The sequence below is a fragment of the Caretta caretta genome, chromosome 7 (genome assembly GCF_965140235.1).
Source record: "Caretta caretta isolate rCarCar2 chromosome 7, rCarCar1.hap1, whole genome shotgun sequence".
In the NCBI taxonomy this organism is placed as follows: domain Eukaryota; kingdom Metazoa; phylum Chordata; order Testudines; family Cheloniidae; genus Caretta; species Caretta caretta.
In genome coordinates, this window is record NC_134212.1 from 91,632,647 (window position 1) to 91,776,825 (window position 144,179).

The 144,179-nt window shown below is 44.0% G+C and overlaps 4 protein-coding genes across 9 annotated transcripts in view; 2 read left to right on the forward strand and 2 right to left on the reverse strand.

Moving 5' to 3' along the window:
* Positions 1-17,497: 17,497 nt before the first annotated feature.
* Positions 17,498-55,043, forward strand: LOC125639648 (lipase member M). Its single transcript, XM_048857195.2, has 9 exons — positions 17,498-17,633; positions 28,770-28,884; positions 31,399-31,597; positions 35,712-35,821; positions 40,785-40,921; positions 44,309-44,449; positions 46,637-46,708; positions 52,837-52,908; positions 54,575-55,043. Exons 1-9 carry the CDS (start codon positions 17,499-17,501, stop codon positions 54,806-54,808), a joined length of 1,215 nt encoding a protein of 404 aa, XP_048713152.1. The 5' UTR covers position 17,498; the 3' UTR covers positions 54,809-55,043.
* A 4,054-nt stretch (positions 55,044-59,097) lies between these two features.
* On the reverse strand, positions 59,098-77,903 carry ANKRD22 (ankyrin repeat domain 22). Its single transcript, XM_048857194.2, has 6 exons — positions 77,685-77,903; positions 66,419-66,610; positions 65,132-65,239; positions 63,863-63,940; positions 60,467-60,565; positions 59,098-59,391 (listed from the first exon to the last, which is right to left on the reverse strand). The coding sequence occupies exons 1-6, from the start codon at positions 77,703-77,705 to the stop codon at positions 59,314-59,316; spliced, it is 576 nt and encodes a 191-aa protein (XP_048713151.1). The 5' UTR covers positions 77,706-77,903; the 3' UTR covers positions 59,098-59,313.
* Positions 77,904-93,713: 15,810 nt separating this feature from the next.
* On the forward strand, positions 93,714-135,273 carry STAMBPL1 (STAM binding protein like 1). Of its 6 annotated transcripts, XM_048857172.2 has the most exons (12): positions 94,140-94,528; positions 99,486-99,662; positions 115,739-115,822; positions 117,080-117,297; positions 118,544-118,619; positions 120,204-120,299; positions 122,057-122,411; positions 123,002-123,126; positions 124,247-124,453; positions 126,560-126,672; positions 129,826-129,925; positions 134,960-135,273. In XM_048857172.2, the coding sequence occupies exons 3-12, from the start codon at positions 115,739-115,741 to the stop codon at positions 135,014-135,016; spliced, it is 1,431 nt and encodes a 476-aa protein (XP_048713129.2). In that variant the 5' UTR covers positions 94,140-94,528; positions 99,486-99,662; the 3' UTR covers positions 135,017-135,273. The 6 variants fall into 6 exon arrangements, 5 of the variants coding, with proteins under 5 accessions (XP_048713130.2, XP_048713129.2, XP_048713128.2 ...); XM_048857173.2 differs by lacking the exons at positions 94,140-94,528; positions 99,486-99,662 and adding an exon at positions 93,714-93,842; XM_048857171.2 differs by lacking the exon at positions 99,486-99,662.
* Positions 135,274-138,003: 2,730 nt separating this feature from the next.
* Positions 138,004-144,179, reverse strand: part of ACTA2 (actin alpha 2, smooth muscle) — a 15,458-nt gene continuing 9,282 nt past the window's right edge. The window contains exons 7-9 of the mRNA XM_048857190.2: positions 143,732-143,923; positions 140,430-140,611; positions 138,004-138,297 (exon numbers count right to left, since the gene is read on the reverse strand). Coding sequence (XP_048713147.1) covers positions 138,154-138,297; positions 140,430-140,611; positions 143,732-143,923 — 518 coding nt within the window. The 3' untranslated portion in view covers positions 138,004-138,153. The remainder of the gene's footprint in view (positions 138,298-140,429; positions 140,612-143,731; positions 143,924-144,179) is intronic.

Here is a 144,179-nt window from a genome sequence, read left to right on the forward strand (position 1 = left end):
TCTGGTTTGGTGTCAGATCAGTGGATATCTTGATCTGCTCCTGCATATTATTTCCCTGGATCGGGGTCTCTTGGGCCACTACACATGCCTCTCGTTGGTGCCAAGGCTTTAAGAGGTTAATATGATACATTTGTTCTTGTTTTCGGCGTCCTGGCTGCCGCACCTTGTAGGTTACTTCCCTCACAGGTTCAGCCACCTCATAGGGCCCCTGCCATTGGGCCAAAAGCTTGCTTTCTGCCATGGGTACCAACACCATCATCCGATCCCCTGGTTGGAACTGTCGGACTTTTGCCTGGTGATTGTAATGGCTTCGCTTGAAGGACCGCTGCTCCATATACATAGACTGAAGTTCTCAGGGTATCATCCGCACACCAATGGGCTGGTAGAAAGGTTTAACAGAACCCTCAAGGCAATGATAAGGAAAGTGGTAAGTTGAGACGGAAAGGATTGGGACACACTACTACCCTACCTTATGTTTGCAATCCGCGAGGTACCTCAGGCCTCAACTGGGTTTTCCCCCTTTGAATTATTATACGGACGCCACCCCCGTAGCATACTAGATATTGCAAAAGAAATCTGGGAAGAGGAACTCAATGTGGGGAGAAATAAAATTGACCATGTGTTGCAGATGTGAGAACGGATAGCCCGGGTCACTCCTATTGTACGGGAACATTTGGAAAAGGCGCAGGAGGCCCTAGCTTCGACATAAATGGGGTACCTTGGTCTGTTAATATCTCCTTTGGTAGCCCCACTTGGGCAAAGATCCCCACCAACTCTTTAGCTATCATTTTAGAGGCCATGTTCCGCAGGGGGGTGGCTTCTGGGTACCAAGTAGCATAATCCAGAACGACAAGTATATATTGGTGGCCCAGTCACCCGAGCTCTAGGGCTTGGTGCTGCTAGTTTAACCCAGGGTGCTTCTTCCTTAACTGGTCGGATCAGCTCTCTCGCCGTCCTTCGCCTTTCTACCAGCGCGACAACCTCGTCGTAAGTGGAGGGTTCGTTCTGGCTTACCCAGGTGTGAAGGTCTGGTGATAGTCCTCTCATGTACCGGTCGATGACCAGAACCTCTAGTATCTCCTCCGGACTCTGGGATTCAGTTCGTAACCACTTTCGTGCAAGATGGATGAGGTCATATAATTGGGACCGTGAGGTTTTGTTTTCCTGGTACCTCCACTCATGATATCGCTGGGCCCGCACTGCGTTCATTACCCCAGATCTGGCCAGGATCTCTGCTTTCAGCTGGGGGTAGTCTGCCGCAGCCTCTTCAGGCAAATCATGGTAGGCTTTCTGGGCCTCCCCACACAGGAATGGAGTGAGGATGCCAGACCACTGTTCTTGGGGCCAAGCCTCCCACAGGGCTGTCCTCTCAAAGGCCAGGAGGTATGCCTCTATATCATCCTCCCGCGTCATTTTCTGCAGCCAATTGCTGGCCCACATGATCTGCGTCCCATCATGGCTGTGGTTCAGATCTGTAAGGGCCTTTACCTGGTTTACCAGTTCCTGCAACATAGTCCGGTCTTGAGCAGCCTGGTCTATTAGCAGGCGATTAGTCTCTTGCTGCAGCCACACTGCCTCCTGTTGGGCAGCTGCCTGGACATGAGTAGCCTCCTGCTGGGTAGCCGTGGTTTGTATCATTACCCGCACGGCCTCCTCCATTGTGGTGAAAAAAAATAAAAATAGACCCTCTTCCCCCTTTTTTTTTCCCTTCCAAACACTCTCCTTCTTCCGCAGCGCTGTGGACACCAGATCCCACTGCTAACACCAGTTGTGACAAAGGGACCTACTTAGCCTGGGGCTAAACTCTCCTATAGCCATCTAACCCAAACCTGTCACACTACCCAAAGGAATAAAAATAATAATTATAACGCTACCTGGCCTCCTCAAAAATTGTTGTACATCATTTCCCTAATACCATGTATGAAATCCTAGCCCCACTGAAGTCAATGGGCATTTTGCCTTTGATTTTCATAGACAGAGCCACAATTTCGTACCCTGCATCTTTTTATGGAATAATTTTATATCACTCTATAATTACATATTTTATCACTTATCTCTGTATGCTACTTTCAAAATCTCAATTTGAAAAAGTTTGCTTCTGAAGCCATATCATATTTTCATTGTTTTAATTACATCTTATCATTTCTTAGTGAATGTTTGTAAAAATCAATAAAAAATAACCAGAAAAGGGTTTTTTTAAATAATCCCAAAAAGTCAGAATATTAAAATATACAACATGAAATCCCAACAGGTTGATGCAGTCAGCCTGATAAGAATCGGAGATAAAAGAGGACAGACTGTATTCCCCTTTCCACACACCCGATGAGCTGAATGAAAAACAAATTTTGTTATCATTTTGTTTTTAATTTTACATTACTATCTAATGTGGCCTTAAACACACCCTTCTACATGTGCTGGCAACACACAGCAATTGTAACTGCTGCTCTTAAGTAATGAATGCATTTAATTACCTGTAACTGTGGTATGTTTCCCACAATGAATCAGCTGAGGTGGAATCAGCCTCAGAAGTAGAGAGGGAAGGAAGGTCTGAGAGAACTGAAGCAAAAATAAGTTTCTTGTATATGTGAGTTCGTGGTTTCTTTGTTTTATCACCTATTTATGAATAAGAATAATCTGCAGGGAATGCATGGTGTCTTTGTTTCTGATGCTTATTGCCAGTGTGTAATAAGAGCTCTCTGCTTGGTGATTGATGCTGGAAGACGGGATGTGTGTGTGAATTGCTGCTTCTCCTGCTTGAAAGCGGTAAGGGAGATCAACTATTTCATCTTCTTTACTTTTTTTTTTTTTTTAAACCCTGAGGATTAAGAAATGCAAATCCCTGCTCTCTCAGGGTGCAGCTAAACTGGCAAAAATTAGACACAGAATTTAACATTGGTAAAGCTGCTTTTGTGGTAACAAGTGGAAGATGTACTGAAAAGAGGGTTAGTGTGTCCAATTTTTGTGAGTATGCGCGCCGTCTAATGACTTTTGTGTCTTTTATTTGTGGTCGGCAACCTATGGCACGCAAGCTGATTTTTAATGGCACGCTGCTGCCTGCTGGGTCCCAGCTGCTGGCCCAGCTCAGCCTGCTGCCGAAGCCAGGCCAGGACCCCGGCAGGCAGGAGCCTGCCATTAAAAATCCTGCTCGCCCCTGCCTGCTCTTGTCCGCCCCCCGCCGCCCGGGGCAGGGTGAAGAAGCTTGGTGCTGCTGCTGCAGAGCAGGCAAGTTTCGCCTCCCCCGCCTCTTCCCCCAGCGTGCTGGGTTCCTGCCCCTCCTCCTCTCGCTCCCTGCTGCCGATCAGCCGATGGCCCATGCCAGGGACGGGGAGAAGCGGAGCTGCAGCGCGCTGGCTGCTCCGGGGACAGGCGGAAAAGAGGTGGGGACAGGGCCAGGTGGAATCAGGGCATATCCCCTCCAGTTCACGGCAGAGGGCTGCTTAGGGCAGGGGGCTGGGAGCACCCCCACGACCCCAGCCCGCACCCCCAGTCCTCCGCCCTGACCCCTGCACCTCACCCACACCCTTCTAGCCCTCTGCCCTGACCCCCCCCCACACACCCAGCCTCCTGCCCTGACCCCTGCACCCCCAACGACCCCAGCCCTGACTCCTGCACCCCCCTCACACACACCCAGCCCTCTGCCCTGACTCCTGCACCCCTCTCACATGCCCCCAGCCCCTCTACCCCATGTCTGGACTCTTGCACCCCCCACATTCCCATCCCCACCCTGAGCACCAAATGGGAGCTCCTGCACCCATCCCCCACCCCCACATTCCCACCTGCACCCCTCGCACCAAATGGGAGCTGCCCAGGTAAGCACTCCACCCCCAAACCTCCTGCCCCAACCCTGAGCCCCCCCTCTCATTCTAGCTTCTGGCCAGACCCTACACCCCAACCCCCAGCCTGCTCCTTCTCTCTCGCCAGCCCTGTGCTCAGTGCACTCCCACCCTCAGCTCAGTACAGAGAGAGAGGAAGAGGATGGGCTAGAACCAGGGAGAAGGTAGGTACCCACTCTATGTGGGCAGGGCTGGGATCCCAGACCAGCAGTGGACTGAGCGGGGCTGGCAGTGGGGACCCTGGCCTGCAGGAGCTGGTGGATGGAGCCCCAGGTCAGCAGCGGGCTGAGCCGCTCAGCCCACTGCCGGTCTGGGGTCCCGGCTGCCGGCCCGGGGTCCCGGCTGCCGGCCCCACTAAGCCCGCTGCCGGTCTGGGGTTCTGGCCGCTGGCCCCTTGCCAGCCAGGGCCCCACTCAGCCTGCTGCCAGACTAGGTGAATGGAACCCCAGCTGGCAGCGGGCTGAGCGGGCTGGTGGCGTAAGATCAGCATTTTCATTTAATTTTAAATGAAGCTTCTTAAACATTTTGAAAACCTTGTTTACTTTACATATGACAATAGTTTAGTTATATAATATATCGACTTATAGAGAGAGACCTTCTAATAAACGTTAAAATGTATTACTGGCACGCAAAACCTTTAAATTAAAGTGAATAAATGAAGCTGTAGAAGATGCCTTGTTTGTGCAATTTTTTTTTTGTTGGCTCTTATTGAGAAATACTCATGTAGTCTGCATAGTAAGGGTCTTTCAGATCCCTACAGTATGGATTTTTATGGCTGAGTAATGACAGTTCAGCTTGTGAATGGAGCTAAGAGCCTTAATGATTCTGTCAGTCAGTCACCTGATAGTGCATGCATCTCTCAGAACTAGGTAAGTGATGGCATGGGCCCAGAACTGGTGCTGCTCAGATACTCACTGATCCATCACCTCCTGTAGAATGAAGAAGTAGCTCTGGTACTTCACTTTTAGTTACTTGGGAATTTTTGAAGTAACTTTTTCTTTGTTAGAAAATGCCAATTCATCATCAACACCAAAACTTTCTGCAGAAATGTACCTGTTTTGAGCAGAAGCTTTCTCAGGTCCAGGATGGAATTGCTGCGCAGGCAGCTCTCCACCCCCACCCCAGAATAGTGTAATGGGAGTGAGAGAGAGTGAGGTTCAATTCCCTGATCTCCCTGATTCAGGCCAGACAGTTGAATCCAGATCTCTGACATCCCAGGTGAGTGCCCTAAGCACTTGACTATTCCGCAGTGGTCTTTCTTGCCCTTGTTTTTTCCCATGCAAAAATAAATAAATTAAAAAATCAACAGGTCACAAGAACAGACATAAAAACAGCCAGACTGGGTCAGACCAAAGGTCCATCTACCCCAGTATCCTGTCTTCTGGCATTGGCCACTGTCAGGTGCCCCAAGGGAATGAACAGAACAGGTCATCATCAAGTGATCCATCCCATGACCCGTTCCCAGCTTCTGGCAAACAGAGGCTAAGGACACCATCCCTGCCCATCCTAGCTAATAGCCATTGATGGACCTATCCTCCAAGAACTTACCTACTTCTTTTTTGAACCCTTTTATAGTCTTGGCCTTCACAACATCCTCTGGCAAGGAGTTCCATAGACTGTGCGTTGTGTGAAAAAATACTTCATTTTGTTTGTTTTAAACCTGCTGCCTATTAATTTCATTTGGTGACCCCTAGTTCATGTGGTATGAGAAGGAGTAAATAACACTTCCTTACCTATTTTCTCCACACCAGTCATGATTTTATAGACCTCAATCATATCCCCCCTTGTCTCTTTTTCAAGCTGAAAAGTCCCAGTCTTATCAATCTCTCCTCATATGGAAGCCATTCCATACACCTAATAATTTTTGTTGGTCTTTTCTGAACCTTTTCCAATTCAATATATAGTTTTTGAGATGGGGCAACCACATCTGTATGCAGTATTCAAGCTGTGGGTATACCATGGATTTATATGGAGTCAATATGATATTTTCTGTCTTATCTGTCCTTCTTAATGATTCCCAACATTCTGTTAGCTTTTTTGACTGCCACTGCACATTGAGTGGATGTTTTCAGAGAACTATCCACAATGACCAAGATCTCTTTCTTGAGTGGTAACAGATAATTTAGACCCCATCATTTTATATGTATACTTGGGATTGAGTTTTCCAATGTGCATTACTTTGCATTTATCAACATTGCCATTTTGTTGCCCAGTCACCGAGTTTTGTGAGATCCTTTTGTAGCTCTTCGCAGTGTGTTTGGGACTTAACAATCTTGAGTAGTTTTTTATTATCTGCAAATTTTGCCACCTCACTGTTTTTCCAGATCATTTATGAATATGTTGAATAGGACTAGTCACAGTACAGACCCTTGGGGGACACCACTATTTACCACTTTCCATTCTGAAAACTGACCATTTATTCCTACCCTTTGTTCCCCCTCTTTTAATCAGTTACCAATCCATAAGAGGACCTTCCCTCTTATCCCATGACAGCTTACTTTGCTAAAGAGCCTTTGGTGAGGGACCTTGTCAAAGGCTTTCTGAAAATCTAAGGACACTATATCCACTGGATCTCCCTTGTGCACAGGCTTGTTCACCCCTTTAATGAATTCTAGTAGATTGATGAAGCATGATTTTTCTTTCCAAAAAACATGTTGACTCTTCCCCCAACAAATTATGTTCATCTATGTATCTGACAATTTTGTTCTTTACTATAGTTTCAACCAGTTTCCCAGTACTGAAGTTGGGTTTACCGGCCTGTAATTGCCGGAATCACCTCTGGAGCCCTTGTTTAAAGTTGGCTTCACATTAGTTATCCTCCATTTGGTACAGAAGCTGATTTAAGTGATAGGTTACAAACTATAGTTCTGCAATTTCACATTTGTGTTCCTTCAGAACTCTTGGTTGAATACCCTCTGGTCCTGGGGACTTATTACTGTTTAGTTTATCAATTTGTTTCAAAAACTCCTCTCATGACACCTTAATCTGGGACAGATCCTCAGATTTGTCACCTAAAAAGAATGGCTCAGGTTTGGGAATCTCCCTCACATCCTCAGCTGTGAAGACCTCTGCAAAGAATTCATTTAGTTTCTCCGCAATGGCCTCATCATCCTTGAGTGCTCCTTTAGCATTTTGATCATCCAGTCCCCCCACTGGTTGTTTAGTAGACTTCCTGCTATTACTTTTTGAGCCTTTGGCTAGCTGTTCTTCAGATTCTTTTTTGGCTTTCCTAATTATATTTTTACACTTCATTTGCCAGAGTTTACGCTCCTTTCTATTTTCCTCATTCGGATTTAACTTCCATTTTTTAAAGGATGCCTTTTTGCCTCTCACTGGTTTTTACTTTGTTGTTTGGCCACGGTGGCACTTTTTGGGTTTTCTTACTTTGTTTTTTAATTTGGGGTATACAAATAAATGGAGCCTCTATTATGGTGTCTTTAAAAAGTTTCCATGCAGCTTGCAGGAATTTCACTTTTTGGTGTTGTACCATTTAATTTCTGTTTAACTAACATCCTTATTTTTGTGTAGTCCCCCTGTCTGAAATTAAATGCTACAGTGTTGGGCAGCTGTGGTGTTTTCCCTGCCACAGGGATGTTAAATTTAATTATATTATGGTCACTATTACCAAGCGGTCCAGCTATAATCACTTATTGGACCAGGTCCTGTGCTCCACTTCGGACTAAATCAAGAATTGCTGCTTCTCTTGTGGGTTCCAGGACTAGCTGCTCCAAGAAGCAGTCATTTAAGGTGTCAAGAAAGTTCTTGGTTTCATTCCTTCTTGTAATGGAAACAAATTACAAAACCTCAAATTTTGTTTACAAAATGGAAATCTTGTTTCCCATCCACCCCTATTTCCATCCACCTTGTAAGACATGGGATGCTCATCCACAGTTTAGTTTATTTCAGAATGTCCCATTCCTTTTGCCTCTGAATTAGGACCAACCCTTACAGTTTTGCTGGTGTGTAAACAGATTTTATGGGGTTCTTTACAGCTGCACTCACTGAGCTGGTACTAGTGTGCTGGTTGGTGTAATCACCGAGTACATGTATGCACACCCTATCTTGGATGGACTGTCTTACAAGTTCCTAGAGAGAACCTTCTAGGTTTTACCAAGATGGAGGAGAGCTGTCCCAGGGCTGGCCATATGGTGGATTTTATTTGCTAAGCTTTAAGAGTGGTCTCTCCCTGTGTTTGTGTGGCGGTTTTTTTGTTTGTTTGATTTTTAATATAACTTGTTTCAGTCAATGCCTTGTGTGCCTTACAAATAAAATTCTGGGTGGTGTTGTTGGATTATTAAGGTGATTCTTGCTGATCCTGTGTGTGTGTTTGGTTAAAGAAATCTCTGCTGTATGCCAAGGGCCCAAGTAATATTAGTTTAAATTATTATTGTGCAAATGTAATTATAATTTCTATCAACTTTTAGCAAAATATGAATCAGGTGAACAGCAGAGCCAGACCCAGATGGAATTATTTCATTTAATGAGGGCATTAGTAGCAGGGTGTTGTAAGGAGGCCACCTTTATGTATGTATTTCATTCATTCATGTGAGCTTCCAGACTCATATTGTTGAGTCTTTGTTCCTGTAACTGGCAGGAGTGATGCTGGTTAGTCCCTTCAATACTGTTGTCATAAATATAAAGAGAAGGGTAAACACCTTTAAATCCCTCCTGGCCAGAGGAAAACCCCCTTTCACCTGTAAAGGGTTAAGAAGCTAGGATAACCTCGCTGGCGCCTGACCAAAATGACCAATGAGGAGACAAGATACTTTCAAAGCTGGAGGGGGAGAGCAACAAAGGTTCTCTCTGTCTGTGTGAGGCTTTTGCCGGGAACAGAAAAGGAATGGAGTCTTAGAACTTAGTAAGTAATCTAGCTAGATATGCATTAGATTCTGTTTTGTTTAAATGGCTGATAAAATAAGCTGTGCTGAATGGAATGTATATTCCTGTTTTTGTGTCTTTTTGTAACTTAAGGTTTTGCCTAGAGGGATTCTCTATGTTTTGAATCTGATTACCCTGTAAGGTATTTACCATCCTGATTTTACAGAGGTGATTCTTTTACTTTTTTTCTTCAATTAAAATTCTTCTTTTAAGAACCTGATTGCTTTTTCATTGTTCTTAAGATCCAAGGGTTTGGGTCTGTGTTCACCTATGCAAATTTGTGAGGATTTTTATCAAGCCTTCCCCAGGAAAGGGGGTGTAGGGTTTGGGGAGGATTTTGGGGGGAAAGATGTTTCCAAGCGGGCTCCTTCCCAGTTATATATTTGTTAGACGCTTGGTGGTGGCAGCAATAAAGTCCAAGGGCAAAAGGTAAAATAGTTTGTACCTTGGGGAAGTTTTAACCTAAGCTGGTAAAAATAAGCTTAGGGGGTTTTTCATGCAGGTCCCCACATCTGTACCCTAGAGTTCAGAGTGGGGAAGGAACCTTGACAACTGTGTATCTGATTTAAAAGGCAATCAAGAGAAGTGCATTGAGGATTCCAGCATGTCAGCAAAGCAAAACAGTAATAGGATGAGCATTAAGGAAAATCTCTGCCTGCGTGGAAGGGGGAAATCAGCCTCCTCAATCTCTCCAGCTGGGCTCCACAGCTAGGCAGAAACATGCTAGGACATCAGCAGAACCTCACAAGTTCTGCTACTGGAGGACACTCCACTCCCATAGGGAAGGAAACAGGATTTGCCCCTCAGGAGTCACTGTATAAATAAGCTAAAAGAGCACTGAAGAGTTAACAGTATGAGCCCCATTACAGGATTCTGCTATTATATCTTTGCTGGTTATGCGGGTCTGGAGTGATTATTAGAGCTGATAGGGAATTTTTTTCTTAAATATTTTTGTCTGAAACTTTGTCAGGTCAAGAGAGAGACCCCAAAATAGCCAATAGCCTGGTGGTTTGAGCACTCATTTGGGCTGTAGGAGTCATTGCTACCTGATTCAGAGCCGGGACTTCAAACTGTTTCCTGATAGGGTTGCCAACTTTCTAATTGCAGAAAACCAAACACCCTCGCCCTGCCCGTTCCCTGAGGCCTTGTCTCTGCCCCATTCCTTCTCCAGGGCCCTGCCCCTGCTCACTTCATTCTCCCCTCCTTCCGTTGCTCACTTTCCCCCATCCTCGTTCACTCATTTTCACCGGGATGGGGCAGGAGGTTGGGGTGTGGGAGAAGATGAGGGTGCAGGCTCTGTGGTGGGGCAGGGCATGAGAGGTTTGGGGTGCAGAAGGGGGCTCAGGACTGGGGCATGGGGTTGGGGTGTGGGAGTGGTGCAGGGTGCAGGCTCCAGGAGGGAGTTTGAGTGTGGGAAGGGGTTCCAAACTGGGGCAGGGGTTTGGGGTGCATGAGGGAGTTCAGGGTGCAGGCTCTGGGTGGCCACATCTCCCTTTGGCTCCTAGACAGAGGGTTGGCCAGGGGGATCTACATGCCTCCCACTCCCATAGGCACCACCTCCGCAACTCCCATTGGCCATGGTTCCCAGCCAATGGGAGCTACAGAGCCAGCTCTGGGGGGGGGGGGGGGGACGGACAGTGCACCTAGGAGCTGGAGGGATATGCCAGCTGCTTCCTGGGAGCTGTGCAGAGCCGGGCAGGGAGCCTGCCAGACCTGCTGTGCCACCAAGTGGACTTTTAACAGCCTGATCAGCAGTGTTGACCAAAGCCACCAGGGTCCCTTTTTGCCCGGGGAGCCACCCAAATCACTGGGATATTGGCTGTCTGAGGTTTGTCTCTTTCCCTCTGTTTTTTAGTGAAAAGTTTCAGGTCTCTTTTTCATTCTAATGTGGAATGAAAACAAATTCTGAAACCTCAATTTTTTTTATTTAATTTTTTTTTTGCAAAACAGAATTATTTTTCCCTGACGCACTTTATGGATTATATAAGAAATATGATGGTGAAGTTGTGTCCTGTTATACATCTTGAAGTCAAAGGTGACCCCAACTACGTATATAGACACCCTGCACTAGGCATGTATAAATCCAAAGAAATAATATAGTCGTGGATTAGTAAATTTTGTTTTACTTATATACATTGCCCAAAGTTGTCTCTGAAGCAAGCAGAAGGACTGGAGCTGCAGGGTAGAGATGGCACATATGCATTCTTTGTTCATATAACAGTGGTCAACGTGCGAGGATTCCTTCCTTTCCAATCTTGGAGGAACTCACATGGCTGCTTGTGATATGTGCTGATGCTGCCACGGGTTGGGCCGTTGCTGTTTTACAGCTCTTTTATTCCAGTCCCGGTGGCTCAGGAAGATATTGCTGCCACAGCACTTTTGGAAAGTTATCTTGATATGCCTGAGAGTTTCTTTTAAAGATTAGCTTATGTAGAAACTGTGTTGCACATCTTTCCTGCCCCCCCCCCCCCCACACACACGTCTTACTAGACTGACTTCCCACTGGGAGTGGCTTTGTCAAGTGTTGCCAGCTCTCGTAAGTCTTGCAATATTTTGTGTTTTGCTTCTTGAATCAAAAAATTTCATAAGAATCCCATCTTTGGTTTAAAAAAAAGGAATTTTCTACTCTTCATGGTTGTGGAGAAAAGCTTGAAAACATGAATCGAGTGCACTCAAGGGCTTAGAAACTAGGAGGCAAATAAAAAGAACTCCACATTTGTTTTTTTTTTAAATAATCTCATGCTTTTTAAGACTTCCATAATGTTAGGGGCTTGACTCATGATTTTTGAAAGCTTCGGGTTGACAAAACCCTTGGCCTTTTTGAGTCAGAGCAGGAGACATGCTTGCTTGGCTGTACAGGGACAGAGGTGCATGCAAGAAGCCTGTCCTCATGCAGCTATGCAAGGGCCTCCCACAAAAGCAGTCCCTGGGGAGCACAAACAGGTGCAGAAAGCAGAGAAGGGGAAGACATGGGGCCTTTACCCTGCTCCTCTGTGCATGGGCTAGCAGATCCAGGCTGGTGTGCTGTAAGGGCACAACCTGTTCCATGGTAATGCAGCTGCTTCGTCACCTCATGTGTACTGAAAGATCCACACTTCCCCCCTGTAGGGCTGTGCCATAAATGGTAGAGCAGGTTGACCCTTCTTTCAATGGAAAATTCTTTTTTGGACCAAAACACAAATGTTCACACACAAACTCATCTTGATTTTTCTTTTCATTTTATGATGAAAAATTTCAAAACACTTTGAAAAAAATAAAGTAATAAAAGCCACAATCCAGCCTTTAATGAGTGTTTTGGGAAGCAATAAAAGGGACCTGGAACAACCTGGAAACACACAACAAGCCTTGATGAGATGAGTTTGTAATGATTGATGTATCATTGTCTTGCATGTAGGATTATATTTTATGCGTGTCTTTGCCTGCAGACTTTATTCAGCTGAAAAAATGCTGCTCTTTTCTTTATTATCTCTTACTCTTCCAATCACTCTGATGTGCCCGTCAGTGTAGGAACCAGATACAAAAAGTACTACAAACACAATGTCTGTTTAGTTATGCCCAGGACCTTGGTCTCACTGACAAATCACATTTTCTATAAAGTTGTTTTCTGAGCTTCTTTATGTAGGAAAGAGAGAAGGGCTATCAGGACATTTGGTAGCTACATTTAGTCAGGAAAACTCTGCAAAGCACTGTGAGCTGAATGATGCATTACTTTTATTCACTCTGGTCTGCAGTCAGGGATTACCACGTCCAGAAGCCCTCTAACAAGCAAACCCTGGTCTAAGTCCCCAAGCTTCACCAGGTGTTTTCAGCCACAGCGTCACTGTTGATCCCAATATTGGAAGCATTCAGGGATTCCTGCAGATAACTAGGCCCTAGCCCTATGGGTTCTTTGACGACGACGACGACAAGCAGAAAAGCTTCTCTGTGACCTTCACAGTCAACCCAGGGTAAAGCACACTGCAGTAGTCTAATCTCTAGTTGACAAAAGCATGGATTGCTATGGGGAAAGTCCATTTCTGAGAGGGGGGACACAGTCCTATGCCTATATGAAGATAGAAGAAGATGTTTATGGTCATTGCTACTGCTTCGGTATTTAGAATTATTTCAATGGGAGTCACTGCTCACCACCTTGACAACGAGAGGTCACATGCCCTCTACAAATGGCACAGTCATAATTACTGGCATTTTCAAATAGCGCTTTCTTCACTTTCACACATGGGTGGCGCATATAATAGGCATGGGAAGGCATTGCCTTCCCACACAGGTGCAGCAGACACGTTGCTGAATGCTGGGGCCATGGTGGCCCTGCCTCTTCCCCTCCCTGCCTTCCACGCTACCGGATGTTTTTCTTTATTATGGTTCCCTAAGCAGAGACAGTTGAGAAGGCTAAGTAGCAGATAGCCTGCTTAGCTGCCCCTGAACCTGCATGGAACAGATACAAGGTCAAATTTCAGTCATGTCTGCTTTCCCAGCTGCTCCAGTTTTCTCCAGCACACCACCATCTCCAAGACGCCACCAACCCTCCTCTCCAGAGATCCCAGCTTCCTGTGCTGCTGCTTGCTTTGCCAGTTCCTTCCCCCTCCTCCCTGCTCGGCTCCCTCCCTGCTTGGCCCCTCACCCCATCTAGTCCCCCCCTCCCTGCTCCTTGGGTGGGCTAAGTGGGCTTCCTCCTTCCCTCCCCATCCTGTCCTGCTCATCCTCCTCCTCCACCCTCTCCCTGTTCGGTTGGCCCCAGCCAGTGAGTCCCCCTGTCTCCCTGCTCAGCCTCCCTCCTGCTTGCTCTTTGTGGGGTTTCCTCCTCATCCCCCCTGCCCACCTGTTCCCTGGGTTCCTCCTCCTCTCCTCTTCCTGCTTGTGTTTGGCTCCCTGTCCCCCACCACTCACTGATTGCAGTCCCCCTCTCCCTGTTCACTCAGCCCTCCCCCTCACTGCTCTCAGTTCCACCCACCTTCCCCCTCCCTCACTTGCCCTATCCCAGTTGTTCATTTTAACATGTTGTCTCGTTGAGGGATGCTATTTGTACTATGCATTATACAATGCAGGGGAGTGGGAGGTAAAAAGCCCCATCAGTTTGAAAAGTGGTTCTGGTTTTCACTGGCTGGCCTAGCTGTGGGATGCCTCCTGCTCTGCTGACGCTGGAGCAACTCAGCAAAGATGTAGGAGGGCAGATCACTTTTAAAAGAGGGCGGGCTTTTGGAAAGCTTGCCTCTCTCACCAACAGAAGTTGGTCCAATAAAAGATATTATTGCCTCACCCACCTTCATGGGTGGCAGGTATAATAGTCCAGGGGGAAACAACTTGTCTCTCTAAAAGGACACACTGGACAGTCTCTACGTAAAGGAATAAATGGACACAAATCAGATGTCAAGAATTATAACATTCATAAACCAGTCGGAGAACACTTCAATCTCTCTGGTCACGTGATTATAGACATGAAAGTTGCGATATTACAACAGAAAAACTTCAAAACCAGACTCCAGCGAGAGACTGTTGAATTGGAATTCATTTGCAAATTGGATACAATTAACTTAGGCTTGAATAGAGACTGGGAGTGGCTAAGTCATTATGCAAGGTAACCTATTTCCCCTTGTTTTTTCCTACCCCCCCCCCCCCCCCAGGCGTTCTTGTTAAACCCTGGATTTGTGCTGGAAATGGCCCACCTTGATTATCATACACATTGTAAGGAGAGTGATCACTTTAGATAAGCTATTACCAGCAGGAGAGTGGGGTGGGGGGAGAGAAAACCTTTTGTAGTGGTAAACACCCATTTTTTCATGGTTTGTGTGTATAAAAAGATCTTCTGTACTTTCCACAGTATGCATCCGATGAAGTGAGCTGTAGCTCACGAAAGCTTATGCTCAAATAAATTGGTCAGTCTCCTTTTCTTTTTGCATATAAAACTCATCACACATAATTTCTGTGTGAAATAAGGAATCCCGTTGAAATCAGAGTTGTTGGATGATTCCTCTCTGAACTCTACTGTACCACAAATACAGCTACCTACATGCACAGCCTGTTTAGTAATCAATTAAGAGTCCCTTCAAAGAGACTCGTTTGTTTTCCAGATAATGGAAAGTAAAATTTAAGGGAAGAAGCATGGTTTGGTGTTGAAAGCAGAGCTTGAAATGTGAAGATCTGGGGTTCTATTAATGGCCCCCCTGTCACAGACTTCCAGTGTGACATTGTACCCGTCATTTAAGGCTTAATCTCAAGGGGAGTCTTTCCATTGATTTAAAAAGACAGCAGATAGGGGACTTAATTAGCATGTGCCTCAGTTTCTCCATCCAAAAAACAGGGATAATAATACTTGCCTGCCTCACAGGAGTTCGTGTAAATTCATTGTTTTTGGTTAGGTGCTTTGAGGTCATCAGGTGGAAAATGCTTAGAAGTGCAATTTTGCGAAGTGTTTTTTACAATTCCAAAACCTTTATGCTTCATTCATGCAGTATGCACTTCTCCTGGATCAGAGGAGAATTTCAATTTGGGACTTTATGGGACGACTCCTCTTCCCACTGTGTGATGCTGGAGCAACTTGCCAGAAGGGGAGGGGAAGCAGGGATCCACCCCATCATCACTTTTCAAAGTAGGAGGTGGGAGGACTAGACAAAGACGCAGGTAGGCCAGCCAGCCTTATCCTACGTGTGCAGTCAGTCAGTGTTCTGCAGGGAGGGCTGGACCACTTGTGGCAGCAGGCAGCCTATGCTGTCCTGTCCTCCGAGCCAGGGCCAGCTAAGTGGGACTGGCAGCTGAGGCTGAACAATAAATGGCCAGGAGGCCCCCTCCACCAGGGCCAGAGCCTTTCAGAGCATTCCTACAGGTAAGCAGTGGCAATTAGGTTTTTTCACTTGTTCAAATTCTGCAATGGGCAGGGCTGGGGGAGGCGCAGAGAGCTTGAGTGGCCGGAGCCTGGGGGGGAGGGAGGTATGGAGGTAAGGAAGGTGGGGCAGAGGGAGGAGGGACATGGTGGCGGTGAGGAGAGGCGGCATTGATAGGATAAGACTCAACTCTTTTCAGTGGATGGGAGATTACATTTGCCTGGTGGCCAGTTTCTCATGAGAATGGTGCTGGTGATTTGGTTCCTTCACCCTTGGGGATATGGGATCTACCGGTCTGGTACATAAAGCTGGCACAACCATGCTGCCTCAGTGGGACTTTTTGCCGCCTTGGTTCTTTGAGCTAAGCATGTATTACTGTTATTAAAGTAGCAGCTAACCTTTATTTTACTGCCAGGATTCATCTCTAGCTGCAGCAGCCACTCCTCCTGGCAGTTCTTATTCATTGCCTGAGGTGCTTACTGCTGTTTAAACAATAAACACAGGAAGCACTCAAGTTTTGTTTGTGTGAAGAAGTGAAAATAAGGTGGCAGCTTTTGCAGTCTGATTCCAGCCATTTTCTTCCTATCAGGGTGCAAATGCCAGCTGAAGGTGAGGCCTGACACCTTGTTTTATTGTGTGAAGCAAGGATAAAGATTTCTCAATTAGCTTTAACTGCAGCTTACCATTATAGTTCCCCAGGATCATTGAGAGGGGGTCTGGGCACTTGAAAAGGCCATTTTGCAGGCTGCCTGCATGTCAACTATCAGGGTAAATCAAAAAACCTGTGACTGACTTTTTTTTATTCCCAAGTTTAGTGCTTTTAATTAGGTACCTTCTGCATATCCAGCCTTCACAAACACCATCTGGTGCACAGTGGAAAACATGCTCCATTTTCTTTACAAAGAAATTGCAGAAAAGTGGAGGGTTTTTTCAAACATAATTGGCTTAGGTTCAGGGATTTGGTTGGAAGGGGATGTGCACGTGGTGAGTGGGGGTGAGAAAGGAGGGGAGGGAAGAGAGGAGGGAGATGGTGGGGAAGGGACAGGGCCTGGACAGAGCAGGGTCTTGGGCAGAGCAGGGGTGGAATATGGGCAGGGCCACAGGCAGAAGAGACGGGCTACTGCCTCCCCAAGCAGAAGCTTTACCAGAGGTGAAAGTAAGCCGGTATGCCCCAGTATGGCATACCAGCAAGAGCCAGTGCACCGCACTGGGGCAGCCCAGCTTCCCCAGGGGGCAGTTTAAAGGGCCTGGGGCTCCCAGCCGTGGCTAGAGCCCCAGGCCCCTTAAATTGCCTCCAGAGCCCCGCTGCTGGAGCCCTAGGGTAGTGGCTGCGGGGGCTATTTAAAGGGCCTGGGGCTCCCCTGCTTCTACTGCCCCAGCCCTCTAAATAGCCACTGGAGCCCCGCCGCTGCTACTCCAGGGCTCCGGGAGCTATTTAAAGGACCAGGACGGTAGAAGCAGGGGAGCCACAGGCCCTTTAAATAGCCCCCGGAGCCCTGGGGGAGTGGGGGCTCCAGGGGCTATTTAAAGGGCCTGTGGCTCCAGCTGCCTCTGCTGCCCCATCTTTTAAATAGCTGCTGGAGCCCCACCACTTCCGCAGGGGGCACTTACCCTTGGGAGGGGGGGCACTTACCTTACAGGGTGGTCTGGGGCTGGCTCTGACCCCCTCAGCCCTGTCCCTTCCACCCTAGGCCCTGCCCCTTCTGGGGGCCAGAGGTGGCCCCAGCATACTGGTAAGTCATTGGACTTACTTTCACCCCAAGCTTTACCCACCTCCTATGCTTTCACACATTCCCTCAGGCCAGGGAGCTAAATCAGCTGTTCTTTGTGCAGGTATTTACTTCTAAGTCAGACTATTGGCTTTTTTCTTGCTATAAAAGTAAATAGTACCATTTTTTTTAAAGCAGAGAGCTACAGTATGTTCATAGCATTCCCATTAACAGATAAATGAATTGTTTCACACAGGCCCAAGATGCAGCTATTTATTATGTTGGCATATTTGTTCCAAGGAATTAGATATTCAGAAGAACTCATAAGATGGAACACTAAACATGGAGAAGAAATGCTAAAGAAGATCACGGTGGTTCCAGAATGCTTTATGAATGTTGTAAGTTATGTAATTTTCTCTCTTTAAAGTATGGATTGCATTATTACCAATACAACAACACTGATAATGGTCTGCATGCCAAATTAATGTTATTTGAGTCCAGTTCACAATGAATACAAGCTATGGTCATGTGTACAGTAGATGTACCTTGCATAAAATCACATAATAAGACAGCATGTTAGATTGGTGCTGCTACCACCTCACCTTTGGCTGAAAGAACAGGCAAGTAGCTGCTTTAGGGCACTGGGAGTCAAGACTCCTAAATTCTGTACCCAGCTCTGCCACTGATTCGCATTGTCTATGAGCAGTGTACTTAAGGTCTGTTCCAGCTCTTACTGAAATCAGTGGGAGTCTCTCCATGTATATGATCAAACATATACTGCTGTAAGCCATAGTCAGTTATTTAGGCCTGGTCTACACTAGGAGTTGAGGTCGAATTTAGCAGCGCTAAATCAATTTAACCCTGCACCCCTCCACACGACGAAGCCACTTTTTTTTTACTTAAAGGGCTCTTAAAATCGATTTCTTTACTCCACGCCTGACAAGGGGATTAGCGCTGAAATTGGCCTTGCCGGGTCGAATTTGGGGTAGTGTGGATGCAATTCAACGGTATTGGCCTCCGGGAGCTATCCCAGAGTGCTCCATTGTGAACTCTCTGGACAGCACTCTCAACTCAGATGCACCGGCCAGGTAGACAGGAAAAGGCCCGCAATCTTTTGAATCTCATTTCCTGTTTGGCGAGCATGGCAAGCTGCAGGTGAGTGCAGAGCTCATCAGCAGAGGTGACCATGATGGAGTCCCAGAATCGCAAAAGAGCTCCAGCATGGACTGAACGGGAGGTACGGGATCTGATCGCTGTATGGGGAGACGAATCCATGCTATCAGAACTCCGTTCCAGTTTTCAAAATGCCAAAACATTTGTAAAAATCTCCCAGGGCATGAAGGACAGAGGCCATAACAGGGACCCGAAGCAGTGCCACGTGAAAATTAAGGAGCTGAGGCAAGCCTACCAGAGAAGCAAATGGCCACTCCGGGTCAGAACCCCAAACATGCCGCTTCTATGATGAGCTGCATGCCATTTTAGGGGGTTCAGCCACCACTACCCCAACCCTGTGATTTGACTCCGTCAATGGAGTGGGAGGCAACATGGAAGCAGGATTTGGGGATGAGGAAGATAACTCACAGCAAGCAAACGGAGAAACCGGTTTTCCCGACAGCCAGGAACTGTTTCTCACCCTGGACCTGGAGCCAGTACCCCGCAAACCTACCAAGGCTGCCTCCTGGACCCGCCAGGCGGAGAAGGGACCTCTGGTGAGTGTACCTTTTTAAATAGTATACATGGTTTAAAAGCAAGCATGTTTAATGATTAATTTGCCCTGGCATTTGCGGCCAGTAGAGCTACTGGAAGAGTCTGTTAACTTGTCTGGGGATGGAGCGGAAATCCTCCAGGGACATCTCCATAAAGCTCTCCAGGATTTACTCCCAAAGCCTTTGCAAAAGGTTTCTGGGGAGGGCAGCCTTATTCCATCCACCATGGTGGGACACTTTACCATGCCAGGCCAGTAGCACGTACTCGGGAATCATTGCAGAACAAAGCATTGCAGCGTATGTTTGCTGGCATTCAAACAACATCCGTTCTTTATCTCTCTGTGTTTTCCTCAGGAGAATGATATAATTCACGGTCACCTGGTTGAAATAGGGTGCTTTTCTTAAGGGGACATTCAGAGGTGCTCGTTCCTGCTGGGCTGTTTGCCTGTGGAACAGAAAAGTTCCCTGCTGTTAGCCACACAGTGGGGGGAGGGGTTAGCCACACGGTGGGGGGAGGCAAAATGCAACCTTGTAATGAAAGCACATGTACTATGTATGTAATGTTAACAGCAAGGTTTACCATGAAAGAGAGTGTACCCATTATTCTATAAAATGTCTTTTTAAATACCACTGTCTCTTTTTTTTCTCTCTACTAGCTGCATATGTTTCAAGGATCACAGTATCTTCTCCTTCCCAGAGGCTAACAAAGATTAGAAGGTGAAAAAAAACGTAGTCATGATGAAATGTTCTCTGACCTCATGCTGTCCTCCCACACTGACAGAGTACAGATGAATGTGTGGAGGCAGACAATGTCAGAGTGTAGGAAAGCACAGTATGAACGCGAGGAGAGGTGGCAGGCTGAAGAGAGGGCTGAAGCTGAAAGGTGGCGACAGCATGATGAGAGGAGGCAGGATTCAATGCTGAGGCTGCTGGAGGCCTCAGCACGTATGCTCCAGCGTACGGTTGAGCTGCACGAAAGGCAGCTGGAGCACAGACTGCCCCTGTGTAACCAACCACCCTCCTCCCCAAGTTCCATAGCTCCTCACCCAGACACCCAAGAACGCGGTGGGGTGGCCTCTGGCCACCCAGCCACTCCACCCCAGAGGATTGCCCAAGCAACAGAAGGCTGGCATTCAATAAGTTTTAAATTTTTTAAGTTTTTAAGTTTTAAAGTGTAGTGTGGGCTTGTCCTTCCCTCCTCCCTCACCCCTCCCAGGCTACCTTGGCAGTTATCCCCCTATTTGTTTGATGAATTAATAAAGAATTCATGAATGTGAAGCAACAATGACTTTATTGCCTCTGCAAGTGGTGATCAAAAGGGGGAGGGGAGGGTGGTTAGCTTACAGGGAAGTAGAGTGAACCAAGGGGTGGGGGTTTCATCAAGGAGAAACAAACAGAACTTCACACCATAGCCTGGCCAGTCATCAAACTGGTTTTCAAAGCTTCTCTGATGCGCACCACGCCCTCCTGTGCTCTTCAAACCACCCTGGTGTCTGGCTGCGTGTAACCAGCAGCCAGATGATTTGCCTAAACCTCCCACCCCGCCATAAACATCTCCCCCTTACTCTCACAGATATTGTGGAGCACACAGCAAGCAGTAATAACAATGGGAATATTGGTTTCGCTGAGGTCTAAGCGAGTCAGTAAACTGCGCCAGCACGCTTTTAAATGTCCAAATACACATTCTACCACCATTCTGCACTTGCTCAGCCTGTAGTTGAACAGCTCCTGACTACTGTCCAGGCTGGCTGTGTACGGCTTCATGAGCCATGGCATTAAGGGGTAGGCTGGGTCCCGAAGGATACATATAGGCATTTCAACATCCCCAACGGTTATTTTCTGGTCTGGGAAGAAAGTCCCTTCCTGCAGCTTTTGAAACAGACCAAAGTTCCTGAAGATGCGAGCGTCATGTACCTTTCCTGGCCATCCCACATTGATGTTGGTGAAACGTCCCTTGTGATCCACCAGTGATTGCAGCACTATTGAAAAGTACCCCTTGCGGTTTATGTACTCACTGGCTTGGTGCTCCAGTGCCAAGATAGGGATATGGGTTCTGTCTATGGCCCCACCAGTTAGGGAATCCCATTGCAGCAAAGCCATCCACTATGACCTGCACATTTCCCAGGGTCACTACCCTTGATATCAGCAGATCTTTGATTGCGTTGGCTTTTTGCATCACAGCAGCCCCAACAGTAGATTTGCCCACTCCAAATTGATTCCCAACTGACTGGTAGCTGTCTGGCATTGTAAGCCCCCCCAAGGCTATTGCCACTCGCTTCTCAACTGAGAGGGCTGCTCTCATCTTGGTATTATTGTGCCTCAGGGCAGGGGAAAGCAAGTCACAAAGTTCCATGAAAGTGCCCTTATGCATGCGAACGTTTCGCAGCCACTGGGAATTGTCCCAGACCTGCAACACAATGCCGTCCCACCAGTCTGTGCTTGTTTCCCAGGCTCAGAATTGGCGTTCCACGGCATGAACCTGCCCCATTAGCACCATGATGCTCACATTGCCAGGGCCTGTGCTTTGAGAGAAGTCTGTGTCCATGTCCTCATCACTCTTGTCACTGCGCTGATGTTGCCTACTCGCCCGGTTTCACGTTGGCAGGTTCTGGTGCTGCATATACTGCTGGATAATGCATGTGGTGTTTAATGTGCTCATAATTGCCAGAGTGATCTGAGCGTGCTCCGTGCTTGCCATGATATGGCATCTGCACGGAAAAAAGGTGCAGAACGATTGTCTGCCATTACTCTGATGGAGGGAGGGGCGACTGATGACATGGCTTACAGGGAATTAAAATCAACAAAGGGGGTGGCTTTTCATCAAGGAGAAACAAAAACAACTGTCACACAGAATGGCCACCTCAAGGATTGAACTCAAAACCCTGGGTTTAGTAGGACAATGCTCAACCCACTGAGCTATCCCTTCCCCCAGTATTTGAGACAGGACTGAATCTCCATTAAACTTTTCAAGGTGCCCCTGACAGACCTCACCGAAACAATTGTCGGCCGTTGATTTCATGGAGGGAGGGAGAGGGGAGCAAATGAATACAAAACAAATCTGGTCTATTTCTTTTTTCATGGCCATAGTTTCGATCCACTCCAGCTATCTTTTACATCTTAGGCTGGCAGCATTTCTGCTAATAGCTTGCTGAATGTTCAATAGATGCAGTCAAATCGTAGAAAAAGGTATCTGGTGAATATATCACTTGACCAATTTCATAAATAATCAAAATATATGAGCTGACTAGTATTGGACCATCTCTGACACTGACCAAATACCACAAAAAGGATTCAGATGTCCAAAAGGTTGAAATTAATCAGAAAAGAACATATTAGTCTAATTCTATTCAACCAGCTGTATCGTTTAATCCTTAGGGTATGTCTACACTACGGAATTAGGTCAAATTTATAGAAGTCGGTTTTTTAGAAATTGGTTTTATATATTCGAGTGTGTGTGTCCCCAAAGAAAATGCTCTAAGTGCATTAAGTGCATTAAGTCGGTGGAGTGCTTCCACAGTACCGAGGCTAGAGTCGACTTCCGGAGCATTGCACTGTGGGTGGCTATCCCACAGTTCCCGCAGTCTCCGCTGCCCATTGGAATTCTGGGTTGAGATCCCATTGCCTGATAGGGCTAAAACATTGTCGTGGGTGGTTCTGGGTACATATCGTCAGGCCCCCGTTCCCTCCCTCCTTCCGTGAAAGCAAGGGCAGACAATCGTTTTGCGCCTTTTTTCCTGAGTTACCTGTGCAGACGCCATACCACGGCAAGCATGGAGCCTGCTCAGGTAACCGTCACCGTATGTCTCCTGGGTGCTGGCAGACGCGGTACTGCATTGTTATACAGCAGCAGCAACCCATTGCCTTGTGGCAGCAGATGGTGCAATAGGACTGGTAGCCGTCATCGTCATGTCCGAGGTGTTCCTGGCCACGTCGGCCAGGAGCACCTGGGCAGACATGGGTGCAGAGACTAAATTTGGAGTGACTTGACCAGGTCATTCTCTTTAGTCCTGCAGTCAGTCCTATTGAACCGTCTTATGGTGAGCAGGCAGGCGATACGGATTGCTAGCAGTCATACTGTACCATCTTCTGCCGGGCAGGTAAGAGATGAGAATGGCTAGCAGTCATATTGTACCATCTTCTGCCGGGCAGGCAAGAGATGAAGATGGCTAGCAGTCATATTGTACCATCTTCTGCCGAGGAGCCATGAGATGTAGATGGCATGCAATCCTTCTGCACCATCTGCTGCCAGCCAAAGATGTAAAACATAGATGGAGTGGATCAAAACAAGAAATAGACCAGATTTGTTTTGTACGCATTTGCTTCCCCCCGTCCCCTGTCTAGGGGACTCATTCCTCTAGGTCACACGGTAGTCACTCACAGAGAAGGTGCAGCGAGGTAAATCTAGCCATTTATCAATCAGAGGCCAGACTAACCTCCTTGTTCCAATAAGAACAATAACTTAGGTGCACCATTTCTTATTGGAACCCTCCGTGAAGTCCTGCCTGAAATACTCCTTGATGTAAAGCCACCCCCTTTGTTGATTTTAGCTCCCTGAAGCCAACCCTGTAAGCCGTGTTGTCAGTCGCCCCTCCCTCTGTCAGAGCAACGGCAGACAATCGTTCCGCGCCTTTTTCCTGTGCGGATGCCATACCAAGGCAATCATGGAGGCCGCTCAGCTCACTTTGGCAATTAGGAGCACATTAAACACCACACGCATTATCCAGCAGTATATGCAGCACCAGAACCTGGCAGAGCCATACCGGGTGAGGAGACGACGTCAGCGCGGTCACGTGAGTGATCAGGACACGGACACAGATTTCTCTGAAAGCATGGGCCCTGCCAATGCATGCATCATGGTGCTAATGGGGCAGGTTCATGCTGTGGAATGCCGATTCTGGGCTCAGGAAACAAGCACAGACTGGTGGGACCGCATAGTGTTGCAAGTCTGGGACGATTCCCAGTGGCTGCGAAACTTTCGCATGCGTAAGGGCACTTTCATGGAACTTTGTGACTTGCTTTCCCTTGCCCTAAAGCGCATGAATACCAAGATGAGAGCAGCCCTCACAGCTGAGAAGCGAGTGGCGATAGCCGTGTGGAAGCTTGCAACGCCAGACAGCTACCGGTCAGTTGGGAATCAATTTGGAGTGGGCAAATCTACTGTGAGGGCTGCTGTGATGCAAGTAGCCCATGCAATCAAAGATCTGCTGATATCAAGGGTAGTGACCCTGGGAAATGTGTAGGTCATAGTGGATGGCTTTGCTGCAATGGGATTCCCTAACTGTGGTGGGGCCATAGACGGAACCCATATCCCTATCTTGGCACCGGAGCACCAAGCTGGCGAGTAAATAAACCGCAAGGGGTACTTTTCGATAGTGCTGCAAGCTCTGGTGGATCACCAGGGACGTTTCACCAACATCAACGTGGGATGGCCGGGAAAGGTACATGACACTCGCATCTTCAGGAACTCTGGTCTGTTTCAAAAGCTGCAGGAAGGGATTTTCTTCCCAGACCAGAAAATAACTGTTGGGGATGTTGAAATGCCTATATGTATCCTTGGGGACCCAGCCTACCCCTTAATGCCATGGCTCATGAAGCCGTACACAGGCAGCCTGGACAGTAGTCAGGAGCTGTTCAACTACAGGCTGAGCAAGTGCAGAATGGTGGTAGAATGTGCATTTGGACGTTTAAAGGCGTGCTGGCGCAGCTTACTGACTCGCTTAGACCTCAGCGAAACCAATATTCCCACTGTTATTACTGCTTGCTGTGTGCTCCACAATATCTGTGAGAGTAAAGGGGAGACGTTTATGGTGGGGTGGGAGGTTGAGGCAAATCGTCTGGCTGCTGGTTACGCGCAGCCAGACACCAGGGCGGTTAGAAGAGCACAGGAGGACGCGGTATGCATCAGAGAAGCTTTGAAAACCAGTTTCATGACTGGCCAGGCTACGGTGTGAAAGTTCTCTTTGTTTCTCCTTGATGAAACCCCCCGCCCCTTCGTTCACTCTACTTCCCTGTAAGCTAACCACCCTCCCCTCCTCCCTTCGATCATTGCTTGCAGAGGCAATAAAGTCATTGTTGCTTCACATTCATGCATTCTTTATTCATTCACCACACAAATAGGGGGATGACTACCAAGGTAGCCCAGGACGGGTGGTGGAGGAGGGAAGGAAAATGCCACACAGCACTTTAAAAGTTTACAACTTTAAAATGTATTGAATGCCAGTCTTCTTTTTTTTGGGCAATCCTCTGTGGTGGAGTGGCTAGTTGGCTGGTGGCCCCCCCACCGCGTTCTTGGGCGTCTGGGTGAGGAGGCTATGGAACTTGAGGAGGAGGGTGGTTGGTTACACAGGGGCTGTAGCAGCAGTCTGTGCTCCAGCTGCCTTTGCTGCAGCTCAGCCATACACTGGAGCATATTGGTTTGATCCTCCAGCAGCCTCAGCATTGAATCCTGCCTCCTCTCATCACGCTGCCGCCACATTTGAGCTTCAGCCCTCTCGTCAGCCCGCCACTTACTCTCTTCAGCCCGCCACCTCTCCTCCCGGTCATTTTGTGCTTTCCTGCACTCTGACATTATTTGCCTCCACGCATTCGTCTGTGCTCTGTCAGTGTGGGAGGACAGCATGAGCTCAGAGAACATTTCATCATGAGTGCATTTTTTTTCTTTCTAATCTTCACTAGCCTCTGGGAAGGAGAAGATCCTGTGATCATTGAAACACATGCAGCTGGTGGAGAAAAAAAAGGGACAGCGGTATTTAAAAAGACACATTTTATAAAACAATGGCTACTGTCTTTCAGGGTAAACCTTGCTGTTAACATTACATACATAGCACATGTGCTTTCGTTACAAGGTCACATTTTGCCTCCCCTCACCGTGTGGCTACCCCCTCCCCCCTCCCCGTGGCTAACAGTGGGGAACATTTCTGTTCAGCCACAGGCAAACAGCCCAGCAGGAATGGGCTCCTCTGAGTGTCCCCTGAAGAAAAGCACCCTATTTCAACCAGGTGACCATGAATGATATCTCACTCTCCTGAGGATAACACAGAGAGATAAAGAACGGATGTTGTTTGAACGCCAGCAAACATACACTGCAATTCTTTGTTGTACAATGATTTCCGAGTACGTGTTACTGGCCTGGAGTGGTAAAGTGAAGGACACAATAAGGCTACCCTCCCCAGAAACCTTTTGCAAAGGCTTTGGGAGTACATCCAGGAGAGTCACGAATGCCAGGGGAAAGTAATCCTTTTACATGCTTGCTTTTAAACCATGTATAGTATTTTAAAAAGTACACTCACCGGAGGTCCCTTCTCCACCTGCCGGCTCCAGGAGGCAGCCTTGGGTGGGTTCGGGGGGGCGGGGGTACTGGCTCCAGGTCCAGGGTGAGAAACAGTTTCTGGCTGTCGGGAAAACCGGTTTCTCCGCTTGCTTGCTGTGAGCTATCTATAACCTCATCATCATCATCATCTTCTTCGTCCCCAAAACCTGCTTCCGTGTTGCCTCCATCTCCATTGAAGGAGTCAAACAACACGGCTGGGGTAGTGGTGGCTGAACCCCCTAAAATGGCATGCAGCTCATCATAGAAGCGGCATGTTTGGGGCTCTGACCCGGAGCGGCCATTCGCCTCTCTGGTTTTCTGGTAGGCTTGCCTCAGCTCCTTAAGTTTCACGTGGCACTGCTTCGGGTCTCTGTTAGGGCCTGTCCTTCATGCCCTGGGAGATTTTCACAAAGGTTTTGGCATTTCCAAAACTGGAACGGAGTTCTGATAGCACGGATTCCTCTCCCCAAACAGCGATCAGATCCCGTACCTCCCGTTCAGTCCATGCTGGAGCTCTTTTGCGATTCTGGGACTCCATCATGGTCACCTTTGCTGATGAGCTCTGCATGGTCACCTGCAGCTTGCCACGCTGGCCAAACAGGAAATGAGATTCAAAAGTTCACAGTTCTTTTCCTGTCTACCTGGCCAGTGCATCTGAGTTGAGAGTGCTGTCCAGAGCGGTCACAATAGAGCACGCTGGGATAGCTCCCGGAGGCCAATACCGTCGAATTGTGTCCACAGTACCCCAAATTCGACCCGGCAAGGCCGATTTAAGCGCTAATCCACTCGTCAGGGGGTGGAGTAAGGAAATCGATTTTAAGAGCCCTTTAAGTCGAAATAAAGGGCTTCATTGTGTGGACGGGTGCAGGTTTACATCGATTTAACGCTGCTAAATTCGACCTAAAGTCCGAGTGTAGACCAGGGCTTAGCCAACTCCCTAATCCACTCCGTACTTAGATACCAGCACTATGGTGATGACTACTCCTGAAAAATCTAAAATACAGTAGATATATATAATCAATAGTTTCTTGATTTTGATGTTTGAATTTAACTGATGATCTAATCCCAGAAATTTAGAATGGCTTGTAATTCTTTATCATTTTTAGGGATGCAGCATTGAAATCTGACTATTACATAGTGTAAAGCAGTGCTCTCCAATTTTTTTACACCCAAGATCACTTTCTGAATTTAAGGGCAACCCAGGATCTACCCCGCCCCTTCCCTGAGGTCCCTCCTTCCTCAAAGACCTGCCCCACCCACTCTATCCCCCCCCCATCACTGCTCTCCCCCACCCTCACTCACTTTCACTGGGCTTGGATAGGGGGTTGGGTTTTGGGTTCAGGAGGGGGTGTGGGCTCTGGGCTGGGGCTGAGGGGTTTGCAGTGTGGGAGGGGGCTCTGGGCTGAGCCTGGGGCAGGGGGTTGGGGTGGAGGAGTGGGTGAGCGGTGCAGCTCTGGGGAGGAGTTTGGGTGCTCCTGGCTGGAGCAGAGTGTTGGGTTGCAGGAGGGGTACAGGGTCCTGGCTCTGGGAGGGGGGGGTCAGGGCTGAGACAGAGTGTTGGGGTACAGGAGGGGGTAGGGTGCTGGCTCTGGGAGGGGAGTCAGGGCTGGGGCTTGGGGTGCAGGAGGGGGTTCAGGGTTATCCAGGAGGGGGCTCAGGGCTGGGGGTTGGGATGCAACCTCCCACCAGGCAGCACTTACCTCCGGCGACTCCCAGTTGTTGGTGCAGCATGGCTGCCTCTAAGACAGGCTCCCTGCCTACCCCAACCCCATGCCGCACCCAGAAGGGGCCAACACAGCCCTGTGGCCCCGGAGGGACGGGGTGGGCTCCACATGCTGCCCCTCTCTGCAAGCACCTCCCCCGCAGCTCCCATTGGCCACAGCTCCCCATTCCCGGCCAATGGGAGCTGCGGGGGCGGTGCTTGCAGGCAGGAGCAGTGCACGGAGGGAGAATCCTGCCCTGTGCCCGATCCCTGGGGCTTCAGGGTTGCGCTGGCCGCTTCCAGGAGCAGTGTGGGGCCAGGGCAGACAGGGAGCCTGTCTTAGCGGAAGCCCCGCTGTGCCGCCGGAGATCGCAATCGACTGGGAGATCCTCTAGGATTGACCAGTCAGTTGCAATCTACCGGTTAGTGACCCCTGGTGTAGAGGCTGCACTACCCAGGTGAATCACAGGTGCCCTTCTATGGTGATGTTACAGCATATTGCATCAACAGCCCTTCCTGGCCATCTGTTTCCCCCGAGGTTAAAGGGAGGGCTCAGAGCTTTGCTGTGCTTCAGTGATCGCTTTCGGGCCATTACCAGCTCGCATAATTATAACTCTTGGTAAATGAACCAGTCCTCAGCAGCCCTGGGACCTGGAAGAGCACAAAGGTAGCACCTTCTCCCTGTGCCTCCTGTGTTGAGCAAGAGCTCAAGTGGACATGTGGATTGGGACCAATGTTTCCTTCAAGAGACCTCAGTGCGCACACAATGTGAAAAATGGATATATGTATAAACAAACCTTTATTTGGCTCCCTGCAGACTGAAATCATCAGGTACCATGGATACCCCAGTGAGGAATATGAAGTTACAACAGAAGATGGATATATCCTTAGCGTTAACAGAATTCCTGGTGGGAAGAACAGTGGGAACACAGGTATGAGTTATTTGTATGAAGTAAGGAAGGCTTGGTGGCCCAAGTTTCTAAAAAACAGTCCCCTAAATTGCACTCGAGTATATGCAGCTGCAATACAATTTCTGCCCATTTCTTTGCCACCATGAAACATAGTTTTCAACCTTCAAAGATGCTAATAAGGGATATAGACACCATCTTGACCAAAACTTGGCGTAGAACTGATAACCTCCACTGCTAAAAGCATGAGTCTTTAGCTTGTACTAAAGAGCAAGGCTGTGAGCTAACACAGAATTGCATTCTCTGTGGCAGCAGTCTCCAACCTTTTTACGCCCAAGGTCACTTTTTGAATTTAAGGGCAACCCAGGATCTATCCCACCCCTTCCCCTAGGCCCCACCCCTTCCCCAAAGCCCACCCCATCCACTACATCTCCCCCCCTCCCCGTCACTTGCTGTCTCCCACCCTCACTCACTTTCATCAGGCTGGGGTAGGGGGAGGGAGTGTGGGTTCTGGGCTGGGGCCAAGGGGTTTGCAGTGTGGGAGGGGGCTTTGGGCTGAGCCTGGAGCAGAGGGTTGGGGTGCAAAAGCGGGTGAGAGGTGCAAGCTCTGGGAGGGAGTTTGGGTGCAGGAGGGGGCTCCGGGCTGGGGCAGAGTGTTGGGGTGCAGGAGGGGGTACAGTGCTGGGGATTGGGATGCGGCCTCCCACCGGGCAGCATTTACCTCTGGTGGCTCCCAGTTGTGCAGCGTGGCTGCTGCTAAGGCAGACTCCCTGCCTACGCGAGCCCCACACCGCTCCCAGAAGGGACCAACGTACCCCTGTGGCCCTGGGGAGGGGGGAAGTGAGGGTGGGTAGCATGTGGCTCTGTGTGCTGCCCCTCTCTGCAAGCACTGCCCCCCCAGCTCCCATTGGCCACAGCTCCCCGTTCCTGGCCAATGGGAATTGTGGGGGTGATGCTTGCAAGCAGGAGCAGCGCACAGAGGGAGACCCTTTCCCTTGGGGCCGCGCTGGCTGATCGCTCCTGGGAGCAGCATGGGAGCCTGTCTTAGCAGCAGCCCCACTGTGCCGCCGGAGATTGCGATTGCCTGGAAGTTCCTCTAGGATCGACTAGTTAATCACAATCGACCGGTTGGTGATCACTGGTCTATGGATTGGGTCCAGAGAATCACAGAGGACACACTGAGCAATGGGTTACACAAGCAAAGTGTGTGACAACATACACATTTCAGTTGGTGAGTCACACTTTAATTTACAGATTACTCACATTTTCAAGTACAAAGATCTATTTTAAAGAGATCTTTACACTATGTGATTCACATGCAACAATGCCATCCTCCCACATAGATCAGCAGCAGGGTGTGAAGGGCTAGGCCTTCCAATCCCTATTTTAGACTTTTACTGTTGAGCTCCAGCAGTAACTGCCCCCACCTTTTGGAGACTAGCCAGTGAAGGAGGACTTGACACACACTTTCCCAGTGATTTACATAACTGTTTACTAGTCAGCAGTAGCCTCCTGTGTTCTATCCCTGGCTTTGGGAAAAGGTCTGTAGTTTACACAGGTTGGAAAAAAGATAATCCAACCTGGTTTAATCACTCTGAGTGGCAGTGTGATGCAGTTGGGTTTGTCACATTAATTAGAGATCTGGGTTCTAGATCTCCAGACTCCTTCCTAACTGTTTTCTAATATGGGTTTCGTGGCATGGTGTGATAAGGCAGCCCCACCTGGAGTGCCCTTCAGTAATCCAGGTGAGCCTGCCTCAGTTTGTCCTTTCAGATACCCGAAGAACTCCATGACAGGCTCTCTTGCCTCAGTAGCACACCTTCTGGTAGCTGGTTTATTACACAAACAACATGCAATTTCTCTGTAACCAGAAGTTCCAACATAGCTCATTTATAGGAGCCAGCCACTCTGTGACACACAGGAATTTCACCTGCAGTTAAAATAGATGAGATTTGAACCTCAGGTCTCCTCTTGCCCCACTCAAGGACCTTTCACCTAGATTACAGGCATATTTGGGGAGAGGCTCTCACATTTGTTTTAGAGTAGCAGCCGTGTTAGTTTGTATCTGCAAAAAGAAAAGGAGTACTTGTGGTACTTAGAGACTAATACATTGTTGCCCCTCTGTAAGTCACACAAATTTGCCATTCAGATGCCAAAGCTCTAAAATACTCCACAGACAGAAAGTACCGATGTATAACTCCTATTCTTGGAATCTGCACATGAGGAGTCACAATGTGGGCAAAGAACAGATCCCAGAGCTTTAGATTTCTTGCAAAAGGCGTGCAAAAAGTGACACAGTCCAGTAGGAAATTGCCAAAAGAGGCGACCTTTGACCTTATTATTCTTTCTCTATCAATCCACTTTTCATCAAATCAGCATGAAAAACCCAGTCATGCCCCAATTTTATTCTATGTTTTGATTTTTGCCATTTCAATGAGACTTTTACAAAATAAGGTCCTGTTAAAGCAAACTCTGTAACACAACCTTCACTACTGTGGAGCTACTGCCGTACCCTAATAAAATGTTCTTCCTTTTCAGGGCAAAAGCCAGTAGTGTTTTTGCAACATCCAGTCCTAGGAGATGCTACTCACTGGATTTCAAACCTGGACAACAACAGCCTGGGCTTCATGCTAGCAGATGCAGGCTTTGATGTTTGGTTGGGAAACAGCAGAGGGAACACTTGGTCTACAAAACACAAGACACTTAAACCTGACCAACAAAAGTTCTGGGAATTCAGGTAGAGTGAATTATTTAAAACTACTAAAAATGGAACTGGCTGGGTCCTTGGTGACTGGCTGGGCTGGGGGATAGATAATGGGATAGGGGAATCTTTCCCTTTCACATTATTAGCTGATACCTAGCACAGATTGGTAGTGACCCAAAAGTGGGAGGGGACCTATAATGACAAGCAATATGATAAAAAGACACAGGGCACCCATTGGGGCTGAAGTGCGGGAGAGGAATGGTGGGGAGGGACTGAAGGTGTAAGGGAAGGGTGTGGTTAAAGGGAGGTGGATACTGAAGTGAGTTAGGGGAGGAGGAAGAAAAGGAAGATGAGAAGCATACTGGACAGTGATAGTGAGATTGAGCAGCTGAAGGGCTGCAGTGATAGGAGAGAGTCAGGATAAAGTGGCATGAACAACCAATGGCAATGGAGCAAATGAGAGAAAAAACCACCTATTCAGAGTCAAAGTATCAAAACTGGTATGAGACTGAAGGGTTCTCCTGTCTGTAGCTCCTCATGGGCATGGGGAAAGGCCCATGGCTTGGTGCTTTGGCACATTGCACTAATCTCAGGTCTCCTGAGCTGACATGCTTCTGCCTTGATCTCTGGAGACAGAGCTGCCTTACTTTCTGAAGTGAGGCCAAGAACCCAAACCTCTAAATGGTTTGACTTAGTCATAGAATCATAGAATATCAGGGTTGGAAGGGACCTCAGGAAGTCATCTAGTCCAACCCCCTGCTCAAAGCAGGATCAATCCCCAACTAAATCATCCCAGCCAGGGCTTTGTCAAGCCTGACCTTAAAAATATCTAAGGAAGGAGATTCCACCACCTCCCTAGGTAACGCATTCCAGTGTTTCACCACCCTCCTAGTGAAAAAGTTTTTCCTAATAGCCAACCTAAACCTCCCCCACTGCAACTTGAGACCATTACTCCTTGTCCTGTCATCTTCTATCACTGAGAATAGTCTAGAGCCATCCTCTTTGGAACCACCTCTCAGGTAGTTGAAAGCAGCTATCAAATCCCCCCTCATTCTTCTCTTCTGCAGACTAAACAATCCCAGTTCCCTCAGCCTCTCCTCATAAGTCATGTGTTCCAGACCCCTAATCATTTTTTTTGCCCTTCGCTGGACTCTCTCCAATTTATCCACATCCTTCTTGTAGTGTGGGGCCCAAAACTGGACACAGTACTCCAGATGAGGCCTCACCAATGTCGAATAGAGGGGAACGATCACGTCCCTCAATCTGCTGGCTATGCCCCTACTTATACATCCCAAAATGCCATTGGCCTTCTTGGCAACAAGGGCACACTGTTGACTCATATCCAGCTTACACTGTCACCCCTCGGTCCTTTTCTGCAGAACTGCTGCCTAGCCTTTCAGTCCCTAGTCTGTAGCGGTGCATGGGATTCTTCCGTCCTAAGTGCAGGACCCTGCACTTATCCTTGTTGAACCTCATCAGATTTCTTTTGGCCCAATCCTCCAATTTGTCTAGGTCCCTCTGTATCCTATCCCTGCCCTCCAGCATATCTACCACTCCTCCTAGTTTAGTATCATCCGCAAATTTGCTGAGAGTGCAATCCACACCATCCTCCAGATCATTTATGAAGATATTGAACAAAACCGGCCCCAGGACCGACCCTTGGGGCACTCCACTTGATACCGGCTGCCAACTAGACATGGAGCCATTGATCACTACCCATTGAGCCCGACAATCTAGCCAACTTTCTACCCACCTTATAATGCATTCATCCAGCCCATACTTCTTTAACTTGCTGACAAGAATACAGCAGAGGGAACACTTGGTCTACAAAACACAAGACACTTAAACCTGACCAACAAAAGTTCTGGGAATTCAGGTAGAGTGAATTATTTAAAACTACTAAAAATGGAGTACTAATTATTTAAAACTACTAAAAATGGTCTGTGGGAGACCGTGTCAAAAGCTTTGCTAAAGTCAAGAAACAATACATCCACTGCTTTCCCTTTATCCACAAAACCAGTAATCTCATCATAGAAGGGGATTAGATTAGTCAGGCATGACCTTCCCTTGGTGAATTCATGCTGACTGTTCCTGATCATTTTCCTCTCGTGTAAGTGCTTCAGGATTGATTCTTTGAGGACCTGCTCCATGATTTTTCTGGGGACTGAGGTGAGACTGACTGGCCTGTAGTTCCCAGGATCCTCTTTCTTCCCTTTTTTAAAGATTGGCACTACATTAGCCTTTTTCCAGTCATCCGGGACTTCCCCCGTTCGCCACGAGTTTTCAAAGATAATGGCCAATGGCTCTGCAATCACAGACGCCAATTCCTTTAGCACTCTCGGATGCAACGCGTCCAGCCCCCTGGACTTGTGCACGTCCAGCTTTTCTAAATAGTCCCTAACCACCTCTTTCTCCACAGAGGGCTGGCCACCTACTCCCCATGCTGTGATGCCCAGCGCAGCAGTCTGGGAGCTGACCTTGTTCGTGAAGACAGAGGCAAAAAGAGCATTGAGTACATTAGCTTTTTCCACATCCTCTGTCACTAGGTTGCCTCCCTCGTTCAGTAAGGGGCCCACACTTTCCTTGGCTTTCTTCTTGTTGCCAACATACCTGAAGAAACCCTTCTTGTTACTCTTAACATCTCTTGCTAGCTGCAGCTCCAGGTGCGATTTGGCCCTCCTGATTTCATTCCTACATGCCCGAGCAATATTTTCATACTCTTCCCTGGTCATTTGTCCAATCTTCCACTTCTTGTAAGCTTCTTTTTCATGTTTAAGATCCGCAAGGATTTCACTGTTAAGCCAAGCTGGTCGCCTGCCATATTTACTATCCTTTCGACACATCGGGATGGTTTGTCCCTGTAACCTCAATAGGGATTCTTTGAAATACAGCCAGCTCTCCTGGACTCCTTTCCCATTCATGTTATTCCCCCAGGGGATCTTACCCATCTGTTCCCTGAGGGAGTCGAAGTCTGCTTTCCTGAAGTCCAGGGTCCATATTCTGCTGCTTACCTTTCTTCCCTGTGTCAGGATCCTGAACTCAACCAACTCATGGTCACTGCCTCCCAGATTCCCATCCACTTTTGCTTCCCCCACTAATTCTTCCCGGTTTGTGAGCAGCAGGTCAAGAAAAGCTCCCCCCCAGTTGGTTCCTCCAGCACTTGCACCAGGAAATTGTCCCCTACATTTTCCAAAAACTTCCTGGATTGTCTATGCACTGCTGTATTGCTCTCCCAGCAGATATCAGGAAAATTAAAGTCACCCATGAGAACCAGGGCGTGCGATCTAGTAGCTTCTGCAAGTTGCCGGAAGAAAGCCTCATCCACCTCATCCCCCTGGTCCGGTGGTCTATAGCAGACTCCCACCACTACATCACCCTTGTTGCTCACGCTTCTAAACTTAATCCAGAGACACTCAGGTTTTTCTGCAGTTTCATACCGGAGCTCTGAGCAGTCATACTGCTCCCTTACAAACAATGCAACTCCCCCACCTTTTCTGCCCTGCCTGTCCTTCCTGAACAGCTTATATCCATCCATGACAGTACTCCAGTCATGTGAGTTATCCCACCAAGTCTCTGTTATTCCAATCACGTCATAATTCCTTGACATCACCAGGACCTCCAGTTCTCCCTGCTTGTTTCCAAGGCTTTGTGCATTTGTATATAGGCACTTGAGATAACCTGCTGATCGCCCCCCATTCTCAGTATGAGGTAGGAGCCCTCCCCTCACAGACGTTCCTGCCTGTGCTTCCTCCCGGTATCCTGCTTTCCCACTTACCTCAGGGCTTTGGTCTCCTTCCCCCGGTGAACCTAGTTTAAAGCCCTCCTCACTAGGTTAGCCAGCCTGCTCACAAAGATGCTCTTCCCTCTTTGTTAGGTGGAGCCCGTCTCTGCCCAGCACTCCTCCTTCATGGAACACCATCCCATGGTCAAAGAATCCAAAGCCTTCTCTCCGACACCACCTGCGTAGCCATTCGTTGACTTCCACGATTCAACGGTCCCTACCCCGGCCTTTTCCTTCCACGGGGAGGACATTGAACAGTTTCTGTTTTACTTAGCTAACAAACTTGAGATTTACTAATGTGCATTCTAATGTAGTTGAGACTATGGTAATTAATGCATGTAAGCCTTTTGTGTTTCCTCTCTGTAGTTTTGATGAGATGGGTAAATATGACATTCCAGCAGTTCTCTACTTTGCCATGAATAAAACGGAACAAAAGCAGCTGTACTATGTTGCCCATTCAGAGGGCACAACTTTAGGTAGGTGAAGGAATGCAAGCTGGTATACCATAGCATCCTATTTACATCCCAGCAGGATGTGGACTTCGGTTATTAACTCCCTTTCTCCCTAGCTTAAAAGTTAAAGATAGAAATACTTTCTAAACTGAAATTGTCAACGTTTGGATAACTTTTCTCAGAACAATTTTTGTGTGTCTGAACTAAGTAAACAAATTGGTTCCTGACATCCTTTTAGACTTTCTTGGTAAGGTTTGTTGATATCAAACAATTATTTAGAAGGTGGTCACTGTGAAAGCTTGCCTGGTGTCTTTGGTTATTATAGCTTTGCCAGCTCCTGCAATTTTATCACAAGCCTCACAATATTTGTTGCCATCTCCTGCAGTCAATGCTGTGTGACAAAGTTCCTCCTCTGCCTCAGTGGGTCCTGCGCTTATTGGTGGATTTGCTTGCCTCAGTGATTCACAGCAGCCCTCAGTTTGGCCATTCTTGCTAGTGGCTCAAACCTGCCATCCACTCAGCTAACCTCATCACTGGCCAGCATGGGGGAAACGGAGAACAATCCCCGCAGTTTCTGGGTCCCACCTAGTGGGTCAGGGCGGATCCCTTTCCAGTTTAGACCTTCCCTTCTGGTGTTTCTCACAGACCAGGTTCGACTCCTCCTGTGTCCGATCAGGAGTTGGGGGGATGCGAGGGAACCCAGGCCCACCCTCTACTCTGGGTTCCAGCCCAGGGCCCTGTGGATAGCAGCTGTCCACAATGTTCCCTGTATCAGCTGCGTGACAGCTACAACTTCCTGGGCTACTTCCCCATTGCCTTCCCCCCAGCACCTTCTTTATCCTCACTGCGGTATCTTCCTCCTGAAGCCTGATCACACTTGAACTCTTCACTCCTCCAGCAGCACACCTTCTCACTTTCTGCTCCTGGCACGACCCCCTACTAACTGTTGGGAGGTCCTTTTTAAACCAGGCATCCTGATTAGCCTAACTGCCATAATTGAATCCAGAAAGTTCTTAATTGGCTACAGGTGTCTTGATTAGCTTGCCAGTCTTAATTGGTTCTGGCAGGTTCCTGATTGCTCTAGGGCAGCACCTGCTCTGGTCACTCAGGGAACAGAAAACTGTTCATCCAGTGGCCAATATATTTGCCTTCTACCAGACTCCTGTGTCCTCCGTCCATTCATGCCTCCGGGCGGAGTTCCTCTGGGCGGCGTCCACCGACTCCCTTGACGCCTTTGAGGAGCGGTGGGCGCTGTCCGGAGTTCTCTGCTCGGTGTCCCCGTCCGGTTCCCTTCGTTTGACCCTTTGACCGCACTCCCGTCCCTGTTTTTCATTAGTTGTCCCCCGTAATTAGTTGGCTCTCCAGGCCCTGTGGATCTCCCCCTTAGGCTGGGGGGGGCTCCTTTCGTAGTGGACGAGCTCCGCCCGCCCACTCCCTGGATCCCAATAGGACCAGACTCCTGTGTCCTCCGTCCATTCATGCCTCCGGGCGGAGTTCCTCTGGGCGGCGTCCACCGACTCCCTTGACGCCTTTGAGGAGCGGTGGGCGCTGTCCGGAGTTCTCTGCTCGGTGTCCCCGTCCGGTTCCCTTCGTTTGACCCTTTGACCGCACTCCCGTCCCTGTTTTTCATTAGTTGTCCCCCGTAACTAGTTGGTTCTCCAGGCCCTGTGGATCTCCCCCTTAGGCTGGGGGGGGGCTCCTTTGTAGTGGACGAGCTCCGCCCGCCCACTTCCTGGATCCCAATAGACCAGACTCCTGTGTCCTCCGTCCATTCACGCCTCCGGGCGGAGTTCCTCTGGGCGGCGTCCACCGACTCCCTTGACGCCTTTGAGGAGCGGTGGGCGCTGTCCGGGGTTCTCTGCTCGGTGTCCCTGTCCGGTTCCCTTCGTTTGACCCTTTGACTGCACTCCCGTCCCTGTTATTCATTAGTTGTCCTCCGTAATTAGTTGGCTCTCCAGGCCCTCTGGATCTCCCCCTTAGGCTGGGGGGGGCTCCTTTCGTAGTGGACGAGCTCTGCCCGCCCACTTCCTGGATCCCAATAGACCAGACTCCTGTGTCCTCCGTCCATTCACGCCTCCGGGCGGAGTTCCTCTGGGCGGCGTCCACTGACTCCCTTGACGCCTTTGAGGAGCGGTGGGCGCTGTCCGGAGTTCTCTGCTCAGTGTCCCTGTCCAGTTCCCTTCGTTTGACCATTTGACCGCACTCCCGTCCCTGTTTTTCATTAGTTGTCCCCCGTAACTAGTTGGCTCTCCAGGCCCTGTGGATCTCCCCCTTAGGCTGGGGGGGGGCTCCTTTGTAGTGGACGAGCTCCGCCCGCCCACGTCCTGGATCCCAATAGGACCAGACTCCTGTGTCCTCCGTCCATTCACGCCTCCGGGCGGAGTTCCTCTGGGCGGCGTCCACTGACTCCCTTGATGCCTTTGAGGAGTGGTGGGCGCTGTCCGGAGTTCTCTGCTCGGTGTCCCCGTCCGGTTCCCTTCGTTTGACCTTTGACCGCACTCCCGTCCCTGTTTTTCATTAGTTGTCCCCCGTAACTAGTTGGCTCTCCAGGCCCTGTGGATCTCCCCCTTAGGCTGGGGGGGGATCCTTTTGTAGTGGACGAGCTCCGCCCGCCCACTTCCTGGATCCCAATAGGACCAGACTCCTGTGTCCTCCGTCCATTCACGCCTCCGGGCGGAGTTCCTCTGGGCGTCATCCACTGACTCCCTTGATGCCTTTGAGGAGCAGTGGGCGCTGTCTGGGGTTCTCTGCTCGGTGTCCCCATCCAGTTCCCTTCATTTGACCCTTTGACCGCACTCCCGTCCCTGTTTTTCATTAGTTGTCCCCCGTAACTAGTTGGCTCTCCAGGCCCTGTGGATCTCCCCCTTAGGCTGGGGGGAGCTCCTTTCGTAGTGGACGAGCTCTGCCCGCCCACTTCCTGGATCCCAATAGACCAGACTCCTGTGTCCTCCGTCCATTCACGCCTCCGGGCGGAGTTCCTCTGGGCGTCGTCCACTGACTCCCTTGACGCCTTTGAGGAGCAGTGGGCGCTGTCTGGGGTTCTCTGCTCAGTGTCCCCATCCAGTTCCCTTCATTTGACCCTTTGACCGCACTCCCGTCCCTGTTTTTCATTAGTTGTCCCCCGTAATTATTTGGCTTCCCAGGTCCTGTGGATCCCCCCCTTAGGCTGGCGGGGGTATCCTTTAGTAGTGGACGAGCTTCGCCCGCCCACTTCCTGGATCCCAATAAGACCAGACTCCTGTATCCACCGTCCGTTCACACCTCTGGGCAGAGTTCCTCTGGGCGTCGTCCACTGACTCCCTTGATGCCTTTGAGGAGCAGTGGGCGCTGTCTGGGGTTCTCTGCTCGGTGTCCCCATCCAGTTCCCTTCGTTTGACCCTTTGACCGCACTCCTGTCCCTGTTGTTCATTAGTTGTTCCCCGTAGTTATTTGGTTTTCCAGGTCCTGTGGACCCCCCTCTTAGGCTGGCGGGGGGGATCCTTTAGCAGTGGATCCCAATAAGACCAGACTCCTGTATCCCACTACTCATGTTTTGGAGAGAAGATTAAAAACACAAACTCTTGCAGCTCAAACACCAGAAGACAAATAAAAAGAACCTAAACATTATTTAATTTCAAGCCAATCTTATTATTTTAGTGGGGCCTGATGCAGCATTTTTGTGTGCTTGGTATTGGCTATTCTGCTATTTAAAAACAAATTGCTGGTATTATAGCCACTAAATCAGTATTTACAAATTGTTTACTACATATACCGTGAGTACAGAAAGTCAACTCAGTCCCTAGTGTATGAATACAATGAGGGATTTGATTCATTTGCAGTCACTTGAGGGTTCCTGGTTTACCCATAGGATCTGTTGGTGACAGTGGGATGGGGGATATAGGCTGGTATGCCATGTTGCACCATTGCCATTTGAAAAAAGTGGGGAAAAGACAAAAAATGGTGGTTGGGAGCAGGAAGCCTGTTACCACTTCTTGCATAATATCCTTTTCCCCTTTTTCCTCCTCGAGTCAGAACAGTATTAGGCTCTAAGACAAAAGTGATAAAACATGCATTTAGGCTGGGATTTTCAAAGGCATAAATAGAAGTTAAGCACCCATCTCCGCTAGGCACCTTTGAAAATCCCAGCCTTAGAATACAAATAGTACCATATATCTTCTATACATAGGCATTGTTAAGGCCATTTTAATTGCTTCTTAAAACGCTGTGCAATTACTCACAGTACAGTGTATTTCTTTTTTCTCTGAACATTTGCCTGCCCTTGTGAATTTAAGTCACAGTTTTAATAGTCTTTTAAATATAGTTTTGAATGTGAACAATTAATTTACAACCCTATAAATAGTGCTTTAGAAACTGGGCATCATAAAACTCAGAAAATATTTTATGGGAATTTTGGAAACTTGATAGGAAAGATTCTGGAATCATCAAGAAATCTGGTTAATAGAAAATTTGGTTCTACACCAAAACAAGTTGAAACTATAATCTGACTCTTGGCCACCTGAATCCATCTGAACAATACCCCAAAACTTAATTTTTCCCAATGAAGACTAAATGGAGATTTAGGATGAACATTTTGCTGTGATAATATGGAATCATAGGGCTGTAAGGGACCTCGACAAGTCATCAAGTACAGCCCCCTGTACTTGAGGCAGGACCAAGTAAACCTAGATCATCCCTGACAGTTATTTGTTAAACCAGTTCTTATGAACCTCCAATGATGGGGATTTCTCAAGCTCCTTTGGAAGCCTATTCCAGAGTTCAACAACTCTTATAGTTAGGAATTTTTTCCTAATCTCAAACCTAAATCTCCCTTGCTTCAGATTCATTACTTTTTGTCCTACTTCAGTGAGCATGGAGAACAATTATATAGCATTTGAATAGATAAAAGGCTACTTATACATTTTAACCTTCAGTTTGCTGCATGGTAACTATTTATTTTAATTATGGATGATTTCTTTGCAATAATACAAAATAATTTGTATTTTCTTAGGTTTCATAGCATTTTCCATTAGGCCAGACTTGGCTCAAAGAATAAAAATGTTCTTTGCCTTGGGGCCGGTAGCCACAATTACATTTGCCAAAAGCCCTCTGGTAAAGTTTGTGAGTCTTCCTGAAACACTGCTCAAGGTATGTCATTCCTCCACCTATAGGGCCAGATTGTTGGCTTCAACTCCACCTGATCTGCTCTGCCTAAAAGCAGAGGGGAATCCTTGGGTGGTGCAGAGCTGCTGTGTACCCCGTACTCCCTTTCTACTGGGGGGCATGTCAGGGGCTAAAAGAGTTAGGTGGGACTGGGAAGTAAACTCAGCAAAGCTGAGAATCTGGCCCTGAATATTTGATTATTCAGATAGTTCTATGATGGACTTGGAGCTGCTCTATGATGATTTATGAATACTGCATGTTGGCCTAGTTATTGGGGTGTTTTCTGAATGACTATATTTCTTTAACTCAACAAGAGTCTGTGTGGAAAAACAGGAAGGAAAGAAAAGAATGGCTCAAGACAATTCACCCCTCAACAAACACTCAAGAGTTGTTCGGAGACAGTGGCAGTCCTATTGGCTCTAAGGATTTTACTTCGATTGCCTTCTGAGCCTAGAAGAACAAAAGAACTATAGCATGTTTAAAAAGTGACCTTTTCTCAAGAAAGAAGTAATAGGGGAACAAGGACCCTACTGGGACCCTGGAACACAGGACACTGGCCTGCCTACTTACCATCGCAGGATGGCAAGCCTGTACATAAGATAGATATGCTTAGAGACGGTTTTAAAATCATTTTTCTCTAAAAGCCTTATTCTTACTGCAAAATAAATAAATCCTTCTGTCTAATAAGGCTGGTCACTGTACATCACCAATCAAAGACTCCTGAAGGGAAGAATTGCAGGTGCCCAAATCCAGTCAGAACCACTGGATACCCATGGTTGATATGCAGAGGACTGTAGCCCAGAGCCAAGTCTAAGAGTGGGAAAATTGTAAAATTATGTCCCAAGACAGAAAAAAGTCATGAGACCTGAAAGCTGAAGGGTGCACCCAGAGAGACCGGACATGGGACAGAGGTGTAGCTAGTCCTACAGCCATGACAATTTCTTAGAATTCTATTTCCTGTTTATGGAGGCAGGTAAAAGTTACACAGGAACGGCTCCTGGGGCCCCATGAGAACTGCCCCCTTTGGCCAGCATGTACATACATACTAACTCAATGTATACTAGTATTTTATATGCAAAGCAAACCTGAGAATTATCAGATTGGAAGTGATTTCAAAGGAATCACTACCACAACACTGGTGTGGGCTTGAACTATGGACTATCATGGAAGTGCTGGTTGAGGTTCTGTAGTTAAGACTGAGTTGAGATTTAAATTTAAAACCAGCATTCAACCACTTTGCTACAGATGAAGACTGCAGAATATCCTCCTCAAAATGACAGCTCTTGTTTTTTGAGTACAATATGAATTTTCTGAGAATTTAAAAGTAAATCCTTGAATTTTGAGTTTAAAATTAATTTTTTGTCCCAAATGATCTTAATAATAGAATAATGCAGATACTTCAGACTTCCCAGATAGTTAAAAAATCACTGAAATCTCATAACCTCATTGAAGCTGGTGGCTACAGTGTCTCTCTCTCTCCCCCACCCCCCCCACCCCCCTTTAAGATGATAGAAACAGTTAAGGTCTGTTGTGAAGTAATTGTGAGCTCTACCCAAAACACATCCAAAGCCACTCAGGAATTTGAACTTGCCAGGTATTGTCTGAATTTGTGAGTGTGAGTGTGTGTGAGAGAGAGAAGCAGAGAAGCACACAGAAACAAATAGAGAAGGAAGCTCCAGACACAGCTTGGACAAGCATAGCATGTAGCCCCAAGAGAAGTCTAGAAAGAGTTTTTGGAGGGGGTTATGGAGAAAAGGGGCTTATGGCTGTGAGCAAGGAGACTATCTTGTGTATCTTGGGTTCTCTTGTGTTCAGAGAAACATAACTTTTTATATTCTTTGTAAATAAACTAGATTGCATCAAAGCCCCTCGACTCTATCATAAATTTCTCCTCCCAAATTTTTGCTAACCACTAGGATCAAAAGGGTTTGTGTGGTCCTTTAAGAAATGTAGCATCTGAGTCAGATTGCTTTTCTTCCAAATGATCTTAATAACAGAATAATGCAGACTCTTCAGACTTTTCATATAGTTAGAATTATTGAAATCTCCTACACTGGCTACATTTGAAGACCTTTTTTAGTATAATTGGTCATTTTTTGCCATAATACATCATAACTGAAAGTTTCTCCTTTAGCAGAGGCTGACTAATTTTCTACTTCACCGCATGACCTGAAGCTGGGATGTATGTGTGCAGAGGAATGGAGTGGCGGGGGAGGAATAGTGTGGGGGTGTGCATACAGAGGAATGTAGATAACCCAGTGTGGATGAAAATGGCCGTTATGCCCTGGCTGCTTTCTGCTGCTCCAGAAAAAAAGCAGTCAGAGGCTATCAATGAATCTGGCCCTAAATGTTAAAATAAAGATTTAAGGTTGATACTTCATTCTTCAAATTGGTAGAAATGTACATCATAACATTTTCTTTGGTTTTCTTGTGTGTGTTCATGTGTGAAATATTTAACAACTTAAAAACCCAAGGAAATTCCTAGATAAAAACTTGTTAAACTGGAGTTATGTTGAGAGGACATATCAGTAGCTTAAGGTAAAAACATTATAAGGTTGCTGTAATTATCCCATAAACAAGCTTTACAAACTATAAGTCCCATTCCCTCCACCTCCCCACCCCAAAAATAGTACAATGTGTCTTGAAAATCAATATAATCTAATCTGGGAAAACAAACACTATGATGGACGAACCATAAATACATAGTTATTGCATGGCATCACTACATGGCAGAGCAGTTTGTGTGCCTTAAATTTGCATTTCTCTACCTTAACATGTTTGCATTTCTCTAAAGTGTAGCCTGAATTCTGAATTTCCTGGACTTGAAAATCTTGTTTTGGGGATAATTACAACATCTCTGAAATATTTTTACCTTTAAATTATTGCTCTCAGCCTTAACTCCAGTTTAGTATATTTTTTTCTGTGAATTCTGTCTGATTAATTATATTGTTAGGGCAGAGTAGAGAAGCTTGTATGCTGTATCTGTTCTGTGGCTAAAGAACATCAGACTCCAAGGCTCTCTGTCTCACATGCTCCTTTAGAACTACAGCAATGAGAGGACACAGAGTAAGACTTTGCATATGGTGAGTGTTAGTGGCAATGAAGAAGACTGCTGTATTCTGTAACCAGGCTTACAACCAACTGAAATATATTCTGAAACAGAGGTCATTGACTTGGGAATGGATAGAGAATTTCCTTCATGATTATCACTCAGTAAACTAAGAAAGGTCAGGATTACAACTGAAGTATTACAGGATGTCAGAGGGTTTCATCAAGCTCTGAATACTTAGCTCATATTCAAGAGTAAAGTGGCAACATATCTGTATGAAATGGAACTGTAATGAGACAGCTACTGAATAATTTTCTTTTCAGACTGTATTTGGAACTAAAGGAGTCTTTCATCAGAGTGAACATCTGCAAAAGCCTCTTACCCTATTGTGTACCAAGCTGGATAAGTTTTGTGCATATGTCCTCTCTTTTGTGGCTGGGCATAATGAGCAAAACTTAAATATGGTAAGTATGGACCAGGCTATTTAAAACAAATACTGCTCAAATAATTTCTGAGGTAAATAGCATTTGTGCCCTGTGTGTGTGGCACATAGCTACTTTCATGTGGGGAAATATATGCATAGTACTTGGCTTAACTCAGTGATGTTCTGAGGGAGTAAGAGCTTCTTGGTGACTTTGACCAATGCCAAGGTGGCTTTTAACTAGTGATGGAATCAACCAGAACACTAGGTTCAAACCTTCCAAAGCAGGTGGGGGTGAGAGTCTGAATCCAATCCTGGATCCAGATTTCACAAATGTCTCTATCTGGTTGATACAAGCTTCTGGGTCTGAACACCACTTACCAACTGCAAGGTGTTAAAGATTCAGAGCCAATTTGGCAACAGGGCCATTCTCTAATTTTAACCCATGAATGACGTGCATAATACTTGCTATCTTTTCTTAATCTAAGATTCATTTTACCTTTATCCTGTCTATCCATGGGCTCATTCTTGCCCTCAGACTACATGGCCATGCAGGAGGAGGAGGGGGGAAGAAGCTCTCCATCCCATTCTGCTTGTGTGGCATCTTAGTCTTGCTTGGATCATGTGTGTAAGGCACAAGGGTGAGAAGAAGGTTCTGGGTCTGCATGCCCAATGCTTTCTTCCCTTCATGAGCTAGTGGCTAAGGAGGTGTGTGGAGTGGGTGGAACCATAGTTCCATGCTCCATCCCTGCATATACCAGCCAGCTGAGCTATATGGGGGCAGGGGTAGGGCAAATGTACTGTGCCCTGAAGGAAGCAGGAAGAAACTGTGACTCTCCAAAGTTTACTGTAACTAAACTCATATTAAGAATTAAACATTGTTCTCTTGCCGTAAGGCTAATAATCAGAATTTATCAGACTATAAGAGTGAAGTAGCACTCCATTTCCCAGAGGTACTTCTGACAATTGGAAGCTTGTTTTAGTCTAAATAGATACTGTGGGCCATATCCTGCCATTGATTATTCAGTAGAGCTCTTTGTAGATTTCTGTAGGGGCTTCTGTTCAGAAATGGGTGGTATGGCATGGCCTGAAGTTTGCAAACTGATTTGGATTCACCATCTTTGTCCTCCTTTGCTTTTTGTTAAACTGAGACTAAACAATTAATTAAAGAAGTTTTATCTAATTGTAAGAAAAATATCCAGTTTTTAATCAGTGATAGTATGTCAGATTTTTCTAACAATTGAGAATCATGGTAGTGTCTTAAAGCCAAATTATAAAATAAACCCTACCAAGGTCTGCTCTGACCTAAAACATTTAATAAGTTCAATATAAAAAATTAACCACAGAAAGATGTGATAGCGATTTAAAACAGCCATTTCAGGAAAGGTCTAGCCTTTCTAAATGGTGCAGCTAAACAATTAATGCTTTTTCTGACATTGGGTATATCAGTAATGTGACTCTCAATTCAGAACCAAATTTGATGGAAAATATAAGTTATTGTCTCACAATATTAAGTAATTGTCTTTGAGTGTACTAATATAGCTAGAAAAATATATATGTAAAAATTATTTTTCTTCCTTGTTTGTGGAAAAAGTAAAACACATAGTTAATTAAGTCTTTGTTATTAAATATACATGTATATGGGATTTTTTATGAGGTCAGGCATGTACCTGGTTTGAAAACTCTAGTTTTTATAGTCATTTAAAATTATTTTTATCACAGAAACTGTGTTTATTCAGTAATAGTGACTTCACATAACAGGGACTCCCTCTAGTGGCCAAAATGCCACCTGTAAATTCTTAGCATTAAGCCAATTATTTTGTAGACTTGTTTGTAAGTTCCCTGTTTTTATATCTTAAGGGTAACGTGTTCTAGTCCTTTTTCATGCAATGGTAAAACTGGTGCTTTCTAGCTTTAGAAAGCTGGGAGTGTGGGTTTGCCTTCTTCTGCAGTGTGTGGCATGGGTCACTTGCTGGTATAAATTAGAGTAAATATGGGTGGATTCTCTTGTAACTTGAAGTCTTTAAACCCTGATTTGAGGACTTCAGAAACTCAGCCAGAGGTTATGGGTCTATTACAGGAGTGAGGTGGGTGAGGTTCTGTAGCCAATAACGTGCAGGAGGTCAGACGAGATGATCATGATGGTCCCTTCTGGCCTTAAAGTCTGTGAGTCTGAATCTAACCAAATGGATCCCACGTTGATAACAATTAGTAAATGTTTTCTTTTCAGAGTCGGTTAGCCATGTACATCGGACATTCACCTGCTGGAACATCTGTACAAAATGGCTTACATTGGCGCCAGGTATTTCATGTAGTATAAGTGTACTTGATACTCTGAAACAAAGTCAGGGCTACTGTGCTAGGCGTAGATCCATAAAGGTACGTAGGTGCCTAAGATCCAATGTTAGGCTCCTCTGTGATCCAAAGAACTCCTGCTTAGCTGCTGCCTGACCCTGTCGAAGTCTAAACTCACTCAGCACCTAAATCTTTGGTGTGAAAGTTTCCTATGCATGTATGTTGCTGTCTCTGGGTATGCATGTGGCTTCCTCATTATAGGTGCCTGGATGCCTATCTGCCATGTAGACTACAGAGTAAGCCACAAATGGGGAAGATGTTCACCTACCTGTGTTGCCTGCAGGGCCTGATCCAGTGGACAAGCTCAGAGGCTGCCTGTTGGATCAGGTTCTGTTCCAAAACTGGGTGAAGAGGTAATGCCCACCTTCTAACTCAGTGGTTGGAACATTCACTCGGGCCTGATCGGGGGGAAAGGGTTTAAACAGGAGAGTGCTCTAACAGCTGGGCAATGGGATAGTCTGCTGTGGGTCTCTCTCAGTCTCTCCTGTTGAAGTTCTTCCCATGAAAGTCATTGGAGCAGGGGGAGTAGATCCTCGGTCTCCCACCTCACAGCTGCTTGCTCTAACCACCAGGCTACAGAGTTATTCTCACTCTCTTTGTGCCTGTCTTTAAGTATCAGGGGGTAGCTGTGTTAGTCTGTATCTACAAAAACAACAAGGAGCTGGGGGTGGCTGGCTCATTACAAAAGAAGCTTTGCCACTCCTGGAATTGACACCTCCTCATCTATTATTGGGAGTGGACTACATCCACCCTGATCGAATCGGCCCTGCCAACACTGGTTCTCCACTTGTGGGGTAACTCCCTTCTCTCCATGTGTCATTATATAATGCCTGCACCTGTAATTTTCACTCCATGCATCTGAAGAAATGGTTTTTACCCACGAAAGCTGATGCCCAAATAAATCTCTTAGTCTTTAAGGTGCCCTTGGACTCCTTTGTTCTCTTTAAGTAGTTATCCATAGTGGAACAGTTTCAACAGGAGAGACTGAGGAAGTCCCCATTAGAGAACCCTCCTGAGAGGTAGGAGACCCCATTGAAATGCTCCTGCCCCCTCAGGCAGAGGGGGGAACTGAACCTGGGGTTCCTACATGACAAGTGAGTTCCTATCCAAAGTGAGCACCACCATCTGCTAGGTTTGGTGTGGAACAAAGCAGGCACCTAACATTCTCACAAGAAATGACTCAGACACCTAAGCTTCCTGATTCCAGGCAGTGGCTTCCCAGCTGTGAATCGCAAGCAGAAATAGGCTGGATTTAGGTGTCTATCTCTGAGAGAGGAGTGGGGCTTAGAACCCACCTCTTCCATTGGCTAACTTAGGCGGCTCCCTGGCTAATGTTCTGGCTTTTGTGGATCACATTCTTAGAAGCCTGCTCCTCACATTCCTTGCATAGGAGCAGAAGACGCCTAACTCAGGCTACATGGTTCATGGTGTTGTTCCAGTGATTTTCTAGGAACTTAACAGTTAGGTGTTACATCACCAAAGTTCCTTTGTGGATCCAGGCCTTAGAGACTTGCCCAACTTGTCTTATCACACATTGTCATTTACTTTTGCTAGACAGAGTGTTGTTTATCACAACAATTTTCACAAAAGCCTTAACCCCTTGATATCAGGTACTGAGATTTCTTTATGACACATTATGCACTTAGGAATTGGACAGTCGGGTCAGGAGCTTGCAGGCTTAGTTTTTTATAGTTAAAAACATTTTTATTTGAAAGGTGTATAAGTGAAATAGAGCATATTACATGTAATTTGAAGGTGTTAAGGTCCTAGGTGTCTAATTCTCACTGATTTCAAATATCTGTAAAAATCTGGCCCTAAGTCACTTGTGAAAATGAGACTTGGGGTTCCTAAGTCACTTAGGTGCTTTAACATTTTTTACCCGTGCTCTCACCATTACCTGACCGAGATTGATCGTGTACCAGTTGAAAGTCAGTGGTGCAGGATTCAGCCTATTATGCATAGAAGAAGGCTGGCACATTCTAAAGATTTTGATCTGAAACTGCGAATAAATATCCTTGTTTTCCTCTATTACAAATAATAGAATTTAGGTGTAATGTACTGTGCTCCTTATGTGATCTTTGGCTTTTCATTAAAAATTGATGTCAGCTGGAATGCCATTAATATACATTACCAGAATTTAAACCTTAAACCTAAAATGAAGAGGTAACAACATTGCTGTAGGATCAGACTGATAATTTCTTGAATTTTCTCTTAAAAATGGCAAAATCTTTTAAAACAATCTCCATAAGGTCAGTAAGAACTTAAATGGGTCAGTACAAGGAATTTTGATAAAATCGTGTTACATATCTTGTCTCTCAAATAGAAATACAAATAGTTAGTGACCTTGCCTAATCAAAGAGGCCATGATTCTGCCACCCTTAAGAATCATAGACTTTAAGGTCAGAAGGGACCATTATGATCATCTAGTCTGACCTCCTGCACAACACAGGCCACAGAATCTCACCCACCCACTCCTGTAACAAACCTCTAACCTATGTCTGAGCTATTGAAGTCCTCAAATTGTGATGTAAAGACTTTGAGGTGCAGAGAATCCTCCAGCAAGTGACCCATGCCCCACACTGCAGAGGAAGGCGAAAAACCCCAAGGCCCTTTGCCAATCTGCCCTGGAGGAAAATTCCTTCCTGACCCCAATATGGTGATCAGCTAAACCCTGAGCATGTGGGCAAGACTCACCAGCCAGACACCCAGGAAAGAATTCTCTGTAGTAACTCAGATCCCACCCCATCTAACATCCCATCACAGGTCATTGGGCATATCTACTGCTAATAGTTGAAGATCAATTAATTGCCAAAATTAGGCTATCCCATCATATCATCCCTTCCATAAACTTATCAAGCTTAGTCTTGAAGCCAGATATGTCTTTTGCCCCCACTGCTTCCCTTGGAAGGCTGTTCCAGAACTTCACTCCTTTGATGGTTAGAAACCTTCATCTAATTTCAAGTCTAAACTTCCTGGTGGCCAGTTTATATCCATTTGTTCTTGTGTCCACATTGGTACTGAGCTTAAATAATTCTTCTCCCTCCGTGGTATTTATCCCTCTGATATATTTATAGAGAGCAATCATATCTCCCCTCAGCCTTCTTTTGGGTAGGCTAAACAAGCCAAGCTCTTTGAGTCTCCTTTCATAAGACAGGTTTTCTATTCCTCGGATCATCCTAGTAGCCCTTCTCTGTACCTGCTGAAGTCTGAATTCATCTTTCCTAAAATATGGGAGATCAGAACTGCACACAATATTCCAGATGAGGTCTCACCACTGCCTTGTATAATGGTACTAACACCTCCTTATCTTTTCTGGAAATACCTCGCCTGATGCATCCCAAGACCGCATTAGCTTTTTTCATGGCCACATCATATTGGCGGCTCATAGTCATCCTGTGATCAACCAATAGTCTGAGGTCCTTCTCCTCCCCTGTTACTTCCAAGTGATGCGTCCCCAGTTTATAACAAAAATTCTTGTTATTAATCTCTAAATGCATGACCTTGCACTTTTCACTATTAAATTTCATCCTATTACTATTACTCCAGTTTACAAGGTCATCCAGATCTTCCTGTAGGATATCCTGGTCCTTCTCTGTATTGGCAATACCTCCCAGCTTTGTGCTATCTGCAAACTTTATTAGCACATTACTGCTTTTTGTGCCAAGGTCAGTAATAAAAAGATTAAATAAGATTGGTCCCAAAACCTATCCCTGAGGAACTCCACTAGTAACCTCCTTCCACACCTTTCAGTGTGACCTGTTGTAGTCTCTCCTTTAACCAGTTCCTTATCCACCTTTCAATTTTCATATTGATCCCCATCTTTTCCAATTTAACTAATAATTCCCCATGTGGAATCATATCAAATGCCTTACTGAAATCGAGGTAAATTAGATCCACTGCATTTGTCCAAAAAATGTTACCTTCTCAAAGAAGGAGATCAGGTTGGTTTGACACTATCTACCTTTTGTAAAACCATGTTGTATTTTGTTCCGGTTACCATTGACCTCAATGTCCTTAACTACTTTCTCCTTCAAAAATTTTTCCAAGACCTTGCATACTACAGATGTCAAACTAACAGGCCTGTAGTTACCCGGATCACATTTCCCCCCCCCTTTCTTAAAAATAGGAACTATGTTAGCAATTCTCCAGTCATACAACCCCTGAGTTTACAGATTCATTAAAATTTTTGCTAATGGGCTTGCAATTTCATGTGCCAGTTCCTTTAATATTCTTGGATGAAGATTATCTGGGCCCCCAGTTTAGTCCCATTAAGCTGTTCAAATTTGGCTTCTACCTTGGATGTGGTAATATCTACCTCCAAATCCTCCTTCCCATTTGTCGTCCTACCATTTTCCCTAAGCTCCTCATTAGCCTCATTAAAAGACTGAGGCAAAGTATTTGTTTAGCTATTGGGCCATGCCTAGATTATACTTAACCTCCACTCCATCCTCAAGGTTTAGCGGTTCCACTTCTTCTTTCTTTGTTTTCTTCTTATTTATATGGCTATAGAACCTTTTACTATTGGTTTTAATTCCCTTTGCAAGGTCCAACTCTACATAGCTTTTGGCCTTGCTCACTTTATCCCTAAGTGTTCTGCTAAGGTATCTTTCCTTGCTAATCCCTCCCATCTTCCACTCCTTGTAGGCTTTCTGCTTTTTCTTAATCACCTCTCTAAGGTGCTTGTGTATCCAGCTCGGTCTACAACTCCTGCCTATGAATTTTTTCCCCTTTCTTGGGATGCAGGCTTCTGACAGTTTCTGCAACTTTGACTTGAAGTAATTCCAAGCCTCCTCCGCCTTTAAATCCAAAAGTTCTTCAGTCCAATCCACTTCCCTTACTAATTCCCTTAATTTTTTAAAGTAAGCTCTTTTGAAATCAAAAACCCTAGTCACAGATCTATTTTTGTTTATCCTTCCATTTAGTTTGAATTGAATTAGCTCATGATCACTCTAACCAAGGTTGTGTCCTACAACTATTGCTTCTATGAGGTCCTCGCTACTCACCAAAACTAAATCTAAAATGGCATCCCCTCTTGTTGGTTCAGCAACTACTTGGTGAAGGAATCCATTTCATTGGGTCATAGTACCTTACTATGACAGGTTTTAGAGGAACAGCCGTGTTAGTCTGTATTCGCAAAAAGAAAAGGAGTACTTGTGGCACCTTAGAGACTAACCAATTTATTTGAGCATGAGCTTTCGTGAGCTACATCTGATGAAGTGAGCTGTAGCTCACGAAAGCTCATGCTCAAATAAATTGGTTAGTCTCTAAGGTGCCACAAGTACTCCTTTTCTTTTTGCGAGTACCTTACTATGTGAGTAGTCTCCTTGATTTCAACTGAGCCCAGAATAGTCAAGCAATTATCACAAATGGCTGGTTCACTACCCTTAGGATAAAAATTGTTTTCCTGCATTCTTTCTAGATTAAGATGCAAAATATGCCCCTCTGTGGGGGACAGCAGCTGTAACTTCCTACATGATTATAGGATGCTTAGAACCAAGGGCCTCTGACCTGGCTAGCCTCTAGGCACTACTCCAATATAAATGTTAATATACCAATTGCATCTAACGACCTGAAAATAGCCAAGACTGGTAAACACAATGGGCCTGATTCTGATCTCACTTACACTGGGTATAAATCTGGAGTAACGGAAGTCAGTGGAGTTACTCCATATTTACATCAATGGTTCAAATTTCTCTCAGGTGTAACAGCTGAAGTCATTGGAGAGACACAAAGGAGCAATCTGGCCTACTGTTTGGTTCCTTAAAGTCCTTCAATTCAGTATTTATAAGAGATTTCTCAGGTATTTATCAGAGATTTCTGATAGCAGTTGGCTCTTTAATCTAGTGGACAGAGATGTAATATGATCCAATGGCTGGAAACTGAAGAGAAATACACTTAGGTTAGAAATAAAGTACACATTTCTAAAAGTGTGGGTAGTTAACCACCGGAACAGCGTGAGAGCAGCATTTGGCCCAAAGTTTTAACAGGATGAAAGACGCTGTATTCTACTCTCTATCCCCTGAGCTATCCAGACTTTCACTATCATTATAACTTTTTATATTATATAATTAATAGGTATTGTATTCAAAGCAATTGCAAGCTTATGACTATGGCTCTAAGGAAAAGAACATGGAAAAATACAATCAGGTAGGTTAACATACTTTTTGTTGAAAAATGCTGTGAGCTTTGAAGAAAAATAAAAAAAAATTGAGGACTGGAAAGCTCAATATTTAGTACTATAAAGGAAAATTTCTATAAGATGTGCCAATGATACCTTACATCAGTGAGGTTAAAAAGTATATATATAAATAGATTGTGTTCGGATAGTTGTGGGTGAAACTGTGGAGAAAGAGGTGATTTCATGCATATATGTGGACATGTCCAATTATTAAGATACGTAACCAAATATTACAAATGGATGGAGATTTATTACCAGATGATCCTTTGATAATTCTCCTGGGACTTTCCAGTGGGAATGGTCACAGGCAAAGGAATGAATCTTTCACCTGATAGTAGCTGCTAGACTATTGACAGTGTCTAATTGGGAAAGGCAAAATTAGAGGATGTTTCAAAAAACAAAACAAATCCCGGAGATGAGAGGATTATTGTTATGGAGAAATTAGTGCATCAGGTATGCATACAGCAACACTCAAACATACTACATTCACCCACAAAACACCCATCTGATTTGGCAATTCTTTAATAAATGTAATAGACTTGCTTTGGATTGTTAACAAAGAAGACAGAATTGTCTTTCAGTTGAAGGAAATCCCCAGAAGTCACATGCCCTGAGTTGTGTGAGGAGGTTCATCCTCTAAGGCGGTAATACCCTGCCAGCTAAGAGTGTCTTTTGATGCTATCCTTGCATACTGCATCTTTTAACAGAAAGTGAAGAATCCATTTTGTAACAGCTAGTATTTGCATTTTCAGTGTTTTGTGTGGCTGTGGCAATGATATTTCCTAAATATACCATTTAAAACCAAAGCAATGTAAAGCACGCACCCTTTGCTACCAAAGGTCAATTTAAAAGAGATGTGTGTGTGTATACCTACAGGGAGGAATGACAATCCTGTGTTTAAGGCATTGATTCAGACTAAGGAGACCCAAATTCTTTTCCTGGCTCTGTCACCGATTTCCTGTATGATCTTGGGCAATGCACTTAATGTCTCCCTCTACTCCAGTTTCCCATTGGTAAATTGAGATTAATAATAATACTTCCTTGTAGGATTGCTGTGAAGATGAATTCATTAAGGTTTGTGAGGTACTATGAGTACCAAAGAAAAGCCTCTGAATAAAAAAAAGTGGTCTAAAATGTCCCATTTTAATAAGCAATAAGCTGCAACACTCTGGGTTATGGACAAATGGAGCACAAGAAATAAAATGGCTTGTATTTTGCTCAGTGCATCACAGTCCTATAAGATGTGAATAGAATGCTAGGATATATTAAGATGATACAAATATATTTTCTTACAAAACGTGTAACATGAACCAATGTACTTTAACACCTGTATTATAAGCACGGTTATTAATCTTTTGAAATTGATCACTCTAATGTTAAGGTTTACCCCCAATCCAGATATCAAATTGCTGGAGAATTTTCATTCATGTATTATGCAAAAATCCAGGAATAGGGTTGTTGTTGCAATTAACAGGATGAAAAATGGACTAAGAAAGCAGGTTTTATTATTACTATTTTTATTTTAGCAGATTGTGAAAGCAAGAAAGTAGGCCTCTGTCTCTTCAGAATTGGTTTGTTAAAAAATTGGTGTAGCTTTACAGGTTTTCATTTCTAATCCATTTCCCTTTTTGCCAGACTACCCCTCCTATATACAAGCTAGAAGAACTGAAAATGCCCATTGCTATTTGGAGTGGTGGACATGACTTGTTTGCAGACCCAAAGGACGTGGCCGCATTACTTGGTCGAATTACTAATCTCATTTATCACAAGCATTTTCCTGAATGGGAACATCTAGATTTCACCTGGGGTCTTGATGCAGCTAAGCGCATGTATGTGAAAATCATTGAACTGATGAGGAAGCATCCCTGAAGCCACACAGTGGTTCCTGAGGTTGAATGATTTGATCCTTCTATTGTGCTCAGAAATAAGGATGGTTTTTTTTCCTTAAAGTGATTAATCAGGGGATTAGTAAAGGGCTTTATGGTGACTGACTTGTATTTTACTACATTTGTCACTCTACTGTATTTTCCAACCTGGTGAATTTCAATAACTAGGGAACTACCTCAGGAAGCTGAGATACATTTCCAAGAGGAAAGGAGTACTTGTGGCACCTTAGACACTAACCAATTTATCTGAGCATAAGCTTTCATGAGCTACAGCTCACCTCATCGGATGCAACATCCGATGAAGTGCGCTGTAGCTCACGAAAGCTTATGCTCAAATAAATTGGTTAGTTTCTAAGGTGCCACAAGTACTCCTTTTCTTTTTGCGAATACAGACTAACACGGCTGTTACTCTGAAACATTTCCAAGAGGAATCTGTTTAAGACCTACAAAAGAAGTCATGTACATACCCCCTGTTATACCACAGGGGATCACTTTGTTTGAAATGTTTTAATCTCTGCCATATAGTCTATGAGTGGGTGATTCATGACATTCATCCAGTTCCAGACAATAACATTTCTTTCATCACTTTTAAAAAGCATGCTTTTAATGGGAAGCTTTTAAAGAGATTGTCAAAGTGCTTAGGTCAAAAAACAGTTGACTTTGGTGCTTGAGAATGATTCCCTTCATAGCCTCTGGTCAACTCACTCAACTTCTCTTTCAAGTTTCCTATTTTCAAAATAGCCTACCTTGTAGGGATGTAGTGAGGATTAATTTGTTAATGTTTGTAAAGAATTTTAGGGATCAAAAGATTACACGTGCTAAGTTTTATTAGCTCATATTGAAAGATTTATTTCAGCTTTCTGGGTATTCATAAATTTTTCCATCCAATCCACACTGTAGCAAGAGTTATGCTAAAAATTCAGATACTCTATTTCCATGAGCAGCTTTGATGTGGTAATTACTAACCAGTAGGCACAAACTGAAATATGGGTTACTGTTTAGGCTTATTTCAGAGGAACAGCCGTGTTAGTCTGTATTCGCAAAAAGAAAAGGAGTACTTGTGGCACCTTAGAGACTAACCAAAGCTCATGCTCAAATAAATTGGTTAGTCTCTAAGGTGCCACAAGTACTCCTTTTCTTTTTGTTTAGGCTTAGCTAACTACGGGGAGTGAGTTCCTTTAGTCAGTAATGCAGCTGCAAGCAAGCTGTGAGCAGACTCAGCTGTTTACTGCTTTCAAGTGAGTGAAGTTATTGATTCTGTTTTGAGTTCTTTCAGTTAAAAAATTCATATACTTCTGATTTGTTGCCCTGGGTGATTCTTTCAGTGGGTTTAAGGTGCTGAAAAATTAAACTTGTTCCTGCCTGTTCGTACTCCTGTCTTAAAAACATTGTAGGGAGGCTGTGGGGCTTTTTATATTATTAACAGCAAGAAACTGGGCGGTTATGGTATGATTAACTTGGAAAACATGTGACAGGTATATAATCAAGGCAATATATTGTGTGTACTTATGCTTTGAGTTATGATTTGTGATTTAAGACATTTTTGCAATTAATAAATAAAAAACTCAATCATCTCCTGGTGTATGTCCCTGGATTAGCTGTGCCTGTATTAAATGTTCGATCTAATATAAGAATGCAAGTTCTCTTACTGTATATCCAATAGTTTCTGGACTGGTGGGGATGAGGAGGGATGTTCTATCAATAGGGATATCTCAGCCTCAACCAGAGTTAGATGTTTAAAAAAGCCTGGATTACTGTTATGACATTAAACAGTTTAATTGTCATTTTATCCTCATGATTTTGAAGCCAATCTCATGCCCCTTTGGGTGTCTAACTTGAGAGTTTTGAACATGCAGAGGTGGCAATAGTGAAAACAACATCCCATAAGTGCGATTTTTAAATGAAATGACTATGGAAAGGGACAGATATTTTTCATTTTAAGATTTTTGTTGGGTGGTTGTTTTTACCAAAGATGAGTGAAGGGGAGACACACAGAGGATACAGCAGCCAGAAGTAAAATTAACCCCTCCACATGTATTGCAAACACAGAACAAAATAGTCACAAACCAAAAAATTATAGGTTTCAGAGGAACAGCCGTGTTAGTCTGTATTCGCAAAAAGAAAAGGAGTACTTGTGGCACCTTAGAGACTAACCAATTTATTTGAGCATGAGCTTTCGTGAGCTACAGCTCACTTTATCAGATGTATAGGCACACTTTTTCTTGAATTTTCACCAGACTTCCAAAATAATAGCAAATATCACCTGCTTTTCTTTCTTTCTTTCTTAGAAATGGTATCTGTCTGCCTTTTGGCTGCCTTCTTCACTAGCTCAGCCCCACACCTGTCAGCTCTCATGCAATCATGTTAGGCTGGCAAACATTTTCCTTTCATTTACATTTCTTAGCTGAGGCTTCTAGGCTGCTCTGTGGAAGTTGCTTCTCTTAAGCCTCCTAGATGGCTATCATATCAGGTAGGTATGGACAAAATCTGTATTTAGAGCCTCTGCTCATATGATCACTACAAAAGTTTTTTCTCCTGCTGATAATAGCTCATCTTAACTAATTAGCCTCTCACAGTTGGTATGGTAACTTCCAACTTATCTGTATGTGTGTGTATATAATATCTTACTATGTGTTCCATTCTATGCATCTGATGAAGTGAGTTGTAGCCCATGAAAGCTTATGCTCTTGTCAATTTGTTAGTCTCTAAGGTGCCACAAGTCCTCCTGTTCTTTTTGCGGATACAGACTAAGATGGCTGCTACTCTGAAATCTGCTCCTATAGTAAGGCCCTAACCCATTTTGCTCTGGCCTGCATTTCCAACCTTACTGCATATCACATTCCCCTCTCCAGGCCCCCAGTAATGCCAGCATTCACTCCTATTATGGTCTCCCCTCCCACTACCACCTTGTTTTTCAAGAATGTCCTTTTTCTTAAATGTATGTCAAACAAAATATGATTCCATGCCCTCACTTGAAGGTATAACAGGTATGGCAGGGGAGGAAAGGGATGTGGAAGAACTCCAGTCTGCCATAGCAATCCTCCACTGATTTTTGATTAAGGATCCTAGGCCATGGTGAAATTTGGAGCTGACCAGGACTAGTATTAAGCACCATTGGCACTGACCCAGACCTGAGAACCAGGGAGCTGTATGCCACCCTGCTCCTCCTGCACTGTCTCTCGCTGGCACAGGAGAGAGGCTGTCCCTTTATTTCTTGACTTGGAAGGATTAGATTTCACTTGTTCATTTTCCCCTTCAAAATGCACCAAAGGGACAAAAATGAGAGTTCTATGTTGTTGCGTGTTTGGGGGAGGGACCTTTAAAGGTTCCTTGTGAGATGGATCAGCTACTCCTGCCTCTCCCCCCCAACAGCTGATTCTGATCAAATGGAGATCAGGTGGCAAAACTTAGTTATTGGGGGAGAGCTGGGGCTATCTATTTAGAGCTGGATGAGCACAGTTGGAAGGGAGTCCCAGAGGAGAGGAGTTTCTCCTCTCTGGGAAACAGCCTGAAAGAAGGCTGAGAAATCGACAGCTGAGAAGACAGGACAGGCTATTGCCCAGGAGAACTAGAGGTAGAAGACCAGATAAGCAGCAGCCTGTCTGAACCCCTGAGTGAGGGGAGGAATGTGCCAGCCCCTGGACAGAGGGGTCATTGGAGAAAGACTATAGTAACTGAGGCATGCATATGAGGGAGAGATGGCCTGCTGACCCCAGCCAGGCTGAAGGTTGGATTGTTTTCTTATGTTTGGTTAGACTTTGATAAAAGACTGAAGCCCTGGGAAAGGGCTGGACTCTAAAGTGGTCTGGCCAGAGGGCCAGGTCACTCTTACAACTAGACTGGGCTGAAGGATAGCGTGTGAGACTGAAGTAGAGTTGCTGCATCATTACATCCAGGCATAAGGGGGTGTCCTGGAGTGGCAGCTTTGCTCCACATGTACAGAATGCCTGAAGACTCATGCTCTGGCCTGCCATCATTAGTCAAGAATATTTAGAAAGGAAAAGCTTCAGATGTAATATCTTGGGCTTGCAGACCACTGGTGACAACTGTCTTGTGGTCAAATATATCCAGCAATCTATTAAAAAAAATTATAAAATTTAAATACAATTTTTTTCTGAATCTGTTGTGAATCATGTCTTCTATAGTCATCAGATTTCAAATAAAAATTAACTTTTTAAAATTCCCTGCTAGTGTAAGTAAGGGGATAAATTGGAAAAACAAAACAAAACATGAAAATTATCTAAATCAACAGAATAAAAATAAGACAACTCCTTCCAGGCATACCACATGGCTATGTATTTTATATGCCGTATGTACTGACTGCATACCAGTAAATATAATACAGTACATGACTTCAGCAAACATCAAATATTTTAAAAAACAAAAAAAAAAAATGCCTCCAGGGCATTCTTGGTACTGTACAACAGGGAGTGCCCAGATAGGCATGAAAAAAAAATCTACTTAACACTCTTATCATCTCATTAAGGACTAGGATGCCTTCTTTAACACACATTCAATGTTGGTGAACTTTAATCTTCTCGCTATATCCAGTGGAGACTCCCCATTCTGAAAGAAATAGACAAAACATGTTGTGATAATAGTCATGGAAGCAGGTACTTGAGTGTGAGTATGTCTATATTGCAACCAGAGGAGGGGGTGCAGCATGTGTAGAAACATGTGAGGTAGTGTTAATCTATTTAGCACCAATCCCAGGAGTAGTGAAGCTGTATCAGCACAGACTTCGGTACAGATTAGTTCTCTGACTAAATACCCAGAGTCCAGAGCAGCCTCAAGTCTGTACTGATGCAGCTTTGTTGCTATTGGTACTCCCACTAACTAGATTAAAGCTAGCTTGGGTATGTCTACGTGGGCTGCAATCACACCTCGGACTGCAGTGCAGACATACCTGAGAGCCTCATTGGGCAGATCAGCCAGTTTGTGTTTATCTGTATGGTTTGTATTGCCTGATCCAGACCAATAAGAATCCCCAGCACTAAAAGATGTCTCAATTAACTGAGTCTGATCCTGCTCCCCATCAGTCAGTGGGTCAGGGTCTTTATTTCAATCACATCAAAATCCATTCTGTTATTCAACATGGCTGATGTCAGAAGTCAGGGTCGAAGCAATAGTAAATGAAGGAACTGCAGTGTTGTCAAGGTTCTTTCATGTCTCTGGTATGTAGTGAGGAAATTAGTTCTTTCCTTTGACATTTGATTAGAGGTGGATGAGCCTCCTTTGGGAAAGGAAGTTGCCGATTCAGCCCCTTGCACAATAGGTTTTGCCAGTGTAAGGCTCTCAGCAGCCCTGGGGAGGACACCCACATATCTCATTCCACCAGGGGGCCTGCAACCAGCCATCATAACTGGAAGTGGGTGGTGCTGGACTGACAGGGGCATGGGCATGGCGAAGATCCCTAGGAGATGCATTGATTCAATACATCCCCCAAGTAGCCTGCACAGCTCCAACCATGCGCTATTTACAGTTTAAAGCTGCTCTCCCCCCAGGAAGGCAGTGGGGCAAATATTTCTTTCTTCTTCACCAGAAGTGAATCCACTCTTGGGGAGCATTCTCCTGTGCCAGCCACCTGATTTCTGGAAGCTTAGCAGCGCAATGCTCACAGACGCAGCTATTATCTCCTTACCTTATTCTTTATAGAAGGGTCTGCATGGGCTTCAAGTAGTAGAGGGACAACGGACTGATTTTTCATTTCACAGGCATAGTGAAGGGCTGTGTTACCAGACTGAAAGTAAACAGAATCCAGGTAGAGTTTACTTTTACCATGCTTGAAGCAGAAATTTTAGACAGACATTTATCTTTCGTTTCATCAGCCCACCTGCCAATGGTACTTGGATGTTGGAAGTTGTTTTGTGTGTTTCTTGAAAAAGGATGATATGTAGCCATATGTGATACAGGGCAGAAGGCACTTAAAATGTGATGGAGTGACAAGATTGATTGTTTTACTGTTACCAGAGATGGGTCTAAGCCACAAAACAACAATCTAGATACAGGGCCCAGACATCAGTCTCCGCAAAGCTTGAGAATATAGAGATTGAGGGATCTGGTTCAGGCTGCATTGCTATCCTAAAGCACATCTACCTACAAACCAGGCTGCACAACCCTCCCTCCCCTAGCCCCAGCGTAGTACAACTCCTCATCCTCCCCACAACCCCCTAATGCAGAGCAATGCCTAACTGTGTACAGCTTTGCTACAGCAAAGCTTACGCTGCATGCTAGTAAACATAGCTAGGCAGTAGCCGAGGTAGAGGAGAATCACTGCATGTTTGTGTCCAGTCCTGTGAATTTAGGAAGTTGTAGTTGGTGGGGTTTTTTTTTAAACTATTTCTGTATTTAGGAAATTTTAACAGTTTTACAAATCCTAGCCCTGTAAATATCAAGAGACAATACAATAATCATTACAACAATTAGAGAAACATTACACAGTAGTCATTGGATCTCTCTATTTAACAGGGCATTACCATGTTACAGAGTGAGAATCTTTACCCCTGATATGCCATTTCTGTGATTTTTACTAAATTGAGTGGTCATACACTTAACAGACCAGGTATGTCTATCAAATATGAAAATTCAAAAAAATTGGACAGGTATGTTGGTTTTTTCCAGGTGAATGTATTATCTAGACATGTTTACTAGCATCCAAAGTAAGCTTCACAGATTTTAAAAAACTGAGTTGTACAACACGCTGGAAGACCATTCTGGGACCGGTTCTGTTCAATATCTTCATCAATGATTTAGATAATGGCATAGAGAGTACACTTATACAGTTTGCGGGCGATACTAAGCTGGGAGGGATTGCAACTGCTTTCGAGGATAGGATTATAATTCAAAATGATCTAGGCAAACTGAAGAAATGGTCTGAAGTAAATAGGATGAAATTCAATAAAGACAAATACAAAGTACTCCACTTAGGAAGGAACAATCAGTTGCACACACACACAAAATGGGAAATGACTGCCTAGGAAGGAGTACTGCAGAAAGGGTTCTGGGGGTCATAGTGGACCACAAGCTAAATATGAGTCAACAGTGTTACACTGTTGCAAAAAAAGTGAACATAATTCTGGGATGTATTAGCAGGAGGGTTGTAAGCAAGACACGAGAAGTAATTTCTTCTGCTCTACTCTGTGCTGATTAGGCCTCAACTGGAGTATTGTGTCGAGTTCCGGGCACCACATTTCAGGAAAGATGTGGACAAATTGGAGAAAGTTCAGAGAAGAGCAACAAAAATGATTAAAGGTCTAGAAAACATGAGCTATGAGGGAAGATTGAAAAATTCGGTTTGTTTAGTATGGCAAAGAGAAGACTGAGGGGGACATAAGTTTTCAAGTACTGTACATAAAAGGTTGTTACAAGGAGGAGGGAGAAAAATTGTTGCTCTTTACCTTTGAGGATAGGACAAGAAGCAATGGGCTTACATTGCAGCAAGAGAGGTTTAGGTTGGACATTAGGAAAAATTTCCTAACTGTCAGGGTGGTTAAGCCCTGAAATAATTTGCCTGGGGAGGTTGTGGAATCTCCATCATTGGAGATTTTTAAGAGCAGGTTAGACAAACACCTGTCAGGGATAGTCTAGATAATACTTAATCCTGCCATAAGTGCAGGGGACTGGACTAGATGATCTCTTGAGGTCCCTTCCAGTCCTGTGATTCTATAATGATGCAGTTGCAATGCATTAGCTTATGACCATGTTTCCCTCTAAAGGCTGGCCTCAGTGACTATAGCATCTGCTTCCTTAGCTCATTACACAAGAGAAATTATTCCATTCTTGTGAGAGAAGAAGAAGAGAGAGGAATAGAGAAGCATGCCTGCTCCTGCCATACCACATCAGCTTTTGTATAATAGTTAGAGAAGCACCTGGGATTCCCTAGCAAGTAGCCTATGGCCACAATTGAATGTCAAGACCTTTCCTAGACATTATCAATAACTAAGGCTTATGGGACACTATCTGCTCATGCCTTAGTGTTACAGAAACTGGCTGAAGAAAGAGATGAAGCTTTCCCCCCTCTCCTGCTCTATGTGGAGGAAAGAGAAAGAGATTATTTACTGCACCCAGAGACCCTGATGGATGTAGGTGTATACCAGGTAGTCTCTAGATGAGACCAGGAGGGAGAAGGAGCCACCCAGTGCCCTCTGAAGACTAAGAGGTTGTAGGGATCAAATTATCCCCCTCCTCCAGAACAAAAAATGGCAAAATTGGAGTGCCCTTGACCCATAAACTGCACCAGACCAGGTCCATGGATGTTTGTGAAGCCAGGTTGACAGTTCATGTGTAGGACTAGAACCTGAACCTACCCTGACTTTGGATGGATAAAGGGTTCTAGGCCAGCTGTTCATACAGTTGCTCATACCACGACATCACTCAGAATAGTCACAAAGTCTAACCACCCCCAAACTAGGGAGTCAGCTCCTTTCTGGTGCAGTCCACACCTACTGGCAAACTTGATAGTCCCAATTCTACACACACAGAATCCTTCCATCACCTCTGCTGAATTAAAGCATGTTCACTCCACTGAAGGATGATTGGTGACTGAACTCAGGTTTGTTTCCTTTGCCATTTGCACTCCTTTAAGGGTGTTGTGGCAATGTAACACTTCATCATTCCCCAGCATTTGACTAAGACTCTACCACAGCAATAAAGAGGCTGACAGTCAAATGTCACACACCAGGGTAAGGGGAGTGTGTCTAACATTTCACATCTGTTTTAGATGCTGTGTTTGGAGCAATAGTGATTAAGACTCTAGAGGCAAGAACAATAATTGAGTTAAATAAAAGCCAATCTGAGCTGCAAAGGGGGAGAAAACTGTGTACTTTAGAAAATTTCACCCTAAAATTCAAGGGACAACAGTGAGCCACAGTGACAGACAAGCTTAACATATCAAAACAACCTTTTACAGGTTGCTCTTCCTCTGAAGCATCACACTATTTCTAGTAGCTTCTGAAAGGTACTTTTTCTAAATTAACTAAATGAATGTTGTATACACCACACCAATGAGTGACCTCTGTGGCTGTACAAATCCACTTACATAGTCTGTAGCATTAACATCTGTGCCAGCTCGAAGTAACATCTTGATTAGGTTTTCATTCTGTTTAGTTTTTGATACCTGTTAAACACATAGAAAGAAGTCCAACCCAGTTGGAACGTTAATTCAGGTAACACATGTTATTAAGCAGATTTGGGCTAGCTATGGGTATTCTACTCAAAACAATGGAAATGCCCTATTTGTGCAGTACACTTACATGTGACACTACTATCTCAGCAGTATATCAGTTATATTCAGAGCCAAATCCTGAGGTCCTTATACACTTTTACAGTTCTTACTCAGTCCTTAATTTGAATGCAATGCAGGATTGAGCTACAGTACAGGGTCCTGCTTGTAATAGCTAATTTGTGATAGGTAGGTGTCACCGGCTGGCTGGCCCTTTAAGGGGAGTCAAACCCAGCCTTGCCTGTCATGATCAACTACCCTCTCAGTTGACCCTGACTGACTAGGGATCAGATGGGCCTGTTCAATTATTAGATCCAACTGGGACGGGGTCATGAGAGGCTTACAAGAGGTCAGAGAAGTCAATCAAGAGTGGAGTGGTCTGCGAGACTCTAGGAAAATAGTCCTTGGAGTTGCTACTTAATAGAGACCAGAGGAGAAGTAAAGAGAGAGAGATGCCTTCTCCCCTCTTACTCCCAACAGAGGGCCTGAGGTAAGCCTATAAGCTGTAGAAGCCACGTAGGGAGGCTGGGGAGTCAGTCTGCCTATAGGATGTCCTCAGCAGGAGCAGAACTAAGGACCCTGTACCAAAGATATAAGCCATATAGGAAGGCAGAGTGGGAGGTCCTGTGTTTCCTTGTGAACTTGATTAATAAACCCATATTCCAAGAAGGAATATTACTTGACATGTGAAAGCCTACATCAGAGTTATTGGAGAGTCTAAGAAGGAGACAGTGAAACAGTAGCAGTGGAATGCTGTGATGCTTTTAGTAAGGCAAGTAATTCGACACTTGCATGCCTGAGGTGGTCCGAAATGGCTTCCTTCCTGTGGCTTGGCCTTGCGTGTATGCGGCATGTGAGGTCATGCTGTGCAGAGGATACTTTTTTGTTCCACAGTGTATGGTGGGGAGCTGAATGGAATTGGCCTGCAGGCTGCCACTTGGGTCAGGGTTTTTGTGACTTCTGGGACACATGTTATATGCCTTGCGTACACAGATGGTATGCCACTGCTAGGAAGCCAGTGTACCTACAGTGGGTCTCAGGATGGAAAAATGTAAGGTAAGTCTTCCTAGTTTAGTTTGTACTCACCATGATAAGATAGCCAATAAGCAGAACAGGCATTAGGATGATAATAAGCAGGTAGTCAAGGAAACTAAACCGTTTTCTCACAGCATAATGCAAACATGTGCGATCTTTCTAAACAGGGAAGAAACATCTGATTAGCATTAGATGCACAATTATTCCCCTTGTGTATGTCACAGCTTTCTGACTTGTTATATCTGGAGCATTTCTTTTTCATTAATGTTGAAACAGGACACGGGTATCTTGCTCAACTGAGTGAAATACATTTCAGTTGCACAAAGCCACAGTCCCTGAGCTTCACAGGGGCACAGTGTGCATGGGACTGGGGTCTGAAATTGATGTCTCCAGTCCTGGGCCAGGTTAGGGGGAGCATGGGGGAAGAGTGCACTGCAGTTCCCATGTGGCTGTTACTGTAGCCTGTGGGGGAAGAACAGCAAGAATAGCCCCCATTTTTAAGTGTGCCATTAATTGTTAATCTGTGTCATTAGAGATCCCATTGGCTCTCCCCTAGTCACAGGGGGTAATGGGGTAGCTGTGGAGTGAGACTGTGGAGGAGGAGGTAGGAGGGGTTTGGAATAAGCAGCCAAACAGAGCTGCTGCAGAGGCAGGGAGAGCTCCCCATGCCCTCAGAAGGCAAAGAAGCTTCTGGATGGGGTGGGGGAGAGCAGTAAGAGCCTGGCAGTTCTGCTCCCTCTTCCTCGCCTGTGAAAAATGTATTGGTCTGCTCCTCCTCTGTAAAGCTGCAACAGCAAGCCTGGGAAGGGAGAGAAGAGAGCTCCCTTGGAATTGACATCCCTCCTGACCTGTGGGGGGAGAGAGACACAGACAGACATACACACAAAAGTCCCCAGATTTGCCCTCCTGCCAGGCCTGGGAGGGTGTGAAGAGCCTCCAAAACTACAGATGTGGAGTGGGGAGCAAGGCGGGTGAAGAACTGTGGTGTGGCTGGAGTTGATGGGCAGGCTGAGTCACAACATTAATTGCTATGAGGCTACAATGACCAAAAAATCCAGTTTCTCATTTGCTGTCCCATACGCTCTAGGGGGTGAGTGAGTTCAAAACTCTGGAGACTGCTTAAAAAGAACCAATTAAAAATCACAATTTTGGGGTCAATCTCATGGCTCTTTTTTAGGTCTGACTTGGGGGGTTTTTTTGGTTTTTTTTGGTTTTTTTTAAACTTTTGGGGTTGGCAATACTACAATCATTTTCTTCCACTCCCTAATTGTAAAATGTAATCAGATGTCATTAATGAAAAGAGGGGAAATCCTGGGACACTTGGCTATTGCCACTCACCTTGTTTCTGATGTTCACATCCGCTTTCCATTTCAAAAGGAAACTGACTATTCTGTTGTGTCCCTGTCTGCACGCACAGATTAGGGGGGTGTCTCCCCCAAAGCTGTCTTGAATGTTCAAATAATTGCTGTCCTCTTCCAGCAGCAGTTGAATTTGATTGAAGTCATTATCATAAGCTGCCTGGCAAATGGGCTGAGGAAAGGAGGGGAGGAAATGTTAGTGACCCAGGCATTATAGGCCTGAGCCTAGGAGGAGCCAAGTACTTCCCACTAGGTGAAGTGAGAGTCCTGTTAGCTCCCTTTCAAGCAGATGTGAGGTCCCTCAATTCCCACCTTCTGGGAAGCGCTCGGCACTTCACAGGCTCAGGCCCCATGAAAAGAAAGAAAGATTAAGGTCTAACTCCGAGGTGGGCAAACTGTGGCCTGTGGGCCACATCTGGCCCGTGGGACCGTCCTGTCTGGCCCTTGAGCTCCTGGCCAGGGAGACTAACCTCTCCCCTGCAGCCTCAGCTCGCCCTGCTGCCAGCGCTCTGGGCGGCGGGGCTGCAAGCTCCTGCCAGGCAGTGCAGCTGCGAGAGCTGCTAGGGGTGTAATGTATTAAATTGCTCCCCTTAGGAATGTGCTACTTATGAAGCGCCAGGACTGGCAGCTGTAAGTACACCGTAAGTAGCACATTCTTACGGGGAACAATTTAATACACTACACCTGGGTAGGGAAGGCTCTGCCCCCTATCTGCCCCTCGCACTCCCCGCTCCCTGACTGTCCCCCTCTGAACCCCCAACCCATCCAACCCCCCCCGGCTCCTTGTCCCCTGATGCCCACCCCCCCCGAACCCCAACCCCTATCCAACCCCCTCTGCCCCCTAACTGCCCCAACCCCTATCCACACCCCTGCCCCCTGACAGGTCCCCTGGGACTCCCATGCCTATCCAACCCCCCTTGTTCCCCATCCCCTGACTGCCCCCCGGGACCCTCTGCCCCTTATCAAACACCGCCCCGTGGTGATCTGATGCTTGCAGTGCTATGGTGTCTGTGCGGGCAATCCAGGAAAAAGGGGGCGAAATGATTTGTCTGCAGTTGCTTTCATAGAGGGAGGGAGGGAGGGGTGACTGACGACACGTACCCAGAACCAGCTGCGACAATGTTTTTGCTCCATCAGGCATTGGGAGCTCAACCCAGAATTCCAATGGGCAGCGGAGACTGCGGGAACTGTGGGATAGCTACCCACAGTGCAACACTCTGAAAGTTGACGCTAGCCACGGTACTGTGGAAGCGCTCCGCCGACTTAATGCGCTTAGTGGGGACACGTACAATCGACTGTATAAAATCGCTTCCTAAAAATCGACTTCTATAAAATTGACCTAATTTTGTAGTGTAGATATACCCTAATAGTTCAATCTTGAAAAATGCTGCACCCCAATCCACTAACCCACCTAAACAGGTGCTTACTTTCACATACAGTGAGTAATCCCATTGATCAGAACTCTTGAGTAAGAAGGCACAGTTTTTACATAGTAACTCTTCAGAATAGAGCCACACTTCAGATTAAAATAGAAACTTTTTAAAAAAGAAAACAAGAAAGGATCACTTCACTTCTGCAAATATGGGTCAAGAAGCTTAAATACAAGTAACACAATTTCTTGTCAGGATATATTGGACTTTTCTTTTAGCAATCCCAATACAATGAATCAACCTGAATGTTAGTATTGAAATGATACAAAGTGCACTAGGGAACTTTCAGTGTGCTCCAGCAGGTCTAATGGAACAATTAGTGTGCAACACATTAGTATGCTTCAGAAACATTAGTTTCTGAAGCATACTAATTAGTATGCTTCAGTATCCAGCACGATACGGACCCTGGACTTCAGGAAAGCAGACTTCGACTCCCTCAGGGAACGGATGGCCAGGATCCCCTGGGGGACTAACTTGAAGGGGAAAGGAGTCCAGGAGAGCTGGCTGTATTTCAAGGAATCCCTGTTGAGGTTACAGGGACAAACCATCCCGATGAGTCGAAAGAATAGTAAATATGGCAGGCGACCAGCTTGGCTTAATGGTGAAATCTTAGCGGATCTTAAACATAAAAAAGAAGCTTACAAGAAGTGGAAGGTTGGACATATGACCAGGGAAGAGTATAAAAATATTGCTCGGGCATGTAGGAATGTTATCAGGAGGGCCAAATCGCACCTGGAGCTGCAGCTAGCCAGAGATGTCAAGAGTAACAAGAAGGGTTTCTTCAGGTATGTTGGCAACAAGAAGAAAGCCAAGGAATGTGTGGGCCCCTTACTGAATGAGGGAGGCAAACTAGTGACAGAGGATGTGGAAAAAGCTAATGTACTCAATGCTTTTTTTGCCTCTGTTTTCACTAACAAGGTTAGCTCCCAGACTGCTACGCTGGGCATCACAAAATGGGGAAGAGATGGACAGCCCTCTGTGGAGATAGAGGTGGTTAGGGACTATTTAGAAAAGCTGGACGTGCACAAGTCCATGGGGCCGGACGAGTTGCATCCGAGAGTGCTGAAGGAACTGGCGGCTGTGATTGCAGAGCCATTGGCCATTATCTTTGAAAACTCGTGGCGAACCGGGGAAGTCCCGGATGACTGGAAAAAGGCTAATGTAGTGCCAATCTTTAAAAAAGGGAAGAAGGAGGATCCTGGGAACTACAGGCCAGTCAGCCTCACTTCAGTCCCTGGAAAAATCATGGAGCAGGTCCTCAAAGAATCAATCCTGAAGCACTTGCATGAGAGGAAGGTGATCAGGAACAGCCAGCATGGATTCACCAAGGGAAGGTCATGCCCGACTAATCTAATCGCCTTCTATGATGAGATTACTGGTTCTGTGGATGAAGGGAAAGCAGTGGATGTATTGTTTCTTGACTTTAGCAAAGCTTTTGACACGGTCTCCCACAGTATTCTTGTCAGCAAGTTAAAGAAGTATGGGCTGGATGAATGCACTACAAGGTGGGTAGAAAGCTGGCTAGATTGTCGGGCTCAACGGGTAGTTATCAATGGCTCCATGTCTAGTTGGCAGCCGGTATCAAGTGGAGTGCCCCAAGGGTCGGTCCTGGGGCCGGTTTTGTTCAATATCTTCATAAATGATCTGGAGGATGGTGTGGATTGCACTCTCAGCAAATTTGCGGATGATACTAAACTGGGAGGAGTGGTAGATACGCTGGAGGGGAGGGATAGGATACAGAAGGACCTAGACAAATTGGAGGATTGGGCCAAAAGAAATCTGATGAGGTTCAATAAGGATAAGTGCAGGGTCCTGCACTTAGGACGGAAGAACCCAATGCACAGCTACAGACTAGGGACCGAATGGCTAGGCAGCAGTTCTGCGGAAAAGGACCTAGGGGTGACAGTGGACGAGAAGCTGGATATGAGTCAACAGTGTGCCCTTGTTGCCAAGAAGGCCAATGGCATTTTGGGATGTATAAGTAGGGGCATAGCGAGCAGATCGAGGGACGTGATCGTTCCCCTCTATTCGACATTGGTGAGGCCTCATCTGGAGTACTGTGTCCAGTTTTGGGCCCCACACTTCAAGAAGGATGTGGATAAATTGGAGAGAGTCCAGCGAAGGGCAACAAAAATGATTAGGGGTCTGGAACACATGAGTTATGAGGAGAGGCTGAGGGAGCTGGGATTGTTTAGCCTGCAGAAGAGAAGAATGAGGGGGGATTTGATAGCTGCTTTCAACTACCTGAAAGGGGGTTCCAAAGAGGATGGCTCTAGACTGTTCTCAATGGTATCAGATGACAGAACGAGGAGTAATGGTCTCAAGCTGCAGTGGGGGAGGTTTAGATTGGATATTAGGAAAAACTTTTTCACTAAGAGGGTGGTGAAACACTGGAATGCGTTACCTAGGGAGGTGGTAGAATCTCCTTCCTTAGAGGTTTTTAAGGTCAGGCTTGACAAAGCCCTGGCTGGGATGATTTAACTGGGAATTGGTCCTGCTTCGAGCAGGGGGTTGGACTAGATGACCTTCTGGGGTCCCTTCCAACCCTTATATTCTATGATTCTAAATCATAACCCTGCAGCATGCATTGCTGCTCTGTGAAGACTTTCCCAGAGAGTACCTAATCTGTGTAGTCCAGAAAAGAGCGGGTCCGAGGTAGGAATTTTCCCAACATCCTTAACCGTGAAGACTTACGTAGAAAAGTCCTTTAGTTTCTCAGCAATGTCCTTGTCTTCCTTAACTGCTCCCTTTATTCAATTGATCCAGTGGACCTAGAAGTTCTGTCACAACCTTCTTCCGTCTGATCTACTTAAAGAATCTTTTTACCCCTTTTTCTGTCTGCTCTTCAAAATCCTTTTAGGCCCTTCTAATTTCCCTACTAATATTGCCTGCTCTAGTTTATGCTACTGTTTATTGCCTTCACTAGGGTCAGATTTAGAAAGATTTCAGCTGGTCTCAAATAGTCTTTCAAAACTTTGCATTTAGCCATAATGTTTTATTCCTTGCTTGCCCTGTTCCTTTTTTTTCAGCAGTTTAACCTGCCTTCTAAGGCTCTATTGTTTTCGTAAGCAGCATCCATGCCACCTCTAGGGATTTTATTTCCTTTATATTTAACTTTATTGCTTCTTTGACTAACATTCTCCTTTTAGTGAAATCTTCCTTTCTAAAGTTGGCCCTTTTTGGTACCCTACCTCCTCTTAGACGCTGAACCTAATTGTGTCATGGCCACTATTATTTAGTGGCTTAACTACTGTCACTTCTTGAATTAGCTCCTGTGTGTTGTTTAAGACTTGCTCAGGATTACATTTTCCTCTTGAATGCTCAAGAGCTAGCTGTCCTAAAAAAATCGTGACTTAGAGAGAGAGTGTTTTTTGCAGACACTGTCCTGTTGTGCCATTTGATTAGTTTAAAACTGGGTGATTGAAGTCCCTCATTTAGAAGAGGACAAATGAGATAAAAGTGACAAATGTATGACTGGGACTTAAACCAAAAAAAGGGGGCTGGTTGGGTTAGAGTGCAGGCTCTGAGGGTCAGGACATGTTCCTGGTACTCTTGCCTGATACCATGTTGCTACATAAAACACTTCAGGCTTATTTAAGGTCCACTTCTACTTTGTCTCGGACCTTGTGAATTTCAGCTGTGGCTGTTTATAGAAAAAGGGTGGAGAGTGCCCTAGATAAGGTATACCATGAGGAAGTAATTTCCCTTGAGTAGGGAGGTCTGTACTGTGACCGATATGACAATATCCTGAACAAATCTTATGGCAATAAGATTAGCATTACTGAAGTAAATTCAATGGTTTTGGGGTCCACTGTATTAAAAAGGCAATTGTTTATGTTATTGTGAGATTATATGTAATGTCAGGTATGCTAACTCTGATTATCAGCCCTTTGAAGCCACCCCCGGAGAGGATTCTACGTACTAGTTCGAACTGGATTCTCCAGGGACCAATGGACAAAGGATTTGTGCATCATTAGCCTGGTTTTAAAAAGCCTCGGGGCTTTCTTCCTGATCCAGCAAATGGACAGGACCTCTGGTTCAAGGAGGGTCCCAATTGTTAGGGAGGAGTTGGAGGGACTGACCCTACTGAGGCCCCAAAAGACACTGTTCTTGTTCTGAACGGAAGCTGTGATGAACTTGGAACCATAAAGAAACCACTTGTGTGAGGTTTTGAAGGACAGCTCCTGTCACAGCCCATGTTAGGATTGAGGTAATCTCTGGTAAGCTTATTTGTATGAGTATAATTTTGTTGTTTTTCTCTGTTGTGCTTTTACCTTAAGAATAAAATAGGCTTGCACAGGAAGTGTATGTGGTTATGAGCAGTTACACTTAATGCTTTGAAGAGAAAGTTCACCAGCTTTCTTAGGCAGAGTCTCTTGCTGAGAACAACACCATGAAGGCAGGGAACTGTTCAGCCTGGAGATATCCCAGTCAAATGGGAGAGAGATGCATGTCTCCAAGAGAGGTGATGGCCAGGGAGCCATCTCAGAAATTGCAAGTGACAGATCTTAAGGTTGTATCTTGTCCTCCATTAACAGGAGAAGGAGAAAAAAAAATCAAGGAGCAGGGGAAACTGCAAACTATTTGAGACTAATAACAGCTAACGGCAGATATTAGAGCCTTAAAGGAAAAGCTAGGGACTTAGCAGACAGTTTCATCCTCTTACACCTTCAAGAGTACTCTGCTTTAGGGTTGAGGCACAGTAGTTGAACAGTGTGATAAACCTTGTATTACTGCTGCTCTCGAGAAATGACTTCAGTCTCCTGGGTTGTTGGTATGATGACTCTTGGCAAGACTAAATTAAGATGACCCTATACAGGCACAAGGCCACAATCACCGCTCTGGGGGAATGCCTGTCTGTCTTGCAAAGAAGAGCAGTGACTAGTGGTGGGGATAATTTCCAGGAAGCTTTCGGAAAACTCCACTGATCTGCATGACCAGAGTACCGAGTTGTAGGTTCAAATCACAGAATTCAAAAGACAACTGGCTGATCGAAAGAGGAACTACAAGCCACTTTGGTGAAGGTGGAAAAGGAAGCACCCCAGAAGAACGCGGCCCAGAAGGTAATCAGTAAGATGGAATCTCAGGTCACTGAACTTCAGAGAGACTTGGGGCTACATTCACAAAAACTTAAATGTGGTGGCACTCAGTGTTGCCATGCCTAACTTTTAAGGTCCTGGAAATATCACTGGGATTCACAAAGCCTAGGTTAAGCTCCCTATACAGTGAATGGGGAGAGACCCACACCTCATAATGGGATTCATCATTCATAATGGGGGAGAGAATCCACACCTCATAATGGGATTCACAAAAGCCAGCACACTATATAGCTTGCCTAAGCTAGCCAATGGGAGATGCCAAGCCAAGGGGTATGCTAAGCCCGTGCCTCCCCGCACTGGGGAATCTCAGCTGCAAACCCTGTCTTGATGTTAAGCACCTACACCATTTTAACACAAAGCAAGAAAGGGGGCACCTCCCTCATAATTTTTAGCCCAGTGATTAGGATGGTGATACTTCCCCCCAGCTATACTGTGTAAACTTGCCTATAGGGGCCTGATCCAGTAGGCCAGATCTGAGCATTCAGACTGTATTGGATCCTATGGGCAATTTCAGCAAAGGAATGCCTGTCTTTCCCCCCAGCTTGTGCATCATTCTGGGCTTAAGTATCCAGGTGCCTGATGTAAGGCACATGATCAGAGGCAGAAATATAAGCACCTAGGGAATTTTCACTGCAAACATTTGCTTACTGAGTTTAGAGGCCTGCAGAGTTCAGGATCATCTGAGCAGGGGTTTTGTGAATCCCAATTGGATCTGATTATGGGATTTAGGCCTAAAGTGGCAGTTAGTTTCCTAAATTCTTTTGTGAATATAGCCCTTGGAGTCTGAGCGGCCAGGAACAAACCAGAAACCCGGGGGCTGAGGGGAGAGTTGGAGGTACTGAAAACATCCACAAGACATACTAGACTCCACTGTTACACAACAGGAGCTCAGATCAAAGCAGGTTCTGAAGAAGACCCTGGATAATGAAGCAGAGGCATTTACAAGCTGCGACCCAGAGAAGGAGCTGGGTTGTACTTCAGACAATCCCTCTGTCCCTCTCCTTAAGTTAGGTGTCCCCGAGCTCTCTTCCTTGGAGCTGAAGCTGTAACTTAGGCCAGTTTCCCCTCCAGCTGGTCCTTTTTCCCCCAATCAATGCTTTCACCCTCAGCTTAGGAGGGTTCAGCAGGCAGATCATCTTCTAAGGGAAGAGACAGAATATATAGTAGTCTTCCCAGAGCTTGCCCAATTGGTTGGGAGCGAGGGGTACCCTGCCCACCCACACTCTACTAGGCTCCTAGTCCCAGGCTCTCAAAGAAGCAGTAGCCTGGATTTTCTCCAAGCCTTAACTAGCCTCTGGGACCATAGTCCTCTCTCCCAACATCTACTTCTGCCTTCTCTAGGTCTTCATCCACTCTAAAAAGTCCCAGAACTTAAAGGGGGACACCACAGAACTGATGTTGACTGACCCTTGCATCTAACAGAGGCAAGAAAGGAGAAAGTGCTTTTCTCTAAAATAGCAGAAGTCCTTACACAAGGACATGGTATTTGATCCAGATGCATGTTTGGGAGGGGTCCCTGTGTGTAGTTGTGGGGAACAGGCCACTTTGTAGAACGCTGCCTGCCCTTGATTCTATGGGGTCTGCAGTGAGTTGTAAAACTTCCTTCCATTTGTTGTGGAAACCTGTAACGGTAGTGCAGAGGCAGACAATGGTCAGCACAGATCCTGCCCCAGTAACAGGAATAATCTAAAAAGGGGAGCATGGATCCTCAAGAGCTTGATCCAAAGGCCATTGAAGTCAAGCGGGAGTCCCTCCATGGACTTACTGGGTATTGCATCAAGCTCTCAACAAATTGAACTTCTCTAACCAAAATACTGATGACAGTAAGACAGATTTTGTTCATCAGTCTTAAAGCATTTGGTTAGATCAGAATGTGGTAGTCATGGATCTGATCTCTAACGTATGAATACTGGATTTTTATCTGGTTATTGGGATGTTTACTTCATGAATGTATCTGCTTAGTCTAATAGGGTGCTGTCTGGTAAAAACAAGCAGGAAGCAAAAAAAAAAAAATGGCTGCAGATAAGCTAGCCCTTGGCAAACACTTGGGGGTTGTTCTGAGACAATACCATTACAAGAAACAGGCCTGAAACAATAGTCCTTTAGATCTCCTATCAGTTTAAAAATGGACTGTCTCTGAAAGGAGGAGGTAGTTGTTGGGCAGGTGTTCTGGCAACCCATATGTGTGCACGTACCTTCCAGGGGTGTCTGAAGAAAGTTAGTCCTGCACAGGTTACCATCAAGCGTAAGAATGTGCCTGTAGACATGTTTGTTTTAAATTCTCCCCCCCCCCATTCTTTGTTCCTACTGTGATCAATAAGTACACTGATTTAAGAAGGTTGATCTGATGACTGTATATACCACTAGTCACAGACTCCTGACAGGAAAAGTCACAGGTGCTGAGCTCAGTTGTGCTTGCTGGGTAAGCACAGTTGATGCACAGGGTACTGTATCCCATAGTGTCATCTAACAGAGAGAACTTCCCCTGGGCTGGAAAGGGCATGAGGCCTGTCAAGGTTCCTTCCCCACTCTGAACTCTAGGGTACAGATGTGGGGACCTGCATGAAAGACCCCCTAAGCTTATTCTTACTATCTTAGGTTAAAAACTTCCTCAAGGTACAAACTTTGCCTTGTCCTTGAACCCTATGCTGCCACCACCAAGCGTGGTGAACAAAGAACGGGGAAAGAGCCCACTTGGAGAAGTCTTCCCCCCAAGCCCTACACCCCCTTTCCTGGGGAAGGCTTGATAAAAATCCTCACCAATTTGCATAGGTGAACACAGACCCAAACCCTTGGATCTTAAGAACACTGAAAAAGCAATCAGGTTCTTAAAAGAAGAATTTTAATTAAAGAAAAAGTAAAAGAATCACCTCTGTAAAATCAGGATGGTAAATACCTTACAGGGTAATCAGATTCAAAACACAGAGAATTCCTCTAGGCAAAACCTTAAGTTACAAAAAGACACAAAAACAGGAATAGACATTCCATTCAGCATAGCTATTTATTTTACCAGCCATTAAACAAAAGAAATCTAACACATTTCTAGCTAGATTACTTACTAACTTTTTACAGGAGTTCTGAGCTGCATTCCTGCTCTGTTCCTGGCAAAAGCATCACACAGACAGACAGACAGACCCTTTGTTTCCCCCCGCTTTGAAAGTATCTTGTCTCCTCACTGGTCATTTTGATCAGGTGCCAGCGAGGTTATCTTAGCTTCATAACCTTTTACAGGTGAAAGGGTTTTGCCTCTGGCCAGGAGGGATTTTTATAGTTCTGTATACAGAAAGGTGGTTACCCTTCCCTTTATCTTTATGACAAGGCCTGACACCTGAGGAAAGGGCAATGAGGCCTGTACTCACAGAGGGGACAACAATGCAGCTAGTCTTGTAACTGTGACCCAGAGTACAGATAACTACAGTCTCTCAAAATTGCATGGGGGTTTTTATGAAATAGTCTTACATTTCCATTTGCTCTTATAAAATGGAGTCCCTTCCCACAAAGCATAGATACTCTGTTTCAGAAACTCCATTGCATTAATTTATGCCTTGAAATCTAACTCAAGTTGACACACCTATTCTACAAATTAGGTGTGAATCAATGTTGAAGAGAATAATTGGAAAATAAAACAATTATTTACACCATTTCTGAAAAATCGGTCAGCATCCCAACTGTCCAGAAACTATAACTTGTCACTCATTTACATCACTGTTCATTTATATTAGTCATGTAGGAGCCCTACTTTCCAAAGAAAATTACTCCCTAAAAATACATTCTACTGGAAAAATAACTAATGAATTTAGTTGTTTACTAAAAAGTATGAAAGAAATGTTGACAGTAATTACACTGACTCTGCTCTAATTAAACCTCTTAAACTTTCAGTTTTTGATGTAAAAAGCCTGAGAAAGTTCTGTCAGAGTAGTAAAGACTTTAAAAGGAAGTTGTTGTAAATATCTGTCTACAGCTTTGAAGTGGAATGAAGTCCAACCAGTTCGTTGGCTTATGAACACGTGCAACTGAACTATATATAAATTAAAGTGCCTCATTCCCTTTCATTTGAAATAGCACTTTACTTTTTTAAATGAAAACTTTATTGCTTTTCCATATGTTAATTTAGTTTTTGAGAGGCATGTACGTTCTATGCTATATCCAGCAGGAGAAACCTATCAGTTGTAATCAGAGTCTAGGGAGCAAAGGAGAGATTCAGCTCCTTGTCTGTAATTATGGAAAGCATTTGGCCATACATTTTATACAGCACTCTTGCTAAAATCAAGGCACCCCCTTCCTCCCCACCGCTGTCTCCCCATTACTGATGCTAAGATGTGTGTGGGAATGAGGAGAGAACTCTCTTCCATTCAGTAAAGAGAAATGGCCGCTGGATTTGGCCCTTAAGGCAATAGTTTGGCTTGGTTTTAACACAGTTGGTAAAGTGGCCACTCAGTGGCATTGCCTAACATGTCAAACAGAACCCCAAACTGCTTCGCTCTGAATGCAGAGCTGTAGCATACTCTTAACTTAGCTAACACCTTCTTCTCTGAAAATGAAACAACCCATGTAATGTAGGTATTTGTACAAAAAGTACCCTTATACACTTCTAAAATATTATACTTTAGACAAGATGGGGTTTTCAATTCCTAATGTAAGCCTGTCAAGGAAATCTAAATCTCTTCTATATAGATCTTCTACAGTTTCACATACCTCATAAGAAATGACCACATACCTCTGAATAAAGTATCCCCATGACTGTTCTTGCCTGAAGTCCCGTGTAGCTCACTTGACCAGCAGATTTTCTTGACTTTCAGTTGCTCTTGAGTTTACTTAAAGTTGATTAAAATTTAATCTCAAGAGTCCTTTAGCAGAGTGATTTGAGCCATGAACAATGTATCTGAGCCTTTCCAAAGCTACACTTGTTGTAAGTGCTTTCCTAATCAGGGAGTATGAAATGATGCCGTTTTCAAAAGCCCAACCCAGTGAGGTAAACATGAGAGTGTGGGTTTTATTGCAAGGCTGACACAAGTAGTACAAGTTACAACAGCTAGACTTATTTTGCAATAGCAGGTTCTCTTAAAGGAAAAGGTTAAACTAGCCACAGGGGAGAAGACAAATTGCACAAGAAAATGAATGAAGAAATGTGAGACTTCTACAAGAACAATTTACAGAACTAGGTGTTAGATTATCACCCAAATAGTAAAAAATGGGACCCTAGAACATAACAGCTGTGACTGCAGAAAATGAGATTAAACTAGCAAGAGTGGTGTTAACATTCTCATTGAAAGGTAAATGCAGATTTGCTTTATCAGATAAATACGCTTCCCTTAGTACACAATCACAGAAATCAGAAACAATGAATCTAGTCTATCCACTGCTAAAATGGGATGGAAAAGGAGTTCAGGTTGTGATACAATAACTATTACTTGTACAGCATCATCCGTGTATGTAGTGCTTTACAATAACTAGGGAAGGCAAAGAATATGCCCTGGGTAACTTACAATACAATGATCACTGTCCTTCACAGTTACCAGATTCTTCACAATTGAAGTATCCCATATCTCTCCAAACTATTCTATATTCCCGGGTGTGAAATTTAGCCATTGAGCAGCCTCGGTGATTTTTGGTGCAAGCACAAGGAAAACTGAAAAATTACCTACCCTTCTATATGCCCAGAATAACATGAGACACTCACCTAATCCACAAACAAACCATGCTTTTCTGTGCCCCTTGCCAGAATAGAGTGCCACCATCTTCTCTGAGAGCAGCCTGGTGGCTAAGAGAGCTAACATAATCTTTGGATATATAAAAATAAAAGGAGTACTTGTGGCACCTTAGAGACTAACCAATTTATTTGACCATAAGCTTTCATGAGCTACAGCTCACTTCATCGGATGCATAAAGTGGAAAGTACAGTGAGGAGATTTTAGATACACACAGACCGTGAAAAAATACACATTGTAAGGAGCGTGATCACTTAAGATGAGCTATTATCAGCAGGAGAGTGGGGTGTGGGGAGAGAAAACCTTTTGAAGTGATAAACAACGTGGGCCATTTCCAGCACATTTCCAGGAGTTAACAAGAACGTCTGAGGAACAGTGGGGGGCGGAGGGAGGGGGGGAGGAATAAACAAGGGGAAATAGTTTTACTTAATATAATGACTCAACCACTCCCAGTCTCTATTCAAGCCTAAGTTAATTGTATCCAATTTGCAAATTAATTCCAATTCAGCAGTCTCTCGTTGGAGTCTGTTTTCGAAGTTTTTTTGTTGAAGGATAGTCACTTTGAGATCAGAAATCGAGTGACCAGAGAGATTGAAGTGTTCTCCGACTGGTTTATGAATGTTATAATTCTTGACATCTGATTTGTGTCCATTTATTCTTTTACATAGAGACTGTCCAGTTTGCCCAATGTACATGGCAGAGGGGCATTGCTGGCACATGATGGCATATATCACACTGGTAGATGTGCAGGTGAACGAGCCTCTGATAGTGTGGCTGATGTGATTAGGCCCTATGATGATGTCCCCTGAATAGATATGTGGGCACAGTTGGCAACGGGCTTTCTTGCAAGGATAGGTTCCTGAGTTAGTGGTTCTGTTGTATGGTGTGTGGTTGCTGGTGAGTATTTGCTTCAGGTAGGGGGGCTGTCTGTAGGGAAGGACTGGCCTGTCTCCCAAGATTTGTGAGAGAGTGTTGGGTCGTCCTTCAGGACAGGTTGTAGATCCTTGATAATGCGTTGGAGAGGTTTTAGTTGGGGGCTGAAGGTGACGGCTAGAGGCGTTCTGTTATTTTCTTTGTTGGGCCTGTCCTGTAGTAGGTGACTTCTGGGTACTCTTCTGGCTCTGTCAATCTGTTTCTTCACCTTCAGCAACCTATTGTAGTTGTAAGAATGCTTGATAGAGATCTTGTAGGTGTTTGTCTCTGTCTGAGGGGTTGGAGCAAATGCGATTGTATCGTAGAGCTTGGCTGTAGACAATGGATTGTGTGGTGTGGTCTGGGTGAAAGCTGGAGGCATGTAGGTAGGAATAGCGGTCAGTAGGTTTCCGGTATAGGATGGTGTTTATGTGACCATCGCTTATTAGCACTGTAGTGTCCAGGAAGTGGATCTCTTGTGTGGACTGGTCCAGGCTGAGGTTGATGGTGGGATGGAAATTGTTGAAATCATGGTGGAATTCCTCAAGCGTTTCTTTTCCATGGGTCCAGATAATGAAGGTGTCATCAATATAGCGCAAGTATGCATCCGATGAAGTGAGCTGTAGCTCACCAAAGCTTATGCTCAAATAAATTGGTTAGTCTCTAAGGTGCCACAGGTACTCCTTTTCTTTTTGCAAATACAGACTAACACGACTGCTATTCTGAAACCTGTCATTATGCAAGGCACTGCATTTAGCCGTATGGAGTGGAAATCTATCAACTTCATGAAAAACCTCGTACCGATACAGACAGACATCATCTTCCTTTCCAAATGCAAACAGATGGACATCATACCGAAAGGACTGAAGGTAAAAAATCCATGACAATCTACATACCACACAGACTACGCTGACAGCTTGTGCCATACGCTCTCAAAGAAACTGCAGAACCACCTGATCAACGTCCTCTACAGCAAACAGGAAAAGATTAAGAATGAGCTCTCAAAACTGGATACTCTCATAAAAAACCAACCTTCCACACAAACTTCCTTGTGGCTGGACTTTACTAAAACTAGACAAACCATTTACAACACACACTTTGCTTCTCTACAAAAGAAAAAGGACACTGAATTATCTAAACTACTACATGCCATAAGGGGCCACAGCAATGGTTCCCTTAACCCACCCAGCAATATTGTTAATCTATCCAATTATACTCTTAACCCAGCAGAAGAATCTGTCCTATCTCGGGGCCTCTCCTTCTGCCCCTCCACCCCCACGAACATGATACAGTTCTGTGGTGACCTAGAATCCTATTTTCGACGTCTCCGACTCAAGGAATATTTCTAACACACCTCTGAACAACATACTAATCCACAGAGACCTTCCGACCAACACTACAAAAAGAAGGATTCTAGTTGGACTCCTCCTGAAGGTCGAAACAGCAGACTGGACTTCTACATAGAGTGCTTCTGCCGACGTGCACGGGCTGAAATTGTGGAAAAGCAGCATCGCTTACCCCATAACCTCAGCTGTGCAGAACACAATGCCATCCACAGCCTCAGAAACAACTCTGACATCATAATCAAAAAGGCTGACAAAGGAGGTGCTGTTGTCATCATGAATAGGTCGGAATATGAACAAGAGGCTGCTCGGCAGCTCTCCAACACCACTTTCTACAAGCTATTACCCTCTGATCCCACTGAGAGTTACCAAAAGAAACTACAGCATTTGCTCAAGAAACTCCCTGAAAAAGCACAAGAACAAATCCGCACAGACACACCCCTGGAACCCCAACCTGGGGTATTCTATCTGCTACCCAAGATCCATAAACCTGGAAATCCTGGGCGCCCCATCATCTCAGGCATTGGCACCCTGACAGCAGGATTGTCTGGCTGTGTAGACTCCCTCCTCAGGCCCTACGCTACCACCACTCCCAGCTACCTTCGAGACACCACTGACTTCCTGAGGAAACTACAATCCATCGGTGATCTTCCTGAAAACACCATCCTGGCCACTATGGATGTAGAAGCCCTCTACACCAACATTCCACACAAAGATGGACTACAAGCCATCAGGAACACTATCCCTGATAATGTCACGGCAAACCTGGTGGCTAAACTTTGTGGCTTTGTCCTCACCCATAACTATTTCACATTTGGGGACAATGTATACCTTCAAATCAGCGGCACTGCTATGGGTACCCGCATGGCCCCACAGTATGCCAACATTTTTATGGCTGACTTAGCATAATGCTTCCTCAGCTCTCGTCCCCTAATGCCCCTACTCTACTTGCGCTATATTGATGACATCTTCATCATCTGGACCCATGGAAAAGAAACCCTTGAGGAATTCCACCATGATTTCAACAATTTCCATCCCACCATCAACCTCAGCCTGGACCAGTCCACACAAGAGATCCACTTCCTGGACACTACAGTGCTAATAAGTGATGGTCACATAAACACCACCCTATACCGGAAACCTACTGACCGCTATTCCTACCTACATGCCTCCAGCTTTCACCCTGACCACACCACACGATCCATTGTCTACAGCCAAGCTCTACGATACAACCGCATTTGCTCCAACCCCTCAGACAGAGACAAACACCTACAAGATCTCTGTCAAGCATTCTTACAACTACAATAGGTTGCTGAAGGTGAAGAAACAGATTGACAGAGCCAGAAGAGTACCCAGAAGTCACCTACTACAGGACAGGCCCAACAAAGAAAATAACAGAACGCCTCTAGCCGTCACCTTCAGCCCCCAACTAAAACCTCTCCAACGCATTATCAAGGATCTACAACCTGTCCTGAAGGACGACCCAACACTCTCTCACAAATCTTGGGAGACAGGCCAGTCCTTCCCTACAGACAGCCCCCCAACCTGAAGCAAATATTCACCAGCAACCACACACCATACAACAGAACCACTAACCCAGGAACCTATCCCTGCAACAAAGCCCGTTGCCAACTGTGCCCACATATCTATTCAGGGGACACCATCATAGGGCCTAATCACATCAGCCACACCATCAGAGGCTCATTCATCTGCACATCCACCAATGTGATATATGCCATCATGTGCCAGCAATGCCCCTCTGCCATGTACACTGGGCAAACTGGACAGTCTCTACGTAAAAGAATAAATGGACACAAATCAGATGTCAAGAATTATAACATTCATAAACCAGTCGGAGAACACTTCAATCTCTCTGGTCACTTGATTTCTGATCTCAAAGTGACTATCCTTCAACAAAAAAACTTCGAAAACAGACTCCAACGAGAGACTGCTGAATTGGAATTAATTTGCAAATTGGATACAATTAACTTAGGCTTGAATAGAGACTGGGAGTGGTTGAGTCATTTTATTAAGTAAAACTATTTCCCCTTGTTTATTCCTCCCCCCCTCCCTCCGCCCCCCACTGTTCCTCAGACGTTCTTGTTAACTCCTGGAAATGTGCTGGAAATGGCCCATGTTGTTTATCACTTCAAAAGGTTTTCTCTCCCCACACCCCACTCTCCTGCTGATAATAGCTCATCTTAAGTGATCATGCTCCTTACAATGTGTATTTTTTCACAGTCTGTGTGTATCTAAAATCTTCTCACTGTACTTTCCACTTTCTGCATCCGATGAAGTGAGCTGTAGCTCACGAAAGCTTATGGTCAAATAAATTGGTTAGTCTCTAAGGTGCCACAAGTCCTCCTTTTCTTTTTGCCAATACAGACTAACACAGCTGCTACTCTGAAACCTTTGGATATATAAAGAGAGGAATATGGAGTAAAAGTAGGGAGTTAGTATTACCTCTGCATGCACCATTATTGAGATCATTACTGGAATATTGTGTTCAATTCTAGTGTCCAAACTTCAAACAGGATGCTGAAAAACTACAAGGAAAAAGCTAAAAGAATAATTTGCAGTCTGGAAAACTTGCCTTTATAATAAGAGACTGAACTCCTTCAACCTATTTAGTTTATCCAAGAAAAGGTTCAGTAATAAATTGAGCATGGCCCATAAGGACTGACATGGGAAGATTTGATAGTAGACAGCCTTTTAATCTAGGAAACAAAAGCATATATCCATGACAGAAACTGAAGATGACAAATTCATATTGGAAATATGGTGCAGGTTTTTTTTTTAACTGTGAGGGTAATTAACCATTGAAAAACTTATCTAGGGATGTGATGGATTCTCCATTACTTGAAGTTTTGAAATCAAAATTAGATGTCTTTCTAAAAGATATGATCTAGCTGAGCTAGAAGACGGGCTTGATGCAGGAATCATTTGATGAAATTCTGTGGCATATGTTATGCAGGAGATAAGACTAGAGAACCATAATGGTCCCTTCTGGCCTTAAAAATCTAAGAAAATGGCCCCTTTTCTGCACAGTCATTTCCAGATTGCAGAAGTCTTCAGTAACTTCTCAGAAACAACCGTAGTGGCTGTGGCTAGGAGTGGCAGCAGGGACTTTTTACTTTAATTAGTTCAGCGTTTGGTTTTTCAGTTCCTAAGAGAAGCTGTGGATGTTGTCTCCAAACTGAGCTGATGACAGCTCTGTGGTCATTAGTATTTCTGTTTCAACTTCAAGTCTTTGGCTCTGCTTGAGTGTTCCTTTGGCTAATTATCCCGTTGAACAGAAATGAACAGCACCACCTGGTGTGCAGTTTGGGAACAAAAATGAGATATTTGTCATTTTTAAGACTACACTTTTACAAAGTGGTATGTGTACATTCTGAAGTACAAATGGAAAGCTTCTAAAGGATTCACTGAGAAGGCATGCCAGCTTAGTAAAGGATGCAAGAACTCAAAATTGTGTTTTGAGTGTAGAACCTGTTTAAGCACATACCTGTTAAAGGCAATAACCTGTGAAAAGAATATAAATTTTATGGTGATCCATATATCAGGATTCAGCTGTAAACACTTAACTTTTAAAAACGGGCTATATGTTCAAATAGCTGAGGTCCAGCCTCCCTTTTTGCATATGCAATTTGTGGCCTCAGATTTAGTCCTTGTACCTAAGACTGCCTGAATTGTGCTCTTAATCAGGAACTTAAGAGGGGCAGGAACTCTGAACACTACCCACACAAAAAATAAGCCACCCTTTTGAAAATGTGGCCACTTGATTACTTTTCAAGATTTGCAAAATAAAAAATCAGTCTTTCAGATACGGACGTATTAGGAATTTCCTGCAAAATTTTATCATTTGGTTACTACTCCTGAAACGTATGATTTTTGGAACCAGATCTTTAAACTTAAGAGTCCTATTCTGTTTCCACTGTAGTCAATGGGAGCAGAACTGAAAGCTTAAATTGTTGTCATAGTTTTAGTATTGCAATTAGTATAGTTAATCATATAATATGCTCAGTGAATTGTTCATTACTCACTGAATACACTTTAAATTGGTAATTTTTTGCTTTATTTGCCTTGCTCTATAGCTAATCAAATGCTATTTCTCAAACAATGTATTTGACAAGTAATGGCAAAAGTCATTGACTGCATTATTTAATTAATTACTGTTCATTATCTAATCAGTTCCAAGTGTACATTTTCACTTATAGTTCTTTCTATCCAGTTCCATAACCTATTTCTATAACTGTGCAACTTCTACTGTGGCTAAGGCCCAGATCCTCAAAGGTAATTAGGTGCCTAGCTCCCATTGAAATCATTTGGAATTAGGGGTTTAAATACCTTTTGAGGATCTGGGCCTAAATCAAAAGATGGACAAGTCTCACATGTTACATAGGACTGTATTCATCACCCAGTTTTCTTACTGACAACTGCATAAGTCAGCATGGACAGCTGTCAAAATGCAGAAGGCTAAACTGATCAGACTTTGATTAGTGATGGTCATGTCAAGTAAATCAAGATATTTTCTTCTACACTGCCAAATTAACACATTAATTTGGAGGAAATACTATGTTCCATACAAAAAATCATGAAGACAGTATTAACATTGAATCAACCTTTAATAACATTGAAATTAACAATTACTAAAGAGCAGTAAATAAACACACAAAAGAAAACAGAAATCACAGCTCTTATATTTCTGTACCACTGGAAGGATTCTTCCCCATTAAATATCAAACTTTGGCTATCTGCCATACTTCTGAGAGCCACATTTAAAATGGTGTATGGTTTAAAAAAAAAAAAAAAGCCTGGAAACATTTTCAGATAGATGAAATCCTATTAATTACTTTTTGAGGAAAACATGGGTGACAAAAATACATATTACATAACACAATTATATGTTGTAATTTATTGTTCAGCTTACTCCTGTATGTGTGTAACAATCTATTTTAAGTATTCCTTTCCCCCTTTTTACTTGCCCTCCAAAAGGCCCAATCCTGAAAATACTTACTCACGCTTTACTCATGTGAGTAGTCCCTTTGCTATCTTGTGTGAGTCAAGTTACCCTGATATATGTTGAGAAGATTGGGTCCTTGCTATGTAATTAAATGTACAATAACCACAGATAACAAATAGTGTAGTTCAGTCTGTGGTTATATTGAAGGGGGAAAAAAATTACAAGATTTGTAATAGGTGAAGATGTCTGTCAACTCTCCAAAGGAAGGGCAATGCCAGGTTTTGAACTCAAGACACTTCCATAAGCAGTGTTGCATATCCTGACGCAGCAGAAGGTCAGCATTTAGTCTTCTCATTTCTCACACTCTGCAAAGCTGGATATCACTAAATCTAAATTTTCCATAAGCATCTTTTATTTTACTATTGGGGGAAATAAAGATAGAGGATTTTGCGTACAATATATAGCTATGATCCTGCAAGAGGATCTGTACAAGCAGACTTATTAGTCGCCAGCTGGATGTCCAAAAACTGAAGCACACAAAAATCAGCAGCCACTTTTTAAGCTTTGTCTGTTGGATTCTTTCGTACTCTAAATTCCACAGTAAAAAACAAAATCCTTTTTTGGCAATAATATATATATATATATAAGACTTTTGAAAGCTGATTTAAGGGCTTTGAGGGTAACGGAGAAATAATAAGCACATTATCAATATATATTAATAGAGTTAAATAACTGTGTCACACTGTTTGGAGTGGCTCACGACTAAGTACCAACCTCATGAAAGACTGTCATGAAGGAAGACAGAGACTCCAAACTGGTTTTATGTTCTATAACTAGATTTCACCAACCCAGAAACAAGTGTGAACTCCTAAAGCACTATAGCAGTCCTACCCTGGAGTTGCAGACAATCCCTTTGGGCATTCCAGTCTATCTTGCCACTCAGGCAAGCTGAACTTAGTGGTAGATGGCTTCTGTACACTAAAGATCACAGAATATTCAGGTTGTTCCTAGTCTCAAAGACCAGTCATTCACCCAAGATCAATTTGTACCTTAGATCTCACAGCAAAAAACACTTGCAGCTGATTCTATAATAAACTAAGGATTTATTAACTTTTTCAAAAAGAGAGCGTTATTACAGGGTTAAAGCAGGAAAACATACATACACAAATGTGTTAGTCTGTGGTTTCAAAAAGTGACAGAGCTGTAGTAATCTGTCAGTTTTGAATGCCTTTTAGGGCTAACCCAGGTTGGCCTGGGGATCTCCACTCTGTTTCATAGCTCCAGCCCCGTGAAAATCAAAACTGCAAAAGATGAAAAATGTTCTTGTCAGCTATTTTTATTTCCTCCTTCCAGAATTCAAGCTGATGGGATGAGCCTTTTTGCATGTAATTATTAATCTCTTCATTAGTGTGAGGGGACAATTAACAAAGTCTTTTTATTGTGATGTCCCACAATGACCCATTTAGTGTTGACCAGACTTCTTGATGTGCAGCCCTCCTGACTGGGTTCACAGTTTCAATGCAAACATTTTTTTTATCATGTTAGAGCAAAAACTTAAATATTACCTTATAGCATGTGCTAAAAATACTATGAGAGATTAATGCAAGTATGAAATGCTCGTAAATTGCTAAAGTCTAAACACATGGTTATAAAGCCAATACTCCTCGTAACCATACTAACACACAGGTGGAAAAGACTGGTTTCCAGCAACGAATTTGTCAATGCTCAGCTGAGGCCAAAAGCCTTTGCTAGAGCTGGCACCTGGTCAGCCAGCATCACAGTGCTATCTGGTAGAGGTGTTTTCACATGGACTCTGTGACGCATTTTGCATTTTTATCTTCTACTTAGCAAGAAGGTAAACTTTCTCCAGGCTGGTGGATAGAAGATTCATAGGATTGGGCCCAGCTCATATGGGTCAATAAGACCTAATGGCCCAATGAGGGCAAGCTGCTTTATTGAGCAAACAAATTGCAAAAAATGTGCTTAAAACTATGATTTTGCTCAGCAGTTTTGTATATGTGGTTCCACACCCATGCCCACTGGCAGGATTCCCCATCTGTGCCCCAAGGCCATACAACAGTCAGAGATGCTTTAGAGTAGCCTTCTGCATCTTCACTTCATTGTACCAGCACTAAAATCATCTTTCTTCTAGCGATGCTGGAAAGAGGGGACTCCTTTAGGTGATACTTTACTGATCTTTACAAAGTTATGCTTGAAGGCTTACCTGTGTCTTATGCCATAGCCCACGGTAGAGGGAAGTAGGAAGGCACATCACTCCAGCAGGATTTCCTGGAGGTACTGTGCTTGCTCCAGGAACGTTCTTTCGTGCACAGCCCCTATGATACCCTATGCATGAGAACAGCTTCGCTGGCAAGAGTGGAGAGGCAGGTCATTGCCCAGTCTCCTTTCTAGTGCCAATCTAAGCACTAACCAATCTAAGCACTAACTAGGTTCTCTGTTCTCTAACCACAATGAGTAGGAGCGTGCCTAGTCCCTGCTCATGGATGTAATGGCAGAGGAAGCTTCCTTGCACCCTCTCCCCCCACTTTAAGTTCATTGTTGCCAACTCTCATTATATTTATTGTTTTTATTAAAGCCTCACCTCCTGGAATCATGTGATTATATGATGATCTCAGCTTTCACTTAAAGTAAATTCCTAGCCCTCCTGGTTGTGGAGAAAAGCTTGAAAATGTGACCCTAAGGCAGCATTTCTCAAATGGCCACATGGGCTTTTCTTGCAGCCACAGCCTTCTGGGCAGTGGGGATGGGAGAGCAGCGGCCCCTCCCCCAGGGCCACCAGCAGGGGAGCCAGAATTGCAGGTAGCCAGAGGAGCAGGCAGCCAATGTGAGTTCTCCACCTTCCTGGGGGTGGTGGGGTTCAGGCTTCAGCTCTGGGGCGGTGGGTAACAAGCTCTGGCCATGGGACTTTGGGCTCCAGCTCATGGCAGCAGGCTCCTGTCCCGCCTCACCACTCCCTGCATCATCCCTGGCCCTCACTGCTGTTAATATGGCTTTTCATTGCCTCCCAGCTAGTTAGCAAGTCTGCTTCTCTGAAAAACATTAGTAAACAAACAAACCTCACTTTTCACAGCAGCAAATTTACTAGATAGCAAGTCTAAAAAAATAAAAGCAAGCAAAAGAAGCTACAACAATAAAAGACAAGAATATTTTTTTTTGTTTCTATTCTTTTTAGGTTCAGTAAAGAATAGAGACAACTGTACATTATTTTTATGACTGAGTTTGCAAAAAAACAAAAACAAAAAACCCCACCCTGACATAAATTCTATTGATCTGGACATGTATATGTGCATTGCAGCTCACAACAGAGCTCCGGCTATCAAGCCTGACTGCAACATCCATGCTGTTATTTTTAGTGCTAGCACAAGTCTGTCTACCATGTTGGGAGGCTCACTCCCAACTGCAGTGTAGACATGCACTAAGAGGACCAAAAACCAGAAGGTAAATAAAAAGAACCCAAACATAATATTTTAAATCTCATGATTTGTAGGACAATCGCATGATTTTTGGGACCCTGATTTATGATTCTGGAATGTTAAGAAATGGCAACACTGTAATTACACGAGGCCAGACTGAATCTCACCCTACCACTTTTTAAAATGTGAACTAAGAATGAGCCCACTCCTGGTGCCCTTGCTCACGTTAGTAGTCTCACTGAAGTCAATGGGATTATTCATATGAGTAAAGGCTGTAGGATCAGGCCAATTGTGTGGCTGTGCTCTAGTCAGCCTGGTCCCTGATGCTGTAAAGTGAGACCAGCAGCTGTGAAAGATAACATATATGGACATCAGAAGAAGTTTTCCTTACCAAATTTTACCACAAGACCATAAATAGTGGCAGGTGTAGCAAAGCGTGCAAAGTACATATTACATCAGAATATTACATTACTTATTTGAACAACTGTCATCTTTGCTACAGTACATATAATTTTTTTTATCAGGAATTTTAAAGGCTGGATAAATTTGTTGTTAGTGTGTTTTATTCATTGCTGGTTATTGATTCTCTTGTGTAGGTTTTAATTAAAACAGACTACTAAACCAACCTTTCCTTTTCTGTGTATATTACCCCGTTTGCCCACATTCATTATATGTAATGTTAACCCCCCACTGAAGGAATCATTGCATTCTTTCCCCAGGACATGAGATAAATGTTTCACCAGAGCACAACTGAATATACATACTGCCTCCAGATCAAAATATAAATATAGTTAAAATAAAGCAACATTATGGACTCATAAACCAGTGACTGAGTCAAAACCATTTTTCTGTAGTAGGATTAAAAAGTCTTTTTAAAATAGATTGCAATGGCACTTGTTTGCACAAAAAGATGGATCCTCAGAAGGCAGGGAAACTTCTTTGGACTGCTTTTAAAGTAATGTTGACATAACAGAACCACCACTCTTCTGAGCTACGTTAGACAGGGTGGAAGAGCTCTTCCAATCTATGGTACTTCTCTTCACCCTTCATCTCCTATGGAAAACTCCTAGAGAATGTAATAGGAAATGATATCCTTTCTACACATTTTTTTGAACCAGCCACTAGAATTTAGGAACATAGCCACAACTAGACCCCATGTATCTACCTTAGGTACAAATATGGTTTTCCCCCTTCACTGCAGTAGCTAAGCATCTCACAATTTTTAATATATTTACACTCACAAAGCTCCGGTTATTCCCACTTTACCGCTGAGAAACCAAGAGACTGACTTTCCCAAGATCATACCAGAAGTCTCCTCAATCCCAGGTTAGTGCCTAACCACTAGACTATCCTTCCTTTTCTGACCTGTGTGGAGGGGCAGGCCACTGGAAAGAGGAAGGATACATTTTATATTTTCTATTTCACTTGAACTAATTAGAACTAGCTACTGCGGTCACTTTGCTTTCATGTTGCTTCTTGTTCCCCTGTTCTTCATCTGGATTTTATCTGTTTAGGCCCAGATCATACAACTGAATCCACACAGTCAATAGGGCTCTGAGCAGGCACAAATGTCCACTCATGGAACCATTTGCAGGATCCAGGGTCTAAGGCCTGCAGAGGGCCCAATCTCTCAGATGTATACATGTGCTTAACTTTGTGCACTGAATAGTCCCCATTGATTTCAATAGGTCTGTTCACAGTTGGGGAGGAAGCTTCCTTTCATGGACACTCAGACAACCAGTAGCTATAAAATCCCTCTTAGTAGCTGTTCTCTAATTTCTTTACCTGTAAAGGGTTAAAAAGTCTCACTGCTCTGCATCGGTAAAAGGAAGTGAGTGGGTACCTGGCCAAAAGAGCCAATGGGAAGGCTAGAACTTTTTAAAATTGAAACAAGACTCCCCTTTTGTCTGTCTGTCTGGTTCTCCGGGGGAGAGGCAGACAGGGCAACAGCTATGCTGTAAGAAGCTTGGGGCCAGATATGAAAGAATCATCAGTATGATTCGTAGAAACTACTCATTTAAAACCCCAGATATGTGAATAGATTAGGAATGTCTAGGAAGATGCAATTAGGTTTATCTCTTTATGGCTTGTGGACTCCTCTGTGCTAAACCCAGGTGCTTTTGTTTTGCTGGTAACCTTTAAGCCGGACCTCAAGAAAGCTATTCTTCGTGCTTAATCCTTGCAGTTGCTCTTTAAAATCTAGCAATAGCCTGAGTTCCCAGATGTATTTTCTTTCTTTTTTTATTAATTTTTTTTTACCTTTTTAAAGAACAGAATTGGATTTTTGTGTTTTAAGAGGTTTGTGCACATGTTTAATTAGCTGGTGGCAACAGCTGATTTCCTCTCCCTCCCACCTTTCTCAGCTCTTCCCCAGCGGGTTGGGGGGTGAAAGGGCTTGAGGGTACCCCACAGGAAGGAATTCCCAAGTGCGCCTTTCTGGGCTCTCCAAAGGGGTTCTGCACTTAGGTAGTGGCAGCATCTACCAATCCAAGGTTAGAGAAAAGCTGTAACCTTGGGAGTTTAATACAAGCCTGGAGTGGCCAGTATTAATTTTTAGAATCCTTGCGGGCCCCCACCTTCTGCATGCGAAGTGCCAGAGTGGGGAATTAGCGGTGACAACAGTGCATAAGGTTTTAAGCACACATTTAAATCTTTGCAGAATCAGGGCCTTAAATTGAAAACTCTACAGTCAGCTGATACATCAGCTTAAGCACTTTGCACATACTGTATTGGACATTAATTAAATAATAGTATCAATGTGAGATATAATAACCTGCTCTGTATTACTGTTAGCACTGCAGACACAGAGGGTTTCTAAGGAGAGCATACTTGCTAGTACAGTACATAAGAACGGCCATACTGGGTCAGACCAATGGTCTATCTAGCCCCGTATCCTGTCTTCCAATAGTGGCCAATGGTAGGTGCTACAGAGGGAATGAACAGAACAGGCACTCAGTGGGTAATCTATCCTGTCATCCATCCCCAGCTTCTGGTGGTCCGAGGCTAGAGACACCCAGAGCATGGGGTTGCATCCCTGACCATCTTGGCTAATTGCCACCTATCCTCCATAAACTTATCTCGGTTTTTTTTAAAACCGTAGTATAGTTTTGGCCTTCACAATACCCCTGGCAACGAGTTCTACAGGTTGACTGTGCATTGTGTGAGGTACTTCCTTTTGTTTTAAACATGCTATCTATCTATTTCATTGGGTGACCCCTGGTTCTTGTGTTATGTGAAGGTGTAAATAACATCTCTTTATTCACTTTCTCCAAACCAATCACAATTTTACAGACCTCTATCATAATATCCTTAGTCATCTTTTTCTAAACTGAAAAGTCCAAGTCTTGTTAATCTCTCCTCATATGGAAGCTGATTTAATTGGGGATTGGTCCTGCTTTGAGCAGGGGGTTGGACTAGGTGACCTCCTGAGGTCCCTTCCAACCCTGATATTCTATGATTCTAAGCTGTTCCATACCCTTAATCATTTTTGTTGCTCTTCTCTGTACCTTTTCCAATTTTATATTTTGTGAGAGGGGGTGACCAGGACTGCTTGAAATATTCAAGTTGTGGGTGTACCACTGATTTACACAGTGGTGTTATAATCTTTTCTGTTTTATCTATCCCTTTCCTACTGGTTCCTAATATTGTTAGCTTTTCTGACTGCTGCTGCACATTAAGAAGTATGTGCCAAGAGTATAAACAAGAAGAGTCAAGAGAAAAAATTATGCTAGGCACAGGACACCTGCACTTTATCAGCTATCCAACCTGTCTAATCTGGGTGCTTATAATTTATTACCAGAGAGAGAATAAAATCCCTTCCTTTCTCATTCTTCTGAAGCTAAACTTCTTGCTTGCCGGATTCATATAGTGGTATGTTTCAGAGTAGCAGCTGTGTTAGTCTGTATTCGCAAAAAGAAAAGGAGTACTTGTGGCACCTTAGAGACTAACCAATTTATTTGAGCATAAGCTTTGGTGAGCTACAGCTCACTTCATCGGATGCTCCGATGAAATGAGCTGTAGCTCACCAAAGCTTATGCTTAAATAAATTGGTTAGTCTCTAAGGTGCCACAGGTACTCCTTTTCTTTTTGCATATAGTGGTATGTTTATTTTCATTTAACTGCCTCCTGTGTGTTGCCTTTTCTCCTAACACATTTCTCAAAATGTTATTTCTTTAGTTCATACAGTGTCCTTTAAAAAAAATATTTTTTTTTTACATTTTGCAGACAAAACACATAACCTACCAGTCCATAAATACATTTTATTAAGTCTTTGGTTAACTGAATTAGCACACTGAACCCAGAGGAGGTGAATGGAACAGATGAGACACACCATTGAGGGCCCAGCGCCCCCCACCAGCCTGACGTGGGCCGTGATCCTGCAAATACTTGCAAACCTGCATCGTTCTGATCAGGCGAGTCCCTCCACTGAACCCGTCCTGCCTGGGCGCAGTTATTCACAGTGCAAGAGTCTGCAGGCTCATCAGGCCCTTGCCAGGACGGTCCACACAAGATCTGGTAGGAGGCGGCCAGGGGACAAGATGGGAACTCGGTGCGAGGCGGGGGCTTTGCCTTGCCCCAGACCTGTCCCCTGCGGGCATCGCCTCCAGCCCTGCCCTGTGCTTTGAGGGCGGCTCCCCCGCCGGGGTCCAGCTCTGGCGCTGGCTCCAGGGGGGAGGACGGTGCCCCGTGTCTCCCAGGCGGCGTTTCCACGCTCGCTCCCTGCAGCCGGACCGGCAGCGGGGAGGGGGAGGCTGTTCCTGCCATGCTGCTTCCTGAGTGGTAGGGCGGGCTGCACAGCTCCTCCTCCCCGTGCCTGGGGCCGCGGCTCGGCTCACTGCGGCGGGCTCGCGTCCGTAGCCGCCGAACCGGCTCTCCTCTGCAGCAGGGGCTGGGGGCGCCTGTGCCCCGCACCGCCTTGGGCGTGGGGCGGCCCGGCCCTGCTGCTGCTGCTGCTGCGGGGGAGGGGACGCCCTGCCTGCGCGCTCAGCTCGCTGGCGCGCCCGGAGGGGGCGGGACGCAGGTGGCCGGGCAGGGCATCCCCCTACACCGGGAGCTGGCCGCGGGGAGCGCCCGCCTCAGGCTCGGCCCCTCGCATCGCGTCCCGCTGCAACGCGCCTGCCCCTCGCAGCCCCCGCCCGCCGCCGCCGTCCAGCGGATGCGAGCCCCAGCCGCCTGCGCCGGGGGACCAGCCCGGCTTCCTGGTAAGAGCCTCCCCCCTCGCGCGCATCTGCCTCCCGCTCCAGCGGGGCTCCGGGGCGCGCAGCGCAGGGACTGGGGCGCCGCCGCCGGCTGCAAGGAGGGTCCGCCCGGCCGCCCCTCCCCCGCTGAAGGTGGCAGATGCGCTCGGAGCTGGCGTGGGGTGCGCTGCGAGGAAACGAAACCTACCGCCTCTGGGGGTTGCTGGTAAGGGGGGGGGAGGGTAAGGCAGAAATTTCCTCCCTAAAGGGTCAGGAGCCGTAGGAGACGGCATCCTCCTATTGTTATTGGCTCTACGTGTAGTAATGGCACATTGGGTAGCCAGGGGTGCAGCCCCTGTCATAGGTGCTGGAACTAGGCGTCCTGACACACACCCCCAGCTTGAAGTGGTGTCCATTATATCCAGGGTTTACAGTTCGGTTCAGTGGTTCTCGGCATCAGCACCCCCACCCGTACAAATTGTTTCAGAGCCCCTGGCCCCCGTAGGCAGCCGCAATCAGGAACGTCCCCGATCTATTAGCGATGGCATCCTGTTGTACCAGCCCTGCGGTGGGGTGCTGGAACAACTTGTACAGTGGGAGTGCTGAGAGCCATTGAACCAAACTGTAAACCCTGTGTATAATGGAAACTACTTCAAGCCATGGGGAGAGGCAGCACCTCCGGGACCCCCCAGTTCCAGCACCTATGCCCTGTGGAAAACAACAGCCGTAAGATGGCACCAGTAGCGTGCACCTGGAGAAACTCTGAATAGCATAACCCTGGGGCAGAAAAGGGGTCAACATCCATGTTAGCTCTTGATGTGCCAGGACTCGGAGCATGGCTGAGGCATGGCCAGCTCTGACATGGTGTCATAACTTATGACACTACATTTTGCAGTGCTTGTAGTAGGAATGGGCCAAATTCTGCCCTCTAGTGTAAATCTAGGAGCAAAGTTTGATCCAATATTCTTTAGTTTTTAAAAATATCATGGTAATAGATTTTTTTCTTTAATTGCACACATTCTTAGGCCATGTATATGGTCCGGGCACTACAGTGGCATAACTGCAAAGCGACTGCTATGCTGCTGTAGCATCATAGTGTAGATGCTTTTTACATAGACGGAAGGGGTTTTTTGGTCAATGCAGGTAATCCAGTTTTTCAGGAAGCAGTAGCTAAATTGATGGAAGAATTCTTCAATTCAACCCAGCTTCATCTACACCGGAGGTTAGGTTAGCTTAACTGTGGCACTCAGGAATGTAAATTTTTTCACACCCCTGATCAACATTGCTCTGTCAATCTAAATTTTAAATATAGACTAGACCTTATATATGTAGTCAAGCAAAGAACAGCAGCATCATGATTATAGCTTTTTTTAAAATTACACACACAATCATGCAAAGAACATTATTAGTTTGGAAAGTGGAAGAAGAGGGTAAAAAGAATGAAATAGAAGCAATATTTAAGTATAGTGTCTGGAAACCTGAGACTTTTAAAGTATGCAGGTTCTTGTACCATGGTCCATCACCCTAGTATAGGGGTGGGTAAACTACAGCCCGTGGGCCGGATTCGGCCCATGGGACTGCCACCCCTGTGTTGCCACAGATCCCCCACACTGCTGCTGGAAGTGGCCGGCACCATGTCCCTGCGGCCTCTGGGGGGCAGTTGGGAGCAGAAGACTCTGCCTGCTGCCCTCGCTTGCAGGCACTGCCCCCCGCAGCTCCCATTGGCTGGGAATGGGGAACCGCGGCCAATGGGAGCTTCAGGGGAGGTACCCGCAGGCGAGGGTGGCGTGCGGAGCCTTCTGCCCTCCCTCCCCCAGGGGCTGCAGGGATGTGGTGCCAGCTGCTTCCGGGAGCGGCGTGGCAGAGGGCCAGGGCAGGCAGGGAGCCAACCTTAGCCCTGCTGCCACCCTGGAGCCGCTCCAGGTAAGCAGCGCCGGGCCGAAGCCTGAACCCCTCCTGCACCCCGACCCCATTCCCTGAGCCCCCTGGTACACCCCACACCCCTCCTGCACCTCAACCCCTTCACCTGAGCCCCTTTCTGCACACCACACCCTCTCCTGCACACTGCACCCTCTCCCACACACCACACTCCCTCCAGCACCCCAACCCCGCCCCAGCCCTACATTCATGGCCCTGCATACAATTTCCCCACCTAGTTGCGGCCTTCGGGCCAAAAAGTTTGCCCACCCCTGCCCTCGTATCTAAGTGCCTTCCAGTGGTGCATTAAGCAATGTGACTAACATCTGTCATGTGTTTGTTCTCTCATGCTCTCCCCAGGGGCAAAAGTGTGTAGTAGAGTGTTTTGTTTTGGAATTTATTTAAATACATTTATTTAAATATTCACACATGCTATGTATTTGTCAGAGAAGGTAAGGCCAAAGAAATGTGCCTTGCACTTGAAATGGAAGGTTTATTATGGTTCTTATTTCTTGGGGGAGTTAATTTCAAAGTCTTGGGCTGGCCCCCAAGAAAGCTTTGTCTCCTGCACAGATGAGCTTTACCCTTAATATGAGTTTAATTGTCTCAGTGGAGCGTAGTTGTTGACCATGTTACGTACTGGGGCAACAGAAGGTCCCTAAAAGCGAAGGGAGCCACAGGCAACTAAACCATCTTTCCAAGTCTCAGTGTTGCCCCTTCTCCCCGAGCACCCATGCAGCCTCTTCCCTCGAGGCTCCACCCACCGCTCACTCCTCTTCGCCCCCTGTCGCTCACCCTTATGGCCGGTAAAAAGTGGGGGGCATAGCCCTCCCACTTTTAATAATGATGGGGCCATGGCCCCTTGGCTCCCCCTGTTCCAGCACCTCTGGTATGCATCCTGGAGCTTAAATTGATCTTTTAGATATCCTGGGCGCAGGCCATGGAGCAGTTGAACATAAAGGCTAAGACCTTGAACATGATTCAGTATTCTATGAAAAGTCCTTATAGGGAATGGAGGACAGGTTTTAGCTTTTACGGTAGTCTATGTTGCTGAGTGTTGCAGGGCTGGAGCACCCACAGGGAAAAAGGCAGCCAAGCTCCCCTCCCACACCCTCTCTCCTGACCACTGGTGGCCCTGCCAATCAATTCCTCCCCCTCCCTCCCAATGCCTACCGCAGATCAGCTGTTCTGCGGCATGCAGGAAGCACAGGGAAGGAGGAGTTGGGATGGGGCATGCTCAGGGGAGGGGGCAGAAAGAGGCAGGGAAGAGGCGAAGCAGGTGCAGGAAGAGGCAGGGTGAGGGTTGGGGGAAGGGGTGGAGTGGGGGCAGGAGGAGGTGGCGAGATTGGGGGGGATGGGGTGGAGTGGGGGTGGGACCTGGGGCTGAGCACTCCTGGGGAAAATTAGAAGCTGTGGTCCCATAGCCAACTTTAGATGGTAGAAAATGTTTCTTGTAGATACTGCTTAGTTATAATTGCGCAAATTTTACTGAAAATATTACAGATAATATTGTGCCAATTAAAATAATTGTAAACATGAGATTTTTATTTTAAAATATTGTGATAATGAAATAAATAATGGGATGTAATGGCTTGATCCTGCAAACATACATACGAGTAACTCTACTGAAGCGACTTCTCATGTGAGTAAACTTACATGCATAAAATATGCGCAACATGAGGTAGTAAGGCATTTCCTGGAAATTGATTACCATCTTAGGGAAAATTGATAGCCCAAGGTGAAAAGTTATAATTAAATCCTGGGCTGTTGAGGGAATGACAAAGCAAATTTTGTTAAAGAAATTGTAAAAAAGTTTGATAAAAATAAACACTGAGCCTTTGTTTTCTTTAACATTTAAACAAACAGGTTTCTTTGTACTTGTCTGACTCAGATGTTATTTCTTTGTCAAATGTTATATTGATATTGTGTGTTACTTTCTAATACATGTATTTTTCTTTATTTTTAATAAATAGATAAATGTTAATCTTTCAGAAAAATTTTCTGGTCACAATTTCCAGTGTTAATGACATTATCACTTCATTATATCAAAGCAATGGGTGCTTGCTTCTAAGATTCCTGGTAGTTGGATATTATTTCCTGCTTAAAAATTAATCAGAAACCAGCTTTATATTATTTTTAAATAATACTTTTGTCAATAGGATGATTTTTGGTTGATTAAGGGAAAATGTTTTCTGCCTATTCTTCCATTAAAGTATTGAAGAATTAGGGATACAGCTCCTATAAACAGTAGCTACCAATGTAAATCTCCAAGCTGATGGTGGCGAAGGGAGGGATTATCACAATACACCAATCTTATTTATTAATTTTATTTATTGGTGACTGGAAGAGGAGACCAGTATTGATCATATATCCTATATGAATGCAACACTATACAGAATAATAGCTTACATTTATGAGCAGTTACATTATTTTCTTTTAGTTCTCTGTTGGTAAATTGTAGATTCTTCTGTAGCTCTGATTATCAGGTCAGAGGAATTGTGCAATATGGGTATTACTGAAGTAGAACACCTTTGTTTTAGGAAAGAAAAGTTAATTGTGCCATTACTACCCATTGACACAAATGTCTAGTTTCCCACAGAATTGGTTGAATAATGTTTGTTAAAAAAATTATTTGACAGAAATGATACGTGGTGAATATTTTTTTAAATTATTTGCCTGGCTCTGTTAAGTAGTCTAGAAGTATAATCCAGTCACAAGTTCCTTAAAAACACTATTCACAAGCCAAATTTAAAAGGATGTACTTTGCTCCCATTTTTTTTTAAAGTACATGTTTACCCTACCTGTATATAAAATGAATTAACCACTAATCAAAGTGCCTGAAATCAAAAGGACTACTGATGTGCTTAAAGTTAAGCATGTATTTAAGTGTTTGCAGAGTTGTGGCCAGAATTCACACACACAGCAGATATATAAAAAATTAAGTGTTACAAATGTCTGCCAATTTCTTTTTGGTAAGAAAAATAGTACTTGTTAAAACACTCTAAATTCTTCTGTACATGACTTTCAGTGTGCTTATAAGCATGAAATATTCTAAATCATCTAGGTCAGAGGTTCTCAAACAGTGGTCCATGGACCACCAGTGGTCTGCAAGTTCCATTCAGGTGGTCCGTGGATAGTTCCCTCTAAGGTGCGCATCTGGACGGCCGCACGTGAGAGAATGAAGGGCAGGCGTGGCTCCACTAATTAGGTGCCTGGACCCTGGAGAAGTTGCACGTGTAAGGTGAGGTGGTGGCCTTCAGGGGAATAGGGGGTAGGTGGGAGGGGGCAGTAGGGTGAGAAGAGGGGGTGGGGAGAATTTGGGATGTACAGGGCTGTGGCAGCCAGAGAAAGAGGTGACTTTCCCTAGCTCCAGGGCTGCGGCTGCCGGGGAGAGACGGCCCTTCTTCCCAGCCCCAGCTTGGAGGCTGCTGTGGCCGGGGAGAGAGGGCACATCCATTGCGTTAGAAAGGTAAAACTACTGATATGAAAATATGAGTTGTGTGCTTTTATTTGTAGAACAAAAAAAAGTTTATTATTATTATTTATTACTATTATGTGTTTGTTAGATAGCGCTTTTATCCAATGCGCTTTACAATAGTTAGCTAATGATACAAACATTTGGAAAGCTCATTAAGTGGTCCTCAGCAATTTTCAAGTGGTCTGCAGAAAAAAAAAAGTTTGAGAACCACTGATCTGGGTTTTATTGTGGATCATCAGTTGCATTTTAAAATAACATATTGGTCTTTACTTTTGTCTCTTTGATTGTTTTGCTTAATGCTGCTAGACCACAATTTTTGTTGTCATAAACTTAATATTTTAGAAGTAAATTCATGCTTTCAAGAGGGACTCCAACCGCCATTTACTCAAAATCATGAAAGAGCAAGCCATTTAAATAATTAATTCTCTTGAAATCAATTAACTGTATTGTCTTGATGTCAAACATATTTAAACCTTGTGCCACGCAAGCATGATTGATCTGGTAACAGCTGTACTGTAGTCGTCAACCAGGTTACCCAAAGGGTGGGGTGTTATCAGCATTGTCGCCTGTGCTGCACTCACTCACTCCTGATAATTTTATTTGCTAAAATCTGTTAGAACTGATGTCCCCAAATTACCTTCACTTCTCCAAATTGGAGGGCTCACAACCAACATGACCACTTAGTATTACTCATTGCATTCACTGAAACTCAGTACTACTTTAAAAGTTTCAGAGGAACAGCCGTGTTAGTCTGTATTTGCAAAAAGAAAAGGAGTACTTGTGGCACCTTAGAGACTAACCAATTTATTTGAGCATGAGCTTTCGTGAGCTACAGCTCACTTCACATCTGATGAAGTGAGCTGTAGCTCACGAAAGCTCATGCTCAAATAAATTGGTTAGTCTCTAAGGTGCCACAAGTACTCCTTTTCTTTTTACTTTAAAAGTGAAATTGTAAAAGGAAGATCTGCCTATTTCAGCTATTTATTTTTTATCACAACTGCATCTAAAATGCTAGTATCATAGAGTAACAACTATATTTTTTGCTCAAACATGAGAATTCAAGAATAGTCCAGAAGGAAGACAGGCAGTCCGTAAGAAAGAAGTATGAAATAGAAAAGTTTACCAAGCTGAAGATCCTGCATGTTCAGTCATGTTCCTTTCATCATCTTCAGTGCAGCTTCCTCCTGAGAAGGGACACTTCCAATGATGTTGTTTCATTCAGCCTACCAGGCCTTGCATTTCTTTGTTGCACTGTTTGCATTTTGCACGCATGCCTGTTTTACCCACAGGTAACTTCATTAAAATATTCCCAAACTGGGTCTCTTTTACAGCCTGCTGCCATTATAGGTTTTCCCTTCTAGTGAGAGAATGGTATGGTAGATCTCAAATCAGAAAGACCTCAAAACTTCTGGTATATGCTGCTCAAATAGTTTCACTTTTGTTTCTACCGCCTGTCCCTTCCTTCTCACATTTATCTCCAGACTTCTTCTCCTTGTCCAGATCTATTCCGCCCCCAACAATCTTCTGTTTATTGAACTTTTTGAAACTTTGCACTTAGAATCGTAGACTTTAAGGTCAGAAGGGACCATTATGATCATCTAGTCAGACCTCCTGCACAACGCACCCACCCACTCCTGTAACAAACCCCTAACTTATGTCTGAGCTATTGAAGTCCTCAGATTGTGGTTTAAAGACTTTGAGGTGCAGAGAATCCTCCAGCAAGTGACCCTTGCCCCATGCTACAGAGGAAGGTGAAAAACCCCCAGGGCCTCTGCCAATCTGCCCTGGGGGAAAATTCCTTCCGGACCCCAAATATGGCGATCAGCTAAACCCTGAGCATGTGGGCAAGACTCACCAGCCAGACACCCAAAGAGAGGTAAGGGATTGACTCTGTGTACACAAATTTGCAGAGGGACAATAGGGTTGAGGTCTGTTATTTCTCACCTCTCTATATTTATTTATTTATTTTAAAACATTTTTGCTGTTAACAAGCATGTTATCTCTGGAGACACAAATCCACAGTTTGAAAACTGCAAAACTAAGCATCTCTGATGGTATCTCCAAGACCAGGGGTTCCAAACTTGGTTCGCGGCTTGTTCAGGGTAAGCCCCTGGTGGGCCGCGAGACGCTTTGTTTTCCTGAGCGTCCGCAGGTACAGCCGCTCGCAGCTCCCAGTGGCTGTGGTTCGCTGTTCCTGGCCAGTGGGAGCGGGAAGCAGCGTGGGCCTGGCCATAGCTTCCCGCAGCTCCCATTGGCTGGGAACGGCAAACCGGAGCCACTGGGAGTGACGAGCAGCTGTACCTGTGGACACTCAGGTAAACAAAGCGTCTTGCAGCCTGCCAGGGGCTTCCCCTGAACAAGCCACGAACCAAGTTTGGGAAACCCTATTCTAAACTGAGCACTGAATCCCATTGAGTAGATAGAAAGATTAACATAAATAATCTGTACAGAAGCCCCAGGAACCGCATAAGATTGGATCCCTAATCCATGAACTATTGGAACTCATTCACAAAACTTTTCTTAAACGTTACATGAATATATCGTCTAATACTATAAAATTTATCATCCCTAGTCTATGATGAGAGATCTTTGAGCTATAATGTACTTAAAGCTATCGTTAGGTTTTTTCCTCAAAAAGCATTTTATCAAAAAAATCAGATTTAAATTAAAAATATCCATTTAAAAAAATTTTTTTTTAAATCATTGATTTTTATCCACCCAGCCTAGGAGCACTATTCATAGACCATGACCTGACTGTGCTAAGGCATCCTCCCTGAAGAGGATAGGGATATTGCCTTGAAACTATGCAACCTGCAAATCTGCAAGGAATGCTGCTTCCAACACAGCAGGTCCTAGCAGTCTGTGAAGTGTGCCAGTCCCTCCATGCTGCTCTTTGCCCCTTTCTTGTTTCCCTTTGCAGTGCAGGTCCCTCACCCCTTAGTAGGTTACAAGACACAGTATCAAGATTAATTTTGCAAGTGGTATTTTAACTTCGTTGATGCTGGTGGCACCATTTCTGGTGGTATTTCTGCTGCTTAGTCAAGGAGTTTGTCATGTGAAAATGACTGTTGCTTTGGCTTCCCCCACACTCTGGCCTGACATGCCTCTCCTTAATCTGTGATGCCCTACCTGTGTAGTGGTCTTGTGGAGGGACTTTAGCAGGTCTCTGAGGGGAAGGAGGCTGATGAATTTTAGCTGACACTGCTACTTTAGCCCATTTTCCTTGATTTTGGGGTCTTATCTGCCACTCTGTGCCTCTTTGTTTTCCTTTGTATTGCAGGAGGGGATCTTGACTGTGGGATTTTACAGGCATAATTTTGATGGACCACTGGAAAGATGGTGTAATGAAGCATGTAATGTAAATATATTTCAATGAATGGCTAGTTCAGAATATTGTTACTCCTAAAGGAATATCTGCTTCATGAAATCCTGGCACTGGTGATATTTTATCAATGTAGTAAAAAATCCTTTTGTGCTTGTCTTTTGAGATCTTTGTGCAATATTATCTGAGGAAAAAAAATACAACTTTTAGTTTGACACCACAAGTCAAGAAAAGAAGAATTCTCTTAATAACTTACATGTTAGTGGCCAGCAGTTAGCATTCTGAAAGCTTTCCCTTAGAAGTGACCAGCTGCTTGCCCCGCGATAAAGAAACTGTTGCAGAGTACAGTATCTTAATACATTTGAACCCAGTCATGACTGTTTCAGAAAGCTCAGATGAACAGGCGTTGTGTGGGTTTTCCATAGTTTCTGGGAAGGCATCCATTCCCCTCCCGCGCTAAACCTCTGGATCACACCACAGCCACTACTACAGCCTCAGGGCCCTTCGCTCATCCAGGATGGGATGAGACATTAATTTCTCAGTGGATCTACTGGCTGCACACTTCCCCCAAAGGATGCCTTTTTTGCCTTCAGAATTTGGCCCTTTAGTGAACGAGCTTATGATCATTTGCTTCTTCAGTAGCTTCAATATAAAGGTGGAGAGCATGTGTACTAATATGTAGTTATTTATGTATAAGTCCCCAGCTGTCTTCATTAGAAACTATATGCACATAAAGAATGTAGGATAATTATTAAAAATATGTTTTGTTTAAAATGCCAGTTAAAATACTAAGATTTGGAGAGCCAAATTTCTGTTCTGGAGGTCACAGTCTCCTTATCAACTCCAACTAAAGTAAATAAGTATCTGGGGACAGCATTTGGGTGTAAGAGTATTTGGTTTTAGTTGGTTTGGCTGTGACCCCACAAGGATAGGGGATGCTGGTTTCAACTCCCTATTCTACTAGGGTCATCTGTGCTGGAGGGTGGGTGGTATCACTGGGGATGCCATCAAGGAAGGGTATCTTTAATTTATGATAAGATCTCTGTAGGTGCAATCTTGGCAAGAGCTGCACAGCAGATGTCTTGAAACCAGAAATAAAAAGTTGACTACTTGTCTTGCTGTTGTCTGTGTTCATGGAGTGTCAGGAATCTTAGCACTGCCCCTGTGCCAGACTGGGCTCTGCTTGCTTTCTGGGCCACACTTCTCAGCTCTGTTCTCCCCATCCCACAGCAGCTTCTCCTCCACTTCTGGATGGAGACATGACCAATTCTACACATCATTGTGTTTTAATTCTTCATTTTAATCAAGTAGGACCTGTAACAGTGTTGGGGGGCAGGAGGCTTAAAAAGTGGTGTAGTCATTAGAAACCTTATATGTGATGTATTATTAGAGCTGAGCTTCACAACCTTATGTATAAAAATAGATGAAGATTAGTCCTGCTTTACACTTTAAAGCGATGTAGAATGAGGTTTACTACTGTCTTTGTCAATGAATTCAAATTTCACTTTACAATGACTGGAATTTCTGTTTTCTTACCAGTGATAATTTTTCTTTTGCCTATTAAGCCATTTCGCATAGCAACTGTATCAATACGAAAAGGAGTACTTGTGGCACCTTAGAGACTAACCAATTTATTTGAGCATGAGCTTTCGTGAGCTGCAGCTCACTTCATCTAAGGTGCCACAAGTACTCCTTTTCTTTTTGTGAATACAGACTAACACAGCTGCTACTCTGAAACCTGTATCAATATGCTGAATTGTAAACCTGTATCCAGAATTTTTCCGTTTCATCTATCTACCTCTGTTAACGATTGATTTCAGCGGCTTGGTTCAGTGATCTATGAATTGAGCTTGTAGATATCACAAGGCAGGACAAAACTTAAACAATACAGGCCTCATAAAGTTAAGAATGCATGGAATAATCTGGGAATATAAAGATAACTTTAATATGTTGTTGTTAGTGCCCAGTATAGCAAATGAATGGTCTGTGATTTTCATTGGGTGGAAATGAGAAAAGCAGTAGTTAATGAGAAACTAGTTTTATTATCATGGACACACAGTACAGCTGAGTAAAAATTGTGTTGTCATTCTCCAGATTGCTGATAACTTGATTAGTGTGCTATTAGCAGTATTGCAGCTGGATATCAGAGCCTTTGGACACACTGTCTGTAACAAACCTTTCTCATTGTATTGCTGAAGTCACTCTCTTAAAGAGTCCTTCTTAAAGTGGTAACAGTGATACGTAAAAAGTGAATCTGTTCCAGGAAGAAATCTGTTGTTAGAAAATAGATAAAATAGACGATCTTGCGCCAAAAATGTCACATCTGAATTGAACTTCAGTAGTTTTCTTACTCTGAAGAATTGCAGACTAACTTTAAAGTATAAGTCTTGGAAGGGCTTATTACATCCTTTTGGCTGCTTTTAAGGAAAAATCTATTTTAATTTCACTCACGTTTTCTTGTAGAAGTGAGGTTGAATTGTGTGACTGTAAAGAATAGCACAGAGGTTTAATCTCTTGGACAAATGGCTCCAGGCTTATGCCCCCTAGCACTACACATAGGGTCCTCTCCAGGTAGGATCTCCCCCTTTGTGCTAATTTGCCATTGTGGTGCAGGAGGGGGCTCTGGGCTGGGGTAGGGAGTTGGAATGTAGGGGTGGTGAGGGCTCCAGCTAGAGGTGCAGGCTCTGAGGTGGGGCTGTGGATGAGGGGTTTGAGGTGCAGGGGGGAGCTCCAGGCTGGGGCTGAGGGGTTCAGAGGGTGGAAGGGGGATCAGGGCTGGGGTAGGGGGTTGTAGTGTGTGGGGAGGGCTCCAGCTGGGGGTACAGACTCTGTGGTGGGGCTGGGGATGAGGGCTTTAGGGTATAGGAGGGTGCTCAGGGCTGGGACCCAGGCGTTCGGAGGCTGGGAGGTGGATCAGGGCTGGGGCAAGGGGTTGGGGCACAAGAGGGTGTCAGGGGTGCAGGCTCCGGGCGGCACTTACCTCAAGCAGCTCCCAGAAGCAGTGGCATGTTCCCCCTCCGGCTCCTATGCAGAGGCACGGCCAGGTGGTTCTGTGCGCTGCCCCGTCCGCAGGCACCACCCCCACAGCTCCCATTGGCCGCAGTTCCAGGGCAATGGGAGCTGCGAAGCTGGCACTTGGAGCAGGTGCAGTGTTAGGAGCTCCCTGGCTGCCCCTACACATAGGAGCTGAAGTGGGGACATGCCGCTGCTTCCAGGAGCCACGCTGAGCCATAGCAGGCAGGAAGCCTGCCTTAGCCCTATTGTGCTGCTGACAGGACTTTTAATGGCCCTGTCAGCAGTGCTGACCGGAGCCACCAGGGTCTCTTTTTGATTGGGTGTTCCGATCGGAAAAACGGACACCTGGCAACCCTATAGAGGTTATGCACAGAGGAGATGGCAAAGACTGGGCAGATGTGGGTGGAGACTGGGATGAAGCACTTCATCTCTCTTCTGGTTCATGGAAATTAGATGTAAAGAATATAATTCTGACCACTAGAATGTCTCTTGTATTGCTCCCCAGCTTTCCAGTGGGGGTGGCCATAGAGACTGCCAGGGCTCAAGGGAGACCCTGCTAGTCAGTTCACATGGTCTTGTGCTGCTGACTAGAAACACTAGTTGCAGAGCCATCATGGAGGCAAGGTTCTCTAAATGGATAGCATAGATTCCTGGCATAAGATCATCCAGACTTATCTTCCATCTAAATTAACAGAACACTGCTAGTGTGGGCCCAAAGAGTTAAAGGTGCCAGCTGTTGTCCACTATTAAACACTTAGGCACACAAAGACTTCAGCCTGCTTAGTTCCATGGCAAACACACTAGAAAATTAATCAGTCATGACTCATGGACAGATGCTTTCGGACCGTTGGTTGGCCACAATGGCTATTGCTCTGGATCCTGACTTGCCGCCATGGGCAGAGACATCATTTGGTTGGTCTGGTCAGGTCGCTTGCCTTTACTGGTCCTTCTCTGGCTGAGCAGAACTGGATAGGCTGTCTCATCTCGCCATGATGGTGCAATGCAGTTAATTTCAGGATCAGGTGAAAAGCTGAGAGAGAGAGGATAGGTGGAAGATGATAACTGGCTCTGTGGATGAGGGGAAAGCAGTAGACTGTTATTCCTTGACTTTAGCAGAGCTTTTGATACTGTCTCCCACAGTATTCTTGCCAGCAAGATAAAGAAATACGGGCTGGATGAATGGACTATAAGGTGGATAGAAAGCTGGCTAGATCATCAGGCTCAACGGGTAGTGGTCAATAGCTCCATGTCTAGTTGGCAGCCAGTATCGAGCGGAGTGCCCCAAGGGTCAGTCCTGGGGCCGGTTTTGTTCAGTATCTTCATTAATGATCTGGAGGATGCTGTAGATTGCACCCTCAGCAAGTTTGCAGATGACAGTAAACTGGGAGGAGTGGTAGATATGCTGGAAGGTAGGGATAGGATACAGAAGGACCTAGACAAATTAGAGGCTTGGGCTAAAAGAAATCTGATGAGGTTCAACAAGGACAAGTGCAGAGTCCTGCACTTAGGACAGAAGAATTCCATGCACTGCTACAGACTAGGGACCGACTGGCTAGGCAGCAGTTCTGCAGAATAGGACCTGGGGTGACAGTGGACGAGAAGCTGAATATGAGTCAACAGTGTGGCCTTGTTGCCAAAAAGGCTAATGGCATTTTGGGCTGTATAAGTAGGAGCATTGCCAGCATATCCAGGGACGTGATCGTTCCCCTCTATTTGGCATTGGTGAGGCCTCATCTGGAGTACACTGTCCAGTTTTGGGCCCCACACTACAAGAAGGATGTGGAAAAATTGCGAGTCCAGCAGAGGGCAACAAAAATGATTGGGGGGGGGGGCTGGAGCACATGATTTATGAGGAGAGGCTGAGGGAACTGGGATTATTTAGTCTGCATAAGAGAAGAATGAGGGGGGATTTGATAGCTGCTTTCAACTATCTGAAAGGGAGTTCCAAAGAGGATGGATCTAGACTGTTCTCGTGGTACCAGATGACAGAACAGGGCATAATGGTCTCAAGTTACAGTAGGGGAGGTTTAGGTTGGAATTAGGAAAAACTTTTTCACTAGAAGGGTGGTGAAGCATTGGAATGGGTTCCCTAGGGAGGTGGTGGAATCTCCTTCCTTAGAGGTTTTTAAGGTCAGGCTTGACGAAGGCCTGGCTGGGATGATTTAGTTGGGGATTGGTCCTGCTTTGAGCAGGGGGTTGGACTAGATGACCTCCTGAGGTCCCTTCCAACCCTGATATTCTATGATTCTAAGATAGCATGGGCCGGGGCCAGAGTTGGGAGACAGGCTGTGCAAAAAGGGGCACATGAAGGAAGGGAAGACAGAGCAGGATCTCACCTGTATCAGGTTGGGACCCTCACTGATGCAGCAGTGATAGTGAGGAGTGTGCCAATTTCTGGGCATTATAATGAAAAATCTCTTCAGTGGCTGTTGTAGTGTTGGTAGTCGTGTTCCTCCCACCCCCCAAAAAATCTTTTAAAGGGCCCCAAAAAAGGGTGAAAATGGAATAGCTCATGCCCTCATTATTTTGTCCACCAATTAGGTCTAATTTCTGGTCCCACCCGCCTCTTGTTTACCAAACATGATCTTAATACAGTCCTTGGGCAGTATCAGTAGACCTCTTTGTTTAAATTAATTTAGTCTTTTTATCTCCTTCTCTCATCTTTGTCTAAAACAGGCTGTTGCTCTCTTTATGCTAACTGAATCATTCTGGTAGTGAACACTTACTCCAAAAGCCCATGTTTATTTATAGACAGCCATCTTCTGTGCAGACTTAACTGTTAGAAGGCAGCTGTTGCTGTTTTGATTATCTTCAAGTAATCTATAAAGACAGAGTTTCTGTCCCATGACTTAAATTTTCCAAGAAGCCTCCATTTTTAGGTGCCTACCTCCTAGTGAAATGCAATGGAAGATGGGCACTAAACTTCCTTTGGCTCCTTTGAAATGCTCAGCCAGCCTGTACTTTCTGTACAAACTATTTATTTTTACTCTTAGGTTTGATACAGTGGATTTTAAAAATGTAGGGCTATGCCATGCCACTAATTTTTAAGAACACCACCCATGGTAATCGTGGTCTTATTTAAAAGTTGTTGAGACAGTTTGGGCCTGTAATTAGGAGTTTAAGAGTTTCTTGTGTTTTTGTATTTTTCCTCATTAAATTGATGACTTCAGTAGTGACTGAACTCTTTTCCTAGATGCACACTTTTACACTAGAAGAAAATCTGCATTTTTTATACATCATGGTCATTATAACATGTGTAATAAAATTGTGGTGTGATGGGGTAGGTGGACGGCAGAAATTGTAGGTACCATGCTCCTTGTGAGCATGTTGATGTTCTGTATGTAGCTACCAGTGGGACTAGGAGAATTTGCTTAATCGTTATACGTATATGAAGAAATAGCCATTCAGTGATTATATAAATCCTTGTGTTCCATTTTGCTCAGGGCATTTAAGTAATCATTACATGGATTTGCACACTGTCTGGTTATTAATAAATAACTATACACTTGTTATGCAAATCTGATTACTCTCAGCCAATTGAAGTGTGCAGGATTGGATAAGTGAGAAATATGTCAGTAGATGTATAGCATTCCAACACTATGACTGGCTGAGATGGTTCCCAGTTAGTATAATGGCTCATATCCCCGGCATTGGGGGTTGGATTATAGTTTTACACAGGGTGGATTTGATTTAAATCACAAGTCAGGAAGACTCGATTTAATCATGTATTTCTACATAAAAGTGCATTCTTGTTCGTTGTTATAACCTTAATACATATTCTTCACAACTCAGAGATAGATGTAAGTTTCATTTTTAGAAGGTGCAGACTATATATTTTTTAAGTGATTTATTTTGAGAACTTTTCAGATTAGTTTTACAGCTATATCAGAAAATGAATGATTGGTCATTTCATTTACCAAAGGTAATTGAAGCAGATATTTATGAAGTCATCGGGAGGTGAACTATCTCCAATTCAACAGGTTAATCATTAATATTTGGAGGATTTTCTTGCCATGCTGTATTAGGAGGAGAATATCACCAGACAGACATTTAAACTGTTTTATTTAACTAAAACAACAATGTTATATATTCTGGATCTTTTTCTTCAACAACAAACATAATATTTTAACAAAACGAGCATATGAATTTTTGAATTTAGTTAAACCTTCAAGTTTTTTAAAATCAGGTTTGTTTTTGTTAAAATTGTTTTTAACTAAAATAGTGAAATGAAATTTTATTATTATTTTTTTAAAAAAAAAACGCTTCGAAAAAACTTCAACAACCGTTTTTGCTGTTAACAACAATGTTATCTCTGGAGACACAAATCCACAGTTTGAGAACTGCTAAACTAAGCATCTCTGATGGTATCTTCTGCACTGAGTCCTACTGGGTAGATAGAAAGATTAACCTAAATAATCTATACAGAAGCTCCTGGCACCACATAAGATTAGGTCCCTAATCCATGAACTATTGGACATGAATATATTGTCTCACACTATAGAATTAGAATTTATAATCCCTATTCCACGATGAGATATCTTTAAGCTATAATTTATCTTAATTAAAACTATCTTTAGATAGGTTTTTTCTTCAAAAAGCATTTTATCAAAAAAATCTGGTGTTTTATTTATTTATTTTTTAAATCATTGATTTTTATCCACCCTGGTTTTATATATTAACACAATTGTTTTCTATATCTGAAAAATGAATAAAACTACACTCCATTTCACTTAAAGGGATTACACATTTGAGTTTCTCCTTGATCGTGTAGAGTACTTCATTACTCTTTTATTATTAACTTGTATTTCAATAACAGAGGCCCTAATCTGGATAAGGGTATTTCTTTTGCTGTGCACTGTACAAACATATAGTATGTTCATGTGCAAATGCAAACCAAGCTGGCCAATGTCATTCTTTTTTTTTCTTTAAAGAGGCTTAACCTTCTATATAATAGTAGTCTCCTCATTATTCTCTACACTTGGATACATTGGTCAGAAAGCATATTAGAATCATTATAAAACATGTCAGTGCTTTTGTAGCCACATTTTTTTATTTGTGCTGTATATGGTATTAGGCATAACATTTGTATCTTTTTACAGTAATTTTTTACAAAAATGTCAAGTTTGTCCTAGTAGTGTATTTACTGTATCAATTTTAAATATTGTTCCATAACCCAAATTGCCTTCTACGTTGGAATCCACGAGGGATTTTTTTTAAATCAAGTGCTTCACTATTTGTACTGACTTTTCTGCTAACCTCTTTTGCTGTATCTTGACATGGTATGCATACGTGCAGGAGCTTGCTCTTCAAGGCTTTCACAAACACCAGTGCATCATTTGAGGAAGTGTGAGTTTCTGCTGCCACCAGATGTCTCCTCTTAATATGCCTGAATTTGTAATTGAACTTTATTTCTTATTAACACTTCTTTATTTTAAAGAAATTAATGAGGCAAATGTAACCTTTTAACTTTAACTTTTGTACTGCTAGTGTTAGGGCATGCTGGGAAGGTTGGGGCTACGGGGGTGGGAATTCCTTGATGGGTGTTTGTGCCTCCCCAAAAGAGGAATCTGTCCCAACAGAAACCTTTTCTGGGATGGTGGCAGACAAAGAGCCCATCACTGGTGATCTTCCACAGCTGGCTGCTTCCTGTTTAAGAATGGATTTTGGTGTCATCCAGGAGGAGGGGAACCTCAGTGAGGCCGACATAAAATGATTTATTGGGTGGGGGCAGAGCAGCACTGATTGATTCATTTAGTGGCAGTTGGCATTTTGGTTGGCTCAGTGTTCAGCCCTCAGGACCCTGGGAGCTTTGGGTGACAGGAATGGGTGATACCTGACCAATGAGATATGGGGCAGTCGGGGGTGAGGCTCAGGGTACCAGTGTGTTTCAGCCTGGCTAGTAGGAGTGGGGAAAGTATTAAAGCTGTGGTGGTACATTGTCACCACTGACCCATGTTGGATTCAGACCAGCAACCTAGTTATGAAAAGATTGTCCTTCTCCTGAACTGGCCACTTCTTTAGTAAACTTTTACATTTTACAAGGCGAAAGATGTTTTTAAAATGAAATTTGATCTATTTTATCACTAAAGCAGATCATTGTAATGCAGATTTTATCTCGGATACATGCCCATGCAGTTTGTTTTTTTTTAACAGACTTATTGGAGTGTTTCACTTCTTGTTTAAGGTTGGTTGTGTGGGGTGGGGAATACTATTTTTGATCCAAAGTAAATGCTCATTCTGATATCTATCCTGTATCAGTTTCTCTTCCCCCCTTTCCCTGGTTCCTTAAAGAATGAGCAGTAATGCTTTTGAAAAATAATAGAACTGTAGCAGGGGTAAACTTAAAATTAATAATTAGTTCCTGCATAATAGATGAAATACTGAAGTCCTCGCTCTGGTAAAATGTCTGTTGTCTTCAGTGAGGGATTTCCTAAGTAAGGACTGTTGGGTTCAGGATTTGATCACATTTTGTGGATTGAATCTGCAGATACACAGAAAATACAAAATATTGAGCTTGGGACTTGACAGGTAAGTGAAGGAGGGAATGATTTCATACCCTTTGTTTTAACATGAATATATATTGTAGCAAGTTTTGATCCTTCAGAGGCATTTGCTTTCTGTGCCACATGAATCAAAGAAGACTGGATGCTGTCTTTCATGCTGAAGATCAAAAAATACTTCTCCATCTCCACCAAGGGAATCTGTGAGGCTGCAGGGGTAGGAAAGCTTATGAAAATGAGCTCCTTGCCTCCCATTATTTTTGTCCTGATTTTTGATACTGTCCACAGTAATGTAGTTTCAATAGTCTGGCTGAGCTGGGTGGATCTTCATGGAGCTGGCCAAGGCCCCCTTCAGCGCCTGGTATATATATATTAGAGCAAGTAGCCTGCTGTGGCCTCAAGGGTCTGTTCTACAAGCCAGGAATAGGCAATGTTGTGGCATTCTCCCTTTCCCAAAATACAGCTCCTGGTGTTGGGCTGTGGGGGGCAGGGGAGGAGGCATAGGACCAATATGCCAGCTCAGCCCCATCCAAAAATTCCCCTTACACCAGGGCAACTTCCAGGTGGTCAGGTAAGCTAGCTTTATGGTCCTTTGGTGCCACCAGGGTAGCACTAAAGACCCATAACTGGGTACAGTGACAAAGATATATTTATATAGAGAGAGAGAGAGATCAGGGCACGGTAAGGATTTACAAGGCTAACTTATGTTAGCCTTGTAAATCCTTACAGTGGCCTGATTTTCCAAGGTGCCAAGCACCCAGCAGCTACCATGGACTTCTTTTTAAGATTTGATTACAGTGCTAGCAGTGGTAAAGACTGAGCCAGGAAACATGACAAAATAACTCTTTTGAAGAATAAATCTGGAGGCCTTAGTGGCTTGTCACTAGGGTTATAAAGCAAACAAACAAAACTCTCACTTAGCTGAGGGCTATTGTGATTGATTGGAAGATGATTAAATTCACTTGTGTAAAATCTGTTCATGTTGAGGTGATCTTTTTTAGTTAACAGAATTCAAAATTTCCCCTGAATAAACTGACTTCTGCATTTGATATCTAGGTTCTGTAAAAGAAAAGGTCCTTCTTTGCAACATATAGCAAAACTTCCTGCTTTATAAAATTTCATGGATTTTTTTTTTAATGTCGCTCTTTGGATGGAAACACTTCATAGAACAATCATACCTAACTCATTACGGGAACATGGTTTATTCTTGAAAAAGAAATTTCACTACTTATAGTATTCCATGTTAGTATATGGAGCACATTTTCACTGTTACATATAATAGGAGATTCTCACATGAAACAGGAAGCATCATATTATAATCAGGTTTTGTAGTTGTGTTTCTAATGCCCTGTCTTGAGAATTTTAATTTGGCTGAAGTTTAGAATCTCTAGAATAGAACCATTTTTGGGGAAGTACATACGACAGTAAATGTGAGTGAACCAAATTTACATTTCAGATCCAGTTTTCAAAGTAGCATTGCAAAAGCATGCAAGTATTTTGCACACATCTGCTTGAAAATTTAGGCCAATTCACAGACTTGTAGCACACCTAGCAATGATTGTAAAAAGAACCAGGGCTGGCAGTGGAAAAACTGGGGATGGACCCAAGCAAGAATATATAGCCAGTAAGACTTATTAGGTAATTATAATGACTGCAACAATGTAGAATTAGTTATATCTAGTCAAAGGGAATAAGTGGATTAGTAAAGGAATTTACAAGTAAATCAAGGAGGAAACAAAACAAAAAAGAAAGAAAACTGGCCAGTTAATAACTGAGATGAAATTGTTGACTCTAAAATGGTAAAGATAATGGTTAAAATTAAAGGCTGACCTAATAGATATGATTAGCCTTTAAGAAAAACAAGGAAGAGGCAAAGACAGGAAGTAATGGAGTCGCAGAAAACATAACTAATTATTTCTTTGTAAAAAGATACAGAAAAACAGCCCTAGGGGTTGCTCTAATTTCTGCCAGTGTTCAAACTAGCCTCCAGAGAGGGAGAAGTCCACATTAAGTCTTTGCTGCAACTCCTCTGAGTCTGGGGCTTCTGTGATGAACCAGTCTAGCCTTTAGATGTTTGTAATGTGCATTTTCTGTATCGCACAAAACCTTTGACATTCAAGACCAATCTTCTAGATTGAGCACTGAAGTGTTGGGAATTAGAGCACCCACCTTCCCAGCTTCAGATTCATATTAAAGTATAACTTAATGAATCATTTCCTTGTCAGAAGCCTTTTTTGCTGATGACCACAGCACTTTCAAATGTTTGCCTTTACTTGTTACTATTTGCATTTACTGAAGGGTTGTGTTAACTCCTATCTCTTCCATGCTGAGTGCAGTTTTCGATCACTTCTTGCAATTGACCAGTGCTATACATGCTATACAAATAGTGCTAGAAAGGTTTCATATACTTTTAGTTACTAAACATGTAGTTTCCATATTAAAGTAGGACAGTTGCCTGATTTAATTTATAATTATAGACCTGCTAGAAAAAAGTGCTCAAATTCACACTGTACCTAGATACATTTACCATGGCATATGCAGATGGAAAAACAAATGCACTTATTAGTCTCTGAACTTTTGATTTGGACTCTCCCCCTCCTTTGTGTTTGTCATTTAAATTACAACTTAACAAAATATGAAATCAATTTATTTTAAAACTACTTAATATACTATTATATACTGAGGCCACCTGTAGTAACATGTTTATTAAAATGCATAATTTGACTTGTGTGTGTTGTGTTCGATTTTAAACTGTTATGGTACTTGGCATGGCATAAGAACATAGATGTTTGAAGATATTTTCAGTTAAAATGACTTCATTATCATATTTCGTGTTAGCACATGGTGACAATCAGAGTATTTGTACTGAAGTTCCTCTTTGACCAATAAACCATGACTCGCGGGGCTGTGGGGAGGGCAACTTACTGCAAGCTCTAAACATTGCATTGATTTTTTTTTCCGCCCTCCTCCCCTGTGCCCCCCATTTTGTTCTTTGTGACCAGATGGAGAGATTGAAAAGAAATAGTAATCTTCTTGGTTTGCAGACTGTGGGCAACATGGAACAGCCATTCACTGTTAGTTCATTGGTATGTATTACATTTTGATATTTAATGCTTTGGCATCCAGAGTTTCAAAAAAGCAGCAAACTATCTGATACCACCCACGCTAGTTTAGTTGTGCTGACCACCAGCTCAAGGGTTTTTCCAAGTTTCTAACCACCATTCCCTGCTACCACCCTTATTCTCTGCCCAGCTGCCCCTTCGTATGGAGTGTAGCGAGCTGGAATTTAAATATTTTTTAAATATTATATTGAATACATTTGATTTGTTGGGTTTCTCCCTCTTAGTTACTGTGCACTTCCTCTGGGGTGTGTTTGTATACACATTCTGAATTGAAAGACTGAAGCCTTTAAAATATAATAAGATGAAGCAGTTTCACAGCAGCAGTTTCATTCAGGAATGTAATCAATTATTTTAAATAACAGTATGAAAGAGAAAATGTATTAAATCTTATAGAACATGAGTTCATGGCTTTTCTTGCTGGCTTCTCTTCCTGTCCTGTTAAATAGCTTTAGTTTATTCAGCTGTAAATGAATGCTTTAATCTGTAAAGTTCCATTGAAATGAACTTCTGGTGTGATCCTGAAAATTCTGACTGCTGTTATCAGTTAGGCTACACCCAACTGTAAACATTACATCCAGTGGTAAGGGCTTGCCTACGCTTGAAATGCTACAGCTGCTGCACTGCTGTAGCATTTCCAGTGTAGACACAACCTATGCCAACGGGAGGGCTTCTCCCATTGCTGGAGCTACTCCCAGATTGCTAGGTCAACAGAAGAATTCTTCCATTGACCTAGCACTGTCTGCACTGGGGGGTGATGTTAGCATAGCTGCATCTCTCAGAGGTGTGGATTTTTCATGCACTTAGGAGATGTTGCTGGGCCTGTGTAAGTTCCAAGGTTAGATCAGGCCTAGGTAGAATACTTTAAACGTCTATAAAAATGGGGCACTTTATGGGAATTCATATCTTGGGAAGTCTAGGAAGCTGCCAAATCAGGCTTATTCTTTTATTTGTTTCACTCTAGTTAATTTAATTTTGTCTTTATCTTTTTCACAATTTTTGTGTTTTTAATATAATTTATTCATGGTTTTTAACGCCATTGAAGAAGCATGATGAAGTCTTTTCATTGTTACTAACATTTGTGGCTATTTATTGATTGATTTTATTTAATTAATTTATTGATTTAAATTTAAATTTCCCTCAGTGCCTTGAACAAGGTCATGTGTGAATGGGGTCAGCCATCCAAGGTGAAATGTAACCTGTGATGTGTTGCTTGTTTTTCAGAAAAAGTTAGCAGCTATGCCTGACCACACAGATGTTTCAGTGAGCCCAGAGGAGCGAGTACGTGCCTTAAGCAAGCTTGCCTGTAATATAACAATCAATGAGGATATTACGCCGCGTCGTTACTTTAGATCCGGAGTAGAGATGGAGCGCATGGCATCTGTATATCTGGAGGAAGGAAACCTGGAGAATGCTTTTGTTCTTTATAATAAATTTATAACGTAAGGAATAATCTGTAGTTTTTTTTTACCGTAATGAGTCTGATGGATAGATTGATTTGGTAATTTTGCCCAGCCATCAAACAGACCACAAAAAGAGGGGCTTTTTACTCCCTCATTCTGCTACTCTTCCACACAAGGACTAGACAGAGTCTGTCCCTGAATGAATAAGTCATTGCAAAATGTCCAGTGCATGCTTAGTATGTGATTTTTTTTTTCAAAAGGTCATAACTCCATCAAATCAAAAGCAGATTTCACTAGAACACTCAGTTACTTCCTAATTGAGAGCTAAGTCCATAGCAGATTTAAACTTTCTAAGGAGACAGTCAGGCTGTAGAACTTTAAAAAAAGTTAAATATATAATAATGGGCGGCTGGGGGGTTTCCCTCACTTTGGTATCCTGTTTGTTTGTTCAGACATTGTTGCATTTGTTTGTTGCTTGTTTTTAAACAAACACATGCAACTTTTGTGAACAAAGAAGGCCAGGAAATTTCCAGTCTTGAAGGTGAACTTTTCAGAAAGCTATGGGTGGCTGTAAACAGAGGTATCCAGTGTGCATCCTACGTGCACAATAGTGATTGATTCTGCCTGTTCTATAAAATAATTTGTTTCACCTTGTAGCACAGGTTGGTGTGGTCAGAAGTAGGCTGCAGTAATGCATGTCAGTATGACATGCATGACTTCACATGAAGTCTCTACAGAGACTTCCTCTGTTGGCAGCCTTCTCTCTTAGACTTTTGCCATGTTATCATTATTATTATTTACATGGCAGTAGCTCGTGAAAGTTGCAATCCATGAACAATCATAGAATAAAGGACATTCACTGGCCTGAAGACCTTAAATAAGACAAGACCTAACAAGTGTGTTCAGAGTGAAAAGGGGATGGAAGGACAAGGGTGATGCTGATAAGATCTGGTTACAAAGGCTAGCTTGTGCCCAGCATGGTGATTTCTGGTGCCATGTGTTAGTTAGTCCTGCTATTACCCTTTGCTACTAAAGAACAAGGAAAAGTGCATCCAGCTACAGAAAATAATATTGTGGGGGTTAAGATTTGTGTTATGTAAATCAGTGCTGGAATTTCAGTGACATGGTTTAAACCTGTGAAAGCATAGAAAACTGCTATAAATCAAATTGGAATGTAGTGTTCAACTTCTGTGATATGCAAAACTTGTTTTCCTCCCAACATAAAAGCTGTTGTGGATCTTCCTTTGGCTAACAAGGGGGGAAATGTGTGTGTTTAATTTTCTAGCTTATTTGTAGAAAAGCTGCCCAGTCACCGAGACTATCAGCAATGTTCAGTACCAGAAAAACAGGATATCATGAAGGTAGGTTTGCTTTTTCCTGGCATTGCTCTCTCAGTAACTAAATTGTTCTTTCCCCAGAACTAACAAATACTTACGGAACCAACCAAGACTAAGTTCTTTTAACTAACTCCATTAGCAACAAAGTTTAATTTCAGTTTACTAACTTGATCATTGCTGGGATTCTAATTGCAACTCCTAAAATGTGAATTAATTGGTATCGCTGAACAGAGCCAATAGTATATGGATTGTTTGACACTTAGTTAAATCTGTTTCTAAAGGATACATATATTTTAAACACCTTAATTTAAAAGCATTTAGGATATCATCCTGCTTCCATTTAAATGAATGACCCTTGACTTCTGAGTGCCGGAGGGACGTTTGGAATTATTAGTGTACTGTATATTATCTGCTTAACGTGCTGATAAGCCAAAGTATTTTCTGCTTTCTTTAACACTAAAATATGTACTCCATTTCCTTTTAATGTTTTTCCCAATTTCTCCAGTACTATATTGGTTTCATCATTGCTTTAATTAATGGATGAACTTTTTAAATAGTTCCCTCCTCAGTTTAAAACACCTGAAATTATCCATTGATATTCACTGAAATATGGAAAACTGTCTCTTCTAGCAAAACATTGTGCCTCATGCTGCCATTCCACAGTGCATTCCAAGTGATTCCAGAAGGGGACAGCTGCTTTCTGGTGCATGTGTGCTGTGACAGGCAATAGCACCTGTGCACTGGTTTGTATATACTCAGATTCATCTGGCAAAATGCTACACTGATGTTAAATTTTCCAGTTTGAATTATTTAAACACCCCAATAACTACGGGCCCAAGCTATTGAACACAATAGCTTATGTGAGTAAAGCTAAGCAAGTATGTAAAGTGCCATGTGATTGAGGTCTACCATTGTAAGTTTAATACATTTAATAGGGTCTCTTTTGAGGCTTGGTCCACATAATTTTCTTCCGATTCTTATTCTGCCTTGGGCCTTAAATCAGGAAAGCATCCCTATTCAGGAGAGGTGCCCAAGCACGTGCTTAAATTCTGTTAATCAATGGGATTAAGTACATGCTTAAGTACTTTAGTTAAGGTCTTGAAACATGTAATATCAAAGACCCCATTCCTGCAGTAAACTCTCCACAGGCAGAACTCCACATCTGAGTGGAGCCCCACCTAGGCTCATCCCAGATAGCTTGTTGCAGGATCTGGGCCAAAGCTGATCTAAAACCTAGAAATAAACGTAATCTGAGCCAGTAATGCCGTTTGTCACATGTAATTTGTGCCTCACAGAGGCATCAGACTGGTTGGAAAAGTGATTTTTCTTTTCTACAAGAAATCTGTTGGCCAGATCTCAGCTGGTGTAAACTGGCATAGCTTCAATGGACTGTGCCAACTGATAACAGCTACAGACATGGCTTTATGTATTTGACATGCCTGTAATTTAGTATTTTTAACTTTGTTTTGAAATGATTGACTTTTTAAATCTGCATTCCAGCTGATTTTCCTTCCCAGCTAATTTGTTTGTTTGTTTGTTTCAAAGGCAGGAAATCAGTTTTACGGTTTTTTTTATTTCTCCTCCCCTTCCCCCACCCCTTCCCAAAAGAAACTGAAAGAGGTTGCATTTCCAAGGACAGATGAATTGAAGAAGGATCTTTTAAAGAAATATAACGCAGAATACCAAGAATATATGCAAGACAAAGTAAGTCTTATCTGAATTCACATTTAATTTTTAAAGCATTATTCATATGAATGTTTACTGATTTAATCAGTTAGTTATAAATATTACATAATCAACATTCAAATAAAAAAGCAGTTGTATGAGAAAAACATCTAAATTTTACTATTGTTTAGGCACTATTAGAAACTGTGTCTTTTGAGCATCTAATAAAGCATCCGATGCAGTGAGCTGTAGCTCACGAAAGCTTATGCTCCAATAAATTGGTTAGTCTCTAAGGTGCCACAAGTCCTCCTTTTCTTTTTAATAAAGCAGTGTATTTTAAAATAAGTGGTGTAGATGTGTGGTTATTTAGAAATAAATATGTAAATATTTTAGCATTTACTTAATAGAAATGCTTAATGTCTTTATCTATTGTAGAAAAAGCCTCTATTGCAGGTTGGTACAGTTTGGTTAATGCTATTTTATTTGATAAATTCAGATACTGTACTAATGAGTATTTGAATTGGCCCCTTTTCCCTGAAGAAAAAGCAAAATTAGACCACAACACAACTAGTATTCCCTTGAACTCTGACATCCATCAAGGCATTGTGAAAGGTACAAAATTAGGCTAGGTTCTGGTTGACTCGTGGGTGTATTTAAGTAACTATTAAGGGCTGCATAGTCATATTCCCACTTTGTGTAATAAAGTCACTGAGAGTAGGATTTGTAGTTCAAAAGCTTGTAATGGAAAGAGGTAGAAGAAGTAAGGAACACTGTTCTTTCTCCCACAGAGCGTCTCCTGGAATTTGGAACAAGAATCCATGTTCCCATTTATGATTTGTTTGCGAGGTTTTGTTTTGTTTTGTTTGTTGGTTATTGATTAAGTATCTATATTTTAACTGGCTTCTGACAGTTTGTGTTGCTATCTCTTTAACAGAAGTGGTGAAGGAATGTTGGAACCTGAAGGTTCCCTGCAGTTTGTGGAATAGCAGTTGGTGTTGGGCAGCTGGAGGGAGATGAGAGTACAGTGAGGACCTACTGTGACCGAGAGAGAACAATAAGTAGTGTGGAAAAATCCATACAATGCAAGGTTAAGGGCTGATCTCCACTGAAAACTTATATTGGCATAGCTCCACACCCCTGAGAGACGTAGCTATGATGACCTATCGCCTGGTGTAGACAGTACTAGTCAACGGAAGAATTCTTCCATCAGCATAGCAACTGCCTCCTGGGGAGGTGGATTAACTGCTGCGATGGGAGAACCCCCCCTGTCATTGTAGTGAGTGTCTGTGCAGCGGTTTAAGTGTAGACATACCCGGAAGCAGTCCAAGGGAAAATGAAGTAAGTGAAGAAAGGAAGAGGGCAGGAGAAGGTGTGAGAGAGAGAACTGTGCTGTGAAATCCACTTGAAGATAGATTTGTCCTTGATGACAAAGACTTGTTTGTGCCTTCTCCCTTTACTCCCCTATTCATAAAATGACTTTTTTAGACTATAATTATTTCTGCTAAAATATAAGGGTGTCAAGGGCAAATACTATTAATACTGAGGTAAATGCATAATGTATCAGGGGTGTGCAGAATGGGAGATCTCTGTCCTCTACCCCTAAGTACATCGTGTTTATTATTTTAGAGCACTTCTGTGGGCACAATTGTATTGGGCAATGTGGCTAACGTATTCCAAACAGTGTCATTATTGTCTGATAATAACTGGTAATCAGTTTGCTAGCTTTCCCCTCATGATTTTGTGACTCTTTTAACATCGTCTAAAGGATCTGACCACTTTATTTACATACTTTGCAGAACAAGTGTAAAGCTGAATTCTTAAAGAAACTGGAGCAGCAGAGGCTGATAGAAGCAGAAAAGAAGAGAATTGCACAGATGCGACAACAGCAGCTTGAAACGGAGCAGTTTCAGTTCTTTGAAGATCAGCTTAAGAAGCAAGAACTAGCCCGAGATCAGAAAATTAAAGAGAATATGGTTATGTCTGAGCAGATTGATGGAAGTGTGTTGTCTTGCATTTCTATGCATCAGAATAACTCCTTATCTACCACATTTTCTGAGAAAGCCAGTAAGAGTGATGCCTCTGTTTCTGCTGGACAATCTCCTCCAGTAAACCAGGCCTTAAATCCAGCAGCCACTTTAAGCACTGTTCAGAGTAAGTGTTCAGTGGAGCTGTAATGCTCCTCTGCATCTCCTAACATACTATATGATATCGACCTGCATGTGTGTATTTCATTGTAGCTTTCTCTGACATGGAGGACCAAATGTTCCTGGAATGTTTGTGTGTCTGTACACTACCCTTTGTTTTCTCACCTAAAATGGATACGTACATCTGAGATTACCCATTTCACACCTACAAGTTCCTAGGCCTGCAGACTACAGACCCAATTGCTTCCATTGAATTAAATGGGAATTTTGCCATTAACTCCATGGGAGCAGGCCCAGGCCCACTGTGGTTGCATTTTTAGAGTTCTTCTGAAAATTTGGACCAGGAAGTAGTGCTAGTTCACTGCCTTAGTGAATGCAATCCAGTTAACATTCTGTGTATTCTTCAATGTACATTTAATAGAAGAAAGGTTATACTCTGTAAAGTTCTATATTATTCTGACAAAAACTTCTTTGCGGCAAGTATGGCACTCCGGATGTAAGTCAGTTCAGTTGATCTCTTAACTGTGTAAACCTGTTACGTTAGAAAATTTTGCACTGAAGACTAAATTATAAATGCCCTTTCTCCTCGTTTATTAGATCAAATGGCTGAAGCACTCCGAGGTGTAGTTTTACCCACAGATCTTTGTCACAAATTTCTGCTGCTAGCAGAGGCAAATACAGTAAGAGGAATAGAGACATGTGGAATTCTCTGCGGAAAACTGGTACAGTTGAACCTTCACATTTGTACGGGGAAGGCATTTTTGATAGTACTGTATTTTCCTGTAATGAACTGATATCAAAGCAAAAACAGATCTGAAGTGCAAGGGCTAGTCTACACTACCTTGCTACATTGGCACAGCTGCACCGATGCAACTGCACCGCTGTAACGCACCTGGTGAAGATACACTGTTGACGGGAGAGCGCTCTTCCATCAGCATAATTACTCCACCTCAACGAGAGGTGAAATCTGTGTTGGCAGGAGAATGTCACTCAGGTGGGTGGCTTTTTCACACCCCTGAGTGACATAACATACATTGACTTAATCAGTAGTAGAGACAAGCCCTCCATGTGTAATGTAAGTAACTTTATAAAATAATCTTATGGCTCTGTTAGGCTATCTTATTGAATTGTGGTCTGCTGTTTGCATTGTTACAGACCTATTTGATCTTAATTCTCCATAGTTATTGTGGTCATGTACTGTTATTAAGCTGTACACTTAACCTCCATTACAGGATTTTTCAAGAACATTCCCTGGTATTCATCAAACAAAATGAGGTTTAGTTACAGGAAAACTGGATATTAAAAATGTTAAAAGCTATTGGTGGGTGTTATCAAATTCTAAAAAAATCCACCCCTGTCAGCAAATAAAACAAAAATCACTGCTGTTTGTTTTTACCTATATCCTAGATAATGTTCAGTGGTCAGTTAGCTAACTTTCCAGCAGTACTTAATTATCAGATTGTTCCCAGAGCAGTGGGGATAGCACCACTGATGCTGATACACAGACATGCAAGAACAAAGAAGTTCAAAGTGGATATCAAAGTGCATTAGACACACATAAAAACCAAGAATAATAAAAACAGGGACGCATGTTGTGTTTCCAAGCTTCAAAGAAAGTAATTGTATTTTTACATCCCTTGCTTTCATTCTTAACAGACATCATCTCTTCTTTTAACATTTTTCTGTGCATACACATTTCAAATACGTTTGTTGCTTCTCTGTCTATTGCTGTGATGAAATACTGGCCAGATTCTTAGCTAGTGTAAACTGGCATAGTTTAATTGAACTCAGTGGGACTAATGCAACTTATAGCAGCTGAGGATCTGACCCTTTTCTCCTCAGATTCATGTTCAGCATTTGTTCATTAGAAGACCATTAATTCAAGTCATCTTCCTACCATGTGTTTTACAGACACATAATGAATTTACTATTACCCATGTAATAGTGCCAAAGCAGTCTGCAGGACCGGATTACTGCGACATGGAGAATGTGGAAGAATTATTCAGCGTTCAGGATCAACACGCTCTCCTCACTTTGGGTTGGATCCATGTACGTATGCCTTGTGGATGTTGACTTCTCTGTATTGGCTAGATAGGATATACAGAACCAGCACTGGAAAACCCAGTTTAAAGAAATAATTTGCATGATTTAAACTAATTTTCTCTCTCAATTTTTGTGCTGGTGACCTGATTTGACATAAATGTCATCCCCTGATACAAGCTGTTCTTTATTTCTAGAAAGCTGTAAAGTGTTTCATTGATACAGTGGGCCCAGTTTTGCCCATGCAACTTCTATTCAAGACGATAGGAGCTGTCTGTCTGTTGGCAGAATTTGACCCAAAATTCTTTTTCACATATACCTCATTCAATACCATTTACATGTCTGACATGTATCCTCAAAAAGGAAAAGAGCCAGAGACTTCATAAAGTCCACTAGGACTTTGCTATTGATTTTATATGGAATGCACTCAGCTGCTACAGTGATGGACAGCAATTTAAAATCCTAATGTATACAAGATAGAATTCAGTGCAGAATTTGGCCCATTTGTATTAGATACACCCCGTTTCTAAAACCATTACTTGTAGGTTTTCAAACTGCAGTTTGGATCAAGCAGTTTTGAGCATTGAGAGTTTATTCCAGGCATGGTGAGAAGGAAGAGTTGTGAAATAAATATTAAAAAGTAGAGTACTTGACTGAGTATGTTACATAATTTTCTTTAAAAATCAGTAGTGAAGATTTTTTTTAAGATAGGAAATGTGACAAAAAGAAACCTGCTTGCAAAAGAAACTTGAGGCTCTGTTTTGTTAGATGATTTTAGATTTTTTTTCAATTGCAAATTTGGCTAATCTTGTAGTCCATGAAATTATAAAATGAAACACTAAACATAAATATGTGTAGAAATGAGTAAATCAGCTCAAACGTGAACTTCCAAGACTTAGTGCATTAATGACTAAGATCATAAATGGTGAAGTAATGCCTGACCTCTTTGGAGTTCAGGGGCCTGATTCTGATCTCACCGATACCACTGTAAATCGGGAATAACTCCCCTGAAAGGCAGAGCATCTGAGATCAGAATTGCACCTCAGATATATAAATCACCACTTTGTATAGCTGGTCAGGAATTTTTTGTCTATACTTTTTTGTTGTTGGAAAGTGCTGATTTGTCAAAACTGAAACTTCTTGGGGAATGGTCGGTTCTGATGAATTTCCCATTTTGAAAAAATTTTTTATCAAAGTTTTTTAAAGTTTTTGAAACATTCCACTTTGACTTTTTCTAAGAAAAGTTCAGTTTTTCCTTTTGGAGTAACTTTTTGTTTAGAAATTTTAATTTATAGTATAAAAATTGTTAAATGGAAACAAAACATTTTGAAATATCAGAACAAAACATTTCAATTGAACTGAACTGAATAATTTTGGTGAGTTGCAGTTGTCAAACATTTTTGAGATTTCAATTTTTGGTCCTGATTTGGGTCAGGATTTTTTTTTTTTAACTTGAAAATTTTCCTGGGACAGGAAAATGGTTTACTGGGGCCACCCAGCTCTGTCAATTTTATATTAAATCCATGTTTGCATTGGAACCAAAGACAGTGATGTAATGTGAACACCATGTAAAATTTCAACCTGCTTCATGCTTCCATTTTCTTATAGGTGGTGTTTCACTTTTTACCGTCTAGTGACAGTTACTTTCAATTATGTTCTAATTTTTACTTTCTACTTGATATGGATGGTGTATGATCCCACTCTTAGGGATTTTGGACAATTAATTTGAGTCCTTTGATCTCGGTCTGCCATCTTATTATACCCACACTTGCCTTTTCAATCTAGATTTGTTTCCTTTCATAAGAACATTAATCTGATATTCAGAAGAGTTTAAAATTGTTTTTGTAAGCCTTCATACACCTGGCATTAGGGATTTACTCCTGACACTGTAGCGTTTAGCTTTTGCATTGTTGAGTCATTCATGAAAATTATCCTCAGAGGTATGTTGTGCCACGGAAAAGTTAAGGTTTAGTAGCAAATAATAAAAACTGAATCTGGGGAAAATGCTAACACCTTCTCTTGTTACAAAATCCTGTTTCTTCTTGAATGGATTTTTGACCTTGACTTGACTAAGAAATACTTTCACTATGCAGAGCTTTCCCTTTCTTTTTGTAGACGCATCCAACACAAACTGCATTCTTATCCAGTGTTGATCTTCATACTCATTGTTCTTATCAGCTAATGTTACCAGAGGCTATTGCAATTGTTTGTTCACCAAAACATAATGAGTGAGTTCTGTTTTTTCTAAGTAATGTTTAGCTATCTCTCCCAGCCTGCTATCTTAAAACTAGATCACCTGCAAAACAGCATCTGAATGTCAGCTAAGGTGAAGGAGATAAAAGGTTGTAGTATATATGTGTGGGTTTTTTTCCTTGTGTTCTAAATTGATCGTGGCTTGCATTCCAGTAAGCCTGTGTGTGCAGTGTTATTTGACGTCACCTTGTCTCATATTTAATTTTAAAATTCTGTAAATGGCGATGCTCCGCTCCACTTGGTAGGTGTGACCGCATTTGACTGTGGTAGTTCTAGGCTTCATGGATCTCATTGTCAGGTGTCTCACAGAATCCAAACTGCACTCTTCTAAGTGAAGAAGGTGGATGGTGTAGGATTTTTAGCTTGTTCTTAGTGGAAAACACTGACCTGATGGGAGGTTAGAGATAAGTCACGCTTTATATTAAGGTTCTGTTTTACCAATGGTTTATAAAGTACAAATAAATGACTAAAAGCTGTTTACAGTACATTTGTTACAGGCCAAATTTGTAAAGATATGTTAGCATTTCTCCTCTCAGCGTTACAGGGCCTAAGATCTGGTTTCACAAGGGGTTAGGCATTGCAATGTTGAGTGTTGCAACATGTAACTCCATGGTGCCCGGCCCCCTAGTGGAATTCAGAGACCAAAGTTGGATATCCAGGCTCCCCAGGAGGTGAATTAGGCATTAAGAAAGGGATTCTCAGAAGCCAGCAAACTGAGCTGGGAGCCACCTAAGACACCCAGGAGTGAAATACAAAAGAAAGGGCAGGGCTCAGGGCCCAGATCCACCTGCATCTGGCCTGTGCCAGCAGGGCTTGGGCTAAGAGGCTGTTTAAGTACAGTGTAGACGTTTGGGCTCGGTCTCAGGCTGCAGCCCAGGCTCTGGGACTCTCCTACCTCACAGGTTCCTAGAGCCTGGGCTGTAGCCTGAGCCTGAACTTCTACACCACAATTAAATAGCCCCTTAGCCTGAGCTCCAGGAGCCTGAGTCAGCTGGCACAGGTCAGCTGCAGATGGCTAATTGCAGAGTATATGTACTCCTGGGTGCCAGAGGCTCCTGTCTGTGCTCCAGATTCACAGGCTTGACCCCTCTCCTGGAGTTAGGTGCCTAAGAATGGTCAGCCTTTTCTAGCAAAAACAAGAGTAAGGACCTTCCAACCCCCGCTGATGATAGTTCATACCCAGGGGTAAGGGTGTTCACTTGGGATGTGGGAGACCTGTTTTCTAATGCCTGCTCTGCCTGATGTGGAGTAGGTCTCCCATGTTCCAGGTGCATGTCGTAACCAAGTTATTTCGTATTCTAGGGCCCCCTTAGAAACAGCATGAGTGCAAGAGACTGAGACTATGTATCCCACTGATTAGGGCACACACCTGGGATTTTGGACAGTCAATTTCAAGTCCCTGCTCCAATGAATATGTAATTATTTATACAAAGTATAACAGCTCCAACAGGAGCCATTGAGTGATACCTGCCTCAGAATAACGTGAAGTTTAGGGCACTCCCTTTTGAGGTGGGAGAGCTGGGTTCAAGTTCCTGTTCCAAATCAGGCCAAGTGGGGATTGCAACCTGGGTCTCCCACATCCTAGGGGAATAACCTACTCTCTGAGCTATGGGGTATTCTGGGGCACCCGTGTATGCCAGCCAGCCCTGAAAATTCCTGGCTCTCTTTTGTGCAAGTTGAGTATATTGTAGCACACCTACCGAATTGGGCCCTGCAAGTGAGATAGGCAGGGGAACACCTACTTTGAGAATCCCACCAGCCAGGGCTCAGGCAGGAGCAGCTTGTGAGCTGTGGGGTGCCTTCAGGATTTAGGAGTCTTGGCACATGCCTACCAGCAGAAATGAAGGTACCTTCAGGTCAGTGGTGGTTTTGTGAATGCCAGTGGTACCTAAATGTTGAACTTAGGTGCCTAACTTCCTCTATAGGCACCTGTGTCCCCTTAGTGAATCTAACCCTTAGGAAATACTGAGTGGAGCAATGCCTACATGCTTTTAAAAAGAGGCATATGGAGCAGGTCAATAGATTGCTTGTAATCGTGGCTTATAAACATCTATACTACCTTCTACTGCTATGCTTGTAACATCTATTGCACATCTTACTCATGTCTGTAACATTTATTAATCTGTTATTAACCCTTTATAAACAATTCATAAATAGAATCTTAAAGGTGACCATGATAAAAAAGCACATGTATGTAATCACTAGCAATGCAGTTGTACCCAGGAGTTGCATGTTATCTTAACTGACAGCAGCTAAAGGAATGCAACCAGCATACACATTCTGTCTCCACATAGCCCCTACATGTGGCAAAGGTATAGCTCTCTGGAACCCCCGTGCAAAGCTGCCCCGTACAAGAAGCATCGCTGGCTATGATGGCTTCTGCGGTCCAGAAGTGGCAGTAACAACCTGGAACATGGCTGTGCCATGACCTGGGTAGTGGAGGGTAGGCAGGATTCTGTTTCTCCCCCTTTCCCTTCTCCTCCAGTACATGTAGTAGGGCCGCATACCACACCAATCTACATGGGCTTTGGGCAGGGGATAAGACTTGGTCTTTCATTATTCTCCTCAGACTTACAAAAGTAATAGTCTTCAGCAAAAGTTTGTACAGCAGATGTGAAACGATGGGCCCAAAGCCTTCTGTAACAATTTTTCTAACTCAGTACTCAAAGGAGCAGCTGTTCCTCACCTGAGTAGTACTGCTGACTTCAGTGAGTAGGGACTAATCATTGAGTAAGAGTTTTTATATAGGACCAGCCCCTCCACTTGTATTTCTGATGGTCTGTTTTTTATTCAGTTTTAGGAACATTAATCAAAGTGAATTGATTTGTAGTCAGGTAACTCTTTGTTCTTCTGTAGAATTTCTTTTTTACTAGTAATAAAGACTCAAAGCAGAGTATAGATCAACTCTATCTGGCAGGATATTTTCTACTTCATAGACTCATAGCTTTTAATGCCAGAAAGGACCATTTTATTATCTTATCTGATTTCCTGTACATAAGAGACCATTAAATTTCACCCACTTACTCTGTATTGAACCCAGTAACTTGTGTTTGATTGACTAATGCTTGTTTGAACCAAGTTCTTTTAATGCTACAAACTTTAAGTCAGTTTTGTTCTTTGCTTTCCAGCACTGGGATCTTCAGACTTACTAATGCTGGCATGCTTGAAGTTTCTGCTTGTAAAAAGAAGGGGTTTCACCCACACACTAAGGAGCCTAGACTATTTAATGTAGGTATATTACTTTTAAAATATTCTTAACATATTCCAAAAAAATAGTCAAAGATGTGATCATTGTAATCGTCTAGTGAGACTTCCTGTATAATATAGGCCATAGCACTTCCCAGAATTAATTCCTGTTTGAACCAGAGCATATCTTCCAGAAAAATATCAGTCCCTTCAAATTCTCACCAGTGCCTGTGCTGCAAGCAGAAGTTATATCAGCATTAGGTTGGGTTTCTCTGTATTTTTATTTTGATATCTTTGGACCATGTATAGTTCATGATCCTTTCCTAACTGACAGGTGCATTCCTGATGCCTCCTCCTGTCACCTGTGAAATGATGTTTGTTTATTTTAAATAGAATTGTGCTAAAATGTAAGTAGAGAACTTAAATTTAGGCCTGGTAAATTGTGGGTGAAGTAAAGTGATATAGCTTAGAGGGAAGTTAAGACATAACCTCAGGTCATGTTGTAAACGTGTTTGGTTCTAACTGGTTTTAACAAGAGTTTTGGATGTTTTGGAAGCATATTATCTACAGTGATAGTTATTGGAATGGCATTTATGCAGATGTTAATTAAAGATACTGTTTAGTATTAAATAGCCATGAGAGAATAGAAGGTATTTTAAATATGATAGTAGAAATATAGATATGGTAAAAGGCAGGTTTAATGCTAATTAATTAAGGGATGTTATTGTAAGTCAGAGGTGGGCAAACTATGGCCCGCAGGCCACATCCGGCCCACGGGATTGTCCTGCTTGGCCCCTGAGCTCCCGGCCCAGGAGGCTAGCCCCTGGCCCCTCTCCTGCTGTTTCCCCTCCCACGTAGCCACACTGCTGCACGGGCAGCGGGGCTGCGAGCTCCTGCCTCTCTGAGCGGCATGGTTAGGGGGCAGCAGTGGGTGGGGTTATGTAGGGGGTCCCAGGGGGCAGTCAGGGGACAGGGTGCAGGGGGTGGTTGGATGGGGCGGAGGTTCTGGGGCAGTCAGAGATCGGGGAACAGGGGGGGAGGGTTGGATAGGGTGTGGGAGTCCCGGGGGGTTGTCAGGGGGCAGGGGTGTGGATTGGTCGGGGCAGTCAGGGGACAGGGAGCGGGGGGGTTGGATAGGGGGTGGGATCCCAGGGGGGCGGTTTGGGGCAGGGGTCCCAGGAGGGGACAGTCAGGGGACAAGGAGCAGAGGGGGTTGGATGGGTCGAAGCTTCTGAGGGGGACAGTCAGGGGGTGAGAAGTGGGAGGGGGCAAATGGGGGCAGGGGCCAGGCTTTTGGGGGGCACAGCCATTCCTACCCTGCCCTCCATACAGTTTTGCACCCCGATGTGGCCCTTGGGCCAAAAAGTTTGCCCACCCCTGTTGAGAGTGATTATAAGGAAGGGTAGCACACTAACTTTTAAACTAGCGCACTCATTTACCATCATGGTACAGTTAATGGAAGGATTATACACCCATTCTTCTTATTCAGGGACTGATAGCCCCTGGATGAACTCTTTCAGCTTGGAATGTGACTATAACTGCAGTGTATAGTTTCATCATAATTCATGTTTGCTTTAACCAACTATTCTATTTTAAATAAAATCTTTCATTCTATGACTCTCAGTTCCCCATTAAACTAATTTATCTATAGCAGAGAGCGAAACCTAAAGAAATTAATTTGGTTATTGAGATTATTTCTATGTAAAATGTAAAACAAAGATTACACTTCTTATCACTACTTGAGTGGCAGTAACCAGTAAATGTTATGAACAGCTCTCTGTCTAACTTGAGAAATATAATATCGGCCAGAAAAGCAGCTTTCCCACATTAGGATGTCTGAGTGCTCCCTAAGCATGGAAAATATACTCCTGTTGTCCTTCTTAACAGCTGGTCAGTAGTCCCGTGCCAAGAGAAAAAGGGCCAGAGAATTCCCACAGAAGTTTTCCATGACCACTTAAAGAGATTTTTTTTCCTAACAAAGAATCACAACTGACTTCCCCAGCTGTGATGTCCAGTAAACCTGCAGAGCTAACAGCTAGCCACCATGAAGGATAATTTTCTCTATTGAACCTCTGCTTCCTTTCACCCTTTCCACCAGCCTCTCAGAAGCCATTCCAGTAACCACAAAGTAGTTTTCCAGTTAGTCTGGTGGTCAAAGATTCTAGTGTGCTCTTTACATGGATAAAGGGTTTATAATGAGAATCTGTGACTGAACAGGTAAATAGTCATTAACGATTATCAGAAATGTCAATCCGTTGCTTGAAATAAAGGCAATGTTCCTCCTCTTGGCAGAGTTCACAAATATGGAAATAGGGCTACTGGAGCGTTAGCCACAATTGATAAATAAGAGCAAAGACTTGCTGCACGTAGAGGTACAGCCTCTCCCTTGGGGAGTGGAAGTGGAATACAAACACTGGAACCCAAGCCCTAGTTTCCTTTTGGGTGGGATTTTCAAAAGTTGACCATGAGCCTAACTCTGCCCCTGTTGATGTTAATGGTAGGTTTACCATTTGTTCCCATGGGACCTGTGTTAGGCAAATGCTTAACACTTTTGAAAATCCCACCCCAGATTGTTTTGGCTCTCGTTACACTGGCTCTTGCTACTGAACTTTACAACCATGTTTTGAAAAGGCAATCCCAGGCTACTTAGCTCCCTTCCTTCTCTGTACAAGGCACCAAGTACACAACTGCTATCACAAAGCATGGAGATATTACATGTCCCATCAGAGTCCAACATCGCTCACACTGCCTTCCAGTGTTACAAGTCTGTCCTACTTTTCAAGTCTCTGTCTTCCATTGTGGGTGTGTCTGCTGGTTTAGCCTTCTCCTCTGACTCACAAGTATTAAAGCTGATCTATACCATTATAAAATCCTCCTGTCAAGCTGCCAGGAGCATGAGTACCAGTGTCAGGACAGACTGTTAAGAAGCAGGGCACACATCAGAAATTGGTTGTGAGTTCTATACTTAGATTTCACCAGCCAAGGATCAAGTGTAAATGCTTCAGCCCTTAACATGGAGTCACAGACAGTCCCTTTGAGTACTCCTATCTATCCTGTCACTCAGATAAGCTTGCCTTTGTGAGAGATGGTTCCTTACACCAAAAATAACAACATTCAGGTTACCCCAAGTCAACTGCACTAATGATCCTATACAAAGACAATGCGTGTAGCCAATCTTGTAATAAATTAACCAAAGATTTATTAACTAAGAAAAAGAAATGTTATTTACAAGGTTAAAGCAGGTAAACATACACACATAAATGAGTTAGTCTTAGGTTCCAGAAGGGTAAGAAAAGCTGCTGTAATATATGTCCTTTAGGGCTAATCCAGGCCAAGCACTGGGCCGCTCTTGCTTACGCTAAAAAATCTTTGCCCTTCATAGTTCAAGCACAGTCACGATAATTTCTTCTTGACAGGGATTTATTCCCCTTCCCCAGAATTCAAGCTGATGGGCTGTGCTCATGCATGTCTCCTCTTCGTGGATGTGGAGGAGAGCAATCCACAAAGTCTTGTCCACTGATGTTGCACAATGGTTCAGCTGGTGTCCATGGGCCGCCTTTTGCTGGGCAGAAGATGACATCTCTTGTGATGAACTAGTATTTCACACTTGTTAATGCTTCTCTTCTGCCTATGGGGGCTTGAGTTCCATAGCAATTGCTTCTGTAGTTACAAAGCAAACATTTAAATATTACCTTAAACGGGGAATACAGCTATTGTGAGTGAGATGAATTCAGGCAGCAACTTATGAGCATTTCATAGAGGCTAAACACATTTTTCTAAATCTACACCTATTTTAACAATACTAACACACAGGTTAGCAAGACTGCTTTCCTGCTATGCATTTGTCAGTGTTCGGTGAGATCTATGGGACCTTGGCATAAGCTGGCACCTAGTCTGCCAGTGTCACACCCTCTTGAACCAGAACGTAATGGTAAGCCTGTTTTGAATCCAGTTTATGGCCAACAGTGTTCTGCTGTTTCCAAACATAATCTAGCCCTAAATGATTGAATATATTTTTAAGCACAATCTTGAGTGAACTGTAGGCATCAGAGGGAACTCCAGCGGCATTTTGCCTGAAATACCCCCAAAAGGCACCGGTCCGTCTCTGCTTCCCCTATATCAGCTGAAAATTCTGACAAATCTTAAACTAGCTCAGTTTGGCTGGCTGGGGCATTACTGGGGCGGGAGTATGGTTAATGCTCTGCCCACCTGTTCCAGATGGGGAACAGTGGGCACCCAGCTCCCCCTTTTCCCTGCATATCCAGCCAACCTACAGGCAGCCTATTCAGATACATAACTGAGAGTGCAAGAATATAGCCTGTGTCAAAAAATCTAACCCTTCAGCACTATTCTCTTTAAAGAACACATAGCCAGTTTTGCATGTATAGTCACTTTTCTGTTAAATTTTCAGTCCATACTTGCAAAGTTAGCCCTGTACTTATTAACAGGCAAACCTGGGAGCCAATAAAACTTGTGCCTATATAAAACAGGCTCAAAACTTAAGAGGAAGCCTCAAACCACATAATCTCATTGGAGTCCAGCCCAGTTTGGTAGTGAATAAAAGTGGCTGCCACCTAATGGGTGCTTGTGGCCTGTAGGAAATGATTTGTGGGTTTTAGGTCTGTGGATATGACAACCCTCCAAAACCATCCTGACAACACTGGTTGACACTCTTACTAGCAATCTCAGCAAATACCTCAAGATGTGAATCCAGATAACGTCAGCACTACCCGTTTTGCCATGGTGGTAGAGCTGGTAAGGGATGAGGAACGTTGGCAGAGCAGTATGAGAGAATTTGCAGTGGTACTGCCAGTGGCCTACTGTTCTATTGCAAAATGGAGAATGTTGGTATCTAGGGCTGTTACTCAGCACCTTAGAAAGTACTGGGAACACAGAAGTAACTTTTTTGTAGCTGTCATATAGAAGAAAGCAGAAAGAACATACAGGGTATGGAATAGCTCTTTTATGATTTGGATTGGAACTGGAGCTGGTGCTCCTGCAGTTTTGCCTGACGTTCACATGATCTATTCCCTTCAGCGGCTGCTGTCAGTGAATAATGGTTGATTTCTTTTACAGATCTGTAAACATGTAGTTGGGACAGAAACAAAAATAACTGTGCTGGATCTGAGGTGATGCTGATGGAAGATAAATGGCCTACCAAACAGATGCCACATGGAGAAAAATGGCTGCCGGATTTTCCAATGATGTTTTTCAGCAATTACTGATGTTTTATATTTATACATTTTAGATTTAATGGTTTGATATTTATTGTTCTTGCCATTTTCAAATTATTTTGTTCTGTCAAGACAGCGTTCACAGTAAAATAAAACAAAATCTGTACATGTATCTGAATAATATGATACAACAATAAAGTGAGCTTCAAACAACAACACTAGTAAAACTGACTGTTAAGTTCCCTGTCATCAGCTATTTTCTGTGCAACAGATTTTTTAACAATGGTGTTCTAGAACCCAGGCCTTTCACAGCCCGTCGAACATAGTCAGCTGAGGTATTCAGCTCGTATGGTCTAGGGATTGACTAGGTCAGATGTACTCCAGTAGCTGACGAAGCAGTCTTCTGGGCCTGTTAGGAGTCCCAACCTGACTTTTGAGGCAGCTAAGAGACGGGTCTGGGGGTTGAGGTGCGGAAGGAGAATACAAAATAATCTGCTTCTCTCAGAGTCCTACTCAGAAGCTGTTCTGAGAATCGAGATGGCCCTGCCCCTTCCGCAATGCTTCATACTAACATTTATATTCCAGTACCAACCACCTTGGAGCCTGTCATGGGAAAATTGGCCCCTTTCAGGGGAGTCATGGCCCAGTCTGCCAGTGACTGCCTTTTGCTGACCCACCTGGGAGTCACTGACTACACCAGTTTGCTGAGTATAAGGGTTAATTATTAGAAAACAAGTGCCTGGATCGAATAAAGGTTACCGGAGCTCAGTTAGAGGGAGATTTCCAAGGAAACACGAGACACCTGTGAAGGGGAGCTCTTATAAGGGCAGAGCGGGGAGCATAGAGGGTGAGTTCCCGTCAGCAGAGGATATGTCTATGCTGTCATAAACACCCCGGGGCTGACCCATCATTTGGGCTGGGATAGTAGGGCATGTAAAAGTTCAGTGCAGCTGATTGGGCTCATGCTGGAGGCTTGGCTCTGTGGCTCTCCCCGATTGTAGGGTATCAGAGCCCAGGCTCCAGCCTGAGCCTGAAAATCTACACTGCAGTTACAGGCCTGCATGCCCAACCCCATGAACCCACATCAGCTGACACAAACAGCTGTGGGTGGGTTTTTTGGCAGCTTAGCCATCCCCAGAGAGCTTGCTGGGGTGCACCCCAGCCTGCAGCAACTAGAAAAGCTGCTTGTAGAGAGGGGAGATGCATAGAGGCAGGGCTGAAGTTGTCAGCCCAAGGTGGTCCCCTAGACAGTGTCAGGAAGCTGAGAGATGCTGCCACATGGAACAGCAGCTATTGACAGTCCACCACAGATGCGTGACTCCAAAGAAGGACTCTACCCACGTACAGACCTGCCTCCAGGGTCAAAGGCCTGAGTCAAGAGTAGCCAGAGGGGGCAGGGCCTGGAGAGAGGAGCACAGTGGACTCATGTGGGACAGACAGAATTAAGACTGCCATGGTCTCCCGTGTAAAATGGACTAGCTATCAATCAATGAGCCCCCTCCAAAAGGGGGCACTCAGATTATTTAAAGGTCTTTATACCCCATGTTAGGGGAAATCAAGGCAGTACTTGTCTGTGGTGTCACACCTAACCACCAAGGGGGACTCCAGGATGGCCTGCCTTATGATAGAGTTCATTGTGCTAAATGCTGTACAAACATAGTGACAGCCCCTGTCCCAGACAGGTTAGACCTAACAGCTGGAAGAGACTAACAAGTGGGTCTGGTAGGCGAGGGGGCATGAAGGTTAGCAACAATAGAAAGTAATCTGGATCCATGAGCGAGAGAGAGAGAGCAAGTTAGTCACTCAGTGTATGCCATGGTTCTGTTTGATGATGGGCTTTGCAAAAAACAAAACAACAACAAAAAAGATGTGCCCTTTAAGGACCACCTGTTATGGAGTTATTGTTCCCAACTTCATTGTAAGGCCCAGTTATAGGTGCTCCCTGGCACTTGCTGAGAAATGTAGTCACCAGTATCTGACAAACTCAGTATGTACGGTCCTGGGACAAGGTTGAGGCGGTACCGTCTTTTATTGGACCACCTTGTGTTGGTGAGAGCCCCACACTTTTGAGCTTACACAGGGGCGTGACCTGAAGACAAGCTCTGCGTCAGCTTGAAAGGCTCTCTTGTGCCCCAGCAGAAGGTGGGCCAATAAAAGCCACACCTCACCCACCTTGCCTTACTAATAGCCTGAGATCGCCACAGCTATTTAATACCCCTGCATAGGCACTTTCCTGACAGCATCACTGACTCAGGCTTGAGAGTCCTCAGATCCAGTGAGAATAAAATTGGTAAACTTTTATTCCATTATCTAAAACAATAGTCAAAAATCAGCTGCAAATAATATTCACCAAAAGGAAATGGAGAACCACCCATCATTTTAGCTGTTCAGATTGTGAGCCCAAGGAAATGTTATGCAATTAACCTATATTGCTTGCTGTAGCCAAAAATCACAGCACTAAAGTAATAATGCTGTGTCAGTCCAGCCACCTCGTGATCGGGTCTGAATTGACGCTCCAGGTCACCCTGATTGCCATAGTTTAGACACTGCAGAAATAGGCTCCTGGGGAGGAGACAATACCTTGCCAGTACCTTTCTGAGCAATTCCCCTGCTTTGACTGACACACATGCACACCACTGATGCTAAAAGAATGGGTCAGTCCCCCCACAAAGCCTGTGTGTATCAATCAATAATACTAACAGCTACAGTGTGGTGTGAGACCAGAAGCAGACTACACCTTGTTGTGATGACACCAAATCGATGGCTCTACTTGGGGCTACTCAGCACCTCTGAAAATCAGGTCTTCTCTTTAGGTGCCTAAATGTGAATAAGGCTGGGACAGGTACGTAAGTGTTTTCTGCTATTACCACTGTTGAATGAAGATGAAACCAGTTTAGAAGCCTCCCCGAGAGCACACACGCCCTTTTGTAAAATAAAAGAGGTTACTAGATGCATATTTACTATTTATTCAAAAAATACATCATAACCAATTAGAGCCATTATTATGAAAGATTTTGGAATGAAATGATAAGAACGTATTTATTCCTGAATACATTGACAGCAATGTGCTGAAAAATACATATACAGATAAGCAGATTAAAAGCATTTGCGGTGAACAATGGATGGGCCAGCTTCATCATATTCCTGTTTGCTGATCCACATCTGCTGGAAGGTGGACAGGGAGGCAAGAATCGAGCCCCCAATCCAGACGGAGTACTTACGCTCAGGAGGAGCAATGATCTGTTAAAGAACAATACCACCTTGTGTTATGGGGTAAACATGTTTGGTGACAAACCGACTTAACAATGATACTTGATGTTAATGGAACCCCTTTGGAAAAGCTGCAGTGGCATCGCTCACATTTCATTAGGCCACTCACGTGTGAGCTCCGGTCCAACATTTCATAGTCAGGGGATAGTCTGAGCCAAGCTGAGACCGAGAATTTGAGCACCCTCCCCGTCAAAGCAGTACCAGTGACTGCAAGCACTGGGAAGCAGGGGAAGCTGCAACCCTTGAAACATTTAAAGCCAAACTGGCTAATGGATTGGAAAATATATTAAGGGACAATCGTGCAAGTGCAGAGGGATGGACAGGGGTTCTCACACTGTGGTTTGTGGAACCATTTCCTTCATGGCAGGGAGATTGTGATATTTCAAGAGCCGAGGGATTGTGGTGACAGGAAAGGAACTTTTTTTTAGCAAGTGGTCAGCAGAAAGAAAAGGTTGGAAAATGCCTGGAGAAGGGGCAGGGGCACCAGAATTGGGGGAGGGAGAAAAAAGAAGGCTATGGCCCCATTTTTACTTGCCTTAATGGCAAGAGACAGGTGGGGGAGGGAGCAGAGAGGAGTGAGCAGGGCCACAGGGAAGAGAGAGTGGGGCAGGGACCCAGGAGAAAGGGGAGGAGTGGGGGCGGGGCCACAGTTGGGGCACTGGTGGCTCCACCCCACACTTCTAGAGCACTTCTGGCCCTCCTGAGTAGGGGCCTGATCAAATCCCAGGGAAAGCAATAGCTGTGTCTTTGAGTCTTTAGACTCCTGGCATCAATGGGAAACATGTTAACTTTGAGTAAAATTTTCAAAAGTCCCTGAGAGTGGGATTCACAAGGTCACTACAGCACCTAACTGTTAGGTGCCCTGCCACCATGGGAATTCACAACCCTGGCTTAGGCACCCAGGCTCCCTGCACAGTGCAGGGGGAGAGTTTGTCCCCTAACAAAGAGATTCATAGAATCCAGCAAGCGAAGAATGAACGGCCTAGGCTAGCCAGTGCAAAATGCTGGGGAACTGGGTGTTGCCTAAGCCCTGACCCTCAAAAGGGTTAGGTACCTAACTCCACACAGGAGGGCGGCACCTCCCTCCAGTCAGGATTCTCAGCTTTGAATCCCCTCCTGGAATCAGGTGCCTGAGCCAGGCCAGCCCTTTCTTAGGAAAAACAGAGGACGATAAAAAGCTGGATAAAAACCTCCCCTCAATAGCCCTGTGGTTAGAGCACTCATGTAGGGTGTGGAAGGCTTGGATTTAAATCCCCTCTCTGTAGAGCAGGGGCTTGCACCCGGGTGAGTGCTCTATCTACTGGTTTATTGAGTATGCTGGGTAGGTCTCAATCCCTCCCGTGGAAGCTGCCCCACTTTGTATAAAATACTTAAATATCCACTGGACGAGAGAGCAAGATTGACTCGACAGTTGGTGCTTAGGGCTCTCACTGGGACCTGGGAGACCCCAGCTCCAGCCCCTGCTCCACTCGGTATGAAATCTTTAAATAGTCATTGGGATGTCTTCAACAGGCGAGACAGAGAGAGCCACCCCAGAACATCCCATCGCCCAGTGGTTAGGGCTCTCACCTGAGGGGTGGAAGACCTGGCTTCAAGTCCCTACTCTACATCAGGCAAGAGGATTTGAACCTAGGTCTCCCATTTCCCACAAACCCACATCCCGCAATAACCACCAGGTTATTGGGTTTAAAGGGCAGCTCCACATCCTCAGGCTGTGCTTTGGACAGAGCCCAATCTGGCATGTGACAGTCACTGGCCAGGCACATGGGGGGAGTAAGCTCCTACACAGAAAGGGCTGAAGTAACTTGCTCCATGCCGGGATCAAGGGAGGAACTGGAATTCAGTCACAATTCATTCTCTGCTCTCCTTTTGAGGCAACGCAGTTACCTGCCACCCCTTACTCAGGGCAGATTATACAGTTACAGTCTAGCCCAGAGTAAGGTACAGCTCATCTTAAATCAGGGTGGAAAAACTGGCCTTTTGCTAGCAAGCAGGGTATGTATGGGTGATTACTTGAGAAAACATGCACATGAAAGAGTTGAACCCCACCGCCCCACACACACATTTTTGCAAAAATCTGCCTACAAATACTTGTGCTGTACCTTGATTTTCATCGTACTGGGAGCCAGAGCAGTGATTTCCTTCTGCATCCGGTCAGCAATACCCGGGTACATCGTAGTACCACCAGACAGGACATTGTTTGCATAAAGGTCCTTTCTGATATCAATATCACACTTCATGATGCTGTTGTAAGTAGTTTCATGAATGCCAGCAGACTCCATGCCTGTGAAAAAATAGCAGAAGGTTTAGAATAAGCCATAAGTGAGTACGTAGTCTTCACACTGTTAAGTAAAATGAATAGAAGCTGCTGTTCAGAAGGCACCAGTCTCCAAGGCTTGTGCAGAGTCATTCTGCTGCCGGCTAAACTACTTAGAATATGTCTATGCTACAGCGGTGCGGCTGTGGTGCCACAGTGTAGACAACTCCCGTGTCAGCGGAAGGGGTTTTCCCATTGATGTAGTTAATCCACTTTTCTGAGGTGGGAGCTAGGTCAACAGAAGAATTCTTCTGTCAAGCCAGCTGCATCTACAGTGGGGATTAGGTCAACCTACCTAGGTCACACAGGGTGTGAACATTTTCACAGCCCTAAGTGATGTAGCTAGGCTGATCTAATTTTTAGGTGTAGACCAGGCCAGAAGTCAGCAGTTATTTGGGGCACAGATTGCTTGTGTAATTGTTTCAAACAAGAAACCAAAGGGTCTGGAATGAAAGAGGAGTAGAGTCGCCATTAGAATTTTCCATCCAATTTCAAACGGATTATAAGAATTCCTTACAGCTTTACTGAAATCTTGGTTTTAGAAAAACTAATCAGCTCAGAGCTGGGCTAGCCTATGTATGTCCTAGGAACGTTAGGTGTGTAACACTATTATTGCTGGTTTCAGAGTAGCAGCCGTGTTAGTCTGTGTTCGCAAAAAGAAAAGGAGGACTTGTGGCACCTTAGAGACTAACCAATTTATTTGAGCATAAGCTTTCGTGAGCTACAGCTCACTTCATCGGATGCAACAATTATTGCTGGTTGGGAATCCTGCCCTCTCACAAGACCTACAGGTGATTCCATTTGGTTTCGTGGCAGCCTATACTCACGTCTGTTCACTAGCATGACACGGTGCTAATGCCTCTTTCCTAAGGCACAGGCGCCAAATATACTCCGGTTTAGACAGCCAGTGTACATAAGAATTAAAGTGTCATTTTCCTTTCATCTATTAGCACACTGAAAGTACAACAGAATCATAGAATAACAGGGTTGGAAGAAGGGACCTCAGGAGGTCATGTAGTCCAACCCCCTGCTCAAAGCAGGACCAATCCCCAACTAAATCATCCCAGCCAGGGCTTTGTCAAGCCTGACCTTAAAAACTTCTAAGGCAGGAGATTCCACCACCTCCCTAGGTAACGCATTCCAGTGTTTCACCACCCTTCTAGTGAAAAAGTTTTTCCTAATATCCACCAATAGTGACACTTCCTAGTTAAAGAACACCTCTGGGAGGAAATACAGCCTTCCTTGGCTATTTTTTAAATATATGGTGATATTACTTTGCTGTTTCTGTTCCCTGATGGGATGAGTAATTCTTAGCACCAGGTTTCCTGTGTGAATCTTCGTATTTACAAATTCAATACTCACCTTCCAAGAGTATTCTCCAATTTTGCTTAAAATCTGCTCTGTGCATGAATCTCTTGCCAATAAACTAATTGTCCTCTGGTAGTTATGGAAAGCAAAAGCACAAGGGGGCAAATCCAATCAAAGCAAATTATGATCATTCAATATTTATATTACAGTAGCATCTAGAGGCCATGATAAGGATCAGGACCCATTGTGCAAGGTGCTGTAAAAATAGGTGTGAGAAGATCCCTGCCCCTTAGAGTTTACAATCTATGATGAGCAGCATAAAAAGAATATGGAGATGTAATAATTTTCTGGTCAATGAGGGGAAGTTGTTGTATATTGGGTTATAAGACTTTCCTGTATGAATGTACTGATCTACTTTAATAGGGGACTGTGAGAAAAAGAAGCAGGGAAGCAACACAATATACGCAACTTACCATTTCCTAGCAAACACTTAGAGGGAAATTACAATACAATGGCCTACCTCCTGTCTCCAACCCAAAGTTACACACCAATTTTGCCAATGTGGGGGAACATACATATCAAAGCTCTATAAACAATTAAATAGCTTGCTCTCTGGGAAGGAGGGTAATCAAAAGAATGAACCGCTTTTAAATGGATTCTCCTCGAAGCAGAGGGGAGTGACATTCTTTTGTGAGTTAAGGGAACAGACTATGTCATCCAGACCCTTTGGGCCTTAGGGGTCTATAGGAAGCTAAGACCAGGATCCCCGTGTGGAAGATGGATAGATACCTGGTAAGCAAGACATTCATCAAGTCTGAGTATTGCTGACAGACCTAATTTCTCTTAAATGGTTTTGTTCTAAATAAATACTACTTTGCTTTAAGGAGGCTGCTTGGTTACTGGGTACCACTGTCATTGCTCCTGGAGAGAACAGACTAGCAGGTGCTGAACATAAGTCACATCTGCTGAGGTAATCACAGCTGATCACTGGGGAGCACAGCCCAGGGCCTGTTCTGAGAGTGGAAGAATCACGTGGTTCCACCCCAAGAGAGATTTAAACCTGAGACCTGAGCAGAGGGCATTTGGAGAGACCAGGAAGGGTCAGAAGAGCAGGTATTCACAGCTTCCATTTAATGGTCCAAGGATACAAATGGAAAACAGAAGTAAATTTTGAATTTCCAGTGATATCTATGATTTATAGGAAGTGCACAGAGTCCCAGGGAAGCAATGATCAATGAACAATGATCCTGACAAAGCAGAAATAAAATCTTCGGACCAAGTTCTGAGCTGCTGTGGTGGGTAGGACCCCAGGGGTAGTTCACCCATTTAAGGCAGATCTGAATTAGACCCTTCAACGTTTTTTTTAAGCATTACAGTTGGCTCCTTAACATGCATCAGCTTTCACATTGTCTACTAATGAGCTGGGGAGTGACTTGTTGGTCCAAGGCTATTAAAGCACAGTAGCTGACTGTACAATACATGAAACGATGCTGATCTCTATCTAGGAGAACAGGAATGAGTAGTTTTTGTTTTTATTTTGAAAGTGTATATTACTTAGCTGATGAACTGTGACTTGACATTAAACTCCTTTACATGAATGGTGCTGTTATAATATAGACCCACATTAACTGAAAATATATACTAGAACATATGCATCTATAGGCACCGTATGCTGTAGTCTACTTAAACGAATGTGGAGCAGGGTGTGGTTAGGAATTAAAGGAGCACAGGGATGAGCTATTAACATAATTTACCAAAAGAAGAAATCAATTAACTTACCAATGAAGGAAGGTTGGAATAGGGTCTCAGGGCAGCGGAAACGCTCATTACCTATGGTGATCACCTGCCCATCAGGCAGTTCATAGCTCTTCTCCAGAGAGGAGGAAGAAGCAGCAGTGGCCATCTCATTTTCAAAGTCCAGGGCCACATAACACAGCTTCTCCTTGATGTCACGGACAATTTCACGTTCAGCTGTTGGCAGGACTCAGACTTTAGAATGGGAGTTAAAGATTCATGCATTTTAACAGATTGTCCATCACTTTACCCCACCAGCTCTTCCAAACAACTTGTGAAAATAAATTCTCTCTTAGTAATGCTGGGTGGGTATTTTATATTCTGCTCAATTTCTTTATGCTTCTGCTGCAGCTCTAAGAACAACCACTGATCTTTTAAGGCTATCAGGAATTTTACATATTAAGCAAATCTTCTAATTTACTATTGTCCTTAC

Bases quoted from the DNA above. Each gene is read 5' to 3' on its own strand.
- LOC125639648 (XM_048857195.2), top strand. From the start codon at position 17,499: ATGCAGCTATTTATTATGTTGGCATATTTGTTCCAAGGAATTAGATAT. The intron at 44,450-46,636 runs GTAAGTATGGAC...TTTTCTTTTCAG, and splicing joins ATGAGCAAAACTTAAATATG to AGTCGGTTAGCCATGTACAT. The intron at 52,909-54,574 runs GTAGGTTAACAT...CCTTTTTGCCAG, and splicing joins ACATGGAAAAATACAATCAG to ACTACCCCTCCTATATACAA.
- ANKRD22 (XM_048857194.2), bottom strand. From the start codon at position 77,705: ATGGGGATACTTTATTCAGAG. The intron at 65,240-66,418 runs GTGAGTGGCAAT...TTCCCTGTTTAG, and splicing joins ATGTGAACATCAGAAACAAG to AAAGATCGCACATGTTTGCA. The intron at 59,392-60,466 runs GTAAGGAGATAA...TATTTCTTTCAG, and splicing joins ACCCTTCTATAAAGAATAAG to AATGGGGAGTCTCCACTGGA.
- STAMBPL1 (XM_048857170.2), top strand. From the start codon at position 94,665: ATGCGCTCGGAGCTGGCGTGGGGTGCGCTGCGAGGAAACGAAACCTAC. The intron at 120,300-122,056 runs GTAAGTCTTATC...CATACTTTGCAG, and splicing joins AAGAATATATGCAAGACAAA to AACAAGTGTAAAGCTGAATT. The intron at 129,926-134,959 runs GTAGGTATATTA...TTTCTTTTACAG, and splicing joins AGGAGCCTAGACTATTTAAT to ATCTGTAAACATGTAGTTGG.